The following is a 144,179-nucleotide window of genomic DNA, read 5'->3' as shown; positions in this document are numbered from 1 at the left end:
GGGCCAAGGGACTTGCGGTCCAAGGATAGAGGCCAGATTTGAATTCTGGCCTCTTGACTCTCGGGAACCATCAACATCATAGCCAGGGGGCATCTGTTTTACCTTCCACAATAGTGCTGGGCTGCAGGGACCCAGAACCCCTAACAATGGACAGGGTGGAGGCTGAGCCCTCATCCCTCCTCTTCCTCACCTCCAGGGTACCCGGGGCAGAGCTGGGAAGAGACCTTCTGAGCTGCACAGAGAGCAGAGGCACAGGATCTCAGAGGGGCCCCATCATCCCTGGTGGCTGTGATGCCAAATGACAGGGTACTGATCCCTTTCCCTCCTTGGGGGCTTGGATGCCCTATGTGGGCAATGCAAGGTATAGAGCAGGGCATCTCTAAGGAAACTTCTGATGCTCTTGTCATCAGACGTGGGGCCTCGTGCCTGGTGTGGCAGGAGACACTGGCTCTAGACTGAGCAGGCTGCAGCAGGAGGCGGGGGGTCCAATTTCCAGTGGTTCAAGCTGGGAGAATCCAAGACCAGCTTCCTAAGTAGCATCAAGCCAGTGTGCCAGCTCATGTTCCAGGTGGCGTGTGAAGTCCCATCAGCAGAGGTGCCTTTGAGAGGTGTGGTGGTCCTCACGGGTCTCATGTGCAGACTTCCCCACCTTCAGAGCTATCAGAAGGCTGCCTGGGATTGGGAGGGAGTTCCCATCACTGCAGCTATGCAAGCACAGCCTGGGTAGCAGTTTGTGATGAATCAGGCATAACGTGAAAAGTTGGCCCAAATAATCCAAAATATTCCTTCAGATCCTTGGATTCTAGGACCTGAGTCAGAAACCTGGTGGTCAGAGAAAGCAAACAGCTTCTGCAAAGGACGGAGGAGCGGCAAAGTGCTCTCCGAGGGAAGGATCTGGGGATGAGAATGTGGGGACAGCTCCTGCCCACCCCAGTCAAGAAACACACCCCGCCCCCAACCAGACTGCTTTTCTCCTCCTCCCCCTGTTGGGGCCAGTCTCATCTCCCCTCCCTGAGGAGCTAACAGCTGAAGTCTGGCGCTCTTGGGAGACTAGGGGGGTGGTCTTCAGACTAATAAAGAACGGAAGTTGGAACTCCAGCCCCAGTTTTCTCCCAGCCTCTCTAAACTTCCTGCACCGGCCCCTGAGCCTCATCCCCAGCTGCACACTGACTGCTGGGGCAACACAGAGGAATAGGAATCCACCTTCAAAGTGCACTTTGCAGCAGGTAGGATACAACTTCCGGGTCTCCAGGCTGGGAACACTAGCTCCCTCCTGCCTGGCCCACCTACCAAAGGCTCCCCGTGTCCCCCAGGAGGAAGCCCCAGGCGAGCCTGGGCCAGCCTGACACTGTGGCCCCAAAAGGCCACCTGCTCACCAGAAGGCCTCAGCTTCACAGAGTCAGGCATAGAGGGCTGGGAACTCCTGGTCTCAAGTTCCTCTGTGCTCAGGGAGGGTGCTGCCTGCACTCCAGCCTGATGCTCAGTCATGGGTCCCAGGGAAGCTCTGGACAGGGCATCCAGAGTCCTGGTCAAGTCAAGCCCTCACTGTGGGCCTGACTCGCTAGGCCATCATGTCACATCATGTAAACTTAGCCATTGGACCACGTGCTCCTACTAGCCCGTCCTACTCTGAGCTCCGTGGCTTTTCCAGTCACGGCAGGCCTTGGTGCTGGTGATGACAGAGTGTGTGCAGTGGCGGGTGTTGTGAGCTCCCAGCTGACGCCAGAGGCAGGAAGGAGCCCCTAAGAGGATGCTTTCCTAATCCTCACCTGGACCTGAGAGTTCTTTTTCTGCCGAGAATTTTCCAAAGAGCTTGCAAGGAAAGCCAGGACCCTCTGCCTGTCCACTGGAGTTGGGGAGGGTGTTGCAGGTCCAGCCCCCCACAATCTCCCCTCCCCTCTGGGCAGCCAGGGGTAACCCTTTGCCCGGCCAAGCGTTGCTGACTGCAGGCTCTGCCACTCACTAGGTGACCTGGGAAAGGGGTTAAATTTCTTTGCGACTCAACTTTCTTTGTCAGTAAAATGGGAATAATAATACCTACCTCACAGGACACGGCAGTGGTGAGAATGAAGTGACATGAGTTACGTTAAGCAGTTGGCAGGACCCCTGGCACTTGGAGAAGAAGCATCATTATTTGGTTAACAGTGACCATTATTAACAGTTATCGTCGTTATTTGAGAGGAAGGGAGCCAGACATGGCCCAGGCCCCCTCCCTCCCTCCTCTCCAGCGTGGCTGGTCAAAAAGGCCCCCCATCCCCCCCTTCCCATCACTTTACTTTGAACCACCTAACAGTGCACTGTACATTCACGTGCATTTATGGATTTACGTGTTCCCTGTCTCTTCTGCCCTTACAAAAGCTCCATGCGTTTGTCCTGTGCATTGCTGAATCCACAACACATGGAAGGCTGCTCACGGTATTTACTGGAAAGAAGGAACGAATAGAGGGATGGATAAACAATGAATGAATGCATCACCGCCTCACTTTACAGACCAAGAAACACAGGTGACAGCAGCTAAGGCCTGGCTCAAGCACACGCAGCTGGTGGGTGGTGGCTCGAGCAGCAGCATCCCACACCCCTCCCCCCAGCAGTCTCCTCCAGAGCCTTCCAGTGCCTAGAAGCTACTTCTCTCGTGGCCATCATCTCCCTGGGGCCCCAGAACCGACTAACAGAGGCAGGGCGATTGAGCCTCCTCTGTGCCAGCCTGTTATCCTGGACACACACCACCTTCCTGAAGTGAGAATCTCCCCATTTTATAGATGAGGAAATTCAGTCTCAAAGAAGCTTAATGGCCTGCTCCCACAGGGACAGCAAGAGCACATGGACCCCAACACGTCCCTAATTCCTAAGCCCCAAGGTGACCTCAAGGTGGAGGTATCATGTAATTAACAAACGTTTATTTGGCACCTGCTGTACCAAGCCTGGGCCAGGACCCTTCCATCCTCTCCCTCACACAGCTGGAGAAGTTGAAGCCCAGATGATGCAAGGGACTGGTTGTTAAGAGCAAAGCCATGACCAGAACCAGGACTACTTGACCCCAGCTCAGGGTTCCTAGGGTGTTTGTGCAAATCACAGACGAGATGATATGCAAAACTTCTGTGCCTGGCTGAAGCAGGAAAGGGGGCCAAGAAAGACAGCAGGGACGCAGCACCGGCATCAGCGGCGAGACCGGTGGCTGGGCGGCCACTATTCTGACTGACCTGTGTCTCTAGGGGGTGGCTCTGTCAGAGAGCCTGCGTGGGTTCGTGCAGGGCCGCTCTGTACCGGGACCACGCAGAGAGGGAGACCCGTGACCACGACCTTGTCGGGGCTCTCGGCCCTCGGTCCCAAAGGCAAGGGGGGTTAAGGCAGCCCCGGTCATCCCAGCCTCCCACCGCCCTTCCTGCGCAGACATTCCTTCGCGAACCTCGGGCCTTTTTCCTCCGCCCCCCTGATCCGCCTGGGGTCCGCGAGTTACGACCTTTTGCCAGGCCTCTCCTGCTCCCATACGACCCCGTGAGGTGTGTGGCCCAGAGTCCCCAGCTGAGCGGGCGCTGCGTCTCCGCGGTGGTCGGCAGGGCGACGACTGAGGAGCTCGCTTGGGACGAAGCAGCGGGTGTTGGGGAACTCAGAAGCCTGGGGCCGCACTCGGCCCAGGAGCTCCCCGGGCCGGGCGTCTTCCGTGGGTCACAGTGCGGGGCAGCCGGGCGAGAGAGGGACTCACGCGGCTTTGGGTCCGGTGGCGTCGGGTTGACGCTGATGGCCCACTCAGAGTAACCGTGACACACTACCCCCGCCTAGATTTCCAGTTCGGTAGCAAATATAATTTTAAAATAAAAAGACGCGCCTGCCCTGCTACGGGAATACGTCCGGCTCCAGCCCTCTGTCCGAGCAACAGCGGATCGTCCATCCGCTGGGCTTTCCCGCATTCGAGGGATGTCCGGGCTGCTGGTGGAGCTAAGCCGACACCCGCCGACGACCACCCTCCCTGGAGCGTCTCCCTGAGATGTGGCCTCCCGGGGACCTACCCCTGCGGGCTGCGGACCCAAGTGCCAAGCTGCCCGCGAGACTGCGGTCCCGGGCACCCCCTCCATCCATCCCCCGCCCTGCGGGAGAACCGAGGCCCGGGAAGGAAGTACGGAGGCGCCACCCCGAGGCTCTTCACCGCCCGCCCTCCCGGCTCTGCCCGCGCCCCAACATACCCGGTAGCCCGTTTCTGTTAGCCGGGTCCCCTGGGAGGCGGGCGGAAGGTCCTCACTTTCGACGCACAGACGAACTCGGGGAGCCGCTCTCGCGCGGGAGTCCCCTCATCACCCTGGGGCTGCCTTCGTAGTTCCTGAACTCCTTTAAGATCCCGGCTCCCGTCTAAGCGCGTGTTCCGCGCCCAAACCTTTGATTTTCGACCGTCGGTCCTTGTCCCGCTGTCCTTCCGGCCGCTAGCCCTCTCTTCCCTACGGGCCCCCTCCCCTGCTCCGGCCTCCCGCTCCGATCTTTGGAAGATGTGCCAGGGTGGGGAACCGCGGAACCGGTGATCAAAAACGCGCTTTTGTGTCAACCCTGCGCGCCCTGGTGGCCTCTCTGTGCGCGATGGCCACGGGATCGTGGCACTGACAGGCGAGGCCGAGCCCCTCCACGGCTGCACTTCTGGCGTCTCGGGCCCCTGCAGAACAGGAGCGGGCGGGGGGCGGGTGCTTCTCCGCAGGGGAGTGGGGAAGACGCTGGGCGGGTACGCGCGGTATCTCGGAGCCTCTGACTCCCGAGGGCGCATTTGGCCCGGGCGCAGCGAGGGCGGAGGGGGTCACTTTGCCCTGGGAGAGCGAGGCGGGGCCCCGGCTTGTGGCGGGAGCCTCCGGCCGGTGACACTCGCCTGGCGAGTGTGCGGGCGAAGCGCTTCGGCGGGGGGAGGAGGCTCCGGCCCTGGGCTCAGCGTTAGGCCGGAGTAGGGGGCGCGGCGCTGCCGCTCGAGTGTTCAGCAGGGGGCGCTGCTCCGGGCGTTGGGCGGGGGTGGGGTGGTAGAGGAGGGGGGGCCGCAGCTTGCTGCGCACACTTCCCCCATTATTAAACACTATGTTCAAAAGGCGCCGGGGGACTTCCCGAAGCCACGGAGCCCGCGTCGCCCGCCCGCCTGGCCCTCGGAGCCCATGGACCTGAGCGCGGCCGCCGCGCTGTGCCTCTGGCTGCTGAGCGCTTGCCGCCCCCGCGACGGGCTCGAAGCGGCCGCCGTGCTGCGAGCGGCGGGGGCAGGGCCGACCGGGAGTCCGGGGGGCGGCGGCGGCGGCGGGAGGACCCTCGCCGCGACTGCGGGCGCCTCCGCTGCCCCGGCCGCCGCGGCTCCCGGGCCCCGCGCCGCGCGCCGCGCCGCGGGCTCCGGCTTCAGGAACGGCTCGGTGGTGCCGCACCAGTTCATGATGTCGCTTTACCGGAGCCTGGCCGGGAGGGCTCCGGCCGGGGCAGTCGCCGCCTCCACCTCGGGTTCTGGCCGCCACGGCCGCGCGGACACAATCACCGGCTTCGCAGACCAGGCGACCCAAGGTACTCACACCTCCACTGCGCTCGTCCATCCTGTCGGGTCCTAGGCTGAGGTCACCGCCGGAGCCTTGTCCCGGCACCATTCCATTCGGGGGGCCTTGGTCCCCGCACATCCCAGCCTCAGGTGTTAGAAAGTTCGCCGAGGCCCACGCACCCGAACCCGCAGCGCCTGGACTGTGGCTAGAGCCGCGGCAGCTTGCGGGGCCCGGCCCCGGAGGGCTGAGCCCGTCCCTCCGCCGGGCTGCCCGGGCCCTGCCGGCCGGCGGGTCCCCTCGAGGAGGCAGGCTGTTTTGGAGATCCGGAGAAGCAAGGAGGGGGTCCGGCCCAGAGGGACTGCGCAGTGGTGGCGGCGGCGGCTGCTTCGTTGCTCTGCAGTTCCCAGTCTTGCGAAAGCCGTACAAACTGGGGGAAACGAGGGGAATGCGGGACACAGCAGGCATCAGACTAAAGTAAATGGTTCTGGAGGGGCTGGTGGCATCACCAGGTATGGGGAGGGCCCTTCTCAGCAGGCTGCGTCTGGGTAGAGGTGTGTAGCTATGGGTGCCTGCCTTGCGCTGGGCCCCTGGGGGAGCCAGAGGTGAAGGACTCCGGTTGTGTAGAGAGGAGAGGAAGGCCAGCGACCCTGCAGGAATGCAGGCCTCTCTGGGACCAAGTACCCCACCTTACTCCGCCCTGAGCCCTCCAAAGGTAGGACTTAGGTGAGACTGTGGTGGTTGGTGAGTGTCATCTGGATTTTATTAATCTCTATTGAAGCCATTAAAACAGACAGATAGGGAAAATTTAACTAATTTCAGGAGGAAATGCAAGTGATTTCGGCCTTAATTCTATCCAGCCAGAGACCCAGAATGGAAGGCAGAAAGGAAGGAAAGGCAAATAGGGCCGGAAAGTAAGTGCTGCTGCAATCCAGGTCCTGCCCGGGAGCCACTGGAGGTTGTATATGCCCGACCCTAGCCTGGGAAAGCAGGTAGAGGCGGGGCAGTGATCAAATCTCTCGTCCCCTCCAACATACACATAACGTCTACCCAGACTGCTTTATTTGGGATACAGGGGCATCCTGGGCCCAAATGGCCTTACAGTCTGGTGGGAACTTTCAAGCATTCTCCGAGGGCCTGGCCTGCATCCTGGATGGGATGCTAGGGTACTCACAGGGAGCCCAAGTCCTGGTGTACAGAGCCGGGGAAGGCCCCAGCCCTAACTCTGCAGAGTGGGCTCCCAGCTGTGGGAGAGGTGAGATGTGCAGGGCCCTAAGCTTGTAGAGGCACCAGATGTTCTTTCTTAGGTCGAGTTAGGCGTTCAGTAGTCTCAGCCTGAGCTAAATCCTTTCCTGGGGAGCTCTGCTTGGTTGGCAAGGCTAGTAAGGCCGCCTCTCCTTCCTCTCTCTGGAGGGAGAGGATGCAGTGGCAGCATCTCAAAGCTGAGAGTGGCTGCAGGAGAAGCTCAGAGAAAGTGTGGCAGCGAGCAAGCCCTTGGGAGAAAGCATGGGGGAGGGGTGGGGAGCGCTTGCCCAGTACCTCTCCTGCTTCCCTCTCCACCCTGAGCCTCAGCTTGGAGCAGGGCTGCCTGAGGTCACCAGCAGCACCCAGACTTCAGACCCCAGGAGTCGATGGCATGGCATCTGTGGTTGGTGAGCAAATCTCCAATAGTGGGGGGAGTCTGCACAGTCTCTTCGCGTTTGGGGCAAAATGAAACCATATGACCTTCTTCAAAGGGAGCTCCTTATCTGCTGCTTGGTGGAATTTCAACTCTTTTTTCCTTTCTGAGCCCCAAAAGAAAAAAGTGCCCACAACCAGAAGTAAAATCCCAAAGCCCGAGTTGAGTCATAACGGAGGGAAAGAATAAGTCTGCGAGGGGACCAGAGGGTACTGGCGGGGAGACCTCACTCGGTTCGCTGCCCTCACTGCAGCAAGGCAGTCCTGGCTGCCTCAAACCCTTCCCAGAAGGTTGCTTGCGCTCCTTTGCCGCCTTTCCCCTCCGTCGGAGGTGGCGGAAACACTGGGAGAAGCTGAGCCTGGAGTTCCGCATCGCGACCAGGGGCTGAGCCGTGCCCCTAATCTGGGCCTCAGTTCCCCTTCAGCAAAGCGAGGAGGCTGGAGGCACTAAAGGGTCTCTGCAGCCCTGAGGGCGCGTTCGCCTTCTAGACCAGCCCCCGCCTGCATGGGAGATCGTGGCCGGCTGGAATGTCCAGGCTGGGCTGGGGAAGAGAGGTAGCCGTAGCAGTTTACAGGGGACAAGAATTTTCCGTTTTCGCACAACCGCGACTCCGAGGCTCTCTTGGCGGCTAAGCAGGGCCATAACGAGCAGTCCCCTTACCGCGGCCGGCCGGGCCTCCAGGTCCTGAAGAGGCGCACGACCTCTGATGCGCCCACCGGGCCTTCTTTCTGCCCCCGGCTGAAAATCTGGCCTCCGACCTAGTCTTCGAAAACCCATGGCCCTGGGGCAGGCAGCGGGACTGTAGTGGCCTTAAGTCTTGGTCTCGGGTGCGGGGGTGCGTTCAGTTGATGTCCGTGGGTTGGAAATCGTTTGGCTCGATGAACGAAAACCCAGATCCAGATAATCTGAACCTAAGGCTCCCTTTCTTCTGGACCAGGCTGGCGGCTTTCCGGCTGGAGCCGAGACGCCCGGGCAGGCGCCGGCTCCAGCGAGCCTTGTTCTCAAGTCCAGGGCAGGTGGGCTATTTGCAGTCAGGAGGCCCCACGGCCAGGAGTGCCGGCTTCGCTCTCACACCGCTCTTTCTCTGTCTCTGCCCGTCCCCGGCAGACGAATCGGCAGCCGAGACCGGCGTGAACTTCCTGTTCGACGTGTCCAGCCTTCCCGACGCCGACGAGGTGGTGGGAGCGGAGCTGCGCGTGCTGCGCCGCGAGTCTCCGGAGCGGGGCCCCGGCAGCGCGACTCCCCCGTTGCTGCTGCTGTCCACGTGCCCCAGCGCCGCGCGCGCGCCGCGCTTGCTGCATTCCCGGGCCGCCGAGCCCCTGGACGCCGCGCGCTGGGAGGTGTTCGACGTGGCGGACGCCTTGCGGCGCCACCGTCGGGAGCCGCGCGCCACCCGCGCGTTCTGCCTCTTGCTGCGCGGAGTGGCGGGTCCCGCGCCGGTCCCGCTGGCACTGCGGCTGCTGGGCTTCGACTCGCGGGGCGGAGGCGGAGCGGCGGCGGAGGAGCGCGCGCTGCTGGTCGTCTCCTCCCGCACGCAGAGGAAGGAGAGCCTGTTCCGAGAGATCCGCGCCCAGGCCCGCGCGCTCGGGGCCGCACTGGCAGCGGAGCCGCCGCCGGATCAGGGACCTGGCATGGGGTTGCCGACGGCGGTCATCGGCGGCCGCAGGCGGCGGCGGACGGCGTTGGCCGGGACTCGGGCAGCGCAGGGCAGCGGCGGGGGCGAGGGCCGGAGCCACGGGCGCAGGGGCCGGAGCCGCTGTAGCCGCAAGCCCCTGCACGTGGACTTCAAGGAGCTGGGCTGGGACGACTGGATCATCGCGCCGCTGGACTACGAAGCGTACCACTGCGAGGGCGTTTGCGACTTCCCGCTGCGCTCGCACCTTGAGCCCACCAACCACGCCATCATTCAGACACTGCTCAACTCCATGGCGCCGGACGCAGCGCCGGCCTCCTGCTGCGTGCCCGCGCGCCTCAGCCCCATCAGTATCCTCTACATCGACGCCGCCAACAACGTGGTCTACAAGCAATACGAGGACATGGTAGTGGAGGCGTGCGGCTGCAGGTAGCATGCGGGCCAGGCCGGGCCAGGGAGGGGGCAGCCGCGCCACCAAGGACTCCCCGCTGAGAGCAGCTTCGGGCCGAGCCTGTCACCTAACGTGGCTGCGTGTCGGAGTCTGGCCCGGCGGCCGCACGGAGGAGGGAGAGCGCACGTTCACACACCAACACTCACACCCACACACTTCGTCACTCATGCGCACATTTACGGTGGAAACATCCGAAAGCCCTGGGAAGAGATGACCTTGACGCTACCGAATGTCGCAGTCATGTGTATTTTGCAAACAGATCACCATTGCGCCCACCGCCCCCTTTTGGGGAGAGGATGGCTTTGCATTGCTGTTACAGTAACCGGCACCAAATCGGGTAGAAACGGGTTAGGGAATTGGGGGCTTCAGCATGGGGGAGCCAAAGGGATACTTGAGTCTCATTTCACCCCTTTTTGTTTCTGGCTGAGTGTGGGGCGCGGCCCGCTGGGGGGCAGAGTTCCCGGTGTTGCACCCGAGACCGACGGAAGGGCTGTAATGCCCTTTCCGAAGGCTTGCGTTGCATCGGGGCCATTTATTCTGGGGAGGAACCGCTGCAAAAGGCCTTATCTTTTTCCTCGAACTTTCAAAATCTAACATCCTCCCAGTTTTGAAAAGGAACATTTGTCAAAGACTGCATTGTGGAGCTTCCCAGATCTCTGCAACGGTCAGCGCCACCTTTTTAAAAAAATACAAATTCCAATCGGGAATGAGCTAGAAAGTGGAAAGAAAATTTTCGGAGGGGGGAGGTGAGATGGGGGAGAGGTTTTAAAGCGCCAGTCTGACCTGACATGTCATCGGGTCGGGGGTGCGTGGCATCTGCCAGTTTCTGCAGCTCCTAAGCTGGGCAGACCGAGGTGTTCGCAGTGCCTTGGGGGCGCGCAGGAGGAAGCTAGTGCAATGTCTGGGGATGGGGAAAGGGGGCGCTATGACTTTCCCTAGAGACCCCCCAGGAGGTTTTCCTAAGGAGCTGGGGGGAGGCTCCTAGGGTTTGAAAGAGGCCCGGAGGTGTCCTGGGGCGGACTCCTGCAGAGGACTGGGGCTTGTCTGCCAGGTAGGCACAGCCCCTTCCAAATGGTGCCCTCGAGTGGCCAACACGTGCTTGTGCTTAGCTATCAAGTCTGTGTCGGCTTTTACGTGCTTTCACTGTATTGTTGCTGCGGTTTTTGGCAGTGCGATAGTAACACACAAAAGTGCTTTTGTGAGATTTCAACTCCCCACAACCCAGTGGTTCAGAGCAGGAGGCAGGTCGGCCCCTCCCCTACTTGCTCCGTGGAAGGGCATCTGCAGCTCGGCTGCTGTGGCCCCTTTAGAAGGGTGGCGGTATGGGGGCTGGAGGTGGAAGCCTATTCCCTAGCCTCTGTATTTTGCTCCCAGGATTCTTGCTGATGGTGGGAGAGTCTGTCCATGTAAAAGGGAGGTTGAACATGCCAGACTTCGTTGTCTTGTTTGGTTCATTTCTGCCTGGGAGTCCTCTGTAGCCTGTGTAAATGGTTGGGAGAGGGAAGAGAAACAAATTCGATTCCACCTGTCTGGGGCTCTGAGGGCTTCCTTGAGAAACCCTGCAGCCCTCTTGGGTCCTCCCGTTTACAGCTGTGCTGGGCTTTCTCCTTTAGGGTCCCCAAGAGGCATTCATCTTGCCCTTCTTGTCTTGGATGCTAAGGTCCAAGACAATTTATACAAATTTTAATTCTCAGTGATTACACTCTTAAGAGAGAAAGTTGAAAGATTTAGATACAGCTAATTTATTTAAGGGTCCCACCTGAGTCCTTTTTATCCTTTAAAGTTCCCCCAAAGGAGGAGAAAGCACACATATAATGTGAATTTATATGCTGTGGCTATGTGAGTAGCTATACATAACCTGAAAATTCAACAGTCTCTTCAGGTTAAAACGAACAAATAACACAATCCCAAAGTGGCTGCCATGGTACACTTCCGTCCGATTTCAATGACTGGGCAAACATTTACGAATTTTGCCAGGGAAGCCACACTCTCCTTTTCTAAACTATGATTTCAATAATAATTGCATGGTGATTGCTCTGACATCTGTCATAATGAAGAATTTTTTAAATGGCACTCAAGTATTAAAAGTTGTGGTATTAGAAGATTTAGAAAGGGAGCTGAAAAACTATAGCTAAATATTATTTTGAAGAAATTCTAGGATATGTAATATCTTTGGACAAAAGCAAACATTTGATACTTTTTTAGTGACTAGGAAAAACAATTTGGGAGGAAGAAATGTCGATTTAGCCTAAGCTTTTTATGGCGGGAAAAAAATGTTCATTTTCTGTTTCCTCTGTTGACTTGCTTCTCCCAAAGGGCATTGTAAGGGACGGCGGAAGGGGGGCGTCTCCCTGCATCTTGAGTCCAGGCAGCACCCCTGGATGGGGAACGCTGTCCTTGGTCAGTGACGGTTCCTTCGGTGGCCCCTGATGCCCTGTGTGTTCTTTATCACATAAAAGGAGTGCCTCCTAGATTTCCTCCCGAGGTGCATGTAACCACCAGGGACCACCGTGGCCCATCTCAGGCTTCTGGCGTCTCAGAGTTAAAAGCAGGTGAATGGAGGGGATGACGTGCTGCACTTTGTAAAAAAGACAGCGAAAGGGCCATCACGTGTGGAGGCAGACAGGTGTTTGCGCAGAGCTGTGGTTTGAGTAGCTCTGTCAAGATGTGGAGAAGCGTGTTCCGCCCGCACAGTTGGTAGTGCCCTGTACCGTCTGTCTTCTAGGCAGCGGGGAGCGGGGCCGAATCACCCAGCTGGAATCTCCCATCCCCACGGGTGGGAGAGCTGGCTGTTGACAATCAGGGACGGAGTGTGTCAGGACTGCGAGCGAAGGTGGCTCCCTCCATCTCACCCGTGGTCACCAACGTATTCCTCTCACAGTGAATCACAGTTTCCATTTTGCTGGGGGAGAATCTTGTCCTGCTGGTTGAGATCATTCAAACTACTCTTCCTGCTAGAGAGGGGGTTTTGGCATCCCTGCCTGGGGAGCACAGGGCAGGCCAGCTGGGGCCCTCAGGGGGTTGGCGCCAGGTCTGTCAAACACCCAGGCAGTCTGGTCACTGCCGCCTGAAGCCAGACTTCCGTACCAAGGGCGACCCTTGCACTGGCAGGTGGCAGTGCCCACCGATGCCGCTACGCTTGCCTGGCTGGATTCTGGCTTTCCAGTCAGGGGGGCTGGGTCCTCCGGAGAGGGTGGCAGGCTTTGTCAGCTTAGCTTGGGGAAGCGGGCTTGAGCTGTGCCATTCAGCGAGTACACGCTCCCCCTCACCCTCCTGTCCTGGCATTTTACTGCTAACGTGGCACGGGAGGGAGAAGAGGGGTGGACTGTGTGATGGGCGAGTCACCCGCCAGACCCCAGCGCGATGACTTCCCCCTTGACAGCTCTCGGAGGTGTCGGCAGGAGGAGAAGCCTCGCTTCTCCCAGTGCTCGAGGGAGTACCGAGCACGCTGTGGATGTAATCCCAGTGTAATGCAAACCCTACCAGTCACTTATCCTGTTCGCAACTTCATTCAAACTCGAAGCAGAAAATAACTAGGGACTGTAGACTGATCTTCTTAAAGCAGGGAGAAAAACTGAATGCTTTTCAAGAGCAGCTCGTGCACAGAGAAAGTCAGATTCTTCCCTTGCTTGAATGTGCTCTCCAGAAAATCCAGCGAGAGGAAGAGAAAGCACTGCAGCCATCTCTGGGCCACAAAGGATTCTCAGGACACAGAACCTCCTGCAGGTCCAGAAAGCAGGGCTGGCTCAGTGGGCTGCGGGCCAGAGGGCCTCTGGGGGATGCCGGGTGGGCTGGGAGGCTCTGGAAGGCAGCAGTTAGAAGGGGCCAGGGGCCGGCATCGTCCTCTCAGAGAGGGCCTGGCCTGGGCAGGGAGGAGTCAGTGGCTGAGTGAACCCAACAGCTAGAGGACAGTGGGAATGGGAGGCAGCTAGACCCCTCTGAGGGGCTGTGGGTGGCACTGGCGGCCGAGCCCACCTTGGCCTCCTCACGCCCAGGACTGAACTGCCCCACCCGGCATGGCCGCCGCAGGAAGCCCGCTCCACAAGGCATCTCTGCAGAAGCCACTGCCCTGCTCAGAGCTTCAACTTCTGCTCCTACAAAGTGAGGAGCGCTCAGGTCCCATGGTTCTGGGATTCTCCTTTGTCCCCAGAGCCCACTCACGTCATTCAAAGGCAGAGCAGATGTGACTTTCTGGAGAAGGTTCCCTCAGACCCAGTCCCAGAGCCGCTCTCACAAGTGCTGCAGCTTTTGCCTGAGTGTGTGTGTGTGTTCATTACACTCTTAGCCTTTGTTGGTGCTTCCTGGATGGTGCTTTGATTTCCCCCTGGGGCAAGGCAGGCGTGGGGGAGGCCACGATCTTGGGGGGGCGGTTAGGGCTCAGCTCACCAAAGTCACGACCTTTCTCACGTTGTGTCCCAGCTGAGGGGCGCTGCCAGCCGTGCTCGAGCTCTGCCTGGGCTCACACGGGGTGGGTAGAGCCGCACTCGGTCTTGGGCAGGCGCCCACGCTGCTGGTGCCTCTGTGCAGGCAGAGGAGAGAAGAGGCTGTGCCTTGTTGGCAAGTCGGACTGTCCCAGAGTCCCTGGATGAGGCAAGCCAGCCCCTCTGAGGATGAACTGCTCCGCCAGGACCCCCACCGCCGCCCCTCAGCTACCTCCCTGCCACGCCCGTGTCCGACCCAGCTGCCGGGGCTGCCACCCAGGGCCAGGTACCAGACAGCTACTCTTTCTCTTCTTTTCTAGGCCCTGGAAAATGGTGGCAGAGTTAAACACTAAGGAACACTAGAAAGGAGGGGGCAAAAAGATGTTACTTCTAATTCTTCAGATAGCTCGGCCTTTGGTACCTGGAGCCTTCCGGGCCTTTACTGGAGCAGCCTCCTTCCTCCCGTTGTGCTGTCCTGCACTTTAATCTGTGCCCAGAGCTGAAAACTGCACGAACAGTTAACTTGCAAAGAGGCGTTAGGCGAGAGAAGCCTGTTCTTTCCAGGAGGGCTCCCATCGCAGCCTTGCAGAGAGCCACCTGCCTGGACGCAACTGCAGGGAGAGGGGTGGAAGTCAGCCTAGTCAGTCAGCGGGGGTGATCGAGGATTTGACCTTTGCGGCACGGGCTGGTCACTCATTCAGGGCTGCTATCTGCTCGAGCTGTTTGTGCACCCGGAGCTCAGCCTCTTCCCACCAGCCCCGCAATTGCCGGCACTCTGGGTGCCCCGGGCCTGGGGCTTAGCCGTAGGCAGTGTTCGCGTTGGGGCTTCATGGCAGCAGCAGCAACCGAAGGGTGTGAGGTCATTGAAAAATTAGTTTGCATTTCAAGTCATGCTTATAGTTGTTGAAAAGTACAAGCGCATCCCCAGAGCAGCACAAGCAGTGAGTGGTGGTCCGCTTCTTTGCCTGTGCGGACCTTCCGGGAGCAGTCCTGCAGGCCCCTTCTAGTACATTCTAGTATATACTGTGTGTGCTGTGCTGGCAGAAGAAAGGACTGGCTTCTCTCACTCGCACCCCCCTCCAACGTAAGAGGGCTGCAGTGTTTGCAGACGCTTCCTGAGAGGTGTTTCTGCAGGCAGGTAAGTCTGTAAGCAGGGCAGCTTAGCCTGCTGGTGTGTGAAACACAGTTTTCACTCTTTTTTCCTGATGAACTTCCTCCTGCTAGTTTAGGGCAGTGCAGAAATTTTTATCTTCTTTCTAAATCAGTAATGAGATGTGAAATAAATTGTCTAAAAACCACGGAGAACCTTCTGATGGTCAAGTCCCAGGCACCTTTAGCCTGGTGGCACAGACCTTCTGGGACGAGGCCAGCCGTTTAGCTTTTGCATTTCTTTTTCACTGTCTTTTAAGATGCAGGCGAGCAGGAATGTGGTGGCGCTGTGATTGGAGATCTGGCCGGGCTGGGGTGGGCCAGCAGCCATCTCCTTTGCAGCCACTTCTTTTCGTCTCTGTGCTGTTCCATCTGACCAGTGGTTACTGCATCTAGAGGCGGGGCGAGGTGTCTGCTCCCAGCCTGGACTCTGCTCAGACACTTGGCTGCCAGAATCTAGAACTTCAGCTGAGCCTTCTGGGGCTGAGGTGTGCTTGTGGCTGACAGAGACCAGACTCCCACCCTGCCAGGCTTATTCACAGGAGTCCTGCTGAATTAGAGGTAAACACAAACCCGTTGGAAGCACACAGGCTGAACCTCCCTTGAGCACGTTCCCTGGGCCGCAGGATGGGGAAAGGCAGCCTCTAGCTGGTGGTTCAGTGCAGCTGCACACAACTTGGGCCTGTTGTACATTCTTTCTGATGAGCCTGCTTTCTCTCAGACCTCTCACCCCTGAGAGGCCCTCACCTGGAGTTTTCAGTAGGGTGAGTGGGTCTGAAAAGCACCGACAAGGTGTGTCGAAGACCTTTCCTTGTCTGCATGTTTATCTCTGAGTGACTGAAGGCTGCCAAGGGCAGAAAAAGATGCACGTATCCCCGTGGCTCAGGGCAACAGCAGCTTGGCTTGAGGTGAGCAGGCTGGCTTGAGGAAGGGGTGCACGCGTGAGTCGGGCTTATTTCTTTGCAACTTCTATTTCCGGGTCAGGGCCTGTCAGAGTCAGAGCAAAGTCAGCCATTCAGCATTCTGTTTAGAAAGTGATGATACAGTTCAGGGAGAAAGCAAGCTCGTGATAAAATGTGTTTTCTGGCTGGGAAATACTCAAGTTCCAAGCCAGGAACAGAGGCTCTGGAAAGGGGAACTTCTTGGTCACGCTCCACCTGGATCAATCATGGATTGAATACGAGCATCCTTAGAGTAATTGTTTTGTTTTTGGTATTTCACTTTATGCTGTAGTGTGAACAGCTTTTAGGTTCTTTATGACAAAGAATCATAATCGAGTCACTTTAGGTCTTTTAGCTGCAAATATTTCACCCCAAATGAAAAGTTAATGATTTTTTACAAGGTTTTTTTTTTAAGATTTTTACTTGTCCTTTGGCAGATGACAATAGGGGATTCTGAAAAGTTTGGATAGATTTTTTTTTTTTAATATATAAAGAAGCAGTTCTTCTCACCGTGAAGCCTTCTGCAGAAGTCCTGCACCAGCTTACCTGCGGTGCTGTTTAAGTGGGCCCTGGGTGGACAGCGGCATCTGACATGATGGGCACCCTGCCCCTTAACAAACACACACACTCCAAACTCCAATACTGTGCTTTTAAGGAAATGGGCAAAACTCGAAGTGACGGTGTTGCCATCACAGCTCAATGACACGCCATTCCCTCAGCAGCTGAAGACAAAATTAACTATTTGGGGGGAGGGATAGAAGTCCCTTTCATTTTGCAATGACACTTAGTGTTTCTCAGCTTGGCTTGGGAGTAAGGTGGGGAAGGGGGAGAGGTTCTCAAACTCATTTAACACAAGCTGGAATCTCCCTTGTCACCTGTTTTCCAGCCCTGGTTCGGCCAGGGCAGAACTCTGAGGCTTGGGGGCTGGAGATCGGGCCAGCTCCCTGCTGCCCTGCTTGGCCACTTGGGCAGTGCAAGCTGACGTCGTGAACGCTGCCCCTGTGCCCAGGCCGGCCAGCAGGGAACTCTTCGAGGGCAGGTACAAATCCACTGTGTATATGTATTCTCAAATTTAAATAGATGTACATAATGAAATGTAAATGAACTGTAAAACAGCAATCTCTATTTTTCTTGACAATGATATAGCAGTATATATTTGTTAAACATGCTTGTGTACTCTTCATTAACCGTTTTAATATTTTGTACAGATTAAGCTGATTAAATATTTTATTGATAAAACTGCTCCTGACTGGTCTTTAAAGAACTACTTTTTGAGATCCGGCCTTCCCATGTTAAGAACAACAGCCAACCACTGAGGCGTTAGGAGTAACTGCATTGAAACAGGGGTTCCAGGCCCATGAGTCTTTAAGCTGACCAGTCTCCCTTGAGACACCTCAGGCTCTAAGTCCAGGAGGATGGGGGCCCCAGGCATGGGGCTGCTGCTTCCTGGGTCTTTGTGACTGGTGTGACACTGCATAGGACGCTGTGCAACCCCACACCGTATGAAGACACTGCACGGGAAGGTAGAAGAATCCAGCTTGGGTTCGGGGGAGAAGAGGCCAAAATGCAGTGGAAAACATTCTCTTTGGAAAACGAGCGCTGGCGTTTGTAATGAGTGACCGTTGTCCTTCCAAGCACAGTGTGAGTGGAAAGGTTTTCTGTTTTCAGACGTATCAAGCTGCTGCAGGATCTAGAAAGCCTGAGCACTCCCACTCTGGAGGCTGCACAGTTGTGCCTTTGAATTCCAGTGGCAGAAGCCCAACTGCAGCAGCTTCCACTGCAAGGCCAATTACATATTCTAGGGAAACCAACAAAGTCCTACAGCGAATTTGGCAGGATACTTTTGCTCAGTATTCTTCTGGACAAGTACAAAGTGCTTGTGCTCTGTAACACTGTCTTGCCTCCTTCAGCATCTCTCCTAGACCAGGCAAGAGAGGACCGACCACACAGCCTTCCACCGCTGCCCTGGCTCTCACACCTGTTTCCTATAGTTGAAGGAGAAAGCTATTTCATCTGTTCCCAAGTATTTCTGGGAGAGGATAAGTGATGGAACAGCAGTTGTGGGAAGATGACAAGGACGTGCCCTCACTAATGGCTTGTTACCAGGATCACCTCCTCTGGGATATGGATCGGGCCAGTGTGACACACCTTTTCGCAGAGCAATGGCAGCACACGGCCGCTGTAATCCAATGTCCCTGCAGGGTGTTAACGCCTGTCCCCTTGGTCATGTGTCCTGCTCTGGTGAAAGGTACATCAAGAAAGTCTGCTCCCTTTTTGCTTCTTACTTTCATTACTACCAAGTAAAGGAGTCTCTTTCTTTGGAATAAAAATGCACCTTGTAACTAGCTCATTGGGCAGGTTGCTGTAAACGTATAAGCTTTATGACTCTGCCACTGAAAAGTGTAAAGTCTTACATTGCTTTGCTTTAACAATCCTTGGTCAGTTCTTCATTTCCTTATTTTTCACTCTCCACTTGACCTACCCTGGAATTCTGTGGTTACAGGAGTACACTTTCAGTTGAGAAGGGCTAGTTACACGGAGAAAGGAAAGTCAGGGGTGGCACTTAAAATTTCATCCTATTTCCCAAACACTGATGCGAGACGGTCTATAGGCCCTGCAACGACTGATGCTAAAAGGAGGCGAAGATTGACTTCTCCGCTCCCCCGGCCCTGGTATGCCCTGGAATGCCCGCTCTCTGCTCACTCCAAGGCAGGTCAAAGCAAAGATGCCACCAACTGCTGCCCTGCTGAGGGCAGAGCTGCCTGACCTGGTTATGGATGCCTTGTGCTCCTGTGCCCCTGGGAAGCTCTTCTGCTCAGAAGGAACAGTGATCTGGGGAGAAACTCATCCGTTGTGATGTGTCACCAGTGTGCAGCCACCGACCGTGAGGCTGGGGGCATCTGCTGAGCCCTAATCTCATGCAGGTGCGTGGCCCTGCAGCCGCAGCCAGCGGGAGGAAGCCCAGATGTTCTGCGAAGCCCGAGCAGAGTGGGTTTGCAGAGGTGCGATCCTGGTCCCTCTGTGAGGGAGGGAGCCCTGCAGGTGCACCGCACTCCTGGCTGTCATGGACGCCCAGTCACAGGGTCACATTCCCATCCCCGGGAAGAGGAATTTTCCCATAGACTCACCCAGCAAGGAAGTCTGTCCCAGTGTGGGGAGGTCAGCACTGCCCCTCTGCCAGAGTGTCTGAGGAATGCGATACAAAATGAAAACGCTCTGCTGTCCCGGAGCGGGCTCTCGTGTATTGTTGCTGTAATTCCCACTTGGGGTGTTACACAGGGTTAGCCCTCAACAAATAATAGCCGCATACTTGGTAGTTGCTAATACCCAAACTCCAGAGGTTTTCTAATCATAGAAGAATGGAAGTAACAGTTGCAGCCGGACGGGCTGAAGAATGGGCCCCGACATGCCGTGGCCTTGCTAGTGCCAGACAGTGAACAGTCTCTGTCCTGGAATCTGTCTGACCCAACTGTGCAGAGCAAGGCTGAGGAAATGCTTAAGGGATAAAATAGCAAGTCCGTGTCATACGTCCAGTTACATATTCAGTTTTGAGGGACAAGGAGTCCCAGCGATGTGATTCCCTGATAGTCTGACTGACTGAGGGAACTGTATTTCTGGAGAGGTTGCCTATTAGGCAACCCATGCTATGTTGCTGCCTATGGCAGCAACTTTTATTAATTTAGGAAACAATATTTATTGACTATTCTGTGTGACAGCCCTATTCTATAAGCCCTGAGAACAGAGAGGTGACTAAGATACAAGTCCCATCTCCTAGGACTCTCTTTTTAAGGGCAGGAAGGAGTGTTGATAGTGGGGCAGGGAGGATAAAAATCTAATTCCTGAAATAATGGCAAGTCCTTCAATAGGGACATGACCAGGGGACTGTGAGGGTTCAGACGGAGGGAGGGAGGGGGAGAGATAGAGACAGAGAGACAGAGAGACAGAGAGACAGAAACAGAGACAGAGAAACAGAGAGAGACAGAGAGACAGAGAAACAGAGAGAGACAGAGAGAGAGAGACAGAGACAGAGAGAGAGGACAGAGAGACAGAGACAGAGAAACAGAGAGACAGAAAGACAGAGACAGAGAGACAGAGAGAGAGAAACAGAGACAGAGAGACAGAGAGAGAGACAGAGAGGGACAGAGAGACAGAGAGAGAGAGACAGAGAGACAGAGACAGAGAGAGAGGACAGAGAGAGACAGACAGAGACAGAGAAACAGAGAGACAGAAAGACAGAGACAGAGAGACAGAGAGAGACAGAGAGGGACAGAGAGACAGAGAAACAGAGAGAGAGAGACAGAGAGGCCACTCTGTGGGGCAGAAGCGGCTGTATTCTGGAGAGGGGTCGAGGCACGGGCACTCTCAAAGCTGGAGCAGTTGATCCCAAAGGTTCAGGGCACAGCACAAGTTTGGAGGAGCAGAGGGAAGTAAGTGCGTCTGGAGCACCCGGTGGCCGTAGCAAAGCTGCCGAGACTGGAATGCGGGACTCAGCCCCCGCTCTGACCCGCACAGGCCGCTGCCTGATACGCACCCCGCACCCCAAAGCCGCGTCTGTTGTATCCTCTGTTCTTCTGACGCTACTCAGTTGTTCCCAACCCTCTCCTCTTCCCTTCCCCTGACAACCTGGCCTTCGCTGGCCCTCGCGTGACCCCTTCCCCAAGCCCCCACTCCTCTGGCCGCCTGCCCGCTGTCCCCTTCAGGAGGCAGCACGGTGCGTGGGAAGGGGTGAAGCCGAGTCACTGGGGCAGAGCCCAGCTGTCACTCAGTAGCTGTGAGGTCTTGAGCACGTCACCTGCTTGGCACCCCCGTGGTAACACACGACCGTGAGGCCTGAACGAGACGCTGTGAAAGTGCAGGGCGAGCAGCACGTTCTTTCTCTGGACTTGTTCTCTGCTCTTCCAAAGCCACCCAAGTCCCACCTGTCCTTCTGGCACCAGGAGCAGCCCTGCCACACCCTCCCTCCAGCAGGTTTCTCTTTACAGAACTGCGGCAACCCAGAGCCTTCTCCGGCCCTCACTGTTTGGCTCTGGAGATGCCTTCGGCCTGCTGGAGAGGACAGACCCATGTCCCACATTGGCTCCCCACGTGGGCCCCTGTGATCGCTCACTTACACCTCCAGGGCGCAGAGGCAGGAATCTCAGCCCCTTGGGAACAGAAATCTTTCCTGTCCTTGGCACTCCTACAGGAGAGCTTCAGCCTTAAGTCCTCAGAGATGTACTAGTTCACAGAGCACACTCAGTCCCAGGCACTGCCCGCTCCTTAAGCCCCACCCAGCAAGGAAAGGAGAAGCCCAAGGACATCTCTTCTCTCTGGCAAGAGGGGGCCAGGAACAAAGACGATGCCTCGTGTTATTTTCAAAGGACTATGAGCTCCTCGAGGGGATGTTTGGGTGTCCTGGGCTGTGTGTGGGAGGCCTGCAATGGCCTGGGGTCAGAAAGCTGTGTCAGGTGAGCGAGTGGCCTCCTCCTTCACCAGTATGAACCAGAAACGCTGAGACGATTAGGATCAAATTTCAGGCTGGGTGAAACAATGCAGAAGCTGGGATATTGAGGAGTCCTCCATTGCACCAAAGAGAAGGAAGTGTAAAAGACAAACACGTTGGCTATCCTTCTCCTTTAGGTACCATTTAATAGAGCATCTACCAGGCAGGGTGCTAAATACTATATGCAAGACCTCGTTTGACCCCATTAAAGACAAACAAAAACCCTTCCGAAGTCCAAAAGCTAACGTACTTTCACAGATGAGGGCCAGTGGGGGAGTGAAGGAGAGGGCGCTGGGAGGTTACGCCTCCGAACATCACAAACCTGATAAATGACAGAGCCAGGATTTGAACCCCAGTCTTCATTTACTTCCTAGAAGAAGTAATTCACTTTCTGGAAAAGAAGCAATAAGAGACAGATGCAGAAGGAGAGTGTGTTTTTTTTAAAAGTAATTATTTGTATACATTTCAAAATCATCTCAAGCTTACAAAAATTCTGCAAGAACAAAGAACTTTTTTTTTCTCTGAACCATTTGAGAGTAAATTGACATAATGCCCCATGGCTCCCCGACACTTGTGTGTCTTCAGTACAAATAAGGACATTTTCCTACTTGTCCACAATACAACCAGTGAGATCAGAAAAGTAACATTGGTCTCTTATTCCCCGCTAATCTTCAGATCCCATTCAATGAAGTTTTGCAAACTGTCCCAACAGTTTTTTTTTAATAACAAAAACATCTAATCCAGAATCAGGTATTATATTAAGTTGTTGTGTCTCCTCACATATGGAATTAAATTTAATTTTAATATAATGTAGGATAACGAAAAGTCAAGGCTTTGGAGGTCACTGGCTCTCCAAGGGTTGAGTGGAGAGGCCAATGGTGAGAGGGCTGCTGCCTTGGACACCTGGCCACGAAAAGCCACAGGGGCTGCCTCTGGAGATTCTCCCCCATGGTCCAGAGCAGACTGGGAACAACTGGTCATGATTTCCAGTTTAGGCCTTTCACTCAGCCCTAGATAACCCCAGATGAAGTTATTAAATCTTTGACAAGGGCCATTCAAGTGGCTGACCAGGATACACTGGCAGAAATGCTTCTGGAAAATGGACTTCATCCACTGCTTACCAACTTTAGTCTTTTATTTTTTATTATGATGATGTTTAATAATAATTATTATTAATATAGCCAGTCTTGATTGAGAAGATACTCTTGGTCAGGCATTGTGCTAGATGCTTTCATTTAATCATCCCATTGAATTCTTCCACAATATGAGGTACATATTATTATTAATCCTATCTTATAAATGAGGACACTGAGGCATGGAGAAATTAGATGAAGTTGTCTAAAATCACACAGACAGTAAGGCCTCCAGAGTTCACATACCCTATCACCTCATACATATGCACGGAAACATTTTTGCTTAATTTCTAATGAAATAAAATGAACTTTAATCTCCTGAAGTCTGATTCTTCCTTCTCTAAAAGAAGCACTGAGAAAGTGGCTTTTCAATTTAACAGAGAGACTCTGACCTGAGTCTAACTCAGGAGGATGCTGAGATTGTACCCCTCCTCCCCCAACACACAGAGATCAGGCCAGGCAAGGTCAGAAAGTGTGGGTAAAACACTTATTTTGAAAATTCATTTGGTGCTTAGATGATAAACAGGAAATTTACTTTATCATTTTACTTATCATTTTTTAAGCTCTGGTAACCTTTGGTTTATCAGACATAATTTCATACACGTGGACTCCTGAAATAGGAAGTAATGTGGTAAAGTCACGCTAAAAGAAAAGCTGGGCGTGTTACTCTTCATTCCAGTAGCATGACTTACCCAGTACTTGCTTAGTACTACTGAGCATCTCCTGTATGCAAGGCACTTCAGAGCCATGAGACCAAGCTCCTAACATCAGATTTCTAGAAGGCCTCCCTATACAGTTGCCAATAAGGACTCTGTATGCAGCCTTGCGCCAGTGGCTTAGGCATCTACCGGCTCCTTTCCGGGGCCAAGAGCACTGCTTGCCTGGAGTTTGGCTCCTCCCCTCTGAGAAGTCATTTGCTCTGACATGGCAGCCATGCCAAAGGGTCATAACTCATACAACGCTCACCACTGGGCTGGCACATATCAGAGGTGAATCTTTCATCAGGGGGCTTTAGGTTTTGAGGAGAAGGACAACATCCCATTGTCCTTAAGGAATAGGACACCGTGAGGGATTTCCTCTAGGAGAAAATGGAATGTTTCTATCTATCATCAACCATCTCTGCAGTCAGTGGGACTTACTGGCTCCTAAGGTCCCAAGATTGTGTCAATTTAGGGAAGGAAGCAATATTGTTGGCCTGCTCTAGGGCAGAGAACAAGTTTCTTCTTTACTGGACCTCAAGGTGCCCGGAGAGGGTGAATTCACATAATTTAATGGGTTGTTTTGGTTCATTAGTAAAACAATTTCTTTCCAACTAACAAAACTAATGGAGAAATCATTTATGGTAATTCTCTATTCAGCAATTTAAAGATGCCCTTTCAAAAATTACTAACTAGAAGATTTTCAGAAGAAAAGAATCATAATGTAGCTAACAATCTATCCACAATGCCTTTATAGTACTTGGTTCATTGCTGGTCCTCAGTGGAGTTTCACTGAAAAAAATCACAGAAGGGGCAGTTGCACGTGGCAGGTATAAGGCTGATCTGGGACAGCCTAGGGCCTCCCCACCCTGGCTCTGGGGAAGAGGAGCCTGCAGGGAGCTCACAGCCAGAGCTTGCTGGCTGTCTGTGGAGGAAGGCAGAATTGGGATCCTTCAATAACTCTTATTAGTTGTTAGTTGACCAGAGGAATGTCTGACGAGCTACAGCAGGCAGATGGGGAAGTCACACTCCTCGGGAAAGGAGACAAGCAGTGTTTCCCCTGCCATTGGCTCTGCTGGGGCTTGTGCCACTGGTGGCCAGAGAGAAGGCTGACTTGGTGGTTTGAGACATGCTGCAAGGTAGTAACAGGTGGGCTGTGCAGGCTGTCCTGATATCCAGTCTGATTCTGATGATCTCAGCCAAGACCTGTGCAAAGTTAGTCTGGGCTGATCTTCAGCTTCTGTCCTTAAGAGAGACCCAGGTCCACTGCCAAGATCCACTGCTCATCACTTCCTGCTACTGGACTTGAGTGTATCCTTCTCATGATCTCATATGCTTCACATATCCGACTACACACTTAACATTTAGCGGTCTCTTACATTTTCTAGTAGGTCTTTCATAATTTTCTCTAGGGGAGCCTATTCTACATTGTAACTCAATTAATATCAACTAACTTTAGATTTCCTTTTATCTGCAAGGATCTTGCCTACCAAAATAAACTGTATGGTGCCACTGGGCATCTCATGCAAACATAAGAGACTTTGTTTAGATCAGTGTGTTCCCTGAGTCTTGGAAAATGTGTTGTTAATCCTATGGAATATTGATCAACTGTGTTTATTTCAGTCTGTAGCATGGGGAGCTGGGAGCTGATAGTTTTTAAGCCAAGAAGGTCTCACTTTTTTTCTCTTCTAATATCCAACATTAAAATTAAACATTTACCTACTAAGTATACCACTTACTACTAAGTACACCTACTGCCTTTATGTACTAGCTGTCAGTGCTTGCTCATTGTGTCAGTAGTTATATTTTGGACAGATCATCCTTTAGCCAGTCAGCTACCATGTCTGCCATTTCCTGGTAAAAATTGAGGATAAAATCATGAGGTATTTTTCTCTCACAGAGTCGAATATCTCCTTCTGGAAAATCTTTCTTCATGTCTTCATAGTACTCTTTTGGACACCAAGCATCTATAGTACCATAGTAAAATGTAAGCTAGGAGACAAGACAGAAACATTTTATTAGAAAACACTTCCCCTCCCAACACGGCTATGACACCAGCAACCTGTAATGCTTTGAAAACAGCTCCTGCACCTGGCCCTATAAGCGAGTCCCAAGGCTCCCTCCAGAGAGTGGCTCTCTCAAGGCAGTGAGCTTTCATGGTTTATGGGAGCGAACCTTGGCATCTGATGGAAAGAAACACACGTAGGGAGAGCTTGGTGTGATACATCACCCATGATTCACTAAAAGGACTCGCCAGCAAAGTTGTGCATGTTGAGGTTGAGATGGACACTGGAGAGGTGGCCGATGAGGGCAAGGAAGAGTTACTGAGACATAATCAATGAGTAGCTAGTAACCATTCATTATACACTTAATAGTTTTCACACAGCCACATGCTAGGCACATGGGACATGTTTGTTGGATGGATGCAAAGATAAATAAGATGGACTCTGCTTCTTAATGTAGCAGATGAAATGTTATCAGAACTCTGAGAGTGACTATGACATTTCTAGGAATAGGTTCCAGGTAGCAGGAGAGTGTGCTGGTTCAGTGGGGAGGTGTTACCGTCATACTGCAGGTGACAGCAAGCAGGCTGGATGGAGACAGGGCTTCCTTTGAGGCATTACTAAGACACTTATTGACTATTGATCTGTACCAATCCCTGATACACATACACACACATGTTCATGCATACACATATATGTATATACACATACAAATGTGTACATATGCACACATATGTGTACATACATATGGGCACATAAGCATATATACACCACCTATGTATATATAAATATGTATATATGTGTATATATGTGTATTTATGTGTATATACACATATACATTTATAAGCGTATACACACATGCATCTTTATCTCTACGTCTAGCTCTAAGTTGCTGTTCTTCACTGAAAATCTATGTTCTACTTCTGTATTTCTGAAAAAAAAAAAGGCAACAAAAGTGAAATCCTATTCAGAAGGGTACATACTGGTAATTTCTACCAAAAAACCCCCAAAACTAAATTTTAAGACCCCTATGACATCTGTTATCACTGAAAAAAAAGTTATGCTGTAAGTGGCTAGTTATAGTCACTTGTAGTTTCCATAACACACCAAATTTGTTCACTCATTCAAACACTTAATCATTAATCTATTCAGCAAATACTTATTGAGCATCTACTCTGTATTAGGAACCTGGAAAACAGATAATAAGACAATCTCTGGGGGAGGGAAGGACTGGAGGCACCACGTACACAAGACAATTAGCCCAGATAAGGGGATCTGGTGGGAACCAGTGGGCAGGAAAGGTTCCCTAGAGCACTGATGTCCAAGTTGAGTCTTCAAGTTGGGGGAGCACACTGTGGGGAGTATACCAAGCAAATAAAAAGTATGAAGGAGCATGGCACGCTTGGGAATTGGAAGTAATTTAAAATGGCTGGGCTTCCCTGGTGGTGCAGTGCTTAAGAATCCGCCTGCCAATGCAGGGGACACAGGTTCGAGCCCTGGTCTGGGAAGATCCCACATGCCGTGGAGCAACTAATTCTGTGCGCCACAACTACTGAGCCCACATGCCATAACTACTGAAGCCCGCGCGCCTAGAGCCCGTGCTCCACAACAAGAGAAGCCATCGCAATGAGAAGCCCGCGCACCACAGCCAAGAGTAGCCCTCACTTGCCGCAACTAGAGAAGGCCCGCGCACAGCATCGAAGACCCAACACAGCCAAAAATAAATAAATTAATTAATTTAAAAAAAAAAGGCTGGAATATGGGAGATAAGTCTGGAGAGCTGGTGGAGAGAGATGAAGTCATGAACAGCCTCTGTGCCCCACTAAGGAGGTTGTACCTTGTTCTGAAGTCCACAGGAGCTAACAAAAGACTTCACACAATGAAGTGATGTGATTAAGTCTGTATGGTAGGAAACTTACTCCAGCTGCAGTGACGAAGAGATTGGAGGGGATCAAGCAGAGGCGGGAGGAGGATATGGGAAATACGTGTTATTGCCCACTGGATAATTTTCTACTTGGATCATTAAATCCATTATCTGAATACGGACAGGTGAGGTCACTCTTATAAAAATACCAGCTTTTATTACAGTAATGTTATGATGTAACCAACATTTAAAGAGATGGTTAATTAAAAAACACTTTAAAGAGGAGAATATTTAATGTAGTACTCCAGAGAGTCAATTACTAACGAATAAACTTTGAGTTGTAGACTTATTCCAAAACACTTCATAGGGATTTTTCTGGCTTTCACCTGGGCTTTGGTTTTGAAAGCTGCAAAGGATCTGTGGCTCACAGATTTCTCACTGAATTTCCTCTTCCTACTCTCCTGTTTTTGTCACTACAACCATTTCTGGGCATGCCTGAGGTCCCAAGCCACACTTCATTTTGCCAGGGCTCTCAGCAGTGTATGAAGTTCCTTTTGATTCCTGGAGAACAGGAGAGCCTGGCAGTTGCCTGGTTCTTTCTTCCTGGTGCCGGTCTCTCTATAGCTCTAAAATGCTGCAACCTCACAACCAGTGGGTGACTCTTCTGGCCAGTTGTGGAAAAAATCAATTTCTCAGAATTTCTCAGCAACCACCCTGCCACAGCTTCCCCTTGCAATACTGCTGGGAGTACCAGCTGTCCGCAGGCATTCATGATCTACCAATAGGGCTAATAACTTTAGATTCTCTCTAAACCACTCCCTACTCTTAGCACCAAGAATCCTTTAAATTATATCTAGGACACAGCGTCTGGAGCAGTCATCATGCACAGTTGTTCAGCACTTCCTCAGAGTATGAAACAGTGTGGAGAAATCTAGAGATGCGAAATGCAGGCTTGGGCTCGTGTCCTTCAGGTCCGTTCTTCTGCTCCACGGCACGCTCTTGCCCGAAGACACTGGGACACTGAGAAGGGTACTGTGGGAGTCCTCACACCAGTACAAGCTATGGTGGTGAGTTCTTGTGAAAAACCCTAATACAAAAGCGTCAACTAGAAGGAAAGCAGGGCAGGAAAGACCTCCCCCAGTGAAGTCGCTTTGACAAGGAGGAAAGCATCACTGTGGCACCTGCTGTTACTTTCCGCCTAACTCTTCAAAGACTATTTCTATGGAGTGTTTCCTTTTCAGTGAGGCAATGACAACTGGAACTGTCTCCATTGAGAAATCCAGCTTGATGAGCCTTAGCACTGGGGAAACGCCATTCCTTCCCTCATGCGTGAAGGTATCAGATAGTTGAGCAGGAGTAATAAATATGGATTACAGGAACCCACCCCTACCTTCAGGTATCAAGAGACAAGTCCTGTCCAAGTAGTTATGGGGCACGCGCTGCCCAAGGCATATGCTAGGAACCTCAACACAAAGTGACGTCAGTGTTCAAGACAGCATAACAATGAGGATCATAGATTTCCCATATGTTCATCTGATTTTACCTCTCAACCCTCCATACTGTAATCATTTTGAGGGGGCTGTATTTGGTTACATTTCTAAGTGATAGTGGGGTACGGTCTTTTTGTTTTGTTTTGTATTGTTTATTTAAGTTCTTCTTCTTCAGAAGGGCTCTGTAAGAAAATCTTGGCTTACAAGTCAAACACGTGGTTATTTCTATTGCCTTTGCATACACTGGCTCAAGATACTTCCTGATCCCTACAGATTATAAGTCACAGGCAATAGATCCGAACAGAGGACTCTGCACCTGTAACCTGAAACAGGAAACTGGAAAAGTATGGGGTGTGTGGTGGTAGTGGTGGGGGACGGGGAAGGACAGGTGAGGTATAAAGAAAGAAATAATCGGACACCAAAGCGTAGTGGTGAAGAGTGTACACTACTACTACGTCGATATGTAAAAATGATTCGCAGCAAATAACTATGACCTGATGAAAACTGAGAATGATTTGCCAGGCTCTATGCTAAGTTTTGTGTTCACTGAGTCCTTATAATAATATTCTGAGGAAGGTATTTTATTCCTGTTTTACAGAAAAGGAAACTTAGGCTTAGAGAGACTAACTTGCTTAAGTTGAAACAATTAGTGAATATAACCCAGTGAAAAACTGAGTTATAAATCCAGAGATGGCATTCCTAATCAGTACCTTTTACTACTATTTACAATTAAGAATAAACTGAACCATGGTATGAAAACACAAATCTGAAGACTGAGAGGTCTTAAACTGGTTATGAAAACTACCTGAATGTGACAATCACCGACACGCACAAAGTTGATGTATACAGTTCTTCTGGGGTGCTGAATGCCATAGGGGTGATGAAAATACTGGAATTGTTAACCAAGAATCTCAGGCTATCAGAAGGATGTTTAAATCAAATGTTTACAAGAAAATAAATTATTTCCTATAGTTTATTTCTCCTTGGCACTTGCTTTGATATGGATGAGAGTTGATAAAGAGTATACATTATTGAGATGGAAATTATTCTATTTCCAAGTTGTTACGTTAAGTAATCGTTTCTCTATTAAACACAACATTTAACTTTCTCAATTCTAGGTTTTGATTGCCCAGGATTTTGCTTTTCTCTGCGTACCTTCTACAGTAAGGTGGAATTATGGTTACTGTGATAACCATAGTTATCACAGATAGTCTCTGTGCTCACAGATATATTTTCCTTTAACTCTTCAGTTGCCCCTAAGGAGACATGTCCCTGTTAAAATGTCCCTGCAAATTGTTGCAGCTTGCCCCCATAGAGCAGCCACAGTTGTCTTTTCCAAAGGCTTTTTTTTTTTTTTTTAACTTTTTGCTCCTGAAACTGCAGATTCCCAGCATTTCCACCCAAAATGACCCTAAAACTATCTCCCATCTGGCACTGGCTAAATGGCTGAAATTCAGAAGTAAGACAGCTCTGCCCTGGAGAAGCTCCAGAGTAGCGAAGAACTCAGGCATGTACAAGCTGGCCCTTAAACACAACAGGCAGAGAGAGGTACGAACAAAGTACTGTAGGAGCCAGAAGCAGGAAAACCTGACTTCTGCCCTGATTGATGCAACAAAGCTTTGTTTTAGTACTCATTGAGTTGCTGGCTTTTATGCATTACTCATAGAGGATTTATTTTAAGAACAAAAGACATATTAGAAACCACCTTATGATACAAGTTTATATATTTGATTTAGCTAATAACTAACAAAAATCAGTTCCAATGATATATCAACATCTTAAAATATTAAACATGAAAAAAGCCACACACAGAAGTCTCTATCTGGTGATAATAAATATTATTCAGCTATAAAAAAAGAAGGAAATCCTGCCATTTGCGAAAACATGGATGGACCCTGAAGATATTTTATGCTAAGTGAAGTCAAACAAAGACAAATATTGTATGATCTCACTTACATGTGGAATCTAAAACAAAAAACCGAATTTACAGAAACAGAGAACAGACTGGTGGTTACTAGTGGCAGGGGGTAGGGGGTGGAGGAAACAGGTGAAGGCGGTCAAAAGGTATAAACTTCCAGTTATAAGATAAAAAAGTTCTGGGGATGTAATATACAGCATGGTGACTATAGTTAACACTATACTGTATATTTGAAAGTCATTAAGAGAGTAGACATTAAAAGTTCTCATCACAAGAAAAAAAACTGTAATTAAGTGAGGTGATAGATGTTTATTAAACTTGTGATAATCACTGGGCAATATATACATGTATTAAATCATTATGTTGTACACTTTAAACTAATACAATGTTATGTGTCAATTCTATCTCAATAAAACTGGAAAAACAATCTCTATCTGAATTACTTCTTTCTATTCAGTAGTTGACTAGGACTACAGGCATCACAGGAATTGCTGGACAAGAGCAACAGGCTGCCGCTTCTACCCTCCCCGCGAAGTCAGACACTTAAGCCTCGACCCTGCAACCTTAAAGGAAACGTAAGCATCTCCTTTCAGTTATTTGAAAATCCCATCTCTCTCAGGAACAGAGAGGTAGCAGTCACAAAGCTTTAACAGTTCACTGCAGCCTTTCTGAGCAACCATTTTTAAGAACTTGAACAACTGCTGAAGAAAGGGAGATAGTTTAGACAATTCATTTTCCGATTTACCTTGTTTCCTTTCTTTCTTTTATCTAGAACTGGCTCAATTCCCATTCTTAAAAAAATGAGAATTAGGGCTTCCCTGGTGGTGCAGTGGTTAAGAATCCACCTGCCAATGCAGGGGACACGGGTTCGATCCCTGGTCCAGGAAGATACCACATGCCACGGAGCAACTAAGCCTGTGTGCCACAACTACTGAGCCTGCGCTCTAGAGCCCGTGAGCCACAACTAATGAAGCCTGAGCACCTAGAGCCTGTGCTCCGCAAAAAGAGAAGCCACTGCAATGAGAAGCCTGTGCACCGCAAGGAAGAGTAGTCCCCACTCACCGCAACTAGAGAAAGCCTGCCTGCAGCAACGAAGACCCAAGGCAGCCAAAAATAAAATAAATAAATTTATTTTTTAAAAAAGGGAATTAAAATCCCTAAAAATTAAAAGAAGTGGCTGAGGACAAAGGTGAGCACACAATCCTTCACAAGCACTGAGCCTTGCTCCCCCTGAAGGCATCTAGGGGAGCAGTGGGAATTGGGTGCGAAAGGAGTAGGAAGTCCAAGCGGGTTAGGGACTGGGCTGCCCTCCAGTAGCTGGAACAATCATGCATCAAAAGCCCTGCAAAGTGGGGCTCTCTTCTTTCTGCATGATTCAAGTGTAAAGGGCCAGAACCTGTTCATTCCCAAACGTTAAGTCACTGCTCCTTCCAGAGTAACTAGCTTCATCTCTTTCTTACCTGGGTCTGGAGTGAGAAGCTGACCCAAGGCCTCTATCTTCCTCTGGTGAGGCACTGGGAGCAAGTTTATCCTCCTGTGCTTCTGGTTCTCCCTGGTTATATGGCTCAGGAAACTGGCAGACGTGCCGGGAAGGGTCTTGCTTAACTAACTTAGAGAAATGGCCAATTGCAGCTCATCTGAATTCTCCGTACTGGGCCCAAGTCCTGGTAAAGTTTAAGTACTACTGTGTCTTCCTTCACTGCTGTTCCTATACAACATCTCCCTTAGGCATTTTATGGGAAGCAGTGGCCAGAATGGGATTGGGGCATTCCAGGGTCACTTGGCTACATATTTAATATTACCAAAATCTTTCATTATAGAATGAAAATATCTGAAGGGGTGCGCAGGGGGAGGAAAAGTTAGGCAAAGTCTTTTTAAAGTACTCAGAGGCATATCTAGGATATAACTAACTTTGTAATAATAATAATAAACTTTTACTGAATGCTTAGTACATGGCCAGATACTCTTGCAAGGTCTTTATATAGCATTATAGTTTTGGAACAACTGTATGAGAATAGATAGTATTATTAAACCATTTTATTGATGAAGAAAGGAGACACAGTGAGGTCAAGTAACTTAACCAAGGCCACATAAGTAAGCAAATGGTGGAGCTGGAGGTTGAAGCTCAGGCTGTACCTCTGAAGACTCTGCTCCCTGATCACGCTCCACTAGAAAACTCAAGGGTATGCTGACACAAATGAGTGCCTAAAATGAAGCTCTCAAGGTCAAAATGGTTGAGATACAAACAAACCTATCTATTTCCAGGATGATTATGATATTCTGAACAGGCTTCAAATTAAACAGGCAGAACTAACACAATCAGTTTCAGACCGAGGTTGGCGGAAAGGCAGTCCTGGTTAGATGATCCAGAGAGCACATCCTATGCTCCACTAAGCGGGACGCGTGCACGTCTGAAGGATTTGCATGCCCAGATCTGCAAACAACTGTGCAAGGTTTGTTTGTTCCCAAAGGCAACATGCGCCTCTGGGCTCAGGCGGGCTAAGCAGGATGGGGAGAGCCGTAGCAGAGGGGTCCCTGTTCCTGAGGACACCCTGCCCCTTTCCCAACCACACTGTTGGCCCCAGGCTGGCCCTCTGGAGGCAGGGGCAGCACCACTTTGCAGGAAGTCCTTCCACCGCTGCCTACCTTCATCAGAAAGCAGCGTCTCATGTGCTCTCGCTGGGAACAATTTCAGACCCCTATTGACTGATAGTGATGTTCAGATGTGGTCTGGCAGTAGCACACACCAGCTGTTTCCATAAGCCTAGGCCAAGGATGGTCACGGCAGTTTAGAATTTCCCTCCTAAGTGAGTTTTAAATGAAAACTTTAAGTTTCTAAACCAAACACTAATTCACTTTTCTTTGAATGAGAATACATCCCCTTATAGCTGAGAACAATGACAGAATGGGAATGCTGACCTCCTATTTGCCTCAGACACACCAGGTGCCTCCTAATGCAGAGCATACCCCAGCGGCTCCCAGAAGGATTGGGACTGGGGTGGTGAAAATGTACAGTTGATTCTCTTACTTTGGTTCATTCCATCCTGGTTCTCATTCCCGTCCCTCCCCCCTCCATTTCCGTCTTATTCATTAGTTCCTCTCCTTCCTCCCAACCTTTAAACGTGTTCCCCAAGGGTCAGCCTTTAGATGTATTCTCTCCTTATACTACATACTTCCTTGGGTTACTATTTCCATGCTCATGACTCCAAATATATCCTCCTCATTCCCAAATCAAAATTCAGCCCAGATCCCTCTTCTAGGCTTCACACCCATATATCCAGCTACCTGCCAGACATGTGTCCCCCTGGATGTCCCACAGGTATCTCAAACAAAAGTACCAAAATGAACTACTTTCTCAACCAGCTCCCACAACTTGCTGGCACTTCTTCTCCCATATTCCCTATCTTGTTACAAAATCCAAATACAGAGAAATAATCTTAGACTCCATCTCCATTCTCTCATATCCTATGAGTACTAAGTGTCTTTGATTCTACTTTCCAAATCTTTCCAAATTCTACCCCTTCTTTATCCCCAATTCCACTGCCTTAGTTCTTGTAAAAGTCTTCTAAACAGTTTTCCCACTTCAAATTTCATTCTTTTCCAACATTCTGATACACATTTCCCCCCAAATAATTCCTCTCATTGGTTAATCTAGCCACATTCCTAGGACTAACTGATATGAACTGGCACCTCTTTGTTCACAGATGGCATATGTTCTGATGGGTCAGTGGTTATGTCATATGGTTGTCAAACATTCTGAGTATCACCCTGATTATTACCCCCTTCCTTAAATCCTTCAATGGTTCCCTAACAACTCAAAATAGTCTCTTTAGTATAGCATATCATGGCTTCTTGTTCTCAGGCCAGTGCCCTAACCTTCTCTAGTGCCTCAAAGCAACTTCTTCACCTGGGATCTACAGGTCCACGCAGTTTCATGGGTAGATGCAGTGGCAGTTGAGGGGAGCGGAGTAATGTAAACTTGGATGGGAAAAAGAATATATCATTTTCTTTGCTAACCTCTAACAATAATTTAGTATTTCCTTCAATTATGAATACAGGCAACAAACCACAGAAATATTAGAAATACCTATCTTTTGTCATCTATAAAATTACTGACATTTTCAAATTACAGTAAAATTGTTTTAAGTAACTAAAAGTTTATGCACATCACTACATATTTACAATAGTAATTCTGACTGCTATTATATCTCATTATTTAGTTTGTTAATAAAGATGCACAAATTATATATCACAAATTTGCTTTTAATATATTTTGATAACTATACTTCAATATAATTTTTTTTTGGTAATCTCATGTATTTATTTCATGCACTTAAAAATATTATTCTGAGAAGGAGTCCACACACGACACAGCTGGAGAGGACCACGGCACAAAAAAGGCTTAGAATCTGTAACAATTTTCCTGTCCATCCATCTAGTATACATCTATTGATTGTTCACCAGGTATCATGCATTGTGCTAGGCCACAGGGATACCAGGATGAGAAAAACCTTCAAGGTGGGTGAGAGGGGAAAGCCGACTGTTTCAATACTGTGTGATAAATGCAGTATCATAACTTTACATATGGAGCCATGGGAGCCGAGGGGAGGGACTTCTAACCCAAACCAGGGGCTGGGGAAGGCCTCTTAAAGATGACAATGGAGGGCTTCCCTGGTGGCGCAGTGGTTGAGAGTCCGCCTGCCGATGCAGGGGACAAGGGTTCGTGCCCCGGTCCGGGAAGATCCCACATGCCGCGGAGCAGCTGGGCCCGTGAGCCATGGCCGCTGAGCCTGTGCATCCAGAGCCTGTGCTCTGCAACGGGAGAGGCCACAACAGTGAGAGGCCCACGTACCGCAAAAAAAAAAAAAAAAAAAAGATGACAATGGAGCCAAGTCTTAAAGGACAGGTAGAATTTAGTCAGGTGAAGAAAGAACACAACCTATGACGCCATAGGCCCTACTATATTCTTTTGGAAACAACTGAGTCTGACATATTTGCTTCAGGAAAGGGAAATAACCTTACGTAGTGCTGCAGCACTGTCTGACACCATCTGTAAAGTCTCTAGACCTTGGAAAGAAGGAAGGGAGACAATCAGTTCCAGAGATTTTTCAGAGTTAAAAAGGTGCATTTCCCTCAAGAAGATAAAAAGTTCTCTTCATGTGGAAATTCAGTGGTAAAAAATTTGAATTTAGAACCAAAGTCTGCTGATTATGATATAATAGTTTTCTAGAGGAGGAGAAAGAATCCAAAAGCCATCCACGTGTGGTAGTAGAGTGACTGTTTTTAGACTAAATCTCCTGTGGCTTCCTGACTGGATGGCACAAAGATACATTTTCCAGAACTGTTTTAAAAGTTGAATAATAGATATATTTAATGATTTTTGCAACGAAAAGTGTGGCTCAAAACATCTTTACAATGGACAGTCCTGGAGAGGCACAAAGTTTCTGAATGCTTATATTTGGGCAGGAATAAGACAGAGTATCCTTGACTAGAATATTTAAAATAGTGATATGTCTAGTTTTGGGAACTGATTTTCAAGTCTGACTAATTATCAGGGTTGTTTGGAAGGCAGGGGAAAATGCCCACTATTTTGCTAGAACTATGTGCCCTTTTAAGTTTCCTTACTTTCTCAAGCAGACTGAGACATATGTTGATTCAACTTTTACCAATATTAAATTACAGCATGTTTCCATTTTTTTTCATTACAGAAACAAAAAAATTGCAATAAACTTCCTGTCTTTCTATACCTCATTTCACTTAGGAATTGGAATTGTATTATTCTCATGGAGAGTTCAAACTTAGCTGGTAGAAAGGACATTCAATTAATCGCAGGTAGTTGTGCATCATTAAACTAAACAATGCCTTGCTTTCCCAAACTCCACAAGTACATGTCATGTTATCTTAAAAACAAAATAAAACCATTCCCTGTAGTTGGAAAAGTTTAGTCCTGTGACCGTGTGTTAATATTAACCTTGAAATGCCTGCCATCTACCATTATACCCCCATATTTCTCCCACGAAAGTGTCAGTAAAGTATGGTCCTGACACGGTTACCATGAGCAGCCCTCTATCTGGGAATGATTACACTTGCATATGGATTTAACTTAGGACAGGAATAAGTTAGCACCTTCCTTTGGCCTCCTTCTGAGCACAACATACAAACAGAATCCAGGAATGATGAGTACTTTACAGCAGCTGGCTTCCACAGGTGGTAAGACGGGCTTTGACACATGATGGGTCTAGTCATTCAGCAAGTGTGAGTTTTGGAAATGAGCATCCGCCAGTCTTATTATTAACTGGGAACTGAGTTGTTTTTATGAACTTCCAGCCTTGAGAACTTACAGCTTTGAAACAAATTCACTTATAATTTAACTAAAAAATAAAATACTGTTTTTCTTGCATTTTCACGTACATCAATGAGTGGAAACAGTTGAAAGCCCTGGAAAGAGGGTCGTTATGAGGCCCCAACCTCCTCCATTCAGCTAATGAGGGTTTCCTCTGTCTTCAAAATTTCAATCTCTGGCCAATTGCTATTTTAGAAATATGATGACCACTATGGCCATAAGACAAACACAGACTGGCACTTTCAAAAGTCCTCTCTGGGTGAAGCTACGATAGATCGATATTCTAAAAATACTGTTTTAAGAACATATACATTTCTTGCTTTAAGATAATTGTATTGGGAGGTTATAGAAATATGAATTAACACTATAGGCAAGTTTAAGTCAAATGTCTCAAAGTTTATGAAGAGATTCTAAACCCAGCAGGATATCTAAGATTTTACTTGCAGATTGTAGGTTCCTGGGCCCTGTAAGAGTTGGTCACTCAGTGGGCCTCGTTTCATTGCATCCAGCAGATGTCACGGTTCAGCACTGGACTGCAAAGCTCTATATTAGCACAGTCCAACAGAAATACAAAGGCACACAGTAATTTAAAAATTTCTAGTAACTACATTTAAAAAAGTACAAAGGAATGAAATTGCTTTTAATAATATATATTATTTACCCCCACGCATCTAAAATATTATCATTTCAACAGGTAATCAATATAAAAATATTAATGAACTATTTAACTTATTTTTTTGGTACTAAGTTTCTGAAATCCAATGTGTATTTTACACTCATGGCACATCTCAATTCAGAGTAGCCACAAATAACCACGTGTGGCTACTGGTTACCGTGTTAGATGGTACAGCTCTATCCTATTCAGCTGTACAGACAGACAGCTGTATGGACAGACAGACAAATGATGCCAGGGGAGTACCAGGGCCACCTTAATTCTAGGGTGCTTAGACATATTCTAAACCATGGCCCCTCACAGTTTCAGAAACTGTGCTTCCAAATACACCTGTGTTAAGATTCTAGCACTTACAGCAGCAACTCAAAAATGCTAAATATTTCAATTGTTGCCTTTCTGCACCTGCTTGTATAGAAAACTCGCCTTGGTGTCAGCTGGGCATTCCTACTCTAATGCATTGGAGAATAAGAGAGACGGGCTCACTGGATCATCAGATCATAGGCATGTTAGTTCTTTTCCAATGTTTCACTTATATTTTAATGTAACTCATTTCTTCCATAAATATTATTGAGAGTCTTTTCAGGACAAAGCTTTAGAGAGAAGTATCGATTCTAAAAATAAACCCAACAAAAACAAGTGGCAAAACATATTTAAGTAACTATGTAGTCAGCTTTACTTACTTTCTATGCAACTTTCAAGGACTGCGTTAATGTTAACTAGAAGTAGAACTTGATCTGAAATTTACAAACCCTTGAGGTCTTAACAGATTCTAACCAACTCTAGCCTTTCATCCTCAGTAAGTATTTCTGCCCATCTACTTACTTCCTTGTAGCAATAAAGTGATTACCTTAGATAAATGTTCCTTTATGGTTTCATTGTCTCTCTTCACCACCTCCATCATTTCTTGGCTCCCAAGGTAGGCAGCATTAACTACATTAAAAAAAAAAAAGGCAAACACTTAGAATATATAGAACAAACACAAATGTCAAATTAATTGTAGTATATTCCTGTTTTACTCTTTTCTTTTGCCAAGTGCTATGTGATGTGAGATATTAGTGAGGCCAAGAGAGGCATGTGAGTCAGCAACCTGCACTGTCTCTGGAAACAAGAGCATGCCCTGTGGAATAATCTCTCTCACCCTCACCTGGCTTTCTCAATAGCAGTGTTAGCAGTATGATGGCCTAATGTCAGATACCACAGCAGATGTGTGTAATCATACCCGATCAAGGCATTTTTATGATTTAAGGATTAGAATCACAAATTTTGATAGATAAATCATGTATACCAGGGAAACCACCCATAGTTATGAACATGAAACCATCTTGATAATTTTTAAAAAAGGACACAACTAAAAAGAATGTTTATTTTAAAACAGGTTTAAGTGATCTTTAAGAGTTGCTTACGAGGGTTAGTTCTATTATACTGACTGCGGAATGAGCAGAGTGACCCTCATTTTCAAGATGTCAAATAACTGAGAAAAAGGAAGAATGCCAGAGATAACAGGAATTTATGTGATTTTCTGGTACTGCTACACAAATTTTCATTTGATTCTTTGTGCCTTGAATTCTACTTTGATTGGTGTTATTATTGTTACTTTGCTTTCTTTTTGGCATCATCTGCCTATTTGTCTTTTATTTTTAGTCTTTTGTCATTTTGTTTTAAGTATGTCGCTTGAAATCATAAGTAGATTTCTTTAAAAACAAAATTTAAAGTCTCTCTCTCTTAAATAAAGGGACTTAACATACTCATGTATATTGATATAAAAAATATTTGGTCTGACTCCAGTCAGTAGGCAGAATAAAGTAAATAATAAAGTTCACAGCAGGAATTAATGAAATAGAGACCAGAAAAACAATTGAGAAACTAAATGAAACTAAAATTAAGTTCAATAACTGATAAATCTTTAGCCAGACTGATCAGGAAAAAAATGTGAGAAGACATAAAACATTACCAGTATCATGAAAGAGAAATGACAACCCTTCAGATAACAGACATCAAAAGGATAATCAAGTAATTTTGTGGACAACTTTATGTCATGAAATTCAATAACTTAGATGAAACAGCCAGTCTGCCCAAAGACACAAATTTGAAGCTTACTTAACAATAAATAGATAACCTCAATCGTCTTATATCTATGAAAGAAATTAAATTTGTAATTTAAAGCCTCTCCACAAAGAAAACTCGAGGGCAAGATGAATTCATTGGTCCACTCTACCAAACATTTAAGGAAGAAATAATATTGATTTTAAATAAATTCTTCCACAAATGACTACACATATATAGATATTTAATTTTTGACAAAGGTAGCATTTCAGAGCAGCAGAAAACAGGTGGTCTGTGGTAGGCAGAATTCCCAGATGACACAAATACTCCTTGCCCTTTTACAATCCTTCCCTTCTGAGTGTGGGTGAAACCTGTGAGTATGATGACATATTACTCCCATGACTAGGTTATGTTATAAAGTTGAGATGACTTTAAGGGAGATTATCCCAGTGGACCCACCCTGATCACATGAGTCCTTCAAAATTTGAGTTCTCTCTGGCTAGTGGCAGAAGAAGAAGTCACAGATTCAAAGCACTAGAAGGATTAAATGCACCACTGTTGGTTTGAAAATGGAGCTCATGTGAAAAGGACCTGAAAGTGACCTCCAGGAGCTGAGGGACCCCTGGCTGACAGCCAGCAGGAAAATGGGGACTGCAGTCAAAAAGCCACATGAACTGGATTCTGCCAACAACCTGAATGAGCTCAGAAGTGGATTGTGGGATATGCAGGGGTATAAAAGAGGCTTCTGAGATCGAGGCAATGGTGATCCTTAAGCTGAGTGGGAGTTATATGGGAGCTTGCTTTCTGATAATTCATGGAGGTAAACATTTATGTCTTAAGCACTTTTCTGTAGTGTTGAATTGGAAAAAATATAAACATTCAAAAAACTTGTAAGGAATCTTACATTTCTAAAAGTAAATTTTTCATCAGGGAATGTACCTCGCCTCACCTTTATTCTTATTCTTGTTTTTCCTGGTAATTTCCCATCTAAGTCCACTTTTTTGTTGTTTGTTTTTAGAAAGTAGAATACCAGTTTCCTTTCCGGTAATTGCTCCAAGGAAGCAATTATCTTTTTCTTTCCTCAAAAATGCTCATAGGGCTTCCCTGGTGGCGCAGTGGTTGAGAGTCCGCCTGCCGATGCAGGGGACGCGGGTTCGTGCCCCGGTCTGGGAAGATCTCACATGCCGCGGAGCGGCTGGGCCCGTGAGCCATGGCCGCTGAGCCTGCGCGTCCGGAGCCTGTGCTCCGCAGCGGGAGAGGCCAAAACAGTGAGAGGCCCGCGTACCGCAAAAAAAAAAAAAAAAAAAAAATGCTCATAACACAGCACAGTGGTCAGAAACAATAATACTAAATAGAAGTGTAATTTCCTAAGGGGAAAACACATTTCTCCTGGCAATGACCATCGACAGCATTCCTGGAAACCCAGCTGATTTCAGTTTCAAGCACCATAGTGAAGTAAATATCTAGGAGCAGGAGTAATGGAAACAGACACGAAGGGAAGAGAATGGTTTAGAAGAATGGTGCTTTTTTACTTTTATTTCCTTAAAAATCTAAATACAGGTGTAATAAAAACCTCACTGAGTCTAATGTTCTATTTTATTTGCTACCATCATCTTCTGAAATCTGCTTAGTGTTTAAATATCACTACAGGACACCAACTCACAGTGGAGTGGCTAAGGAACAAAATGAGTGAGGGTTAAAGTTGGAGGACCAATAGGACATTCATCTCACAGGCTAAACGGTACCACTAAATTCTCCAAGTACACATAATCTACAACAGAAGGCTGCCTTCTGTCTAACTCAATCACCTATCTTGATGCCATTTTGTCTGTCTGGAAAATTCCCAACTCATCTTCAAGTCCAAATTCATTTGTCTTCTCCCTTACTTATCTAGATAGAACTAATTTCTCCTTTTCTTGGTACCATTCCTGACCTGTATCTGTATTCATAACAGTCGTAACTGTGATATGTTAAAATTCTTCACATTTATCTCCCCTACCATGCCATATATATATATATATATTATATATATATATATATATATAATATATATATATATCAGCACCTATATTTCATTTATTATTCTCTCCAGTGATTATGCAAGTGCTTGGTTCATGGCAGCTGTGAGTTAAGGGCTGTTAAATAAAATAAATGGGAAGGGACTTGGCCAGTGTTTTTCTTTTTTGCGGGGGTAGGAGGGAAACGGGTCAGAAGGAAAAACCTGCTGCCTTCCTTGAAGTGGTGCAAGAGCTGACATCACAAGACAGGCCAGAACACTGACATGGTAAGCCAAGCTGGCAGGTACTGGTATAAAACTGGGACAAATCATTGCAGGCAAGAGTGGCAATCTAAGAGCTTCTGTTGAGACTGGCCCCAAACTAGGCCACATAAAGCACTGGCCATAGCAGTGAGAGAAAATGCAGAGGGAAGAAAAACCACAATTAATGATACAATAGGAGGTTTGGGGGAGATGTATGTATAGTTTTCTGAAGTAGAACTTGGGGGTTGGAAGCCAAGTTGTCCTGCTGTTTTGGTGGTATGTGATCCAGTGCCATTAGCACAGTTTCACAGTTGAATGCCCCAGTTTGTTCAGTTTTGCCTTTATATTGGGGAGGGAGGATTGATGGTGCTGAAGCAAAGGGAATTACTTGAACTGGGCACAGTTTAATTAGGGCAGGTGAAATTTGGAGGTAGGAAATCTCCCATACATGGGTGTGTGCACTGCAGTGTAAAATGTGATTGTTACTCCTGGTCTGTTCTGACCAAGATATTATTTCTAGTCAGTTTAATTTTCTTTAAAATGGCTGTTAGGTTCTGTATGTCCAAAGTATGCCATAAGGTTTAGAAGAAAAAAACCAGTCTCTTAAAAAAATGCTCCTTACAAGATTTGCTGGATTAGAAAAAGGGTTTGGTATATTTACCTCCACGATGGGAGGGTGGCTGAGGACAGAAGCCACTAGTAAGCACACAAATAGAGGTAAACAGCAAAAAGTTTTCATTTAAATTCTCTTTAAAATAATAAGGGTAGTACTAATAATCATGGGAACCAAGACAGGCTCTCCTGTGGATAGGTGCGTCTAGAGGTGCTCCCAAGAGGGTCTCCCATAAATAAACTGCAGACCCCAGTCTGAGGTGGTCTTGTCAGGGCTTGTGAAGCCCAAAGACACTCTGGAGGGGACATGGATGTGGTGGACTTTACTTATGGTGAAGAGGATGGAGTTAACTGTCTAGGTTACTAGTTAACTAGTATGGATGGAGTTAACTAGCTAGGTGTTTGGTAGGTCCATGGAAGATGAGTAGGTAGGTAGGTCCAAGACCATCTTGAACTAGGGATGTAGTAAATACTAGTACCTACCCAAAAGCCAATAAAAAACCCCTCATTTCCTTGACAAGAGACATGGGAAAGTCAAAACATATGGCTTTTCCACAACCCTTATAGCTAGGGATATGGCCTAGTGTTGGCTACTAATGTAGAGGCAAGGTTCCTGGGGGAGGACTTCTCTTCCTAAATAAGCCAAAGCCTCATCAGGAATAAGCCTCTGCTTTTGCCCCATTTTCCTTAATTCCATCTGAATGTCAGACATGAGGCCTAGAGCAGCGGAAGTCATATGTGATCATGAGATGACGAGCATGAGGATAAATGTGCTGAGGACAAAGAGTGGAAATCTAGAAAGAACCCACATCCTTGATGGCACTGTTGAGATACTATTTATCTCTGGACTCTCCCCTTTATATTTTTTGGTGCATGAGAAAAATATCAATAGATCCCTATCTGTTTAGGCCACTGTAATTTAGTTTTCTGTTATCTATAGCCAAATTCAGTCTTAGCTAATAAAAGCAAATAAAAATGGGGTCTCTGGATTTTCTGGGTGTTTTTGGTTAACAGGGGTTGATATTGTTGTCAACTTCCTATCAGATTCTGGTACTTGAGTAGCGGAGCAGGGTGGCATCAAGCCTTATCTATACATACTAGATCTTCCCTATAGGAGGGAAGAGGTAGGAGCTGAGTGCAAAAAAGCCGTTCCGGGCTTCCCTGGTGGCGCAGTGGTTGAGAGTCTGCCTGCCGATGCAGGGGACACGGGTTCGTGCCCTGGTCCGGGAAGATCCCACATGCCGCAAAGCGGCTGGGCCCGTGAGCCATGGCCGCTGAGCCTGCGTGTCCGGAGCCTGTGCTCCGCAACGGGAGAGGCCACAACAGTGAGAGGCCCGCGTACCGAAAAAAAAGAAAAAAAAAAAAAAAAAAGCCGTTCCAAGGATAGCCCCTCCTAGCACATCTTCTAACTGGTCCTGAGGCTGGCAAGATGTTGCCGAATGTAGAGCAGTTAGGTGAGAGCCAAGCAGGGCTGCAAGGTAGCAAAATTCTTGGGGCTGAGGACAGACTGTGAAACTGGATAGTACCGGAGATGTGAGTATCCCACGCTCCAGCAGAGCTCCGTCCAGAGCTGCTCAGGCAAAGTTAAGGCTAGGCAATCAAGAAGCATAAACCAGGAGAGTTTGTCAGAAGTTAAGCAGGACTACACATGCTCAGAAACCCAGATGAAGTCTTACAAGGGCCAGTTCTTTGGTAGGTCTTTTTTTCCCGATCGTTTTCTACAGTTGCTATTTGTGCCAGTTGTGGCTTTTAACAATGTGAAAACCAGATCTAAAAAAGCAATTCTCCCATTCTAAAATTTCTGCATAATTTGGGGTAATGTTTACTATTCACATGTTTCTCCATAAGCCAAGACTTTCATTATTATAACCATTGATTTAGTCTGCAAACAGATAGTCTTATCTATGTGACACTGAGTTCACCAAAGTGAAACATACAACTTAAGGTGTATGATTTTTAAAAAAATAATACAACTTTTTAGAGTGGCAGATAATTTAAAGATATATATATAAATTTCTATAGAAAAAAATAATAAAACCTTCACTGAGTCATTTACTTCTAAACCAGAGATGATATTCTAGTACTGTATCTAATCACCTTTTGCCCTAAATCCTAATACTGACCACACACACACAAAATCTTTTCCTTCACTGCTGAATTTTAGGCTAAACTTCCATGAATAACTAAAGCTGAAGTTGCCTTTTATAAATGGATTTTCCTAAGCTACATACATAAATGAGAGAATAGGTAACATGGCAGTCTGGTTTTGTCTTATTCAAAATATTATTCTGGGATTAAGTCAAAAATATTCTGAGAAGAAATTTGTGATTTTTTAGTGAGGCTTATGTGTCAGTTCATTGAATAGTTCTGTTCATTTCATATCACTGTACATGTTTTTAAAAGTTATTTCCGTATTGATTAAGGAAAGGAAAGATTATGAAAATGTCTTTTACAAGAATGTATGCAACAGAAGTAATGTAATCTACCAGGAATGCCCTTTGTCTGCACTGTGTTTTTCTAGTTAGGTAACTGAAAGGAATTAAAACATCAATTTGGCCTAACAAAAAGACCCTAGAATATTTTTTAACATTAATTATCTTGACCTGTGATACTGCTAAGCTAAAATATATTTGCTTCTAGCTTTGATCAGAAAATCCAATTCAGCTGTCTCCCTGAAAAATTTATTTCTCATGAAACAGAAGAACATCTATTCTAAAGAAAATATGTAGTAGCAAATATTCCAGAATTAAAATTAAATAAAAAACCATATATTTTCTTTAAAAATAACATTCAAAACAATCTAGTTATATCATTTGAACTAATGAACACTGTGGTAAAGTTTATAAAGTATCCTAATTGAATTAGGGCTACTCTATCCTGAATGCTGGATAGGAAGGGATGTTTTACTCACTCAGTCTGCTGAAGAAGGCTAATACACAGCATCTCAGCCAATAAGAAGCGCCATTTTTGCCAAAAGGACAACAGCATTTGAAATACTTGAATAATTTGGTTCCTTGAATTTTTCAGACCTTACTACAATAAAAAAATATGTGTATAAACTAAAGGATACGGAAAATCAGTTTCTATCCAGATAGGTCAGGATTTATTATCCACTACTTGGACTGGCAAACTTCCTCCATTTGTTTCCGTAAGATTTCTACTGAAGCACAGACATTACATAATGTGAAAACACCCCAAGTCCTCCTAAAAGTCAAACTGGTACGCTAAAGGTCATTGTCTGGATGACAGTCAAGCCACAGAGAAGCAGGTCTGGAGGAAGGTCCGGACGGCACAGATTTGACCACTGAAAATGATCTCAGACCTGGTATTCCTTTCCCCTGATGACCCCTCTCTTTGTGTAACATGAAAATCATGTCACCAACTCAAGTGACTGGTTTGAATATCGATTACCCTTCACCATTTATGGGATATAAGCTCGGGAGGAGTGCACTAATCATCCACAAGGGCCAGCGTCTTATCTGATGAGTATCAGTCCCTCTCCGCGGGGGCCTTCTCGCATTTGTCATAAGCAAGGGAACAGGAATCACTAGAGGGATGGCCAGGGCAAGCCTGGGTAAAGGCAGGTTTTGTGGTAGCTGTTGCAAGAGGAGCAGGGGCGACACGGGACCCAAAGGGGAGAGGTATAAAGAGGCCGGCTAGGATGATTGCAATGCTTGCTTAAGGGTTAGCCTACGGTCACTACTAGGAGATTGAACTAAGTTCCCATGCAGAGAATAAACCAAGAACACAAAGCAGCAAGAAGACAAGTAAATTCTTGCCTCCTTTCTCTTTACCCAAGGTTATATAGACAGGGTGGGTAATGGGGAAACAAAAGAGACTACTGAAGTACTAGTTACCTGGATATCAGAAAGGCAGATCCAGAAGGAAGAGAACAGAAAATCAGAGAAGAAAAGGATGTCAGAAACCTAAGAGCTGTGCTCCAAAAGTTTGTTTGCAAGTTGGTTGTTTGGAACAGAGATAAAGCAATGTGGCTGAGTGTTTAGTCTGGTCTAAAAGTCTATTTTGCACACAATATAACTCTACTATGGGAAAGAAATCCCAGGGTTCCCCAAGGAACAATGCAGCTGGAAGGCTCTGGTTGCCTTCCAGAGCCAGGGAGGGGAATGTGTCCTATGTCCAAACTGTCTTGTTCCTTGATGCCTGCACTTGCGGCTCCAGGAAGACTCAGTAAGAGGTCAATCACTGCAGCTGAAAGGAAGATTCCTTTCTCTCAAGTGCAGCTTATGGAGCCTACTTCTTCAAGAGGGTGTTTACAATTCTGCTGTAGAAAAATTGAAAAAAAATATTTATATAAGTACCCATTTTAATGAAAAAACATTAAACACGTCATATGTCATATGTGATGTGTTACATAGTCACTAAATATATATAGAAAAACAAAACTTTCTTATATCCCATGTGCTGATTTGGATTTAGAAAATATTTCTAACGAGATAGAAGGAAAGCACAGGTAGCTCCCTACCTAATGCCTATCAGAAACCCAGATGTTTTGGGTGGAGTGTTCTATAAATGTCTATTAAATCCTGTTGGTTGATACTGTTGCTAATTTATCTATATCCTTGCTAATTTTTTCTGTTCTATTATTTGACTGATTGTTGAGAGAGGGGTGTTTAAGCGTCCAACTATAATTGTGCATTTGTCCTTTACTCCTTTCAGTTCTATCAGTTTTTGCTTCATATATTTTGCCACTCACTTGTTTCGTGCATACACATTTAGAATTGCTATGACTCCTTGGTAAATTGAACCTTTTATTGTTATTATTATGTCTTGTCACTCTGTTCCTGGTAATTTTCTTTGCTATGAAGTCCACTTTATCTGATATTAATATAGTCATTACTGGTTCCTTTTGATTAATGTTTGCATGATGTATCTTTTCCCATTCTTTTACTTTCAGTCTACCTACATGATTATATTTTAACCAAGTTTTCTGAAGACAGTATATACTTAGGTTATGTTTTTTAATCCACTTTGTCAATCTTTATCTTTTAATTGGTATATTTTGACCATTTACATTTAATGTAATTATTGGTATGTTAGAGCTTGTATGCCATTTTATTATTTGTTTTCTGATGGTTGTCTGTTTTCTATTTCTCTGTGTTCTTTCTCTGGCCTTCCTATATTTTTAAATAAATGTTTTAGAATTCTATTTTGATTTATCTATAGTGTTTTGGAGTATGTCTCTTTTTATAGATTTTAAAGTGGTCATTCTAGGTATTACATTATATATGTAACTTAATACAGTTTACTGGTGTTGACATTTTACCAGTTCAAGTGAAGTACAGAAGTATATTACTTCCCTTTATGTTATTTTACCCTTCCCTATTTATAATATAATTGCCTTAAATACTTCTTCTGTATACACTTAGATCATATCAATGTTATAATTTTTGCTTCAACTGTTAAACATAATTTAGAAATCTCAAGAAGAGAAGGAAAATATAATTACCCACATTTTTTCTTTCTGTTCTTTCCTTTCTAAATGTTTCAAGATTCCTTCTTTGATCACTTATTTTCAGTTGAGAGAACTTCCTATAGCTATTCTTTTAAGATAGGTCTAATAGTTACAAATTCCTTTAGTTTTCCTTCATTGGAGAGTGTCTTAATTTTCTCTCCTTCCTGAAGCACATTTTTGCTGGATATAGAATTCTGTATTGATGGTTCTTTTCTATTTACACTTGAAATATATGCCATTTCTTTTGGCCTCTATAGATTCTGAAGAGAAAGTAGTTGTCACCAAATAGATTTTCCTCTATAAATATGTATCATTTCTCTCTGGCTGCTTTCAAGATATTTTCCTTATTTTAGTGTTCAAATGTTTACGTGTCTTGGTGTGGATTTCTTTGGGTTTACTTATTTGGAGTTCATCTAGTTTCTTGAATTTTGTAGGTTTATGTCTTTTACCAAATTTGGGAAGTTCCTATTTTTATTGTTTTATCTTTATGTTCCCTGGTTCTTTCCTCTGTCCCCTCCATTTTATTGTTGAGCTCAAACACTGAGCTTTTAATTTGGTTATTATATTTTTCAGTTCTAAAATTTCCATTCAGTTTTTCTTTAAATCTTCTCTTTCCTGAGACTTTCTATTTTTTCATTTTTTCCAATATGTTTATTAATTGCTCATTGAAGTATTTTTATAATGACTGCTTTAAAATCTTTGTCAGAAAATTCTAATATCTCTGTCATTCGGTATTGGCATTTATTGTCTTCTTCCATTCAAATTGAGATTTTCTGGGTTTTTGGTATGACAAGTGATTTTTAACTAAAACAAGGACAATGGGATATTATACTCCTGATCTTATTTAAACTTTCTATTTTAGATGGGGTTTTTTTGTTTTTTGTTTTCCCTGACACTTCTTCAGCAAGGGAAGTGGGGAAGGAGAAGTGCCACCTCACTACTGCCAGGTGGGGCGGAAATCCAGGTTCTCCATTTGGTTTCTATTGACAACCAAGGGGTGGAGGGGCTCCTCATTATTGCTGGGCATGGGTAGGAATTCTGACTCCCCACTAGGCTTCCATTATTACCATCCCAGCTAGGAGAGGTAGGATTGCCTTATTGCTTTTCCCATATGATCCCCACTGATCTCATAGGAGTGGTGGTGGTAGTGGCCTCATTACTGCTGGGCAGTGGTGAAAGTCCTGCCTCTCCAATCAGCCTCTTCTGGACACCACCCTAGTGAGGAAGGAGAGGGGTGCCTCATTACTGTTGGGTGTGGGGTAAAGTCCAGGCCTCCCACTTGGCCTTTGTTGGTTTGGGTAGGGATAAGGCCACGGTTTTTACTATGGTGCATGGCTAGATTAGGGCAGTCATTATCCAAAAGTTTCTTTTAGAAAGGTTGTCATTTTCCTGGTCCTCTGGCTACAGAGTGCAGGCTTTTTTTCAGGGCTTTTTAAAAATCCATACCCATTGGTATTTCTGGCTCACTGGCTCCAAGTCTAGGATATACGTGGTAAAAAGAAAACCCAGGGAACTTACCACTGTGTTGCTCTGTGGGTCCCAAGGTCCCTACATAGTCTGCTTTCTTCTCAGCCTTTCAGAGTCTTATATTTGTTTTACATATAATATGCAGTATTTTTAGCACTTAGTAGGAGAAACAGGGAGAAGAATATATCTATTTCATCTTCCTGGAAGCAGAAGTCCTTGGAGGAAAATGGATTCCTTAACTAGAGAATGCTTTTTTAAAATCCTTTCTAAGGGTAAAAAGAAAAAGATTAAAGAACGGAAAAAAAACCCCTGTAAACTGTAATGACTTATTGAAGTATACATGGAGTAGTTTTATATATGTTTGCCAGAATTTCAAGTGATTTCCATTTGATCTTAATTTCCAAATGTGTCCAGTCTAACTCTTGATTTGATCAATGACTGAGAACCAGAGAGGGGAAGGGACTAAATTAAGGCCACAGAGGGAGTCTGAGGCAAAACCAAAATGAGAGTTGAGGGTTTCTGACTTGTAGTCAGTGCCATTTTCACTTACTAGGCCACTTCTTTCTCTTCTATGAGGGAAAAATAAGGGGCTGGACCAGAAGTCTTCAAGGGACATCTCCAACTTCAGTGTTTTGTGATTTTTATGACTGTCCTGAGCCTTGCTTCCCTACTCCCTATCTCATCTTCTGCTGCTACTATGCTAAGCCTATAACAAAGAATGAAAGTTGGGGAGAGCATAAAAATCCACAAATACAGAAAATATATTGAACTTTGTATTTGTGATGACTGCTTCTTGCTACATATTTAGAAAAACACTTCCCATACAATCTGTAGCTGTACAATTCTAAAGGCAGAGCTGTGACTTGTTTCTGGATTCACTATGCACATGATCTCGTGGCACTCGATGTAGGTGAGCATGGTAAACTTTACTCAGGAGTCCTGCTTTTATGACTAAAAGGAGCAAAGAGACAATAATAGCAGCAGCTATGGTAAAAGGAAGCTTAACACAGTGGCATACTGCTGGAGTTTGAACACTACCCACTGGTTGTGTGACTTCGGGCAAATCATGTAACTTCTCTGAACCTCAGTATCTTCATCTGTAAAATGGGGACAATAATAATACCTAAACCTTATTAGTTCTTCTGAGGACTACAGGTTAAAGCTTAGAACAGCAGCTATTAGCTGCTGCTGCTGCAACTGTTGTTATATCATTCATTGGAGGCTTATTATAAACAAAATACTAGATAGACACTTTGCATATATTATCACATTTAATCCTATAATAATCTTTTGAGGTATGGGATATTATTATCCCATTTTATGGATTAAGAAAGTAGCATATTTTATTATTAAAATCATTTGTAAATATATAAATTAGTATTAACTAAACAGATAAATTACATTTAAAAACAACATTTGAAGCCAAGAAGTAAAGTAGCAAAAACATTCCCTGGCACATTCAGAAACCATCATCAGTAACGCATCCAGTGTTACATTACCATGACTATTATTTATTATTAGTTTTATAATTTAAACTTCTCCAAAAACTTTTAAAGAGCAAAGTAAAATCATAGCCTGTTCACTCTATGGGAATTAGGCCTGATTTCCTTGGGCTGATTTTTGCAAAGTTCACACACTGAGCTTAACAGGGCACACCCTGGATTCCTGTAAGGACTCCATATATACTCGATACAGAAGAATTCTTTCTCATCATCCTGTAGCTAGAGTGGAGAATCAGAAGGATAAGGTTTAAAATTAAAGCTTGATGAGGCTTTTCTGTCATTTAGAATACCCTTCACTATTTTCTTTTTATTTCTAGTTTTAAACTTTTGGGAGAAAAATACAACAAATAATTCCTTGCTTGATACTCATCCACTGTCTGAGATTATTCTCTTAACACTTTCTGATACAAGAATAAACATATACATTTTAAAATGTGCTTACTGAGGCAGAACGGTTCCAACATATTCAGAAACGAAAATTCACTCTGTAGGTTCATCCTTCGAAGGAGCATTCTGATCATCAAGGACTTGATTTTCTCAGGCCACGGTTTAAGTAGTAAGTAGCCAGGAACATAGAAAGCATATCGAAACCAGCACAAAAGTGGAGTGGCGAGCTTGCCTTTGGGTGACTCAGATATTCGCTCAATTGTTGGAAAGAGCAGAAAAGAGCGAATTACCTACAATTAAAAAAAAAACACTTTGATGAGTTTTCTTAAGGGATAAGTCATTGCTTTATTGTTTCTTCTATATCATATCCACAAAGGACTGGGTTTTATAATATGGCTAACAATCTATTCAGACTGAGAAGAAGTACCACCCACTGCCTTCTCAGCCCTCAACCGACCTGGATAGGATATAAGGATGTCCCTTAAGTTGCTGGGGTTAATTTTCAGGGTGAGGAGGAAATCAGATTCCTAGATAAGGTCTTGATTGTGACAGCAACTCACAATCCCTTTGAAGGATTGCTGAAAGTAGAAATGAATGTACCATTTTAGCAGTTATACCAACTTGACTGACTAATGATGCCAAAAGAGAATAAAGCTACATAAAAGACTCCATTTCTAGTCAGAATTTCTTTTATTGATTATATTTGGAGATAGTTCACTTTTGAAAAGCTCCTCTATTCCTTAATCTTACCAGCCAAAGATAATCTCTAATAGGACCAAATATATTTTTAGCAACTGATTCAACCTCAATAAAGTGTAGGTCAGGGACAAAAGAAGCTGGGAATTTCTATCTATGTGGGAAAATGTTTAAGGACAAAAATATCATTTCAACTCAATTCATTAGAATATCATGAAATATATTTTAATAATACACCAGATGAAAAGAGCATCACTAAAACATTTAAAATTTACCATTATTTACCATATTAATATTAAAAAAATTAATATATAAAAATAATTTATATGGGGATCATATAAACAGTTAAGTATAATCCATATAAATAATAGGATAACATAAATGGAACAGCTCATCAATGTTAGCAGATTGTAGAACAGGAAATGAGAATGGACACATGATTTTACTTTTAAAAAAACCTTTTAAATTGTTAAGTATAACATACAGAAAAGCATATAAAACATAAATGTTCAATTTAACAAATAATTTATAAAATGAACAGCTGTGTGGGTCAAGAAACAAGACACTGCCAGCATGGCATCTTCCCATCACAACCCCTTCCTCTGCTCACATCTTAGGTAATCTCTATCCTGACTTCCTTACTTTTCTTTATATCAATACTTATCATTCCTTAATACTACAATCACTTCCTTATTTTGCTTTATATTAATGCTTATCATGCTGCTATAGACTGAACTGTGTCACCCCCAAATTGATATGACGAAACCCTAACTCCTAAGGTGACTGCATGTAGAGAGAGGTAATTCCGGTTATATAAGGTCATAAGAGTGGGGCCCTAATGGACAGGATTAGTATCCTTATAAGGACAGACACCTGAGAGCTTACTCTCATCCCAAGAACACACAGAGAAGAGGTCTGGAGAACACACAGACAGAAGGTGGCCATCTACAAGCCAGGAAGAAGTTTCATTGGAAACTGACCATGCTGGCATGCTGATCTTGGACTTCCAATCTCCAGAACTGTGAGAAAATAAATGTCAGTTGTTTAAGCCACCCAGTCCATGGCATTTTGTTATGGCGGCTCGAGCAGACTAATACCTATCCCTTAATACCATAGTTAATTTTTGTCTGTTAATGAACTTTATATAAATGTAATCATGCAGAGTATGTTTTTGTATTTTACTTGCTTCACTCAACATTGTTTATAACATCCAACCATGCTGATACATGTAGCGATAGCTCATTATCTTTGCTATACAGTTTTCCACTGTAAGAACATAACACAATTTATTTTACTGACAGATATTTGTGTTATTACAGATATGCTGTTATAATATTTTTACACACATCTCTTGTGCATGTGTGCATGTATTTCTGTTGACTATATCACCTCGAAGTAGAAATATGGGGTCATATGGTTGCACACGTGCAGCTTTAATAGGTAGTTCCAATTTTTTTTTGAATTTTTGAATTTTATTTTATCTATTTTTTATACAGCAGGTTCTTATTAGTTATCCATTTTATACATATTAGTGTATATATGTCAATCCCAATTTCCCAAATAGTTTTTCGAAGTACTTATACCAATTTACTCCCCTACCATCAGACATGAGGGTTCATATTGTTACATTTCCTCACATTTGGTACTGGCAAACTTTGTAATTATAATTGTAATTGACTAACCTGGTGTTTTAGAGGTATTTCATTGTGGCTCTAATTTGTGTTTCTCTGATGACCAATAAGGCTTTTATATGCTTTTTGGACATTTTCTATATATCCTTTGCAAATGTCTTATTTAAGTCTCACATTTTTCTATTAGACTGTTGTATTTTTTATTGATTTGTAGAAGTTGCTTTTTATTTTAGATACCAGCCCTTTGTCATGTTGCAGTTCTTGGCTTGCCTGTTCAACCCTTATTCTTTTTTTTTTTTTTCTTAATGGAGGTAAGATCTTAAGTTTGATGCAGTTGAATTTAACAGCCTTTTCTCTTACAGTTATTGTTCTTTGTCTGTGGTTTAAGAAATTCTAGAAGATATTATTTTTTCATGCTACCTCTTATCTGTTCTACAATGTGGATTTAAGCCTTGGGCTGTGTTTAACTTCAGCTGTGAGTCTGTTCCTTTGATTTCAGGCATCAGTGATTTGCCACTTCCCTTATGTATTTACATTCTTCCTTCTGGATGAACTTGATGCACTTTTCCTGGTAGGACCTGACAGTAAAGGTGGGGTTTTGTGGACTCAGTCTCTTTTTTACCTTCCACTGTTGACAGTCCTTTTTCATAGTAACCTATTTGATGGCACTGACCAAATGTTAAAGTTGATCAGGTAACACCTGTCATTCTCCCTTCATGTCTGTCTCACTAATAGAGAACAGGGATTTGAGGGTGAAAATTGTGGAGGACTCTTCTTTCTAATCATGCTATCTTCTTGTCCTTCCTTGGTCATATCTATCAGCTAAGTGCTTAGCCATTTCCTACAGACTTTTCCTTTTCTCTCAACAATATCTGAGATATTTTAGTTGTTTATTTTTGGTCACAGTAATTTGATCTCTACTAGATCTCCTCCTCTGTCACATAAGTAAGAATGTACTGTTCCCTGTGGCCTTGATGTTCTTTGGGAGCAAGGAGGCACAGCCTTTTCAGATGATTTTTAAAATGCCGAGTTGGTAACAACACATGGCAAAGTGCTCATAATGTGCTTTTTGAATGAACGCTGAGTTTCACCCAGAATATGGGAGTTTCTGCCACCTTGGCATCTTCTCAAGCACAAAGCAGAGGAGATGCTGCATGGACTGTGCTTAATAAAGGCCTTTGGGGCCTTTATGGGGCATTCATGGGCACTTGTGATGCAGATCACTGTGGGCTCCAGAATGTCAGGGATGATCCAGAATCTTCCAGTCAGAGCCAGCTGCCTGTATTACAATGGGTTTATACAAAGGTTATATATAAAGATTTACACAAATGTTACAGGATCTCTGGGAAGTCTGACTGGACAAGAAAAGTCAGTTAAAGGAATCATTCTCCCTGGATGCCAATTTCAGTGTGAACTCTAACTCAATGCATTTGTCTTGGTTTTATTTTTATTTTTATTTTTATTTTATTTTTGGCTGCATTGGGTCTTCACTGCTGCACACGGGCTTTCTCTAGTTGCGGCGAGAGGGGGTTACTCTTTGTTGCGGTGCGTAGGCTTCTCATCGTGGTGGCTTCTCTTGTTGCGAAGCACAGGCTCTAGGCACGTGGGCTTCACTAGTTGCAGCATGGGGGCTCAGTAGTTGTGGCAGGCAGGCCCTAGAGCACGCAGGCTTCAGTACTTGTGGCTCATGGGCTCTAGAGCGCAGGCTCAGTAGTTTTGATGCACAGGCTTAGTTGCTCCGTGGCACGTGGGATCTTCCCGGACCAGGGATCGAACCCACGTCCCCTGCATTGGCAGGTGGATTCTTAACCATTGTACCACCAGGGAAGTCCCTAACTCAATGCATTTGAACACAAACACAGGAGGAATGAAGTCAGCTTCGGGATCCTGGGCCTTTTGATACTTGGTCACCTTCTTCTTCCCCTTCTAGCGTAACACAGGGACACAGCATTCCTGATTCATCAGTGATGACTATGGTGCTGAGGACACAGGGTAAGCAGCGTGTGTAGCATGAGCATCCTAACTATAGTCGCCTTCAGTCTTGGGAAGCATAAGTAAAGAAACTGATAGCTTCCCGTTGTCTCCAGGGCTCTTGAACAGGTCTCCGTATTCTCGTATTCCATATGCAGTGGGTATGCTACTGCTTCACCTTTGCCTTTTCTGTCCAAAGATATTCTTCAGGACTGCTCCCAATGGCTCAAAGTCAAACAGGGCTGCTGTCTCTCTTAGAGATATGGAATATACCCTTCAGACTGGCAAAAAATAAGAAATCTAACAATACCAAGTACTAATGATGTGGATCAGCAAGAACTCTTAAACAGTATGGCATTAATTATCAGCCTTTTTCTTCTGTTTTCGAAAGTATGATCCCTTTGGTAGGTGTCTGGAGCTCACATAGAAAGTAAATTTTATCATATTGTCTAATGTTAGCAGTTTAATTCAGGGATCTGGCATTTCACTTGGATACCAAACAGCACGCTTTAAGACTGAGGGGTAGAAACGATAAAAAATCTTTTAGCAACTGGAGTGGTACTACAATTAACCCCCGACTTTTATACCTTCAAATTCAGATTTCTTCCCCTATCTCTTGACGTAATTCTAACATCATGAGTCCTTCAACTCCTGTAAGTGCTACCAATGTTCTGTTGGACTTAAGTCTTGATAGATTTCAAACAGGGGTGGATTTGTATAAAGCAATCCTTGGTGTTGAGAGAGGCAGGGTTTCTCACTGCCCTGCTGAGGCCTCTCAGCTGAAGGGCTAAGAAGGAGCTCCCTTCCCCACCCCACAGGAAGAGTTCTCCCTCGAGGCTGAAGAGCAGGTTTCTTGTTAGCAGCTGCAGTGGCAGCAAAGACAATGATGAAGAAACTGGCTTCTCAGCCTCAGCTGGGCTCTCGTTTGTCACTCCCACCTGGAGCTATAGGAACACGATACGGTAAGAAAGCCAGGTCGGCCACAGTTCACAGTCACTGCAGGCTCCTTGGCAGCCAATGTTCTTCAATAATATCTCTAAAAGCTCGACGGCTTAGTCTTTCACTTTTTGGTTCATAATCTACCTGAAACTGATTTTTATGTGTGGTGTGAAATACGGGTCTAATTTAATTTTTTTCCATATGGAAACTCAATTGTTCCAGCACTATTAACTGCAAAGACTGCCCTTTTCCTGCTTTTCTGCAGTGACATTTCTGTTGTAAATCCTGGGTATATGTGAATAGGTCCTTTCCAGGGTTCTATAATCTGTCCTACTGGCCTACTTTTCTAACTCTGTGCCAAGAGCACACGTCTTATTTACTAAAGCTTTATATTTTGATATTTGGTAGACTAACTTAAACCCCATTTTCTTGTTCTTCAAAAATGCCTTGAGTATTTTTGGCTCTCTGCATTGGATACGGATATGAGTTTTATATGGATAAAACCCATGTATCGATACTGAGTTTTATAAAATAACTTTTCTGTCCCTATTGGAATGATCGTATGATTCTTCTCCTTTCATTTATTAATGTGGTAAACTATCAATTGATTTTCTAATGTGAAACTAACTTTCCATTTTTGGGATAGACCCACCTTGGTCATGATACATCCTTCTCATGTTACTATATTACTATATTTGGTTTCCTAATACTTTGTGTAGGACTTTTGCATGTTGATGAGTAAGCCTGGCCTATAATTTGCTTTTCTTATATTATTTATTCCAGGTTTGCATATAAGGTTTTGTTAGTTTGAGAAAACAGAGTTGGAGACTATGGTTTCCTTTCCCATTATTCAGAGGATTTTGTAATATAATAGAATGATTTATTCTCTGAATATTTGATAGAACTCACCAGTGAAGCCTAAAGTTTGTTTTGTTTTGTTTTGTTTTGATTTTGCCACACCACACAGCTTATGGGGTCTTAGTTCCTTGACCAGGGATTGAACCCAGGCCACAGCAGTGATAGCGCCGAGTCCTAACCACTGGACCACCAAAGGAAATCTCTAGAGTTTTATTTTTAGAAAGATTTGACTGTTGATTGATTCAATTTCTTTAAAGGCTTAGGACCATTCAGGCTTTCTATTTCTCCTTGAGAATCTGTTTTGATGTTACCTTTTTCTAGGGATTTATCCATTTCATTTAAACTTCCAAATTTATTGACATGAAGTTATTTATAATATCCTGTTATTATACATCAATCTCTGGACCACCAGTAGTGATATTACCTCTTTTATTCTGTTATTGACTATTAGTACCTGATAGAGTAAACCTTTTATAATTATGAAGGAACTCTCTTCATCTCTAGTAATGTTTTTCCCTTAGGGCTTATTTTGTTTAATGTTAACATAGCTATACCAGCTTTCTTTTGGTTAGAATTTGCAAGATATACCCTTCCCACCCTTCTACTTTCTACCTTTCTATAGCCTTATATTTAGAAGATAGTTGGATTATTATCTCTATCTAATCTGAAAGTCTATGTCTTTTAACTAACATGACTAATACGTTTACTACATTTTCACTTAAAAAATGCCAATATTCTGGAGTTAAATCTAAAATCTTATTTTGTGCTTTCTAGTTTTTGTATCTCCTTACCCCATTTTTTCTTCTTTCTTACCATTTTTTGCATGAGAAAGATATAAGTAATAAAAACATAAGTGACAGTAAATACTAAATAAAGAACCGAGTAAATGATATAACAATGAATAAAACGTGTATGTTAGTAAGTCACAATAAATGATTAATAATTTAAAAATAATTATATGACAATCTAAGGAATGAATAATTATAAAAATAAAATAATAATAAGTAATTAAGAGATGTATAATACTAGTAAATCTCAAGTCCTATGGTGAGGTAGGAAAGAAATAAGATAATGAAAAAAAGACTAGGAATTGCTGGAAGTGGTGCTGTAGCTCTAAATAGGGTGTTTACAGAAGGCTTCAGTGAAAGGTGACCTTTGTGCAAAGGCAGTTACGGAGTAAGCTGATGATATTTGGGGAAAGAGTTTTTCTGGGAGAGGGAGGAGCAAGTGCAAAGGCCATAAAACATAACCTAATTTGGTGTTTGAGGAAAAAGCAAGAAGTACAGTTGGAGCCGAGTATGTGAGAGGACAGCAGCTCAGGCTGTGGCAGCTGTGATCACAGGGGCAGCAGATGATGGACTGTCCAATAGGCCTCTGGTTTTCACTCTGAGTAACTGAAAAGCCTTTGAAGGGTTTTGAAAACAGGGGAGATATGTTTGACTTCCATCTTAATAGGATTACTCTGGTTATTGTATTGTTAATACTGTCCTAGAAGTACTATATCAATGAAATTTGACAAGATTTAAACAAAAGTAAGAGTTAGAAATATTGGGAAGGTAAAATTACCATTATTTTCAGCTTATGGTTTAAACATTAACAAAATCTCATGTATAAAAATAATAGCTAAATACCACTGTAAAAAGAAATGTACTACAGTTATATAAAGAAAACTTTAAAATCCAAAGGGACATTTGTTCTTCCATTGCAAAAGAGATATAAATTCTCCCACAAAGTTAATCAATTCAGTTCATTCAATACCAATTAAAATAATAAAAATGATATTTATTTCGAAATTTGACAAATTATATTAATGTTCATCTGGAAAATGAAAGGCACTAAACCTAGAAATTCTGAAAAAGAAGAGAAAGAGGGGAGATTAGCTCTACTAAACATTACACATATTATGAAGCTACAGTAGTTAAAACTGTATGATCAGAAAAGGATCACACAGCTCAATAGAACAAAAAAGAGTCTAGAAACAGACCTGAACATATATGGGAATTAAGTTTATGATAAAGGTATCAGTGGAGAAAAAAAAAAAAAGAGTTGTTCAATAAATGCAGTTGGGAAAACTGGAAAACAGAATTATTTAGAACAGCAAAAGACTGGAGATGAATGTCCATAATTAGGACTGGTTACATAAATTATGATATATCCATTTAATGGAATACTATGCTATAATGAACATTAGGCAGACTTGCATGTGCTGACAATGAGGGTGTCCAAATTCTGTTTCTTCTTGGAAACCAGATAGTTGGAATTATGAATAAAAGGTAATTAGCAAGCTTCAAAGAAGACATTCTAAGCCTTGGGGCTCATATGTTCTCTGAACTTTTTATTTTGAAAGGACAAAGGTAATTTTGCTTATTTACAGGTTCTTCAACTATATCCTATAAGTGATACTTGGAAAATTAGATGTCACTGAATAATGCAGTCTCCACTGATTAGAATTTAACTATTCAACTCTCAAACCTTCTGCATTTATAATGGCACCAGAGATGATAAGAGAAAATATTCATAACTAGGACTCTTAGGTGTTACAAATTCTTCAGGAAAGTAAAACTAAATTATGTTCTATTGTACTCTGCTTATAAAAGCAGGAGAATATGCTAAAACACATTACAAACACTTAAAAGGGGAAAGTTCAAAAGAAATGGTTTTTGTTTTTTGTCTTTTTTTCCCTGGCCAATCCACAGTTAACCAGAACAATCAACTAATGAAAATAATCTGTTTTCCAAGAAGTCTGGTAATTGAGTCCGGTATGGTAACTCATTGCTCATTTTAGTTTCAAGTTTATTCACTTCAAAATAACGGGCTTCCCTGTGTTTATTAAAATGTCCAAAGGAGTAAATGGTTAATACAGTTACTGTCATACTAAAAAATGTACCATATAGATTCCATACTAGTTATGTAACCCACAGTATCTAAGGAACTTCAGGCTGATCAAATCAGTTGGCAGAAAGAGGAAACAATCCGTTACTCTGTATAAATGATCCATTACTGTGACCTGTGTTAAACAAAACTGCATGCAAGGAAAAACTCTAAAAATACACGAGGAACTACAGGGTTACATTTGGTTGATCTATATCAATAATAAATTGAGAATTAAAGTGCACTCTGAAATCATGGGAATGTACTGAAACAATAAGGAAGTTCTAATGTGTACTCTGAAGGCATCATTGCCTCTCAGAAATATAAGAAAACCAAAGATTCTTTATCACAACTAATAGTTGATGAAACTGGTTTTCCTCTCTTGCCTTTGGAGAGCAACAGTTATTACCTGTTGGGTGAAACTTATACTTTTCCTAGATACCATAACAATAATTTCAATGAAATTTATAGTCCAAATATGATAGGTTAAGGAACAGTAATAAAAATTTCTTTTATTCGTATAGACACCTACTGGCAAAAAAATCACTGAGGTCAAGGAAGTATACCCAATTTTATAACACAGCTGTGCAGAGAAAGTTTCCAAGTCTGTGTACATGACAAAACGTTTTCTTATGTTACTGTCTCATTAAAGAAAGAACTTCTAGGCTGGCCAATTCATTCTACTCTAAGGAAACATTTTTATATATTTCACATTCTCATTTGAAATTTGAGTCAACTTTTGATAATGAAGCACAACCATGTTTTCTTGACTAGTATGGGAAAGCAAATATACACAGTGGGAGTTTTTATACAGGGTACGTTTGGGGAATTGGAGACAGTATTTTGATGTTTATTTTTCCTGAATTTATTATTATTATTAATCATTTTCCAGAAAGGAAGTTAGGAAACAATTTGAAGTATAGCCATAAAGTAAGGAGTACGATATTCAGGTGTGGTTTTTGTACAACCTGTTTCATTAAATAGGCATTTTATTTTTAAACAGAGTAAAATCTAAAAAATATCCTCAATACACTTATACTGTTCAGATAGCTTATTTTTCTGGGGTGCAGCAATGATGCCTACATGTTATGACTAAATGAAGCCATGATAAACAGTACTTCAACATCTTTGAAAGAATGGCATCACTGCTACTTTCCCTATTTGCTTATCAGCTGAGCCCACCTGCTGCAGTAATGGCAGGATACTTCCCTACTATAACAAGCTGAAAACAAGAAAACATAGCACATAGTTTTTCCTTTCGTATGACTGCCAACATTGTTAAGACATGTCAGAGAACATGCAATATAAACCAGGCAGCCTTCAAAGATAAAGCTGTTAGTAGTCAAAACGCAGACCTAGGAATAATCCTAGTTTAGTTTATCTCTTCTCCCCAAAAGGCCATGTTTTCCTCTCTTTAGGATGAGACTACTCAGCTTATTTAATCGTATGTATTCAGCTTATAAACTGCAAATTCCATTCTATTTTAATGATCAAGAGCTTGCTTTTTGAGATCTTATATCCTGTCTTAACAATTTTATACATTAGTAAGACAGGAATATGCCCCACAGTAGGGAACTGCTTAGAATAACAGTAGTCATGACAGTTTACTATCTTCTAGGAATTAGGCTGATGTACTTTATATACATAATCTCATTTAATATGCATAACAACCTCATCAAGTAAATTTCTTCATTCTATAGATGAGAAAAGTGAGGTTTAGCTACTAAGTGATAAAGACGAAGTATGGACCCAAGGAGGGTAACTTCAGAGCCCATGCCATTAACCATTAATTACACCGTATACTTGCAGACAAAAGAATTTCTTAATAATTATTAATGTTTGGTGACATACTTGCAGACAAAAGAATTTCGTAATAATTATTGTTTGGTGACATAATTCCCTGTGGTTTAAACAACTGCTACCATTATTGTTACAGATAGGCCAATATTTCAACATTTACAAGTGTTTCAAATCATTCAGCTTCAGAAATAACGTTAAATCCTAAGAAGGAAGATCCTTCAAAATTGATACTGAAAAAAAATTATGCCACTTCAATATGTTTTGCTTAAGATAGATGGCATTCATGAAACTGACCACTTTTACCATTTCCCATTCATGTGAATTATACTCAGATCTTCTGGGGCAGAGATTTTTCTACACTTTAATTACCTGAATGTAAAAAAAAAAAAAAAAAAAAAGCCATTTCATGCATTTCATCTACATGTCAGGGTTGTTAATTACAAGGAACGCTGCATAATTGCAGAGATATTTGCATATGATTACACTTAAATATTTGAAACATAGCTTCAAAATCTTCCTATAACCCACTCTTCTCAAGCTTCTGTCATTTTATACACTTCAGATTTATTTTATTTTGAAAGCAAATTACTCTTCTCCTCAGCTTAAAATCTCTTGTAATCTACTTCCTTTTGAGTCTTTCAGATTCAGAATCACTAAGAACTCAAACAGAAAATTAATGAAGCTTAAGCTGCTCTGGAGTACAGCAATCTATTACAGAGCAACTGTTATTCCAAACTGAACAGTGTTTTCCAGGTAGCCTCAGAATTCAGTGAATGGTGACAATAACAAACCCATCCTCATGTCTACAGCTCTGATATTCTTATGTAGCTACTACGGCCTTCGGCAACATCAGCTTTCTCTTGGTTAATAATGGCAAAGCTACACAGAATCTGAAAGAATAGCTTTGCTGATCAAAAAACTGTTATTTGGCAATTCCTTAAACTTGGAGCTGGAATACTCTGTGTGAGTCAGGAAGCAAGAAACATGAATTATTTGACAATGGGGTTGGGACTTTTCTAAGTTAGAAACTCCAGTCTTTAAAAGCTTAAGCCACTTGAGAGGGAAGAGTCATTCATTGGGTTTATTGATTGTTTGTTAGTTTGTTCATTTGTTCACTCAAGATATATTGGCACCTACGATATACACCAGATGCTGTGGTGAGTGCTGGAGACAAAATGGTGAAAGAGCCTCTGCTTTTAGAGAACTTAAAGTCAAATGGGAGAGGTATCTACAGTAACACACGATAGGTACCATGCTAAGGGAAATAAAGAGTACCATAGAAACATATAAAATGGGCACGAGAAACCTCTTATTCATCGTGGTGTATGTCAACTACAAATTGGCACTTGCCACTGGCACTTGCCATCTACCTCTACAAGGATTAGGTCATGTGCTGCTGTAGCTGCTGACTTCCAACACCCGCTGAAAGGAGCTCAGGGTGGAGATCAGGAATGAGGCACTCTGTGCTCTGGGAAAAACTGGCAGAACAGGTCTGCAGATAGTTAGGTATTTTCAGGAGCTGATTTTATGAGCCCAATTCTTGTATCTCCTCAAATCTAGAAAAGCACTGAAACCCTTCATGGTGACGTCTGCTCCTCGTGACTAGCAGAAACCTTCACGAGACTAGCAGAAACCTTCTGCAAAAAACATGTGCCTGATTGCATGTACTCCCCCGTCACCAAAATCACATATATACTGACCTTCCCCCCTACCTCTTTGGAGCAGTTTCTCAGAGCTATCTGAGATGCTGTTTCCCGGACTATAGTCCTCATTTTGCCCCCAATAAAACTTAACTCACAACTCTCATGTTCTGCAATTTTTTTAAGTTGGCACCTAGGAACTTTTGAAAAGGGCCATGGAAAGAGAAACTGTTTGACAAACATTCATTGAATATCTACATAGGCAAAGTGCTGATGACAGACCTCAGGGTTATCCAGGGAAATCAGTAAAAAAGATTCTTCCCTGTTTAACTTTGCTGAAAGACCCTGTGAAATGTATACGCTTCAGTTCCCTACACTAAAATACCACTTTCATACCTGTATGAAGACTAGGCAAAGTTATCCATCACAGGGCTTCAGATTAGGGAGAGTGAGACAATGAAAGGGCCCATGGCAGAGACACACACTGGGTGCAGGCCAAAGCACCAGACAACAAGGGATTTCTGCCACAGAAGCTGTCCCAGTAAACACTCCTAGCTTCTCAGAAGTCAAAAGGAAGGCACAAAGTACGGCAAAGTATGTCCCATTTTATCTGACAGCAGGCAAATCCAACAGTTAGGGAAGCTAAGACCCCGTGAGATACAGATTAAAACTTGGGGAAAAAAGCAGTTAACTCACAACAAAAAGTTAGGCCCAAATAATTGAAGAAAGTCCATAAACCCTAATACCAGCTATGATAGTGAAACAGGTAAGAATCTGTCCTCCTTTCAATTCAGGAAAAAATAAAGATGTATCAGAGATGTACATATCTTAACATATCTTTTCCCTCACAGGTCTCTGAAGGGGGTGCTTCCTCTCCCACTGTCACCCAGACACACCAGCTTCCTGAGGGTAGCAACCCTCCTGGCGCTGCCATGATAACTCCTAGGCTTAGCCAAACACCGCACTAGCTCCTGAGTCTTACCTCCGCCTCACTGGGATTCTGAGGCCTCAGCTTCTACAGAGCTCAGAGAGTGGCCAAATGCCGCTGGGGAGGCCCTACCTTCCCTAACAGGACTGGCCTGCATTCCCGAGAGCCTTTAAACATCTCTGCCAACTGTTACGCTGCACTTGACATACAAATATGATAGTCACTAATTTATCAACTAAAAATGTCCCATGGTATCTGAAAATACTGTATGATGAAAATGGGGATCATATACTCTGTTACCAGTTCAAATTTTAGCCACCAACTAAAAACATTCATTCACCTCAAAGGACCATGATGTATTTAACTTACTCTCAAGTAGTTCAGAAAGAAATATTATATATATATATATTTATATATACACATATATACACACACACATATATATATATTACTTATATGTATGTGTACACACACACACACACACACACACACACACACACACACTTACTCTCCCTACCTCCCTCATATATATGTATGAGAGAGAGAGAGAGAGCAGCAGGGGGCGGAAGAGGGAGAGCAAATAACAGGTAAAATGAGGTAAGATATTAACAACAGGAAATCGGGCTAAAGTGTATATGATGTTCTATGTACTATTCTTATTCTTGCAACTCTTCTGTAAGTTTTAAATTATTTCCGCATAAAGTATTAAAAAATAAAGTACAGTCCACCACTGCCCTCTATCCCCCAGCCATGGCACTTCTAATCCCCGTATCTTGCTCCACTTTTTATCAAGGCAATCTCACCTTTGAACATACTAATTTTTATGTTTATTACCATCTCCCCTTAGCAGACTATGACCTCTGAAAGGTCAGGGCTTTTTTCCTGTTTTGATCATGGGTGCCTTTAAGTCCATACCAGGTGCTCAGTGACAGTGCAAGGACACAGCAAACTGAATAAATGAAAGTCAGGCTAAGGGGCAGGGTCTCCATGTTGACTGCCTCATCCAGTACCCCCAAGCAGCTCCTCCTCCAGAGCTGCACCTCGGGAATGGAGGTTTACTGTGTACAGAAGTTGAAGCAGAGAGCTTTCCAGGCATAGGGAATGGCTGGGGAAAAGGGCCATCAATGGAAAGGAGGATCAAGTGAAAGCCCAACATGAATGCTGACACTCGCACAAGCAAACACCAGCCTCTCATGTTTCACTTAGATGATGCTGCTCTCAGGCAGGAGATCGGAAGATTTTAGGGGGAGAAACTGAATGGCTCTAGAGAAGGAACATACTAATAGTGACACTGGGAAACAGCACCAAAAAAGAAAGTCAGGACCCCTGTCCCATGACCCTGTGGTGAAGCTGCCTAGCTGACAAGGCCCACTCCCCAACACAAACCTCCTAGGATTTCCAATGCTTCATTCCTAAATGTGAATAGATAAAAAGGAATGTTGAACATCTGAGAAACCTTCTACTATAGATCAACATAAGCAAAACGTGAAAAAGAAAATTCAGAATGAATAGAGACAGCACAAGATACAGCAAAACGCCCAAAATTTGCTTTCCTCAGAGAGAGAGAGGGAGAGAGAAATACCCATGAATAAAAAGGACTGTACAAAAAGGGAACAAGGAACTAGAAATTATCTTAGAAACTGTATGAAGGCTTGAAATCAAAAGTTTAATTAGATGAATTCCAAGATAAGGCTGGGAAAAATATCCATTTCTCATCATATAGAACTTTAAAAGAGAAGAGAAAGATGAACAATGGAAAATGAAATAAATCAAGAGAATCTTTTCTGGAGGTTTAACACATGAATAGTCAGAAAACAAGTAGAAAAAAATGCGAGAAAAGTTTTCAGTACGTAAGGATGCCAGTTTCCCGATTAAAAAGGATAAACGGTCCAAGGAGTATCATCACAAAATATAATGGAGATAAACTGAAGATTCCAAAACTGTCCAGAGAAAAAACAGGGCACATAAAGAACAAAAAACTCGAAATGGAACACTTCTCAGGGCAAAGCCTGAAGAACTGGAAGCTAGGCAGCAGTGGTAATGGTGGCCATGGGGAGTGGGCGTGGCAGGCTAGCCTACTGCAGAGCCATCTGCCTGCCAAGAACAATTAGAAAAGCTGGAAAAAGCACTTTTTTAAAGTCTCTTTGGAAGCATCAAAGGCAGAGGAGATTTGAAGGGCCAAAATTCTAGAGAAAAAGGAAACTTTGAGAGGTGTGCTGAAACAGTTCTTCTCAGTTATTTACCAATTTGCAAGCAATGGCTATAAGGCCAAGAAGCTGAACAGTTTCTGAAAATCTTCTGTGGCTCAAGGGTCAAAACTTGGGCGTTTGGTGCCCATTAAAGAGAAGGCACCTGGGCTCTCAGTGGGAACTACAAAAGGGTTACCCCTTAGAAGCAGTGATGAACCAGGCCTCACAAAGATAGTTTGGATTCAGTCTAATTCCATATCACATTAAAGTGATGGATCCTCACTATAACTGCTAGTCAAAAGCAAAGGTAAATCCTCTCTGGAGGAAGACAGAAGCCTCGTATTGTCTTAATAATTTTTCATATATAATGTCAGGTATTCAATTTAAAAAGAACCTTACCAAGCAGTGATGGTTTATTTTCTGTGTCAACTTGACTGGGCCAAGGGATTAGCAGATATTTGGTCAAATGTTATTCTGGGTGTGTCTGAGAGGATGTTTTGGATGAGATTAACATTGGAATCAGTAGACCTAGTAAAGAAGATTGTCCTCCCCAGTGTTAGTGCGCCTCATCCAATCAGTTGAAGGTCTGAATAAAACAGAAAGGTTGAGTAAGAGAGAATTCCTCTGCTGACTGCCTTTGAGCTGGGACACTGTTTTTTCTTCCCCGCCTTTGGACTCCAACTGAAATACTGACTCTTCCTGGGTCTCGAGTTGGCCTGCTTTTGCACTAGAACTTACACCATCGACTCTCCTGGGTCTCCAGTTTACTGACTACAGATCTTGCCTTTGTCAGCCTCCATAACTGTGTTAGCCAATTCCTTATAGTTAGTCACTTTCTATGTATACACACATCCTATTGGTTCTGTTTCTCTGGAGAACCCTGAGTAATATACAAACATACTGAGGGACAAGGCAACATGACCAAAAACAAAGAAGGAAAAAGCAGAAAAGAAATGTAACTACAAGAGGCTTAGACACTAAAATTATCAGTTATGCTTTTCATTTATTTTTATTTCAAATATGTCACCTCTGAATTTTATTTTTTAAGAGTAAAATTGTACTTCAAAAAATTGTTGGCAGTACAAAGGAGAATAAAGTCAGACATGAACTTCAAAATAACTGTGATTAATATGATCAAGAAATTAAATGACAAGGGCTTCCCTGGTGGCACAGTGGTTAAGAGTCTGCCTGCCAATGCAGAGGACACGGGTTCGAGCCCTGCTCCAGGAGGATCCCACGTGCCGCGGAGCAGCTTAGCCCGTGTGCCACAGCTACTGAGCCTGAGCTCTAGAGCCCACAAGCCAAAACTACTGAGCCCACGTGCCAGAACTACTGAAGCCTGTGTGCCTAGAGCCCGTGCTTCGCAATGAGAAGCCACTGCAGTGAGAAGCCTACACACCACAGCAGAGTAGCCCCCGCTCGCCACAACTAGAGAAAGCCCATGCACAGCACTGAAGATGCAACGCAGCCATAAATAAATAAATAAATAAATTTAAAAAAAGAAATTAAATGATGAGATGTAGAATTTTAGGAAATGGCTAACTATAATAATAATAAAATGGAAATTCTATAAGCAAAAAATAGAATGAATGAAATTGAGAATTCAACAGATGGGTTTAAAAGTTTATACATAGCTGAAGTGAGAGTTAGTGAACTGGAAAATAGGACAGAATAACCAGATGGAAGCAGGGAGAGAAAAAAGAGTTATTGTGTGAAAGTTACACCTTAATTTTAAAAAAGAAAAGCTCAGGGCTTCCCTGGTGGCACAGTGGTTGAGAGTCCGCCTGCCGATGCAGGCGACACGGGTTCGTGCCCTGGTCCGGGAAGATCCCACATGCCACGGAGCGGTTGGGCCCGTGAGCCATGGCCTCTGAGCCTGTGCGTCCGGAGCCTGTGCTCCGCAACGGGAGAGGCCACAAGAGTGAGAGGCCCGCGTACCGCAAAAAAAAAAAAAAAAAAAAGCTCAGAGATCTAATAGGGAGAATCAAATAAATATGCAATGCCTGTAATACAAGGTAGAATTTTGAGAAAAAGGGTTATAAAGGAAGGACAGTAAAAATAACTGGGAAGAATCAGGAAAGAGTTCACACAGAAGTTTGCACTGAGATGACCTGAACAGGTGGATAGACACCATCTGTTAGGTGGTGGTAGGAAAAACAGAAAGGAAGTGGACAACAAGAAATAATAATAGTTAGGAAGAGTACTAGGTATGTACAGGGCAGGCGTAGGGACTACAACCGAAGGGGACAAGTTGAGGCCATCTCCCTCAGAGGACCTTGAGGAGAATTCCCCTTGCACCCAGATAATCAGAATTGTCCCTAAGATTTTATGAAATCACTTCTGAATCACTGTCAATCAACATTTGTGTAATATTACTGAAGTCCTAGAACTTTTCTCCTCTGCAATAGGCACAAGAAACTCCTCAGCATTTTTCTGAAGGTAGTAGGTTAAGAAAGAGGAAAAGCCTGAATCTCTAACACTCAGTTTGGCTTATACAGAAGTTCCCACAACTGTACTGGTGCGGAGATAAAATTATTTGTTGAAATGGAGTTTCTGGACTGTCTGCAGACTTCATTCATGCATGTTTCCTCTGGTCTCTGTATGACTGATAATGGGAAATGATTTACTGTCTGCTTTCCTAGGAACAGGTTGTCAGAAATGATGCTGGCTTCAGTCTTTATCCGTTTGTCAATATACCTCCCTGATACCTGATAATCTGGCTTCTTCCCAACCAAACACAATTGGTCTGAACTGGCTCGGAATGTAAGGTCTCAAAGCAACCACATTTCATTCTTGTGAAGCATCTTTCATTTAGTGCCTGCTAGGCTTTTTCCACTTCAGGGAATTTTTTGTGGCCTACATTGCATATTGTTCACAGATTTTCCATACTAGCAAGAAGGGAGGGTAAAACAGCCTCATGCACACAGGGTAACCGTGTTAAAGAGTCTTTTCCTTCCTTAAAGATCATATTCATAGTTCTCATCTCCACAAACTGATAGGCCTGAGAAGAATCTTCTGGCTGGAATCAACAATAGCCACAAAAAAACAAATTCACAGAATTCTGCTCATCTGTTTCTACTTTTCTTCTATGTTATCTCTTTTCTGACTGCTATGCTCCGTCCACTGAGGCTCTGAGAATCTGCTCTTCTGTGAACATCCAGTTCATTGGCTTAACAAGGTCTAAATGTAGCAAGGCACAAGCTATATTTTTCAGACCTGTATCCATCCAACTGCCAGGGTATTCACAAAGACAACATCTCTGCCTTAGCATGGGTCACTCACTCACTCACACCCCAGACCCTCTTGAAGTCCTAGCCACTGTGAAACTTGTAGTCCAATGAGATCTGAATAAAGTCTGCTTCACAGTAGCAGTAGGATGAATGATGATGCTAATCCCAACCTGTGGTTTTGTTAAAACATTCAAATAACGATCGTGAGGCAGGCCATCAAAATATATACCTAACAACAACCCAAATTATTTTGCAAAGGGGGGGAAGGCAGGGTTTATAAAAAAATTGCAAGGAAGGGGAAAAGCCTCGCTAATTGAGTAGAGTAGGATGAGTTAAAAGGCTAGGATGGCTGCTAACAACCAAGGGCCACTGCTGGTCTCGGGGGTGGGTTTTCCTGCAGAGAAACCGTAAAGCTGACATTACATCACCCTCTTACTTTCCCCTTGTGATTGTTGTCTCTTGCTGTGTAACAAGTTACTGAAAACTTTATCTCTCCTGAACCAACTTTCTGTTATGAAGTCATAAAATCAAACTGCTTTTTAAAAAAGGAAAGAAAATACATAACCATTAAATCATTATAAAAATACATGCCATTGAAAGAAATTTTAAGGACAAAAAATAAATAGAAAAAAAATCACTCCAAAACTCACCACTCAAACATAACCACTGTATTCATTTTGGTCATTTTATTTTCAAGCTTTTAAATGTATGTTTTCTTTGACATATAGTTGTACTCTATATTCTCTTTATATTTTAACATCCTTAATATTCTACAATTAACTTTCATGTATTACAATGTCTTTTGAAAATATAATTTTAATAGTTGCAAATTCCATATTCAAACTTTCCTTTAGAGTTGGACATTAGGATGTTTACAATTTTTTGATACAATAAATAATGTTTGTACACAAATGTGTTCTTTATTTTTGAGATTAGTTTCTTAATATAGATTCCAAAGAAAAGAATTAGTAGGTTCAAAGGCTATGAACACTTTTTATAGGAACTATTTTTTTTCTGGTAACACATGGTCATTGTAAAAGAGTAGAAACAATGTAGAGTCTCCAGCTCCTATATATACCCTTACCTCTAACCCCCACAGATAACCACTGTAAGCCACCTGGTATTTACCTGCTCAGACTTTCTAAAAATGCATAAAGAAGTATACACATACAACACTGAACTTTTTCAGTTAATAGGCAGACATTATTAACTACTACCAGACACTAGTTTATTAAGCACTGTGTCATACATTGTGTAAGTACACATTTTTTGATAGACTTTATTATCTAGCTCTTCTTCAGTGAATTATCTGTTCATGTCCTTTGCACCTTTATCTGAGAAGCTGCTGTTCTTTTTACTTATGTCCACAAATTCTTTATAGTAAGAAATTAACTTTTAGCCTAGTGGCTAAGAACATGGACTTTGGAGCCAAACAAATGTGGATTCAAATCCCAGAACAGCCCCTTATTAGTTGTCTACTTGATCAAGTTACTTCTGTCCTCCTAAGTCTCAGTTTCCTCATGCATAAAATGGGAAAAGAATAACCCCCTTCAAGAGCTGTTGAAAGAATAAGGTCCTTACATTATAATTATAGTAATATAACAGTTAATTACTTAACCTTTAATTATGCTAAATATCTATAAGGGAATTAAGTATCTTAAATACACCCTAATAAATAGTAGTGCAAAAACATCCCACGTGGGGCTTCCCTGGTGGCGCAGTGGTTGAGAGTCCACCTGCCGATGCAGGGGATACGGGTTCGTGCCCCAGTCCGGGAAGATCCCACATGCAGCGGAGCGGCTGGGCCCGTGAGCCATGGCCGCTGAGCCTGCGCGTCCGGAGCCTGTGCTCCGCAACGGGAGAGGCCACAACAGCGAGAGGCCCTCGTACTGAAAAAATAAATAAATAAATAAATAAAAATCCCACGTTTTCCTTTTTTTCTTATTAAATAAAAACAAAATTGAAAGGGGTATTGCATTATCCTCTCAGGTCTAAGCATGAAAACTCAAGGAACAAATTAATTACTTTTAAAATCATGAACTCTTACATCAAATCTCTTTGTAACAAATTATTCTCAGACCCATTGGTACCCTTCTTTAAACAATTTCACATTCTGTTTTAAGAGGCTACTTGTTGTTTTATAAAAGCAATTTGTGGTAAGTATGTTACGTCTCTCTGGATAACAGCAATCCTCAAAGGCACATTTACTTTTTTTTTTTACTGCTTTTCCTACCTTCCTGAAATTTACAAATATAGTAACTTTTATACTTGGGGAAAAAAGCCTCTAATTTAAAGAAAGATCTCACAAACCAATTGTAAAAAGACATTCTGAGGACTAAGAAAATCTGAATATGAACTGTATTAGATAATATCAAAGAATTACCATTAATTTTGCTAGGTGTGATAATGACATGGTAGTTATATAAGAAAAAGTCCTTTTTAAAAGATGCACAGTGAAGTTTTTAAGGGTGAAATATTATGAGGGCTGTAATTTACCTCAAAGTATTTGAGGAAAAAAAAAAAGAGGTAAAGATAAAATATTAGTAGCTATGTTAATCTAGATAATGGGTGCCTGGAGATTCATTAAACAATTTTTTTTTCTGTTTGAAACTTTTCATAATAAAAATTTTAAATGATCAATTTAAAAAAATGTCTCTTTTTCCTTTCCATTGATATTAGCTTAGATAGCTATATTCATGCTTCTGTCAAGATGGGTTGCAACTGAAGACATATACCTTAAACTGCTTAAACACCTCTCCCAGGCTATACCTAAGCTTCACCCTTACAAGCTGGAGCACCAGTGATCAGCTAAAAGTCCACTTCTGTCATCAGGAGAATATTCTCAAAATTTGTTACAATGCCACATACACAACTACTTCAGTGCCTAAACACAAAAATACTGACACTGGAGTTTGCTGGAATGCAGAGGGCCCCTACGAAACTTAAGATCAAGAACTTGCCCATAAAAGAGCAGGGCTTAAATCAGCTTCCCCTGACAGACCTCTGCTACCTTGCTGCTTAAATCTTGGATCTTAAGACTTCAAAGAAATGAGAATGAAATATATGGTCCCATCCCAGGCTTGAATTATGGAAATGAGAAAATACATCTTGGTAGTGCTGTTTCCCTATATCAACATCTTTACTCAAGGGGGCTCACTGTGCTTGTGCATAAGGTCATAGGTGCAAAGAGCTAGAATACATGAAATACAGAAAAGAAGATCTTTCTTTTAGAGAACTTGATAAGTATTCCTCCTGCTTCCAAGGAATGATATGAGAAGACAGAGATGACACGTATGGAAAGACCGAGGACAAATTTAATTGTCCATAACATCTCAGAATATTCTACGTTCCAAGCTTTTGGAAGAAGTTCTAGTTCTCAAACTAGAGCATGCATCAGAATCACCTAGAGTACTTGTTAAAACACTGACTGGTGAGTCTCAGCCCTAGAGTTTAAGATTCTTAAGTCTGGGTGGGGCCCAATAATTTGTGTTTCTAACAAGATCCCAGGTGATGCTGATACTGGTTTGAGAACTACTGGCTCAGATATATGAATCAAATACCTCATGTCATCAAGTATACTCTACTCACAACTACTCCTGGGCCAGGAAGAGGTGGTGATAAAATATGTTTAGGCAGTAAATGTAAGGCTTTCTCTGGCTAGTAGCCACTTCACATCATTTGTCCTACCTGTCCCTTTAAACACATCTCACTAACTCCCAATATATACTGGACCTTTGAGAGCATGGGGGGAATTTTCCATATCACGGATACACATATATTAAAATGGCTCAATATTTAAATCTGAAAAGTGTTCAGAAATTCTCAGATGAAATGCATTAGATAAAGTACTAAGTATTAACATGCATGAAGAACGTTCTATTATAAACCACTGTTTTCATTTTCTTGCAGCTTTCCAAAAAATTAGCCCTTTGTGGTGAAATTTTCCATGCTTGGTTTCAGCCCAAAGGTGATTTTTTTTTTTGCAAAGTTTGAGAAAAATATATTAAATAGTTTTTGAGTTATGAAAAATGAAAAAAGCCCACACAATTTTTCCACTTTCAAAGCAATTTCAGGATCTTTTTTTAATATGCAGATAACTAAAAAATGGCTGCATTTGAAAAGTTGAAACTTTCCATGTGTCTAGTTTTCAATAAGGTAGCCTGTGGGTAATTCAGAAAAGATAATGTGTGTGTGTGTACACATAAACAGATAACATATATATATTTAAATAAATGCATAAGTGATTAGAAAAATAGCATTTCATCATATTCAGTATGAACTTTCCTCAGAATAGGGGATTTGTTGTTTTCTGAAATGAAGAGTCTTTCACAAACCAGAGTAGTTGTCAACTGCCTGACCCCTGTGGTTTTCACACACTGGGGTTCACTAATGGGTTATGCAGACACAACTGTAGACTATAGTGCACTGTGTTTGCAGAATCTTCCAGTTCCCTTCACATTCGAATCTTCCTTCTGCCCTAGCTCAATTCTAGGATTCTGATTCACTGTCTTCGGAGTTTAATTTCTGCCCTTGGTCCATACCTCACCACCAGCTCCCTTGATCTTCTATGCTCCAGACGCTCAAGACATGTTCTCGTTTCTCCCAATTCTCCCTGACCTCCCCCGAAAGCATTCACTCACTAACTGCTAAAACCCTCCTTGTGTATTTGAAGACCTCAATTCTTAAAGAAATAACAGCAGAAACCTTAAGTTTAGGTTAAATAGGTTTTGATGGTTTGTCGAAGTAACTTGCTCTAATTATTTATAATCGTAACCTTCCTAACTAATTCACCTGAAGGCTGATGATGGAAAAGTTAGAGAACAGAATAGAGAGTCCTAGTTCTGCCATTTACTTAGCTAACTGACATGGATAAGACACATAACTCCTTGGAACTTCGGTCTCATCTGTAAAATGGGAAAAAATTAGGTTGTTAAATAACCTTGTTACATATGAACATGTTTTGTAAATTTCAAATGCATGTATAACTGTTAGTAATGACAATAACCTCAATTTTTAACTGTTTCAGGTCTCTGGGCTCAAATGAAGAACCAAGTATAAGGCACCAAAACACTTTTGCAACGATGTGAAGATTAAGAAAAATCCAATTTTCCTGGTTTTCAAGTGTGCAGGCTTAAAGGACAAAGAGAAGGAAATCTGCTCTGATAAACATTTCTATTTCTTTTTCATTTTCAGCATCTCTCTCTCTGCATGGGTTATTCCCCCCAGCATATGCTAAATTCTCTCCCACTTACAGGGAAAAGATGTTCCCTTGACCAGCTTCTTCCTTATCTTCTTGTCTTCTCCCCTTCACTGGCCAATTCCTGGATCACCTAACTTCCTGCAAGCTCCTTCTCCCATTATTTCACTAAAAATGTTCTCTCCAGGCCATTAATGGCCTTCCGATTACCAATACCTGTTGGGAGACCTAGTTATGTGACTTGCTGTGTCCAATGCAGTATGAGGAGTGACAAATGTCACTTCTTCCAGGCAGAGGTTTTAAAATGCTGCATGTAGTTCACTATTTCCTTTTAATTCTCTGCCATGAGACTGGAATATTCCAGATAGAAGCTATTCCATCAATCTGGATTCTGGAATAAGAGTGCATGGAGAGAACTACACAAGGGCAGCCTACCCTCAAAGGACTTATATCATGAGCGATAAACAAATCTTTGTCGTTAAAAGCCCCAGACACTGTGTTACCACGGCATAGTCTACCGCATCTTGACTAATCCACTAGTTGCAACCCACTGAAGGGAATTCAGGACCCACTAATAGACTGCAGCCAACAGCGTGGAAAATTATTATACCTTTTGCCTTCTTCTCTGCTTCCTCCTCTTCATCCTCCTTTCCACCAAATACAGTCACTCCCCTAATATACATCTATGACCTGTTTCTTTTCTCTCTTAACAATTTCCCTGGGCAAATCCCACATATTGTCTTCATTATTTCTCATTTGGACTAGCAAACTTGCCTATCACTTGGTTGCTCACTTTTTACTCTATACTCTCTCTCCATTTTATTTTCCTTTTCTTTTCTTTTTTTTGCGGTACGCGGGCCTCTCACTGCTGTGGCCTCTCCCGTTGCGGAGCACAGGCTCCGGACGCGCAGGCTCAGCGGCCATGGCTCACGGGCCCAGCCGCTCTGCGGCATGTGGGATCTTCCCAGACCGGGGCACGAACCCGTGTCCCCTGCATCGGCAGGCGGACTCTCAACCACTGCGCCACCAGGGAAGCCCTTATTTTCCTTTTCAATGAGACATTAATTTACCCAATGAATGACTATTATTATCACAGATCCTTCAGTGGCTCCTTGCTGTCCAGAAAACAGAGTGCAAACTCTCTTGCCTTTCCACTCTATCAGCCTAGGTTCTGCTATCCCACTGCTCCCTTCACACACACTGTGCTGCATCCAAATCCGACCACCCACTGCTCTCTTCATGTGCCCAGTGGTAAAGCCCATTTCTCTTCTCTTCATACATTTCCTACTGCTTAGAAGGCATAGCAACCCCCACCCCCCCAAAAAACCCCATCAAATTCTGTTTATAAATACTTCTAAATACTGACTCATCCTTCCTCTGTTCAAATACCAGCTCTTTAATGATGCTTTTTCTGATCTTCCCAGTTAGAAGCCACCTCTCTTTTTAAAACACTCAGAGCCTCACGGTACTTCCTCATTTTGCCTTTGGCTTCTTATCAATTAATCTAGGGACAGGACTCTGACAACAGTTACTCTGACAAATGAATTATCTCCTATTCTCCCCCGACCTCCAGATTATCTTGACTGTTGAACACAACTTAGTGACGTCATAGAAATGTTTCTCACAAGCATGTCTAACTTTGCAGATACGCAAGTTCATCAGAATAGTGTAAGTACACCACAGGCTCAATGACCTCATTACTTCCAGAATATTTGAATTTATTTTTTTCCTAATTTAGATGAGATGTACTCCTGATTCAACACATACACGATCTAACATACTATTTTGACTCTTTCAGTAAAGTTTTTCAAGCTTCTCAGCTGTACTTGTGGTGTGTTTTGAGTCTCTAAAATTCTGAGTATGTACACCACCACTGGGGATCCCAAAAGAAACAAAAGAAAGGTTTTTTTTTTATTGCTCTGAACAATAACAAAATCCATTTACTTAATTTTGTCAATTTTACTCTCATATCTTCATTTAAGATGTGTTCATTCTTACTTGAGACAAAATTCTAACATGGTTATCTGTTTTCTCTATCTGCAGCAAATTAGTAGCAACAAAGTGTAAGTAGGGAAGAGAAATGGCACCTAACACTAGGAGAGGAGATGGAAAAACTATAAAATAAACAGACATGGGAATTCTTTTTTAACGAAGCACTATCACCTAAGAAATTTCAGGACATAGGCAAAATCCCCTTAATTGTATTTTACCGTAGTATAGTAACAGTATCAAAATGATGTCCTTGAATCATTAGGGAAAAATTCTTCCATAATCAACCTACATTGTTGAAGAAGGCAGATAAGTAAAAAATATATTTTAGACAAATTTTTACCCAACTGGATAAAATAGTCTGGGGCTTAAAGGAGTCAGTTTAAGTAATGTGGAAATTTCATTTAGCGAGAAGATATTTTTGCCAACCAGACAGACAAAGGAAGGTCTATGTTATTGTGCATCTTCCCGAAGGAAGGCCAAATAACATAAAAAATTAAGTTTTGAAGGATCTGATACCCCTGGGAGGGGAGGAAGTATTATCATTAAATGACATATAAATTCTTAGAGGAAAATAATCGTTAAGTTACTTGAATTTCACTTCATGACTTAGTGCAGTGCTCAGTTAGGAACCAAGGGCTTTCACAACTACTGAAGCCCATGCTCCGCAATGGAAGAAGCCACCGTGGTGAGAAGCCTGTGCACCGCAATGAAGAGTGGCCCCCACTCGCCACAACTAGAGACGGCCCGCGTGCAGCAACGAAGACCCAATGCAGCCTAAAGTAAATAAATTTATTTTTTAAAAAATTGAGGGCTTTCAACTCCCAACCTTGAACTTTATGCAATTTATTGGCAAAATCAGATGGCACATTTTAAACATACAGAGGATTGATGTTGAGGGAAAGAAGATTCTAGATAGCGAGGGTAAGATGATTATTTTTTTATTCCCATGTCACCCCATCTGCCCCCAATTGCTAGAACAGTATTCATGGGGTCTCCTACTCCTTGAGCTGCAACGTAATGAGTCACGTGGAGCTAGCCGTGAACACTCCAGGGACATGCCATACTATCTGGAGTCTCTGCCATCATCCAAAGGTTGAGAGAACCATCAGATATCTTCATAGACTGTCTTTATATCCACAGCTAACATAACTGTACCCCACCCCTAGATTAAGACAAAGCCTTGGCTGGATCCTGGCAAGGCACTTTTCTCTCAGTTTCTACCTATAAAATTAAAGACGGGACTAGACTGTCTCTAAAAATCCTATGAATCGGAAATTGTGTTTATTATTTTCAGTCATGTCAGTACTATTTAATAATCTTCCGATTATCTATTTTCTTAAGTTTCTTTTTTAAGTTCTTTATTCTGGACATTACTGTCAAAATATATGAAGACTTTCTATAATTCTATGTACCAAATTTGCTTAAAGAAACAAACAAAATTTTTAATGCCAGATTTTTGAGTCAATTATTTTCTTTAGAATATGAAAAAATAAGTCAGACATTATGTCTAAAATATTCAGTAAGTCTCTTAAAATAATTTTAAGACCAAAGTTTCCTATAATTAGTTACAAAAATATTATAAAGAATTAAACCAAAATAAAACCAAATAAACCAGCTACTAAACTACACATATGTCCTTAAAATCTTATAGGAGTCAAATATTCCAGTAAAAATAACAGAGAGATGGAAACACAAGTTTCTTATTATCACACTTCATATGTTGTAAAACATAACAGCTAACTTATTTTTGGCAAAATGATTAGGGATTGCAACACTCTGGCTAATACAAACTTATTTGATTGTCAAATGCATCTTAAATGGAGTGTGTCATGCTAACTTCAGGCATGCAGGCACTGTGCCATCTTAGAGTAGCCCAGAGACACTGAAATTTCAACACTTCAGCAGGGGTCACACCACCAATATTAACTGGGCCAGGTGTTTAAGCCAGGCGGGGGCGGGGGGTGCGTGGACTTCAATAATGTAGTTAACTGAAACCAGATAAAGCTTTTGAATAATAAAAAAATCATACAGATGTTCGCCCTCCTCCCTGGGTAACCTTTGTGGACAATTTATTATATGCGTTATTTTCTAGAGTACACCCTTTTTAAGAAAACACACTTTCTCATGTCTCTCTGAAAACTCTATAATCACAGTATGACTTATGTCTTCACAATTAGACTAGGTTAAGCTCATGTTTCATCTGCCTTTTTCCTTTTCACCACTATTCCTGCAAGGGTAAGAACACCTGAAAGCAGAGCCTTAATTAGAAAGTTATAGAGCTGAGGAAGCTATAAGAAGCTACATTAACCTTAAGATGCATTGTACTGCTTTCCCAACAGACACTGCGAATGCAAGCCAAAAAAGAGAGATGGGTTCAAAACAAATGTGTTGAACAACTGTTTTCAAATATGCATAAGAGAAATTATACATTACATGCAGAATGGATGTGGAGCAAACAAACAAAAACCAAAAGGAAAGATCTCTGATTAAGTTAACAAACTGAAGGACTCAGAAATGGTTACTTTCTTCCCTATGTTTACAGTAGTGTATTTGTCAGGGTTCTCAAGAGAAACAGACTATATATATGGATACAGATAAAAGAACATTTACTATAGTAATTGGCTCACACAATTATAGAGGCCAAGAAGTCCCACACAACATGCCATCTGCAAGATGGGAAACAGGAAAGCCAGTTGTATAATTCAGTCCGAGTTCGAAGACCTGAGAACCAGGGGAACAGATGATGCCGAAGGCTTGAGAACCTGGAACTCCACTGTCAAAGGGCATGAAAAGATGGCTGACTCAGCTCAAGAAGAGAGAAAGAATTTGCCCTTCCTGGGAGTTTTTGTTCTATTTGGGTGTCAACAGATTGGATGATGCCCGCCCACAAGGGTGGGGGCAGATCTTTTTTACTCAGTCCAACTCAAATGCTAATTTCCTCCAGAAAAGTCCTCACAGACACACTCAGAAATGTTTTACCAGCTATCTGAGTATCCCTTAGCCCAATCAACTTGACATGTAAAATTAACCATCACAAATAATAATGTTATTATTATTTCAAACATGCAAGTACTCTTTTTAAAACACCTGGAACAACTAATAGCCAAAAATTATATGTCATATCAGTTTGCAACATTTTATTTGACAGGACCAAGTTACTTCCTACACCAGGAAATAAATTCAGTATTTTAACTTATATATTGATATATACCTATATATCTACATGCTTGATGGTACATCACACAAGTGAAACCCTAACTGTAGTAGTGGTGGGGTAGGCAGCCTCTGACATGGCCCCCAGTGATCCTCACCTTCCAATATTCATGCTCTAGTGTAATCCCCTCCCCTTTAGTTTGGGCTGGAGCTAGTGATTTGTTTCTAACAAAGAGAATACTGTAAAAGTAATGAGATATCATTTCTGTAATTGGGTTACAGTCTGTGACTTCCATCTTGCCAGCAGACTCTTTCTCTGGCTCTTCTCCCAGACTTGCTCTCATGGGGCGAGTTAGAAAGGCCCACATTCTAAGGAACTGAGGGTGGCCTCCACCCAACTGCCCCTGATGAACCAAGGCCCTCCGTCCAATGACCCTTGAGGGAGTGAATTGAGGCAGATCCTCCTCAATTCAGATCTTCACATGAGACCACAGCCCTGAAAGACACTTTGATTACTGTCTTGTGAGATACCCTGAACCACAGAACCTAGCTAAGTTGTGACCAGTCCCAGGTCCACAGAAACTGTGAGAGAATAAATGTGTATTGTTTTATGCTGTTAAGTTCTGAGGTAACTTGTTACACAGCTGTAGATTCCTAACACAGTAGTTAACTTAATTACTGAGCCAGTGCTTTCAGTCATTTCCATTATAATAATAAGAGCTAATACTTATATGGAACTTTTAAGTTCTAGGCACCATTCTTAATTCTTTATATAATTCCTCACAAAAATCCTTTGAAGAACATATTACTATCCCCCTTTTACAGATGAGGAAACAAAGGTACAGAGACTCAATAACTTGCCCAAGGTCACCAAGACAAAATATGACAGCAAGTATCTGAACGCAGGTGTCTTATTTCTAGAGTGAGGACTTGTGGCAACTGTGCAAAGAGAACCGCTAAGGGCTAAGACTGGACACTATGGAAACAGTAACTTATAACGTGGTACCAGAGGAGCTTTAGAGGCACAAAAGAGATTAGAAGCCATGCAAAATGCTAAAAACAAAAGGAAAGCCCGTTTTCTGATTAAGATGCCTTATCTAGGGGGAAAAAAAAAGAGTAGAAGCAATAATATAGTGAATGGAATGCAATCTAGAATTTATTGAATTCACACTTAGAAATGAAAAATATACTTTCTGATACCCAATGTAAGAAATTAACAAACTCCATTTGGTATTAAAAACCACACCCAAGGAGGCTATAGTTGTACTTTTCCCAAAGGCAATTAATTATAAGTAAGAAGTAAGTGTGTCAAGCTGGCGGGGAAAGAAGCAAATTCCTAGCGAGCTCCAAGACTCCACTGCAGATATTTTACCACATGGAGTGAGAAAAGTCAATATCCTAGGATAGGGAGATTCCAGGAAGGAATCACTGCCTATCTTGTATTCAGATTACCAGGTTAAACAGCACTCCTTCATGATCTCACACACCCTCTATTTACATAAGAAGTAGGTATCACACCTATGGGTTAGTCTGTGTCCTCCCTTAGACTTCAGGCTCTCTTACCTCAAAGACTATTTTATTCACTGGGATGTCTTCAAAACACAGCACAAGGCCTGATACATGGCAAATGCTTAATATAAGTTTGTTGAATGAAGAAATAATTTATGTTGTGAATCACATTCATTTAATGGGTCATTTCAATGGTATATGTCAGTGAAAGTATGAGGTTTTGTTTTGTTTTGAAGTGCTGTATAGTTCACTAGCTTTCCTGGCACTTTAAATAGGTCTTTATATCTCCAGTGTCTCACTTAATATCTGGCACATAGTGGCACCCAGTAAGTATTTGTGAATGAATGAATGAATGAATGAATAAATGAGTGTCTCAAAAAGGCTGCCAAGCTATAGAACAGATAAGGATTCAGACTTATGACTAAATAAAGATTTAATGTTCCTTAAGAATAACTGTTTGCCTATCAACAATGGTGATAATAATAATTTTTCTTCCTTTTGAGGGGAGGCATGAATATTTGCAATAATACTCTCCATAGACAAGATTATTGCCTCAGCCCTAGTTGGTGACTGCTTTTAAATATTCCTTTACAGGGACTTCCCTGCTGGCCCAGTGTTTGAGAATCCATCTTGCAATGCAGGGGACGCTGGTTTCATCCCTAATCAGGGAGCTAAGAGCCCACATGCTGTGGAGCGACTAAGCCCACGTGCCACAACTAGAGAGAAGCCCGCACACCGCAACGAAGAGCCTGCATGCTGCAACTAAGACCCAATAGAGCCAAAAAAAAAAAAAAAAGAAATATTAAAAAAAGAAATATTCCTTTACCAAAGACAGCAAGTTGTATGTAACTTAAGAACTCCAGGGGCTTCCCTGGTGGCGCAGTGGTTGAGAATCTGCCTGCTAATGCAGGGGACACGGGTTCGAGCCCTGGTCTGGGAGGATCCCACATGCCGCGGAGCAACTAGGCCCGTGAGCCACGACTACTGAGCCTGCGCGTCTGGAGCCTGTGCTCCGCAACAAGAGGCCGCGATAGTGAGAGGCCCGCGCACCGCGATGAAGAGTGGCCCCCGCTTGCCACAACTAGAGAAAGCCCTCGCACAGAAACGAAGACGCAACACAGCAAAAATAAATAAATTAATTAAAAAAAAAAAAAAAAAAAAAAAAAAAAAAAAAGAACTCCAGATAACCCTAGATTAAAAAGCATTTGTTCAAATAAAATATTGTAAATTAACTATACTTCAATTTTAAAAGAAGAGGCATTTATTCAGAAAATTCCTACCTCCTTCAGCGTTATTTTTTGAAACATTATGGGAAATGTATGAACATACACTCACACAGGCCCACAGTAATATAGAGGTAAGGATAAAGGCAGCTACCAAGTATCCCTCTCTGTGTTTTATTTATCAATTCAATACGAGACAAAAAAGCAAAGGAAATCTGAGAGGATTTGTGCGAGTGCCCCCTGAGTCATACAGTCACCCCCTGAGGCATACTTACTGGGAGCTCAGGGGCATGCTTCAGAAGCTGAAGGGAGAAATAGCAGCCTATGGAATGGCCAATGACCACAAGTTTCATTTCCTTTGGCACATGAGTTCTCAGGAAAGCTAGTTTGTGTTCTACTTGACCACGGAGTCCATAGATGTCCTTAATTTCTTGAGCATTTGGATCTAAAAGAAAAAATATAAGTTATGTTTTCATTCAATCACTTCACTGGGGAAAATATCTAAAAAAAAAAAAACAACCAATAACAATAGCAGTAGTTATCATTTATTGAAAGCCTACCATGTGCAAGCCACAGTGTTGGCATTTTATTTAAATTATATCTTCACAACAACCCTGGAAAGGAAGTATTCCTATCTTCATTTTATAGATGAAAATCCCAAAGCTCACAGGCGTTAGGTGATAGATTGGCAGTTACATACCTGTTAAGTGGGACAGGTGAGATTCAAACCCAGGTGTCTGTCCTCAAAGCCCATGAACTCTCAACTATTCCATGAACTACTACAGTTTAGGCCACTGGTTCTCAAACTTGAGTACGCATCAGAATTCTCTGTAAGGCTTGTTAAAACACTCATTGCTAGGCCTCACGGTCAGAGTCTCTGATCCAGTGGGTCTGGGCTGGAGCCCGAAAATTTGCATTTCTAAGTTTCCAGAAGATGCTGATATTGCTGGTCCCAGGACCACACATTGAGAACCACTGGTTAGGCTAAGTTACATGATTAATATATAACCAAGAAAATTCATGACACTGCTTCATTATTTTAGATAATCTTTGTTTAAAGAAGTCAAGACTGAAAGGCATAAGTAGAAATGTTTTCAACTGTTCCTTTTAACCAGCACAGTCCTGACCTGAAATATCCTTTCTTCCTTTCACAAATGAATGTCTTTAAGATTCTTCAAGATCTACTCAACACTTTATCTAGCTAATCTGCAAGAAAAATGAATGAGCCTTCCTTTGTGTTTAACTAGTATTCACTTCTTATTATAGCACTTTATCATACTTGTATAACTGTTTCCTCCCTGAGACTGCGAGCAACTTGAAGGCAAGGTCCATCTTTCATTTCTGTGTCCTCTGTGACTAGCACTCAGTAAATATTACTGTTGAATGAAAATATGAAATGACTAGACAATCTGAGGATGCTGCCAGCTCTGATATTCTATGAGCAGAGAAAACTTCAATAGGCTTTCCCTATGAACATATATACAACCCCAAGGACAGGGTGTAATATTTCAAGATATCACAAGGTAGTCAATTGCCTTCAAGGTACTGATGCAAACTATAACAAAGGTACCCCAAACTCATTAGGAAGAACTGCTCTTCAGTTTTCTCTGTACATGCTGGTTTGTCTTCCTTCAGTGCTCAGCTTCCCCTTGTTAATCTGGCTAACTCCTCTTTATCCTTCAAACTCTCAACAAGTGTGACCTCCTCTGAGAAGCCTTTTTATGATTCAGTAGATGAGGAGTAAAGTAGACTTCCTTTCCGTTTCCACCACATCCCATGTTTGTCTCACCACACTACTCCTAATTTACTTCTGTACTTCCTGTCTTGCTTATCTCTTTCTCCAATGCCTGGCATACAGTTATTGAAGTGCTTTTTGTTGAATTAATGAGGCTTAGTTCCCCATTTCAGGGGTACTACTGAAACAGGAGATTTCCCAGGTGAGACATGTTCTGCTTTAACCCTTCTTCCCAGGTCAGCCTAGAAGTCATTCTCTATTTAACAAGGAAGTTCCCCAAAAAACAGAATTGCAAAGACACAGAATCTGGAAATTTGATTTTCGTAGGGCCTCTGATGGCTCCAAATCCAAGTTTTTATTTATTTAATATTCTATTTAGGTTTGAGTTGTTCACATTCCACTACTCTCTTGTATCTTCTCTGATCACCCTACCCAGGAGTGATCGTATTGTTCTGATACCCCAAAACAAATACCCATAATATTTGCAACCCAAGTTCTTTATTTTTCAAAATATACAGCTTTTGAAAATGTTGAAGTCTTCCTTTCATTGGGACAGTATGGTGTAGTACAAAGATCAAGGGCGTTGGAGACAAGATAAATCCGGTTCTGAGCTTCCCTGGTGGCGCAGTGGTTGAGAGTACGTCTGCCAATGCAGGGGACACGGGTTCGTGCCCCGGTCCGGGAAGATCCCACATGCTGCGGAGTGGCTGGGCCCGTGAGCCATGGCCGCTGAGCCTGCGCGTCCGGAGCCTATGCGCCGCAACGGGGGAGGCCACAACAGTGAGAGGCCCGCATACCGCAAAAAAAAAAAAAAAAATCTGGTTCTAACTCCCAGCTAGGCACCTTACCATGTGACTCCATGCAAATACTTTAACCTCTGGCTTCAGTCTCCTCATATATAAAACAGAGATAGTAATTCTAGCCTCCAAGGAATGTTCCTTGCGTAACACTTTAAAGCACATAGGAAGTGTCTGGCATAAAGTATTTGACAAATGAAACTTATGATTGCTATCATTTCAATTCCTGTCATTTAAGGCCTCCCTCAAATACACACTTATATGGTTAGAGCAAAGAGAAAGAAAATGAGCTAAATACAATAAACATTTAGAAACTTCATTGATACTAGAAATAAGGCCCTAAAACATATTTCAGATGAACTTTAATGACCATTATAATCCAAATCATTATTGAAGTGAATATTTCAGAGGTAAGTCTGGCTTTACCTCTGGGAATTGCTCAGTAGATTTCCAAGATAAACACACTACTTAGTGTTTTCTGAAGTAATGAGATTAATGGGGAAAGTACTTTCTATAAATAAATAATCAATGATAGAAAATTTCAATGTGCTCTCTGGATATTATTTTACTAGCAAAAACTAAAAGCTAAAAGAATATCTATATACTGGACTGTATATTCTATACTTTCTCTCCTATTATGATTTTAATATACTCTGAAAAAAATTCTAGGAATCAGTTACTTACTCTCCATAAAAATATTGTAAAAGAATCACATTCAATTGTATCAAAATCAGAGTGATAATATGGAAATGATTTATACCGTTCTTTTTATAGGGAAAATGTACTCCAAGTTACAATCAACTAAGTATATTTGGAAAGTAAACTGTTTCTACACTGAAAACTGCCTGAATTGATAGATGGCAATCCAAGTCACCAATTCTTTATCAATATATGGTCCTGAATATGCTACTGACAATTGCCTTTTAGAACCCGAGCCTGTTTCTTAGACCCATCTCAATGGAATTCACTTCATAGATCATTTACTGATTCTGGAGTTTATTTCAAAAGGTATGTATAATCTGTTCCTAAGTAGTCCTTTGGAGAATTAAGTAATATCAGTACTTCACATTTACTTTTCACCTAGTTGTTCAAACTGATTGATCCAGTTATTAAAATTCTGTCAACTCTGGATCAAAATATCATGCATCCTTTATAGCTTCAGGAGACAGGTAAATCTGATAACTATTATTTTCTTCCATTTCTCATGAACTAAATTGACTACTCTGACAGAAAACAGTGACTAATTGGCCCATGATAATATTGAAAACACAGATATAAATACAATATACTCCCTTGTCTTTAAGGAGCTCACAGTCTAATAAGAGGAAACAGAAGTAGATAAAAACATTATTACAAAACACTGAAGTAAGTATAGCTCAAGCATTTCCTTGAGAAAATAAGAGGGTTTTATTGGATCAGAGTAGAAAGGTAATGCCCCTTTGTTTTTTGGGTTTTTTTTTTTTTTTTTTTGCGTTACACAGGCCTCTCACTGCTGTGGCCTCTCCCGTTGCGGAGCACAGGCTCCGGACGCGCAGGCTCAGCGGCCATGGCTCACGGGCCCAGCCGCTCCGCGGCATGTGGGATCCTCCCGGACCAGGGCACGAACCCGCGTCCCCTGCATCGGCAGGCAGACTCTCAACCACTGCGCCACCAGGGAAGCCCTGCCCCTTTGAATTCATAAAAAGTACTATGCCTTTCTCCAAATAAACCAAGAGAGATATCTGGAAAATACTATTTACTACATGCAAATTACTATAACTGTGTAATTTTAACTACACATTTGAATACTATCACAATGGTCTAAAATTAACAACACAGATTTTAACAACACATCCACATATATGTTTATCTAGATACACATTGAATATACATGCATAAGTTTTACTATATATTGTCACACAAACAGTATTTACAAGTCGCCAATGACCACAGAGCTAACAAGACCAAATATTAGGGCTACATGAGCCTTCTGCTAGGACTGAGTCTGCAGACAGAAACTCTCTAAATCTTACACCAGAAGTTTCTCAACTAGTGAAGTCTTCCATCCTGCTCCCATCATTACTCCAAAGCTATACCTTAATAATAACTTTAATAAAACAATTTACACGTGGAGATTAAAAGGCTAAAAATAGCACTTCATATTTTAAAGAATGCTTTGAGCAAGATGAATATACAGTTTACTCTTTAGGTCAAGCTTTAAAAAACACACAAAACAGTATCATGTATTGTTTAGCATTACATATACATAACTAAAAAAGAGAAACGAAATTTACTCTAAATTCATGATACTAGAATGGCATAAAAGGCATAAAAGTGTAAGGTGTAATTTTGGACACTGCGATGAGTACTGTACCGGTTTGTGGTTATAAGAGAGATGGAACAAATAAGGTTAGAAAGGAAGGTTGAGACTAGATCAAGTAGAACCCTGAACATCACTGAGGAGTCTGGACTCCACTGTGTGAGCATTGAGAAGATGCCCAAGGATCTCAAAGGGAGGGACAACGATCCGGTCTGTGTTACAGGACATCAGCTACAATGCTTTTCTCCCTCCTCTTGTCTGCTTCTTACTTCTGTCTTCCCTGAGAATCTAACAGTTTGCTCGATTCTTAACTCTTCTTCTTGCTCTACCCTTTGGTTTTCTGCTTCTTCCTACCTACTGAGAGACTTACTTGCTTATTTCTAGTGACTGAGAGCCCTGAGACTTGACTAACTGTCCCTGCCTCGGGACAATCTAGTCGTTCCCTGTAGCCTCCATGTTCTGCCAATCAGAGTCCTGGCAAGAGAAAGCCCTACTGGTTTTTCTCTTTCTTTCAGTTTTGGGAGTGGTTTAATGATTCTCGGGATAAACATGACGCAAATTCATCATTAGTTGAAAGACTATGTAATTTTTTTAGGTAATGTTTTACCAGTTGAAACTAAACCACTATGATTTCTAGCTTTTCTGTTACACGTTTGGAACAAATGACAAAATAGTTGATAATGAATCTGCCATCAAGTAAGCTGACTCCATAGTAAATCAAAGCCAGAAAGAGTTTATACTTCTAATTCCTCAAATTTTCTTTTCACACTTTTTTTCCTGAGTCACCTCCTTCTGACACTGGTGAACATCTGTTCTCCCAATTATACCCAATTTATGATTGTGATAATGTGGTGCAACTAGAATATTACTTCCAACTGTTCATAATTTTAACATGTGCTAATATGAAGCAAAACGTACTTTCAACATTTGATGTGTGGTTATAGCTTATGTCTTTTCTCTCAATGATTACATATTTTTCACACCATATTTTGCATGTCAGAAAACCTGTACTTTAGAACAATAATCTTGGATGATGAATAATATATCTGTCCTGCCTATCCATTTCAGTCTACTGTAGCATGCATTTATAAACATAACCTTCAATTTGTAAAACGGATGAAGGCAGAACTGTTCTGGTTGAATAGGGGGGACTAGTGAAGCTCAGAGCCCCATGTGCCCTTTATAGAACTTTTGGGCTACTCACAACGCAGATGGAAAGTCACTAAAAGGCAGCATTTTCATTTCTTTGTATACCTCTGTAGCACCACACATAATAATCTAGTAGGTTGTCGATAAATCCTGGATGATGGATGAGTTGCCCTTTCACCCCTCTCTAGAAACCACAGCTTCCTTTGGCCCTGTGGTGGCCCTTTGGGCTAATGCCTCTAGATGGCACTGTTCTCATTAGTAGCAAAGGACCCAGGCTCTAATTACTAAGTCATTAACTCAACAGCACACAAGCAGCCTAAGCAATAAGCATACTCAAAATAAAGTTATAAATAATATGTCAATTTAAAACAAGAATTAGACATTTCTCAGAAATTCAGACACAATAGATACTTTCTGCTGGTTTTCCCCACCATTGTTTACTGGTGAAGATCTATGGCAGGGCTTCTGAAAATGTGGTACCAGGACCAGCAGCATCAGTATTACTTAGGAACTTGTTAGAAATGCAAATTCTCAGGTCCTACCCCACTTGTAGTGAATCAACAACTCAGGAGGTAGCATCGAGTAATCTGTGTTTCAATAAATCCTCCAGGTGATTCTGATGCCGGCCAAAGTTTGAGAACCCCTGATGCAGGGTTACTCTTTGAGTCTATTTTCAACTTTCAAAGTTGCTACTCATGTTCTGCTCAACGTTTGTTTTGTCTTCAAGTATGACTTAAGAGCTTATTGTGATAACTGAGTTGGATGTTGCTTTCATTAGGTAATTCAATATATAGCTTTTATTATGATGACCTTTCTCACTGAGGTAAGAATATAGGAATAAGACATGTTAGCTAATCATCACTGAGTTTGAACACCATGAAAGGAGAGGTATTATCCTTCATGAGTACTATGAGGTATTTCCACTACTTCCTAGCTCCTCCTGTCCTTGGTTATCTCTTCTCTTGCCAGAGTTAAGATAACAGGCCAGCAAAACTGGTAGCTTTTCAAGATTTAGCATGTTAAAACAAGCCTGTTTTCTAAGAATTCTTTTAACATCTCTGTTTTCCAATACCACATAAGATAGCCAAAGCACATTCTAAGCAGACGTACAAATTTCCTGACAGAGGAAAAACTGTGGTATTAAAACCCCCGAATTTCTTTGGGTATATATGAAGAAATAACTCAATAAATATGTATCTTTTAAACTATTTCAAGGTAAAGCAAGTATATACTATACATTTGATTCACATTCAGCCACATTTCTGTGATAGCTGTTGAAATAGACGTTTTTAATCAAGGCAATAAAATCTGTATATTCGGTTTCACTTCACAAAATCTCTCACTGCTAGGTAATCAATAGTTGCTTGCCTTTCAAAGCATACCCTAGTCTTTAAGTGTAAAAGGCTTGAAAGTAAATTGCATTCAGAGAGGAACACACACACACGTGCACGTAAACAGATAGAAAAAGACACTATGAAAAGAGGCACTTTGAGGTATTTAGGCAAGATTTTGCCATGAGTTGCATAGTTTCATCTACACTCCATTTATCCTGTCCCCCTTACAAGTCATAGCAGGAAAAGGGTGACAGACCAGGGTACAATCTGTGACCGTGGAAGGGCTAATCACTAGCACTTTGCACCAGCCACCTGAGATGACCCACCACAGGACTAGAGCACTGACCTCAGGATCACAAGCGCTGGCTTCCTGTCCGCGTTCTACCACTCACCAGCACAAGGTCATGTAGCTCTGTTGGGCCTTACTTTACTTCCTTGAAAAATAAGGGTTCAAGATGGAATTTAATGTAAATACTTTTTTTTAGGTTGATTTTTTAAATTAAAATATAGTTGATTTACAAAATTATATTAGTTTCAGGTGTACAACATAGTGATTCAACATTTCTATAATAGATTATACTCCACTTAAAAGTATTATAAAATATTGGCTACATTCCTCATGCTGTACAGTATATTCCTGTATCTTATTTATTGTATATACAGTGGTTTGTACCTCTTAATCCCCTGCCTCTGTGTTGCCCCCCCATTCCTCTTCCCACTGGTAAGCACTAGTTTGTTCTCTATATCTATGAGTCTGTTTCTGTTTTGTTATATTCATTCATTTTACTTTCTGGATTCCACGTATAAGTGATAACATACAGTACTTGTCTTTCTCTGTTTTGTTATATTCATTCATTTTACTTTCTGGATTCCACATATAAGTGATAACATACAGTACTTGTCTTTCTCTGTCTGACTTATTTCACTAAGCATAATACACTCCAGGTCCATTCATGTTGCTGCAAATGGCAACATTTCATTCTTTTTATGGACGAGTAAAACACTGTGTGTGTGTGTATATACATCTTCTTTATCCATTCATCTGCTGAAGGACACTTAGGTTGCTTCCATTACCTTGGCTATTGTAAACAGTGCTGCTATGAACACTGGGATGCATATCTCTTTTCTAATTAGTGTTTTCACTTTCTTTGGTTATATACCCAGGAGTGTAATTGCTGGATCATATGGTAGATACTTTTAGCTCTAAGATCCTATAATTCTTTTTCTTTCTTTAAAACCTTTTTTTAATAGTGGAAATTTTGAAACATACACTACAGTCCAGAGAATAGTATAATAGACCCCCATGTACCCATGGTCCAGCTTCAAAAATTATTTTCCTTTTTCTTTCCAGCCTTACTGAAGTATGACTTCCAAATAAAATCTGTATATATTTAGGTTGTACAACATGACTGTTTTTAAAGGTGTACAAGGTGATGACTTAATATACATATACACTGTGAAATGACTACCACAGTCAGGTTGAGTAACACATGCATCACCTCACATACTGAGTGTAAGTGCCTGACATTAAGCTTTTGATTGATGAGACATCCACTTTGAATAAACATATTGCCAGCTGTAATGACCCAGCTACTAGCAAAACAAGCAGATAAGGAACTAGGCCACCCCCACCCATGAAGGCTTTTCCTTTCAGAAAGCTTTGGGTAACCTAGATAACTGCTCAAGTGACATTTTCTCCAAGACTTGTTAACTTCTGTCTTTTTGAGAATAGCCACCCTAACAGGTGTGAGGTGATAATATCATTGTGGTCTTGATTTGCATTTCTTTGATGACTGATGATGTTGAGCATTTTTCATATACCAGTTGGCTATTTGTATGTCTTCTCTGGAAAAATTTGCCCATTTAAAAAATCAGGCTATTAAATGTTTTTTGCTATTGAGTTGTATTAGTTCCTTATATATTTTGGAAATTCTCCTTATCACATATATGGTTTGCAAATATTTTCTCCCATTTTATAGGCTGCCTTTTCATTTGGTTGCCTGTTTCCTTTGCTGTACAGACGCTTTTTAGTTTGATACAGTCCCAACTGTTTATTTTTGCCTTTGTTAGTTGTGCTTTTGGTGTCATATCCAAAAAAATCATTGCCAAGACCGATGTCAAGGAGTTTTTCTCCTATGTTTTCTTCTAGGAGTTTAATGGTTTCAGGTCTTAAATTTAAGTATTTAATCCATTTTGAGTTAATTTTTGTGTATGGTATAAGATAAGAGTTCAATTTCATTCTTTTGCATGTGGATATCCAGTTTTCCCAATACCATTTATTGAAGATACGATCCTTTCCCCATTGTGTATTCTTGGTGCCCTTGTCAAAGATTAGCTGACCCTATATTTGTGGGTTTATTTCTGGGCTCTCTATTCTGATCCATTGGTCTGTTTTTATGCCACTACCATACAGTTTTGATTACTAGCTTTGTAATACAGTTTAAAGTCAGGAAGTGTGATAACTTCACCTTTGAACCTTAACTTCAATCTTCTTCCTCAGGATTATTTTGGCTATTTGATATCTTTTGTGGCTCCATACAAATTTTAGGACATTTTTTTCTATTTCTGTGAAAAAATGCAGCTGTAATTTTTGTAGGAATTTATATAGGGATTGCACTTAATCTGTAAATTTATAATTCTAAATAGAAGATAATTACAGAAATAAAAAAGATACAGTAGGTGAAAGTGGTAGTAGAAGAAATCTGAGCAACTAAAGAGCTGAAACAAAGTCTGGATGACCCTGCTTATCAAGGGCCTGATCACTGAGAGTGGAAACTGTTTTAACAGAGAGGAGGAGATTAGCCAAGATAAAGGTAATCTTACATGTGATGCCTTAAAAAGAAAGACACAGGAAGTCTGGGTGGTGAGATAACCTAATAATAAACAATGTAAGTGCAACAGATTTGCTTTAAGCACAGAGGTATTTTTCCATAAGTGCTAGCAAAGAGGCAGGTTCACAGCAGGTACTCAAAAAAGATTAAATTGAGTAAATGGAATTAGGAAAAAAGAAAGCTTAAATTCCATTCTCAAGAGTTGGCATCTGATGTTAAAGTCAATCTAAAATTAACACAGGATTTTGGAACCAGAACTAACATTTCGGGAAGCTGATCTACACCACGATATGTGAGAGTTAAGAGAAGAGATCAAGAGCCAGGGAGTTGTGGTGTTCACAGTGAGATGACACATGAATAGTCCGAGCTATGGCTTCAGGAGGGAAAAGAAAAGAGAACCAAATCCCATGCTAACTACAGAACCAAAGAGTTTCTACCTACTCTGTATGCACAGGGTGATTTCGTTTCTTAAATTCTGCAATAACTACATTGTGTCCTGACCATATGTATCAGTTAACAGCCAAAAATAGGACATGGATAAAAATAGGAATCACCTCTTAATTGTCACCCACTTCTTCAAATAAAAAAATTATTATAATTTAGCTTGCCTTCAGATGTTCATGAATGTGGAAGGAGCTGCCACTTAGAACAGAAACTTTTCCTTTGCTACTCAACAGGATCAAGGCTTCAAAGGGCCTGCTTCTAACAACTGTAAGATAATACTTCTGAGGATGGACCAAAGGGAAGCTAATAAAACTTGAACAAATATTTAGCAAAAATGTTTTAAGAGATAATTTGTATGTTCTACTATTGCTCAGGTACAATGTCATATGTATATGCTGACCTATACCTGTGATTAGATTTAAAATGTTAATACATAACATTCCCATTCATGATTATATGGACTGAATATTTGTGTTCCCTAAAATTCTTACGTTGAACAACCCCCCTGCCCCCACTGTGATGGTATTTGGAGATGGGGAGTTTGGGAGGTAATTAGGGTTAGAGGAGGTCATGAGGGTGGGGCCCTCATGAAGGGATTAGTGCCCTTATAAGAAGAGACACCAGAGAGCTTGCTGGCTTGCACTCCTTCTAGCTCTATCATGCTCCCTCCCTCTCCCTTTCTCTCTCCCTCTCTCTCTCTGTCATGTGAGGACTAAAAGAGAAGGCAGCCACCTGAAAGCCAGGGAGCGGGCTCTCATCAGAACACAATTGTGCTGAAACTCTAATCTTGGACTTATAGTCTGTAGACTATAAGAAAATAAATTCCTGCTATTTAAGTTACCTAGTTTATGGGTTTTGTTATGGGAGTCTGGACTAATACAATGATAAAAAGTATAATGTAAATATTAAAATTATTAAAAACCTCCAGTATTTTTTTTTTTTTTTTTTTTTGCGGTACGCGGGCCTCTCACTGTTGTAGCCTCTCCCATTGTGGAGCACAGGCTCCGGGCGTGCAGGCTCAGCGGCCATGGCTCACGGGCCTAGCCGCTCCGCGGCAAGTGGGATCTTCCCGGACTGGGGCACGAACCCGTGTCCCCTGCATCGGCAGGCAGACTTTCAACCACTGCGTCACCAGGGAAGCCCTCCAGTATTTTTTTATTAACAGATTTTATTTTTTAGAATGGTTTTAGAGTTGCAGAAAATTTGAACAGATTAGTCCAGAAAGTTCCCATATCACCTACCTCTTTCTCCCTCCCTGCCCACACATGGTTTTCCCTATCATTAGATGCTCAATAAGTATAAGAAGATGCTCATACCATAGGAGAGGCATACCAGAACCAGGGTCAAACTAGGCAATGAAGCCATAGCCACCTCTCTCCCACTTCAGATTAACAAAGTGGAACCCTTAGGGAATGCCCACACAGAAATTATGTTTTTCTTTTTTCCTCTCATCTCACTTTTTTTTTTTAGAAGAGTGAACATGCTAGAATACTCATGAATTAGAAGCAGGTAATTTGCAACTCTGTGGTACTACTTCCTCCATTTAAAGGCTTCCAGAAATTTACCATGTAAAGTCCTAGTTCTCCCTTCAGCTTTCAAGGTTCCTCCCAATCTGGCCCTGCCTAGCACTCAAGTACCTACTGAATCTCTCTTCCTGCTATGCTAATCCTTCTGCCTATTATACAGAAGGCACCCACCTCCACCCCTCAATTCCAAATTCTACTCAGCTGTTAAAACTCTTTTACTCTCTCCTTTGTTTACTCCTTAAGTATCCACATGATCAGCAGGCCAGAGTTTATCACTTAATCACTCTCTAACATGAGAATGAGAGCTTCCTTAGAGTAGGAACCATGGTTAAGGACCACATCGTCTTATACTACTTCACCATTCCTCTTAATACAACCCTGGACTATAGTACATGATCGATAAACATACAGTTGGTTACTAGTTGGTAAATACAGATGGCAAGTCCTAGACAAACTGTTTGATCTGCCCAAACTTTTTTTTTTTTTTTTTTTTTGTGGTATGCGGGCCTCTCACTGTTGTGGCCTCTCCCGTTGCGGAGCACAGGCTCCGGACGCCCAGGCTCAGTGGCCATGGCTCACGGGCCTAGCCGCTCCGCGGCATGTGGGATCTTCCCAGACTGGGGCACAAACACATGTCCCCTGCATCGGCAGGCGGACTCTCAACCACTGTGCCACCAGGGAAGCCCTGCCCAAACTTTTAAAGAAAATTACCTGCAGAATTATTTGACCCCCCAAATCCTAAAATTACCAGAATGTGGCATCATGGGCCCAATGCCACAAGTGGAGGTTTCCACTGGTATAACTCCTAACCTTAGCAGGCTTTCTAGAAATATGAACACCCACTCACTGTAAAGGAAAGCAGATGTTAACAAACACATACCATCTGAGGTTGTAAGAATCTTCTTGTCTTTGGGGGCCAAGGCATGCCCAGCATGACTGATAACCCAAACTGGAAAGCGTCTTTTTGTTGAAGAATACAAAGCCTTTGCAAATGGCACATAAAAGGCAGGAAAACCTGGGTTACCTAAGAAAAGAAACAGACTTTTAGATTAACCAAAGCAATAAACTCACATAAGACAATGTGCTGACTGAAAAAGAAAGATCTATTTCTCCTTATACTTCCCTATATGTTACTATACAAACGTAGTAACATTTACCCATACAACTCAATTTTAATATCCTTTATACCTTAAGTCTGGGAATTATCATTTAGAAAATTTCTGCTCCTGCTTTGTTCTCCAACTGCTTCAAATAAATTCTTCCTCCATGTTCCTCATCTTAAAAAGTGGAAGCACCAATCATAAATTAAATACTCAAGTCCTAACAGCAGGAGTCATTCTTGGTTCTTTCCTGTTCTTCACATCCAATTCATCAATAAGTCCTGTCAACTCTGCTTCCAAAATACATCTCAACTTTGTCCAATTCTCTCCATTAGTGTTATCACTTCCCACTGGGTTTCCCACAACAGCCTCCTAACAGGTCTTCTATCTACTCTTGTCCCCTGGGAATCCATTCTTCAGGGTACCCAGAGAGATATCTCCAAACCTCAACTTGAATCACAGCAGTACCCTACTTAAACACCTTCCAGTGGTTTCGCATTGTCTAAAATCATTAATACTGCCTGTCAGCCCCTTCAAGATTTGACTATGATCAGTTACCAAGCTGCACAAAAACCAATCAGTGTCACAATCATTCACAAAGAAAACTTTAAGGAGTCTACTAACTGTTTTCTGATCATTTATCACAAGTACTTATATTGTGGAGATGTATAGTTTGATCTTTGGGGGAAAACACCACCAACTAATACATGTAGATTTTTCTTGTGTATGTACAGAAGGTATTTTTGAGGTGGGCTTGCTATAAAGAGACAGAATGAATAAACGATCTTTTTTAAAAATAGTAAATCTGATACATCTTTGGGGGAAAAGAGTGAAATGGGGTTTTCATCTTACAATCATCATCTGTATAACACCTTCATAAATACTAGTCCATTTCCATCAATATCTATTTTTCCAATCAATTTATCTATTTCTTCATGCTGCTAGGTTTTCTCCTCTTTGCAATTACATGACAGGGTTTTGCTGTACTGATGTAACCTCTGCCATCCTTGTCAAATTTTACTGATTTCTTCTTCATTGTTTATATCTTTTAGTTTCCTAGATAAGCAATGTAGCAAAGTGGTTAAGGGCATAGACTCTGGAGCCAGATTGCCTGGAATGGTTTTCTTACTTTGCCACTTACCAACTGTTTGACCTTTAGCAAGTTATTTAACCTCTCAGGCCTTGGTTTTCTTGTCCATAAAATGAGGATAATAATCATACTACCTCATGTGAGAACTAAGTGAACTAATATATGTAAAATACTTAAACACTGCTCAATACACTGCTTGCTGTATAAATGTTAGCTATTCAAACTTGTCATCAGTGTCTAGCCATGATGGTAATATATGAAGGCCTTATCACCCCTATTGTTACTTTGCTTCTGTTGCATTCTGACCTAGTGACTCAAGTTCCAAATTCCTTTTTGTGATGGTGCTAGTGTCATCTTTGTTAAATAGGTGAAGACTTCCTCAAATACAGTAATGTGTTCTTTGGTCAGCTGATTAATTGTCTGCTGTGCAGCTAGAGAAGAAGGGAAACAGGGTGTGTATCAGCACAGAGTTACTGTAACATCAATGGTGGATGTGATGACACTGTTTCATGTTTTATATTTAAATCTTCAGTACGGTTGGAATATTCTTGAGTGTAAAGTATAAAGCAGTAATCCAGCTTCTTTTCAAGTGAATAGCCAAGTGTCCCAAGAGCATTTATTATATTACCCATTCTTTCTGCATGGATTTGAAATGTCTTCTGATCCAATACTGAATTCTTACATTTGTTTGCTAATTCTGATTCCAAATAATTCCACTTATTTTTTCCTTTTCTTCTCTGCCAGCACCATACTGTCTTGATTACTACATTGTGGTTTTTTTGTTTGCTTGTTTGTTTTTTAATGTTTCAGTAACTGGTAGGCCCTTAGAATTATTTTCAACAGTTTCAATTTTTAAAAATTTCTTTGGAATTCTGATTGAAATTTTATCTCATTTATACATAAGTTTAGAAATATTTGATATTTTCCACATTACTGAGTATAACCTTCTAGGAATGTGTCATGTCTCATACTCAAATATTTTATGTCTCTCAGTAAAGTTTTATAGTTTTCTTCATAGGACTAGAAAATAATAACACTTCTAAGTACTATAACCTATTACATGCCAGGCAGTATTTAAGTGTTTTACATATATTAACTCATTTAGTCTTCACATGAGGTAGTACTATTATTATTTTCATTTTATGGGTGAGGAAACTAAGGTAGAGAGGTTAAATAACTTGCCAAAGGTGTTGCCAGTGTTATCATACAAATGATAAGTGCTCAATAAATATCTGAAGACTGAAAGAACATAAAAAGTAAATAATACTGAATTTTAAAAAGAACATAAAAGTACCTAGTCTAGGATCTTCTGCATACCTTGTTTTAGTTAATCTTACAACAGCGCTATAAAGTAGCTGATATTATCACCAAGGATAATGAGTGGACAGCCATTGTTATTATTACTATCATTACTACTACCATTGCTATTATTACTACAATTATTATTACATTTTTAATTTTTAATTTTTTAAGTTGAATAGATTTAACATGTAGCATTCTGTAAGTTTAGGATGTAGAGAGTGTTAAACTGGTTTAACTTTAAGGAGAATCCAAAGATAACAACTACATGATTTAGACACAATAGTTGCAATGATAGGATACATAAAACCAGATGAATGACTACTAGATAATGCAACTGCTAAAAAACAACTTTTCCTCTCTATCTCCGGGTTTAAGTCTGAGTTCTTTCCCTTAATGACTGTAAGATCTTAAGCAAATCCCCTTAAACTTTCTGATTTACTGTTTTATCACCATGAAGTAAATGATAATGCCAACTACTCCATGTCCATTTATTCCATTCAGTACTATAGCTTCTTTTGTATACAGTCAGTCCCCTACATATGAACCTTCAAGCTGTGAACTTTCAAAGACGCGAATGTGTCCCTGTATGCCAGCTGTTGTACTGTATTACTGTACTTTTCAAGGTACTGTACTGTAAGATTAAAACTGTTTTCTTTTTTGTGTGTTTGTTTTTTATGTATTATTTGTGTGAAAAGTATTATAAACCTATTACAGTATAGTACTATATAGCCAACTGTGTTAGTTGGGTACCTAGGCTAACTTTGTTGGACTTAAAAACAAATTGGACTTAATAAACATGCTCTCAGAACAGAACTTGTTCGTATGTAGGGGACTTACTGTATTCTTTTAGCTATTTTTTTGTAATTTATATTCTAGTAGGAGAATATATACACATAACTAAGTAGATAAATAAGATAGTTCAAGAGTGTGATAATTTCTATGAAGGAGATAAACAGGATCATATGATAGAGAAGGGACAAGATTAGGATGGCCTGAGAAAAATGTCTGAGGACGTGGCATTTAGCTTAACTCAAAAGATGAGAAGAAATCCACCATGTAAAGATTTGAGGGAGAAGAATACTAGGATGGAAGAATAGGTGCAAAGGCCCTCAAGTAATAAAGAGTTTGGCTCCTGAAGAGAGTCCACATTGGCCAGTAACATGGAGTTCCAACTTATAACAGAGACAGAGGTAGAAAATATAATGCAAAACATTTAAATGTCATTGCATACTTCACCACTTAAATGTTATGGCTTATGTTACACTTTATGAACCATGAACTAAACTTCCTGGTTAGGAGATCACAGAGAAAATTAAAAGGGTCTTGTTTATACAACTAAAATCAGATATATATGTATGTATATATATCTATCTCCAGGTGTAAAGATGTTCAAAAGCATTCCAATACAGAAATGCAAGTTATACATTTTATCAAAGGATATCAAAAGGTGTTATAAACACATGCTTGAACATACACATAGTGAAATGCCTAAGCAACGTATAACAGAAGCTGTGGTGATCATCTCTAGACCCTGACTGCTAATAAACCCTTAACCACTTAACATTGCAATTGGTAGACTTATGCCTTCTAGTTAATCTTGTAGGGGACAAGACTTCCATATATCAAGTTAATGTGGCATGGCATCTAGAGAAGGTTGTCATGTGGACAGAACTTTGGGCTTCTCCATGGAGCCTTGTCTGCTCCATCTCCAATCACTGTACTCACAACACAAGACATGCCACATGATTCCATTATCCCCATATGACCACTTGAGAATTATAATGATTCACTGTGTTCTACAGTGAGTTCTCATACTGCCTCCCTTTGCTTATTTCACTACTTAAAGGAAGTCCAAGGATGCTATTAGCAGAAATTCTACAACAAAAGTTCATTGGAAAAGATGAAACTAAATTAAAAGCTCCTCAACCTGTGGCTTCCAATAAATAATTCCTCATTATCATTACTAACTTAAAAGTGATGAACTAATTTTGCTATGTGTATGAGCAAAGTGATTTAAAATACTACAAGCAGCTCATGCAGCTCAATATCAAAAAACAGACAACCCAATCCAAAAATGGGCAGAAGACCTAAATAGACATTTCTCTAAAGAAGATACACAGATAGCCAACAAACACATGAAAGGATGCTCAACATCACTAATCATTAGAGAAATGCAAATCAAAACTACAGTGAGGAATCACGTCACACTGGTCAGAATGGCCATCGTCAAAAAATCTACAAACAATAAATGCTGGAGAGGGTGTGGAGAAAAGGGAACCCTCTTGCACTGTTGGTGGGAATGTAAATTGATACAGCCACTATGGAGAACAGCATGGAGTTTCCTTAGAAAACTAAAAATAGAACTATCATGTGACCCAGCAATCCCACTCCTAGGCATATACCCTGAGAAAACCATAATTCAAAAAGAGTCATGTACCACAATGGTCATTGCAGCTCTATTTACAGTAGCCAGGACATGGAAGCAACCTAAGTGTCCATCAACAGATGAATGGATAAAGAAGATGTGGCATATATATACAAGGGAATATTACTCAGCCATAAAAAGAAATGAAACTGAGTTATTTGTAGTGAAGTGGATGGACCTAGAGTCTGTCATACAGAGTGAAGTAAGTCAGAAAGAGAAAAACAAATACCGTATACTAACATATATATGGAATCTTAAAAAAAAATGGTTATGAAGAACCTAGGGGCAGGACAGGAATAAAGACGCAGATGTAGAGAATGGACTTGAGGACACAGGGAGGGAGAAGAGTAAGCCGGGACGAAGTGAGAGAGTGTCATGGACTTATATATACTACCGAATGTAAAATAGATAGCTAGTGAGAAGCAGTCGCATAACACAGGGAGATCAGCTTGGTGCTTTGTGACCACCTAGAGGGGTGGGATAGGGAGGGTGGGAGGGAGATGCAAGAGGGAGGAGATATGGGGATATATGTAAATGTATAGCTGATTCACTATGTTATAAAGCAGAAACTAACACACCATTGTAAAGCAATTATACTTCAATAAAGATGTTTAAAAAAATCTACAAACAATAAATGCTGGAGAGGGTGTGGGGAAAAAGGAAACTTCTTGCACTGTTGGTGGGAACATAAATTGATACAGTCACTATGGAGAACAGTATGGAGGTTCCTTAAAAAACTAAAAATAGAACTATCATGTGACCCAGCAATCCCACTACTGGGCATTTACCCTGAGAAAACCATAATTCAAAAAGAGTCATGTGCCACAATGTTCACTGCAGCTCTATTTACAATAGCCAGGACATGGAAGCAACCTAAGCGTCCATCAACAGATGAATGGATAAAGAAGATGTGGCACATATAAACAACGGAATATTACTCAGCCATAAAAAGAAATGAAATTGAGTTATCTGTAGTGAAGTGGATGGACCTAGAGTCTGTCATACAGAGTGAAGTCAGAAAAAGAAAAACAAATACCGCATGCTAACACATATATATGGAATCTTAAAAAAAGAAATAATGGTTATGAAGAACCTAGGGACAGGACAGGAATAAAGACGCAGATGTAGAGAATGGACTTGAGGACACGGGGAGGGGGAAGGGTAAGCTGGGACAAAGTGAGAGAGTGGCATGGACATATATACACTACCAAATGTAAAATAGATAGCTAGTGGGAAGCAGCTATATAACATAGGGAGATCAGCTTGGTGCTCTGTGACCACCTAGAGGGGTGGGAGAGGGAGGGTGGGACAGGGAGGGTGGGAGGGAGACGAAAGAGGGAGGAGATATGGGGATTAGCTGATTCACTTTGTTATAAAGCAGAAACTAACACACCATTGTAAAGCAATTATACTCCCATAAAGATGTTAAAAAAAAGTGATTTAAAATAAAATGTTACGTCAGTCTAACAGAGGTGGACCAAACATGAGGTCTATAGTGGCTGAACGATCTTTGAAATACTGTCATCCTAATTTTCCCCACAATATAAAAGGACTAGCTCCCCAAATAAAATACAATTAAACTGAAGAGCAGCAAGAGCCTACAGCTTGCACAAAGCCCAGGGAAACGGGCCAAGGGCAGCAAGGAGAATAGAAGGGCAAACATAAAAGAACACCAGGAAACAAAATGATCTGAAAATGTCAAAGCCACTATAAAACAATGACACTATTAAAAAACAAGTATTTTAAACCTCCCTTTCTCCTCAGTGTCTTCAATGAATGCTCCTTCTATCTCTTCACCGTATCTTAAACCTGGCTCTCCCCTATGCTGAACTCTCTTCCTTTCAAGGCCCTGCAGAAGAGACCTCACTCTTCTCTAACACTTCATATACCTCAATGAGAGCAAAGGCTTTTGCAACACACCACTCCTAGCACCTAATACCAATGAGTGAGTGAAAACACCTCTGACTGGGGAAGCAGAGAGTGGGCTGTTTGCTCCACTTATAGTTCATCCTACTGTAAGAAGCTCTCCTCCTCTAAGATCGAAGCCATCTGCTTCCATCTTCAACTTTCTCGTCATTCTCACACATTCCCTGAAAACCTTGACCCTTAAATGTCAGTTTCACTTGCCATTCCGTAAGTTAGGTGATTGCAAAATCTGGGAGGCCTGACTGAGCCAACACCTTTGTCCCATAATTCATTATCTCGATCAAATTCAAAGAACTTCACCTATATCCAATTTAAGCAACTAATTCCAGTAGCCACAGCCTGGATCAGTGGTGTGCATATCAAAATCCACTAGAGGGCTTCTTAAAACCCAGATGCTCCACCCCTAGAGTCTCCAGTTCAGAAGACCTAGGATAGGGTCCCAAAACTTGCATTTGTAATAGGTTCTTAGGTGATGCTGCTGAACCTGACAACAACGGTAACAATGACAGGCCTATGTCTTTTCATTACCCAGAAATGGTTTACATCCAAAGCATCCTAACTCTGATAGCCCTTCTCCAGCTCAATCTTTGACCCTTTTAGACCTCACTCCCAATATACCTGCTATTTGATCACAGCCCTGCTCAAAATCTATCTACTTGTTTTTGGTCAATAATTCCTTTCATCCTGCATATCTGCTATTTTCAATGCTGACCAATTTCCTTAAGGCCCCAATCCACCCTCTGCCATCCTTACTCTCCACAGATCACCTCAACTCTTAATTAACAGAGAAAACAGAGGTCAGGAGCAGGAACTACTTTATTTCCTCTGACACACCTTCACACTTCTCCATTTCAGTAACCAACGTCACCTTGTTCATTCTACCCTCAGAAAGATACTCCTTCTCCAGTCCAAGATAATGTTTCTAATTATTTTCTCAATCCCACACTCCACCATTGCCTCCAAATCTCTACTTCATCTAATAGCACTTGTCATGCCTATAATTTCAAACTCTCCCTCACTATTGGCAGAGCATATGTATTTTTATTATTTATTTATTTTTGGCTGCGTTGGGTCTTCGTTGCTGCACGCGGGCTTTCTCTAGTTGTGGCAAGCAGGGGCTACTCTTCGTTGCGGTGCACGGGTTTCTCATTGTGATGGCTTCTCTTGTTGCAGAACACAGGCTCTCTAGGCACATGGGTTTCAGTAGTTGTGGCACGCGGGCTCAGTAGTTGTGGCTCACGGGCTCTAGAGAGCAGGCTCAGTAGTTGTGGCACACAGGCTTAGTTGCTCTGCGGCATGTGGGATCTTCGCGGACCAAGGATCGAACTTGTGTCCCCTGCACTGGCAGGTGGATTCTTAACCACTGTGACACCAGGGAAGTCCCTGTATTTTTAATTTTAATAGATGCTGACAGACTGCTTTCCAAAAAGACTGTTACATCATGGCAGAACACTGGAAGTTTATTTTCAGAACAGGTTAAACCAAAGAGAGATTCTGGATCAGAAGTCTTAGCCCAGTTGAGAACAAAAGCACTATACTGAGAAGAAACACTGAAACTCCAACTTCCTCTCCCTTGTTCAGCTCTGAACATTAGCAGACAGGCTTCCATTCCTCAAATAGGATACTTGGAAGATTCCTTCCTGGAAAACTGAACAATCCAAGAAACAGCTACAGATACTGAAAGCTGGAAATCCTCCAATGAAATGCTGGGTCCCTACCCAATCACCTTAAGGTGAGGATTACCTAAGGTAACCAACCACTCCGTTTTGCCCATCCTGTTGTCATGGTTTTAGTACCGAAAGTCATGTGTCCTGGAACACCCCTTAGACTAGGATGGCTGGTCACCCTAGGCATACCTGTGGACAAGCCCCACCCCTGAATACAAGCTTCCAATAAATTTTTTACATCTTCTCTTCAAAATGAAAGGGTAGTCAAGGATTATCAAACATTTGAGGAAAAACAAACACTAATAGAAACAGAAAAAGGAATGCAGCAAAAACTCTAACAATGCAGGAAGCCAAAAAACACATGAAACAGAAGACTATAAAAAAGAAAGAACACAGAGCTCTGAGAACTGAAGTTAAGTTTCTGGCTTAAAAAGGTCCACCAAAATCCAGTGTATGAAAAACAGCCATACCAAGGTGGCTGACTATAAAATTTCAGAATCTTACAACAAAGAAAAGATCTAAAATATTTTTTTGCTGGGGGATGGGGGGGAGCTTCACATACAAAAGATAAAAAATCAGAATAATATCAAGACTTCTCAAAAACAGTCTGAACCCTGGAAAACAATGAACATGCCCTCCAAATTCTAAGGAAACCACGATCTCCAACCTAGAACTCTAAGACGTTTTCTGACATGCTAGAACTGTAAAAGATTACTTCCCATACACCTCTTCTCAGGAAGCTCCTAGAAGGTATGCTCCACCAAAAACAAGGGAATAAACCCAGAAAAAAAAATACGGGATCCAGGAAACAAGGAATCCAACCAGGAGAAAAGTGAAAGGAGTCCCCAGGATGGCCTGTGTAAGAAGCCTAGAGAGCAACCAGTTTAGACTGGAGCCGAAGAACACAGAGTTCTGGGAGGGACAGCCCCCCCAAAACAAACCAGAACAAAACAGAAACCCTATTACTCAAAAAATGAGAAGTTTTTTTCACTTCTTGAGAATAATTTTAGGATAAATTACCAATTGAAACATAGAAAACTAAGCAAATAAAAGGGACAACCATTAATCCAGGGAAAACAAACAAAAATGTACAAGGAAAGAAATCATAATACCCCATAGGCCTAGCTATGTACATGAGATGATATAATATGATATATATTAACAGTTTCATTTTCAACCTTTAGGCTGATATATATATATACACGCACATATATTTTTCAAGCTCATATTTTTAAAAAGTGCTTCGAATACCTACAATCAAGCATCTTCCCCTAACATTCTATTGATACTGATCCAGCATAAATCACAAATGACCCAGTTGACAAATCCCAGAATAAATATATGTTCTACCATAATCTTATAATCATCTTGAAATGAGACAGTAAAAATTATTTTAAAAACTGTCAAAAAATATTATTTGATAAAGTTCTAATTATTCTAAATATTGTTAAGAAATTTTAAAAAGCAGATTATAAAACTACTTATGGTATACATTGTGATTTTTAAAATGTATATAATATATATACTATTAGTGCATAGATGACAAACAAAACATCCAGCCACTGAAGTATCAAGGGTGGTTGTTATCAATGGTTTGAGTGATTCTATTTCCTTCTATAAGGATTTTTATATTTATCAAATTCTCTTAAAATCATAAATAGTTACAAGTATCTGTACACAGTCTTCTCATCCAGATTTTTAAACTTACCAGGAATAATGAAAATAAGCAGCTTAGGCCTGTTGGCAATTTGATCACTAATGAGGTCAGTCCAGGGCCCACATTTTAGAATCTGGGTTTCAATTCCACAACATAGAATGAATTCCTCGTGCACAGGAATTTCTTCCTTGATTTCTGAGTCCATTTCTAAATAAGGGGAGAAGAACAATATGAAGAGTCATTAAAATATAAAACTTTGAGCCAAAGACAATATTCGAGAATAAAAAAGACAAAATTCACTATACCTAGAAGGAAATGTCACAAAGAGATATGAGAGATATATGACTATTCAGCTATTCTAGATTACAGGACTGAAAAAAAAATTAAACCACAAGAGAAGAGAGAAAGAGGGGCATGTCTTTGGTGAAATTAAAGACTACAGAGGAGTGTGAATCAAAACAAAAATCCCACCACTCTCCTCTCCAGTCTAAATTGACAATATCCATGGCTAACTTCCACTTTCCCTCTGCTGGAATTCTTGTATAGCTATATGCTCTACCAGTGAGAGAAGTCCCCCTACCTTCACCTGGTGAAGTCTGGTGAAAAAATACAGAGGCTATGGCTGCCCTTGTACTCTCTCAGATAGAACTGTAAAGAGGGGCAGTGAACTCCTTGATGAGCTCTGAGTTTTTTCCTCTATTAATCCTCTCATCCCAAATTCTGTAAGTATATTTTAATACATTATTAAAGCATTACATTATTAAATTATGAAATGGATAGGTGGAAGAAAACAGAATATGAGATAACATCATTTACAATTTTCTGAATAATCAAGATATGTGCAAAAATGCAGTCCCAAATTATTTATATTACCCCTCCACCTCCGCATCTGCCTTCCCTGTGTCTATCAATATGACCATGTCCCAAACTTTCATTGTTCTTCCTAGCCTCCTCTTCAACTATCCTCCTTTCATTCAGAGCCCTCTAGAGTCTAGATTGTAAGTACCCTTAAAGCTTTTTCTCCTCTTACCACTTTATGCCAAGCTTGTACTCTGGTCTATCTTGTCCCTGCATTTCCTCAGTGTCTTCATGCTTTTCTGCTCCTATACCTTTGCTAATGGTTTTACTCTGCCACCACTTCTGGAATGCTTTCCCCCTTGTGCAACTTATCAATTTATTGCCTCCAAATTCATCCTTCATTGCCTTCTCTGGAAAAATGGATCTGGGTCTTTTAAATATTCTTCCTCTGCCAACTGATATGATGTTAACCTTGAAGAGTGTGCTGGAAGAGAGACACTGCAGGAAGAAGGATTTCTCCCTTGGTTTCAATGTACCCTCTCAGAAGATTTCTGGAGCACTTGTCCCCTCACCCCCGTGCTCAGGCTGTGAGGTCTCTCTAGAGCAGTGACTTCCAACCAGAGAAAATTTTGCTCCCAGAAGACATATGGCAATAAATAAAAATAGTTTTCAATGTCACAACTTGGTATCAGGGGAGGTGTTACTACGAGCATCTAGTGAGTAGAGGCCAGGGATGCTGCTAAGCATCCTACCCTGCACAGGACAGTGCCCACAACAAAGAATCACTAGCCCAAAAGGTCAATAGTGCCAAGGCTGGAAAAATATCTGGAATGAAAAGTTTTCACTTAAAAAGTGGGGGCTCCTTTCAAAATTATACTAAAAATATACTGACGGACTAAATAAATAAAAGTATCATCTCACCTTTTCTTGTGGATTGATTTTTAGTTCACTTATAAACGTCACTGTAGCCCAATCTTTGAAACTATCACAAAATACAGTACATTTATAAAGGTCTTATGACATTTGTAAAGTGTTAGAAACAATATTAGATTTAACTGTTATACACGGTATTAAATTAGAGCGCTGACAGAGGGAACACTGGCTAAATTTAAGATTTGCACCACAAGAGAATCCAAAGTTATTAACTGTATTCAACTCATAAATACTTAACTTCAAAGTAAATGACATCTTAGGAGTTTGATTAGCCACAAACTTAATGAGAATGCAAGTAGATATGAAACTTAAACAGTCTATGAAAATTAGAAAACAAAAAAGTAACAACTCTAAAACACTTCAAGTAAAATACAACTGAGAAACACTGAGTTAATGTATGTATTTGTAAAGCATCTTTTAATTTTACTTCACTCTTATGTTTCTGAATCTCACACAGCCAAAGAAAAAAAGTAAAGAAAAACTTTACTTTCTTCCTTATCTAAGAACCCAAGATAATTCAATGCTGCCAACAATGGGCAGGTTAAGACAGGACAATGTGTTCTAATATATATTATTAAAGGCTGATGGCCCCGCCTTCAGCCGCCACCTACAAGCAATTTTAATGATCAGTTTTGATAAGCAGCAAGACTTAGCCTGGATAAAAACCATGTGTACAGTGTAGATATAATCTGTACAACTTAGGCAATCCTTACTCAGCTAAGCATAGGTGTTCATCTGCTTATATTAATGGGTTTCTAACTTTATTTAGCAAAAGAATTTTTTCCAATTAAATCTTATACAAACCTAGACAATACACAAAACTGAAAAGCAGCATTTGATCACTACAAATGAGTCCCTCACTCAGCTTTAGCATCCAAGTAATGTCTGCATTTTATTTTGGCTACTCAAAATTCTACTTTATCCATCATGTAAGAACTGCACATGATAAAAAAAATTTTTTTTAAACTCACTGCAATGTCCAGGTAGTCTTCAATGAAACTACATTACATTTGAAAAAGAGATAGTAAGATACTTTCCTTTCAAAGTTAAAGCACAAACAAAATCTAAAAATAACTTGTATTATTTATCATGTATATAAGGCAGATAAGCTGCTGAAACTTCTTCAAATGAGAAAAATTTCATATATATTATTATCAAATATAAGTTGTGACCTGTGTTATTGTCCCATAGTTACACAAAGCAGAGCATACACTCTGCATGTATCTGCACTTTGACTGGCAATTAATTAGTGGTACTCCTGGGCATAGTACTAAACCTACTTGTAAAGTATTTAGTGACTAGACAAGTGCAGATCAAATTTTTAAAGGCCCAGGGAAGAGATACAAAATTTGTAATTGTTATCAAAATACAATATAAGAAGTACAAATACATACAAAATTGGCAGCGGAAGCTTTATTCCAAGTTCTTTTTTTTTTTTTAATTAGGCTGGTAGCAAACTTTGACATGCTGGTGATCTCTGTAGTATATTAAATGTTTGGTATATAATAGAAGTGAGTCTAGGAGTTGTTTTAAGTTAGAGAGGTTTTTTTAGTTTAAAATGTAAATTAGGGCTTCCCTGGTGGCGCAGTGGTTGAGAGTCCGCCTGCCGATGCAGGAGACACGGGTTCGTGCCCCGGTCCGGGAATATCCCACATGCTGTGGAGCGGCTAGGTCCGTGAGCCATGGCCGCTGAGCCTGTGTGTCCGGAGCCTGTGCTCCGCAACGGGAGAGGCCACAGCAGTGAGAGGCCCGTGTACCGCAAAAAGAAAAAAAAAAAAGTACATTAAAATTAAGTTTGATCCTGAAGTGGGTAGGAAGGTGGGTGAAATAGGTGAAGGGGATTAAGCGGTACAAACTTCCAGTTATATAATAAATAAGTCACAGGGATGTAATATGCAGCATAAGAATTATGGTCAATAATATTGTAACAACATTGTATGGGGAGAGAAGTAAAAAGAGAAATAGACAAATCCACAATCATAGTGAAAGATTCTAACACACCTCTTAGAATGATAGAATGAGCACAGAAAAAAAATCAATAAAAATATATAAATTTTGATTGACATAATTAATATTTATGTTAACATAGTCAACATAACTGACATATATAGAACTCTATACCAAATAAGTGCAAAATGCATATCCTTTTCAAGTGTACATGGAACATTTACCAAAACTGACCATATACTTGGCCATACAGCAAGACTCAACAAATTTCAAAGAACTGAAATAATATAGAGAATGTTCTCTAACCACAGTGGAATTAAGCCAAAAATAAATAACAAAAATAATAAGAAAATCTGCCAATTTTTGGAAATTAAGCAATATACTTCTAAATAACTGATGAGGGAAAGAAGAAGTCACAATGCAATTTAGAACTAAACAATAATGAAACAAATAATGAAAATATGATATATCAAAATGTATAGGATACAGACAAAGGCATGAATGCAAGAAAACTTAAAGTCTTAAAATACTTTCTAAAATATTTTCTAAAATAGTAGGAAAAAAAGGCTGGAAATCAAGGATCTAACTATCTATCTTAAGGAGTTAGAAAAACTAAATGAATCCAAATAAATAAAATAGAAAAAGTAAAATAACAAAAAATAGAAATTAATGGGATAGGAAAAGAAAGTTTACATTTGAAAAGATTAACAAAGCCAAAAGTTTGCTCTTTGAAAAGACCTATAAATAAATAAACCCCTGAGAAGACACATCAAGAAAAAGGGCACAAATAACCAATATCAGAAGTGAAGAGAAGATATCACTCCAGATTGTATGGACATTAAAAAGATAATAAAAGAATATTATGAGGAGCTTTATGCCAATAAATTTGAGGTGGGAAAATTCTGAAACAAACACAAAAAGGCTAGAAACATCTTTATAGTCCTATATCCAGCAGACATTGAATTCATAACTCTTAGTCCAGATGAGAGTCAACACTTTAGGAAGAAATAATACCAATCTTACAGAGTTGGCCAGAGAACAGAAAAAGAGGGTCCATTTATCAACTCATTTTATGAGGCCAGTAAACCTTGGTATAATACCTAACAAGGGCTATAAGAAAGGAAACATATGGGACAACCTCTCTCAGAAAGATAGATGCAAAAACTCTATTCAAAATATTAGGAGACCAAATTCAGTGATACATAAAGGGTTATACACGACAATCAAATTGTGAATAAATCAGAAATGCAAGGTTGTTTAAACATTCAAAATGTAATCAATGTAACACATTAGTAGAATAAAGGAGAAAGATATATAATCATCTCAACAAATATAGAAAATACACTTGATAAAATACAACACAGTCATGAAAAACTCTTAAAAAAGAATAGAGGGATTATCTTTTACAGAACCTAAGAATCTATAAAAAACCTACAGCAAAAACAACAACAACAACAAAACCTACAGCAGATATTTTACTAAGGGTGAAATACTAAAAGCACCTCTGAGTTTGACATCAAGACAAGAAAGTCTGCTGTCAACACTTCTATTCTACAGTGTACTTGAGGTCTCTGCCAATGTAATAAGACACAGAAGAGAAATAAATATATATAGATTGGATAGGAAGAAAGATAGCTGTCATTAGTCACAAACACCAAGATTATATACATTATATGGGTGTTCTAGTTATGCCTGTTGCATTATCCCAAAACTTGGTAGCTTAAAACAACCATTTTATTATACTCATGGATTCTGTGGGTCAGGAATTAAGAAAGGGCATAGCAAGAATAGCCTATCTCTAATCTGTAATATCTGGGGCCTTAGCTGAGGAGACTTTTTACTGTGGGCGGGGGGTGGGAAATGCACCATTATGTTTATTAGAAGTTGGATTTCAATGTGTGCTCTAGACAGATTACAGAATAAATACCCACACCTTGAGAAAAGGAAGTCCACAATTCATACAAAGTGCTCACTACAGAAAGTTGCTGTGTCAAAATCCAGGCAAGGACCACACTCCGGGCAGTCCCTCCTCTCCCACTGCCCTCAATGAGGGCTGTACTATGGTTTTTAATGTTATTATTTCTTTTATTTATCTTTATTATTATTAATATTATTATTTGCTTCTCCTGTGGTCACTGGTGGGTGTGATATGTTCACTGGGGGCAAGAGTCTTCTGGAAGTGAGAGTCCTCTGGAAGTATCTTTATTCACATGTCTGATGACTGATGCTGCTTTCAGATAGGTTGCTGGCCAGGAATATCTATACATGTCCACTCTGTATGGTCTCTCCACATGGACTATTTTGGGCTTGTTCAGAACATGAGAACTGGGTTCCAAGAGCAACTGTCTCAAGAGGAACAGACTGAAACTGCATCACCTTTTAAGACCTAGTCTCAGAAGTCACACAGCATTACTTCTATATTAGCCACAAGCTCACCAATATGCAAGGGGAGCAAAATGGACCTCTCTAAATAAGGGAAGTATCATATCATATGAATAGTATGTGGTATGGGAGTTATTGTTGTGGCCAACTTTGGAAAACACAATCTGTCAAAATAGGTTAAACAAAGATTTTAGTTCTGCAGACCCTTTCAAATTATATTATTAAGAAGATTGTGAAAGACAGAAAAAACACAAGATTTCACTAGAGTTTGGAAGCTATCAAAATAACCTAAGCAAGAAATAAGGGCAAGAGTGGGAAAGGAGTGAATGAGAGACTAAAGTCTTGGTAATAATTCTGTAAGGGAATCCAGGGAAGGGAAAGTGACAAAGATGACTTGGATTCTGATGCTAAAGATGAGGGGAATGGAAACACTACGATCCTATCATCAATAAGCAGTACCATTACTTTTAATTCTTGTAGTCTTTGGGTATAAAATATCTCACTCTTTAATTTGTATTTCTCTGACTACTAGTATATTTGAACATCTTTTCATGTTTGCTGGCCTTCTGGACTTTCTTTTCTGTGAACTGTCTATTCATATCCTTTGCCTGACTTCCAAGTGGGTTATTTATCATTTTCTTATTGGTTTGTGAGACAACTTTGTATATTGCTGATATTAACCCTTCTCTGGACTCCTAAATTTAACATATAGCTTCCTAGATGTTTATTTTAATTTTTATTATTCTAGTTTTTACATTTTAACTTTTAAGCCATCTATATAAGAATTCAATTTTGTTTTTCTTACAATAGAGAGCTACTTGTGCTAATCCTATTTAATTAAAAAATCATCTTTTCCCCACTTTTTCATATATTAAATTTTCATACCTACTGGGAAATAATTCTTAATCACAGTGCTATAATGTCAATGAATCTGGCAACTGGGTCCATGATTAATTTTTAATTATTTGGTAAGGGTAGAAATCGAACCAATAAAACCAAGAATCAACATTACCTAAATCTCAAGTATGGCCAGTGAAAGTTACCTGTTGTACTTAAAATCGTTAGTGTTATTCAAGGGAAAAAGGGGTAAAGGAGGGAGCTTTCTGAATCTGGAACTGTATCACAAGACTCCTTTAAAAGTTTTAGTAAGCAAATGTAAATTTTTCATTTCATTTTTGCTTCTTGGTTTCTTTTTTCTAGAATTCCAAAATTCCCACTCCACCTGCTAGTGGGATACTACAATTTGCCATTTACCAAGGCCTAAATTTCCTTCTTCATTTCCTTCCCCATTTCCCTTTTATTAGGTTTCTAATAAGAAATTGCCTGAAACAAGGAGAGAAAAATTACATGTGTTCACTTTTCTTCTGCTAATTAAAGCAATAATTCTGCTGAGAAGATTAAAATCTTGAGTAAGATGATTAGTTTATATGCACAAATAATCCACAGCTATCATTAATTTTGCTCAGAAATTACATGGATATTCAAAGTAATTCTCCTTAAATGATAAAATACTTTATAAAAGTAAGAACCAAATGTAATTATAAAATTGAAAAGTATAATACATTTTTAAAAACTTGGTGGATGGGTTCACTAGTAGAGTTAAATTGACAGAACAGGATCAGTGAACTTGAAGACACATCAATAGAATTTACTAAATCTAAACAAGACGAAAACAGACTTTTAAAAAAATGAGCAGGATCTCAGGGACTGGTAGGAAAATAACAAATGGCCCAACGTTTGTATAACCAGAGTCCCAGGGAAACAGAAGAAAGAGTATGGGGCTGAAAAATGTTATTAAAAAATAATTGATAAAAACCTCTTTAATTTGGCAAAACACATAAAACCCACAGATCAAGAAGCTGAGTTAATCCCAAATAGGATAAAACCAAAGAAATACAATACAAAGCACATCATAGTCAAACTTCAGAAAACTAAAAACAAAGAAAAAAATCTAAAAAGCAGCCAGAGAGAAATGACATATTACCTACAGGCGAACAATAATTTGAATGTCAGCAGATTTCTCTTCAGAAACCAAGGAGGCTAGGAAGAAGTGGCAAACGTTTTTCAAGTGCTGAAGGAAAGTAACTCTTAACCCCAAATTCCTTATCAGAAAAAACTATCCTTACTATCCATCAAGAATGAAGGAGAAATAAAGATATTCTCAAATGAAGAAAAACTAAAGGAATTTGTCACTAACATATCTACCTCTCAAGTAAGGTCTCTTAAAGGAAGTTCTCCAAACAGAAAGGAATAAGTGAATAAGGTTTAACTTCAGATAAAAAAAGAACAATGGAATAGGTAAAAGCAGTGGTAAATATAATGGATTATGTTTCTCGTCATTAGCTTCTTCAATAATATTTCATGGTTGAAGCAAAAGTTTAATGTGGTATTGAGTGTATGTAGAGGAAACCTGATAATTATATTTAAAAAATGGAAAGGGTAAAAGGATGTAAATGTAAGTGAGGTTTCTACACTTCACTTAAGGTAGTAAAATGTCAATACAAAAGTAGGCTGTGTGATGTTATGTATATATACTGTCATACCTAGGGCAACCATGAAAAAAAGAAGTATACTAAGAGATATACTCAAGAATGTAAATAAGTCAAATAAAATTCTAAAAAGCATTTAAGTAACCTACAAGGAGGCAAGAAAAGAGAAACAGAAAAATGTTAACAGAGGAAACCAACAACAACAATAAATAATAAAATGGCTGAATTAAGCCCTAACATATCATTGATTATTTTAAATACAAATGGTCTAATTATACTGGTTAAAAGGCAGAGATTGGTAGAATGGATTTAAAAAGAAACATGACCTAACTACATGTTGCCTAAAAGAAACTCACTTCAAACATAATGACATTGGTAGGTTGCAAATAAAAGAATGGGAAAAGATATATCACGCTAATATTATTTTTTTAAAAAAGCAACAATGGCTATGCAACTATCAGATAAAGTAGACTTTAAAGCAAAGAAAATTACTTAACAAGGAGGGACATTTCATAATGATAAGATTAATCCACCAAGAAGACATCCTAAATATATATGCACTGAACAACAGACATTCAAAATACATAAAGCAAATACCAATACAGCTAAACGGAGAAACAGAAAATTCCACAATTATAGTTGGAAAATTTTAGCAATGGCAACAACTACTAGACAGATAACCAATAACATATGGAAGAGCCTAACAATACCATCAACCAACAGGATATAATTGACATGCAATTGACATCCAACAACAGCAGAATACACATTCTTTTCAAGTGCCCATGGAACATTCACCAAGATACACCTCATCATGAGCCATAAAACAAACGTAAATTTAAAAGAACTAAAATCATACAGCTTATGTTTCTGACCATTATGGAATAAACCTAGAAATCAGTAACAGAAAAGACAACAGGTAAATCTCCAAATACATGGAAACCAAAGAGCACACTTATAAATAATCCACGGGTCAAACAGGAAGTTGCAAAGGAAATTTTAAGAATACATAGAACTCAATGAAAAGACAATACACCAAAATTTGTGAGATGCAACAAAAGCAATGCTGAGAGGGAAATTTATAGCACTATATGCTAGCATTAGAAACAAGAAAAGGTCTCAAATTAATAATCAAGAAACTAGAATAGCAGAATAAACCTAAAGCAAGCAGAAGAAAATGGAGCAAAAATCAATAAAATTGAAAACAGAAAAATTAAAGTGCTAGTTCTTTGAAAAAGATCAATAAAATCAATAAACCACCACTGAAAAAGAGAGAGGATGCAAATTACTAACATCAGGAATGAAACAGGGGTTATCACTAAAGACCCTACAGAATACTATTGCCCTGATACCAAAACTGGACAAAGACAGTACAAAAAAAGAAAACTACACGGGAATTTCCTGGCGGTCCAGTGGTTAGGACTTGGCTCTTTCACTGCCTGTGCCTGGTTCAATCCCTGGTCCCTGGTCGGGGAACTAAGATCCCACAAGCCATGTGGTGTGGCCAAAAAAAAAAAAAAAAAAAAAAAAAAAACAAAGAAACAAACCAAGAAAAAACCCCAAAACAAAACTACACACCAATACCTCTCATATCTATACCTTAACAAAATATTAACAAATATAATCTAGCAATGTATTAGAAGAATTACGTGGGATCTATTCCATGTATATTCAACATTCAAAAATCAATCAGTGTAGTCCACCATATCAAGATGCTAAAGAAAAAACATATGATCACATGAATTAACTAAATGCACACCTTATGACACAACAATTGTACTATTGGGCATTTTTCCTAGAGAAATGAAACATATTCACAGAAAAACCTTCAAGCAAAGATTCACAGCAGTTCTATTTGTAACAGCCCATAACTGGATACTACGCAAATGTCCTATCAACAAGTGAATGGTAAAACCAACAGTGGTACAACCATACCATAGATTACTCAGCGATAAAAAGGAACAAACTATTGACACACTCAACAACTTGGATGGATCTTAAAGGAATTATGCAACCTGTCTCGTGTAGAAAAATAAAAAAACCCCAAGGGTGACAGTTTATAGTAAGGCCTATGTGTGGATGAAAAGCAGCATTAGCACTAGGTGTCTGCTGCAAAGAACTTCAAGAGAGCTGTGGAAGTCAGTGTACGGGTCATTCTTTAAGAGTTGATGTTTACTAAGTGCTTATTACACGTAAAGCACGGTTCCAAGTGTTGTATGAATTATCTCAGTTAATAAAATAATCTTATCAAGTGGCTACTAATGTACCCCATTTTGTACATGAGAAAAAATGAGACAGACTATTTCTGAAAAATACCATGATGCATGGCACTCGGTTGAGGCAACAAAAGCCGCAATTGTTTCCCCAAAATGCTGCACTCCAAATTCAAGGGAGCAAGCGCCGTTTTGACCTTGGCGCCACGGAGAAATATTACAGCAGGTAGAGTGAACCTCAAACAACTGGTTAGGGGAGTGTCAAGTTCAGAAATTGGTGCAAGAGTCAGTTCTCAAGGAAACCTGGTGTAACAAATTTGGGAGAGGCGTGGGGGAGGCAGCTGATCCTGATGAGAAACTCGATTCCAAACCAAAAGAGCCCATTAATGGACAAGGTTGGAAACTGAGAACCAGGGAGGGAAGAGAGTGACTTGCCCAGGGCTAGAGGCTTGGTTGGTACAAGAACTCAGACCTTTGGAGTCCCGGCCCAGACTCTAGTCACTTCCAGTCACTTCTTCCCTGCCAGTCGCCCAACGTCCTGGACCTCGCCCCCCAGAGGGGCCGCCATAAGACTCTCCAGAGGGGGGCTACAGTTAGCAGTACAAATGGTACGTTCCCGCTGGGCAAGCAGCCAAAGGGGCTCCCGGCCAAAGTGGCCCCGAACCCCCGAGCGGTCGCAGCCGTCTGGCTAAAGACAGCACGGGCTCTGCGAGGAGCCATAGAGAGGAAGGGTTCCAGCTCCCGCGTGCCTGCCCGGCCGTCCTTTCTCCTACAAAGTCACCCCGAGCGTGGGAGGCAGGTCCTCACCTGTCAGACTAGAAGGCAGCTGGCTCTACCGTGGCCGTCTTGGTTAGGCGTCACTGGACCGGAAGTCCCGCCTCCCTCTGACGTCACCGCGCCGCGCCGCGCGCCGCTCCCGAGAATTGGTGCCCTTAGGACGTGGGGTGTGGCGGGGTTTGGGAAATTCCTGACCCTGGGTTGGGCCCTGTGGCCCAGATCCAGCGAGACCGCTGGGAAGCTGTCGCTATGCTGCTACTTTCTCTTCCCTTTCATATGAATTTCATCCGCCTCTTATTTTAGTCATCCTTGATACACTTCAGCTTCCCGTTCTCCAGTTCTCCTCCATGCCCATGTTTCCCTTCCTGCGTTACTGGTTGCATCTCTTCCCTTCCTTTCCCCACATTCACAGGGAAGTTGGTTCTCAGTTGCCCTGTTTATTAGCATTAATATGCCCAGCCTCTGCTACTCGGCCCTTTAGCAAAATGCTGAAAATGCCTATTCCAGAGGTATTTCGAGCTTACCACATCCAAACTCCATGAAGACAAAGGTCATATCCATCTTGCGAACTGTTGGCATCCTCAGCACGTAATAGGTGAGTGGCATATATCTGTTCAAAAATGCAATAGAGAAAACAAAGTAGTTTTATACCCAGGGGTAGAAGCAGACAAGTAGACTGGCAAATCAGTAATCTCCCCCACACATAGAGAAGACTTGATCCTTTTTCATTCAACATCTCAGTGATAGGCACCACCTTCCAACCAGTTGTTGGAAGTTGACTGGTACCTCTTCATTACCTTCCCTGCTTTCACTTTACTTCCTAAATATAATAGTTAACCCAATGAGTTTAGAAGATGCCACTCACTGTGCTAAGAGCTTCTCGTGAATCAACTCATTTTTAATCCTCACAGCAACCCCAATGAAGTCAGTATTAACGTGTGACCATAGAGTCTGGAAACATAGACAAATGCACAAAATAAGTGAATGCTTACACTGCAGTGACATTACATGGTATGTTCAAGGTGTTGTCCCTCGTTACTAATGCACAGCTCAATGTGTGCAAAATTCCGATGAGTGTGGTTCAAATGCAGCAGTTCTTTCAGTTCTTGCATATGCATTTATGGTGCATTGCTCAAGTGATATGTGTCTCTGATTTCATTAAATAAGGCTGTGCCAGAAAAGTTAACCAAAGGGGTTCCATTTTTTTAAATCTATCTTTCCAGACCTTTGGCCAGTCTGTGTTATTATCCCCATATTATTTGCTGTTCGAATAGTTTCTACTTTCTACCTTCTAGGCACTTATTAGGATTGCACTTCCCTTATAGTTCAAGGGTGGGGAGTGGAGGAAGGTAGGGACCAAGGGGATGTGAGTAATTCTGGCCAATGAGTTGTGAGGAGAATGCTGTGTCACTTCCAGCTGAGCAGTTGATTTCTTGTGTGAGATGCTCCAAAACTTTGCTTTTTCCTTTGGTGAGGTGATGGCAACATTTGAATGATGTCTGTCCCAAGAGCCTGTGTCCTTCAGTAGCTGCTGCTACATAAAGCCTCTTGACCATCCTGTGATGAATACTTTGGAGAAAGAAAGAAACCTCTGTTGTTACTTTTGGTGTTCTTACAATGTAGCCTGTCCTAATTGATACACAGGGACAGCCACACAGAGAGGATCTTTTTTCGCACGCTCTTGATTTTAATTCTAAATACTCAGGGGAGACTTTCTGATTGCCTCATCTTGGGTCTGGTTGTCAGTAATTGTCCAATCTTCAGTAACAAGCACTAGGGGTCATACGGTACCTTGTAGACAGGGACCTTCTGCTACAGTTAAGGGGATTTTAGTGAGCAGGCAAACATTCCACAAAGGTGTCTACCACAAGCAGACATGGCTATAAAATTAGACCATTGTATACTGATTTAAAAACAATAAATGAAATTGAAACAGTTTCACCTTTTATAAGAAGTTTAGATTCCCATTACTCGTTCAGTGTTTATTGACTACCTATTACATTCCAAACACCCTTCCAGGCACAGAGGATGCAAAGGCAACCCAGAGAGAAAAACACTTGCTCTCACCAAAGCCCAAAATAAACAAATTAAATACATTGACATATAGTGACAGTGGAAGAGGAACTAAAAGGCAGGGTAAAAGAGAGTGAGGAGCGCATTCATTACCTACTGCTGCTTAACAAATTACCCCAAAACATAGCAGCTTAAAACATTTATTATCTCGCACAGTTTCTGAGAGTCAGGAATCCCGGAGAGCCTACCTGGAGCTCAAAGTCTTTGAGGTTTCAGCCAAGCTGGTTGGTCAGGGCTGCAGATATCTCGAAGCTCCACTGAGGCTGGAAAATCCAGCACTAAGCTCAGTCACGTGATTGTTAGTCAGCCACTGTTCCTCACTGGCTGTTGGCCAGAGGCTGACCTACTCCAGGGGCATCTGGGGACTCATTATAAAAGCATTCAGGGGCTGACTCCACATTTCATTAATCTAGCAGTGTCCACAAAGAGATGCAGTGCAGGGTCTTCTGACTGTTTAACTTCATGGCTGCATGGCAAGGAATAATTTATGGAAAGAAAGCTTCAAAAGGTAAATTTAGGCTTATGTAGAATAATTATTCTAATTATGGAACTCTAAGGAATGTAAATTACTAGGAGAGACTTTTGTCAAATGAGAGTAATGGCTAATATTTCCTGAACATTTACTGTGCCAAGTTTTGTGCTAAGTGCTTTACATAGGTCTAGAAGGGAAAGAGAAGTTTGAGGACAGAGTTCAGAATGATGGTCTCAGATAAATGGTCCACTCTTTGCCCAAACCATATGGATTCACGTCTGAGTCCTAGCAAGAGAAGGATTATGGCAGGAAGCAGAAAGAAGAAATTTCCCACAAAATCTCTGAGAGATTTTGGGATCCCAAGGCAATGCAGCTCAGGAACCACTGTGACAGAGTACCAAGGAAACCTGCCTTCTGTTGAGCAGAGAAGCTCTGCAGTGTCCCGTGGACAGGGGATGATTTAAGGAGACTGTCAACCACATGTAGCACTTACAGGGAAGAAGTTGCAGGGCAGGTAGTGTCTCAGCCTCCTGCCATTTCATGGGCAACATCATTGAAGAGGAAGAGGAAAAAAATAAAAAGTTTGCATTTCTGATATGGCCCAGATCAACTATGCAGGGATCTTTAAAAACAGCTCCTAGAAACTGCCACAGCTGTTGGGGACTTTAGCAGAGGTAAGAGAGTAGTTGGGGGCACTTTGCAGAAGTGATTGAGGGCCCACAATAGCAATGAGAGTGAGACAGAGTGGTAGGTAACACTTAGATCTTTATGATAGGAAAGAATATTTCTTGTGTGTGTGTGTGTGTGTGTGATGAGAACTTTTTAAGATTTATTCTCAACAACCTTCAAATATGCAATACAATATTATCGACTATAGTCACCCTGCTGTACATTACATCCCCACAACTTACTTATTTGATAATTGGAAGTTTGTACCTCTTGACCTCCTTCACCCATTTCACCTACCCCCAAACTCCCTCCCCTCTGGCAACCACCCATCTGTTCTCTGTATCTACGAGTGTGGTTTTGTTTTGTTTCGAAAAACAGGGAAGAATATTTCTGGTGGATGTTATGAGAATATTAAAAGGACCTGCACTTATTAATAAAGTATGTTCCCATCTTCCTTATTATTTCATTACACAGAAAGTTGAAACTCTTAGTTTAGACACCCTTTGAATTAAGATATTTAGATTGAATATTATATAAAAAGGAACAAGAGAAAGAAAAAGAAGAAAAGAGCAAGGAAATAAGAGAAAAAAAGATTTATTTCTAAGTGTAGAAGACAACTAAGATTTATCTTCAATATATATTCTAGAGAGAGTATCAGTGAATTTTGAATTGTGGTTTTCTGCTGGTTCTAATAGTGAATTTTCTCATTTGTAAATCTTTAAGTGTAAATAATTCTAAATGCTTGTAAAAATACCATTGCTCCATGCAGCCTCCTTACGATGGCTCTGGTGTACCCTGAGATCTACATAAATGTCTTTTTTCAAACATTTTAGGTCAAGAAGTCCACATAATGATTCTCTTAAAGATAAATTTAAAATCAGTAGCTAAAAATTGACCAAACCACATTTAACCCCCATATTATAGTTATACTGTTCCTCCTGACCAAGAGATAGCTGGTCCTAAAAGCCAGCACACTTGAACTGTGAGACTTGGAGTGTCTCACTATAGGACTGTTCACTGATAGCATTGCCTTCGTAGAGGCACTTGGCTAATAAAAAGAATGAACTAAAAAAAATCTGGCAAACATCAACATTTAGATGTTCAGGCCATCAAAAATAATAATATATATGTATATATACATATATATGTGTATATATGAAAGAGACTAGAATAATATTTTTATTTTAAGACTTTCAAGGTCATTCACCACATGTTATATAACTGCAACTCCAAATGTTTTACTGTTATCCATTGATATGATCAATTAGTCCCCCTCAGTGAAACCATACCATAAAGAAGCTTTTAGTGGCAGAGCACAGTATGTTAAGGATAAGAAAAATATGGGAAATGTAGTTCAACTATCTCTATAAATTAAAAACAAAGTAGAGATTGGGACTAGCTACAGATGAATACCCCCTTAGAGTATAGTATGTTCCCATTTTATTGGATTCCTCAGGAACTAATTGCTCTTTTCAGCAAGGTTTTTGTGGGCTAATTATACTGCTACAGAACTTTTACACATTGTTCCTTCTTATTTTTTAATGGAAACTTTATATTCCCCAGTAAAATAAGTATGGAGTTTTTCATAAATCAAAATGTCTATCTGTATTATCAATCTATTCAACCGTCATAGACTGAGTAATGGCTCTCCAAAGATGTCCTTGTCCCAATCCATGGAATCTATAAGTATTCTGCATTACATGACAAAAGGGCTTTGCAGATATGATTAAAATGTGTTATGGATCTTGAGATGGGGAGAGCAGCCTGGATTATCCAGGTGGGACCAATGTAATCACAAGGGTTCATATAAGAGGGAAACAGGAAGACCAGAGTCACAGAAGCTATGTGACACTGGAAGCTGAAGGAGAGAAGAAAATGTGATGGTGAAAGCACTAGTCATAGTCAGAGAGAGATCAGAAGATGCTATGCTGCTGGCTTGAAGATGGAGGAAGGGGCCACAAACCAAGGAATGCAGGCAGTCAATAGCTGGAGAAAGCAAGGAAATGGATTCTCCCCTAGGCCTTCCAGAAGGAACACAGGCCCGCCACCACCTTGATGTTAGCCCAGTGAAGTTGATTTTGAAGTTCTTACCTCCAGAACTGTAATATAATACATTTTAAGCCAATAAATTTGTGGTAATTTGTTTCAGCAGCAATAGGAAACTAATATACCAACTAAATAAAGGCTTAGACATTTCTGTTTTGTAAACAAGTGAATAACATTAGCCAGGTAGAATTCAGTCTTCAGAGTACAGGGTGTTACCCAAATCCTAAGACTCCTCTTACTTCTTCCAAACGTGACAGAAGCCCATTTCTCTTTCATTGTTCCTCTGTTCTGCTATTTGCTGAATAAGTGCTATATCATTTTATATAAGAGACTTGAGCATCTGCGTATTTTGGAATTGGTGGTGCCGGAATCCTGGAACCAATCCCTTGTGGATACCAAGGGACGACTGTATTCCTGTTTCATGTGACTTTTGATAAGTGTTTAATCTTGACAGAGAGAAAGCTAATTGACTAATTTATGTTTTCCTCTAATGTTTGGGTTTCTTTTGGCTTAGCCATGTGTATTAGTTTTTAAGTTTATAGCTTAAAAATTCATTATGTTGTGTCCTTAAAAACTGCAGAGGAATTCTATTCTCAGTCCAAACCAACCAGACTAACATATTTGTTTCACACTCTCAGTAGCAACCTTAATGAGACCCAGGCCTATGATTTAGCTCTCTGTGAATTATCCAATAGAGATATTGTTCTCCACAGTGCTGGGTACCACACAACAGAGGAACTAAAATGTTTACTATTCTCTTGTTCTCTTATTATGGTTTCTCTGTTCAACTTCTGCTTTCTTCGATTTAGATCCTTTTAAAAGAGTCTCGTTCTTTCCTATCTTTTCAGAGTCTAGTTCCTGAAAACTAAAATGTAGTCATGTCATTAGCACAGAGTACATTTTCATTTATGGTCTTCTTTAGAATTCCTCACTGAAATTGATAGTGTTAAACAAAAACATTTTTTTAAATGTTGAATTTCTGACATTATTAAAGCATCTTAACTTTTAGTTTAAGCATCATTCATTTTTGCAACATTTCAGAGAGGTCAGAGAACCACATTCATTTTCCTTTTCTCTTGCTTTTTTTTTGATCTTTTTTTCCCAGGTGGTAAAATTGAGATATGTCCATGCCACTCTGTCACTTCATCCCAGCTTACCCTTCCCCCTCCCCGTGTCCTCAAGTCCACTCTCTACGTCTGCACCTTTATTCCTGTCCTGCCCATAGGTTCTTCAGAACCATTTTTTTCTTTTTTTTTTTTAGATTCCATATATATGTGTTAGCTTACGGTATTTGTTTTTCTCTTTCTGACTTACTTCACTCTGTATGACAGACTCTAGGTCCATCCACCTCACTGCAAATAACTCAATTTTGTTTCTTTTTATGGCTGAGTAATATTCCATTGTATACATATGTGCCACATCTTCTTTATCCATTCATCTGTCGATGGACACTTAGGTTGCTTCCACGTCCCGGCTATTGTAAATAGAGCTGCAATGAACGTTGTGGTACATTACTCTTTTTTGAATTATGGTTTTCTTAGGGTATATGCCCAGTAGTGGGATTGCTGGGTTGTATGGTAGTTCTATTTTTAGTTTTTTAAGGAACCTCCATACTGTTCTCCATAGTGGCTGTATCAATTTACATTCCCACCAACAGTGCAAGAGAGTTCCCTTTTCTCCACACCCTCTCCAGCATTTATTGTTTGTAGATTTTTTGATGATGGCTATTCTGACCGGTGTGAGGTGATACCTCATTGTAGTTTTGATTTACATTTCTCTAATGATTAGTGACGTTGAGCATCCTTTCATGTGCTTTTTGGCTATCTGTATATCTTCTTTGGAGAAATGTCTACTTAGGTCTTCTGCCCACTTTTGGACTGGGTTGTTTGTTTTTGTGATATTGAGCTGCATGAGCTGCTTGTAAATTTGGAGATTAATCCTTTGTCATTTGCTTCATTTGCAAATATTTTCTCCCATTCTGAGGGTTGTCTTTTCGTCTTATTTATGGTTTCCTTTGCTGTGCAAAAGCTTTTAATTTTCATTAGGTCCCATTTGTTTATTTTTGTTTTTGTTTCCATTTCTCTAAGAGGTGGCTCAAAAAGGATCTTGCTGTGATTTATGCCATAGGGTGTTCTGCCTATGTTTTCCTCTAAGAGTTTGATAGTGTCTGGCCTTACATTTAGGTCTTTAACCCATTTTGAGTTTATTTTTGTGTATGGTGTTAGGGAGTGTTCTAATTTCATTCTTTTACATGTAGCTGTCCAGTTTTCCCAGCACCACTTATTGAAGAGGCTGTCTTTTCTCCATTATATATTCTTGCCTCCTTTATCAAAAATAAGGTGACTGTATGTGTGTGGGTTTATCTCAGGGCTTTCTATCCTTTTCCATTGATGTATATTTCTGTTTTTTGTGCCAGTACCATACTGTCTTGATTACTGTAGCTTTGTAGTATAGTCTGAAGTCAGGGAGCCTGATTCCTCCAGCTCTGTTTTTCTTTCTCAAGATTGCTTTGGCTATTTGGAGTCTTTTGTGTTTCCATATAAACTGTGAAATTTTTAGTTCTAGTTCTGTGAAAAATGCCATTGGTAGTTTGATAGGGATTACATTGAATCTGTAGATTGCTTTGGGTAGTAGAGTCATTTTCACAGTGTTGTTTCTTCCAATCCAAGAACATGGTATATCTCTCCATCTGTTTGTATCATCTTTAATTTCTTTCATCAGCATCTTATAGTTTTCTGCATACAGGTCTTTTGTCTCCTTAGGTAGGTTTATTCCTAGGTATTTTATTCTTTTTGTTGCAGTGGTAAATGGGAGTATTTCCTTAATTTCTCTTTCAGATTTTTTGTTCTTAGTGTATAGGAATGCAAGAGATTTCTGTGCATTAATTGTGCATCCTGCTACTTTACCAAATTCATTGATTAGCTCTAGTAGTTTTCTGGTAGCATCTTTAGGATTCTCATGGTATAGTGTCATGTCATCTGCAAACAGTCACAGCTTTACTTCTTCTTTTCTGATTTGGATTCCTTTTATTTCTTTTTATTCTCTGATTGTTGTGGCTAAAGCTTCCAAAACTATGTTGAATAATAGTGGTGAGAGTGGACAACCTTGTCTTGCTCCTGATCTTAGAGGAAATGGTTCCAGTTTTTCACCATTGAGAACGATGTTGGCTGTGGGTTTGTCATATATGGCCTTTATTATGTCGAGGTAAGTTCCCTCTACACCTACTTTCTGGAGGGTTTTTATCATAAATGGGTGTTGAATTTTGTCAAAAGCTTTTTATGCATCTATTGAGATGATCATATGGTTTTTCTCCTTCAATTTGTTAATATGCTTTATCACACTGATTGATTTGCATATACAGAAGAATCCTTGCATTCCTGGGATAAACCCCACTTGATCATGGTGTATGATCCTTTTAATGTGCTGTGGGATTCTGTTTGCTAGTATTTCATTGAGGATTTTTGCATCTATGTTCATCAGTGATATTGGCCTGTAGTTTTCTTTCTTTGTGACATCTTTGTCTGGTTTTGGTATCAGGGTGATGGTGGCCTCGTAGAATGAGTTTGAGAAGGATAGGTGTTAGCTCTTCTCTAAATGTTTGATAGAATTTGCCTGTGAAGCCATCTGGTCCTGGGCTTTTGTTTGTTGGAAGATTTTTAATCACAGTCTCAATTTCAGTGCTTGTGATTGGTCTGTTTATATTTTCTGTTTCTTCCTGGTTCAGTCTCAGAAGGTTGTGCTTTTCTAAGAATTTGTCTATTTCTTCCAGGTTGTCCATTTTATTGGCATATAGTTGCTTGTATTAATCTCTCATGATCCTTTGTATTTCTGCAGTGTCAGTTGTTACTTCTCCTTTTTCATTTCTAATTCTGTTGATTTGAGTCCTCTTCTTTTTTTCCTTGATGTGTCTGGCTAATGGTTTATCAATTTTGTTTATCTTCTCAGAGAACCAGCTTTTAGTTTTATTTATCTTTGCTACTGTTTCCTTCATTTCTTTTTCAGTTATTTCTGATCTGATCTTTATGATTTCTTTCCTTCTGCTAACTTTGGGTTTTTTTAATCTTCTTTCTCTAATTGCTTTAGGTGTAAGTTTAGGTCATTTATTTGAGTTGTTTCTTGTTTCTTGAGGTAGGATTGTATTGCTATAAACCTCCCTCTTAGAACTGCTTTTGCTGCATCCCATAGGTTTGGGTCGTCGTGTTTTTATTGTCATTTGTTTCTAGGTATTTTTTGATTTCCTCTTTGATTTCTTCAGTGATCTCTTGGTTATTTAGTAGTGTATTGTTTAACCTCGATGTGTTTGTATTTTTTATAGTTTTTTTCCTGTAATTGATATCTAGTCTCATAGCGTTGTGGTCAGAAACGATACTTGATATGATTTCTACTTTCTTAAATTTACCAAGGCTTGATTTGTGACCCAAGATATGCTCTATCCTGGAGAATAAGACGAATAATGCTTTTACCTCAAATATTTTCACTAAGGTTGTTCACAGCTTCTACTGAAGAATTGCCCTGTGCTCCTTCATGTCCATTTCAACATAGTTTCCAAACCTTCGTGACCTTACATATCTCACGTCCTCTGCCTGGAATGCTATTCTCTTCCCCAGTAACCCTACCCCATTAGCCGAGAAAATTCCTACACAGCTTTCAACACTCAAATATCACTGTCCTTACTTTCCTAGGCAGAATTAGACTACTTGGCTTTCAAGATACCTTAAACATACCTGTAGTCTTACATTTATTACATCTACAGTATGTTCACACGACTGTTTTTGTTGTTGTTGTTGTTTATTTGCTTTGATGGAATATTTAAAAGCAAATTCCAGACACTATATTTTAACCTTAAATACTTCCGTATGAATCGCTAACAGATAAGGAGTTTCAAAGAAAGAGCAACAATACCACTATTACACTCACAAAATTAACAATAGCTCTTTAATGTTTTTAAATATCCATCTCATATTCAATTTCTCTAAAATGGATCTAGCTGACTGTGTCCTCATGGTTCCAATCCGGGGCTTCTAGGACAACAGTAAGTGTTTGCATTTTACCACTGGAGTATATTAATGTTGTCATTTACTCTCATTGCAGAGCATCTGATGGTCTATTTTAGACAGTGTAGCAAGGACAAAATTTAAAATGGAAAATAAAATGTAGATAAAATAAAGTTTTAGGTTTGAGCATGAATCATAGCATGGCCTTGGATTTATTAAATAATATACTCTTAAGCAAGTTGATAGCCTTCTGGAGGCAAAATCTATCTTGTCCATCAGTGGTCCTAGAAGGACATCCAAAGAGCAGTTATTGGTAGAATAGCCTCCTGAGGGTGGGAGCAATACTCTCCTAATGGGTCTCTCTCTTGATGGATATAGACCATAGGCTAATGGTCAAACCAAATGAATTTTTAAAAAACCAACAAGCTGGAATATAATTTTCATTCTCAATGTTTCTTTTCAAAATGAAGGACCTCAGTTAGTTTAACAGTCCTGGCCTCTCTGAAGCCCTTCTGCACTCTGCCAAGGGAAAGTGGAGTGACTTGCCTGATAATGTAACTTTTGGAAGAATAATCTATTCATGCTTAACTCATTTCTGTTTTCTTCTTCTGGGAGCTAGCATCCCATAGGGAGTAGGAGGTCTTTGCTCTTCCATGATATAACCTAAGCAACTCTCCACCCCTGTAGAAGATTGCCTCTGACTGAGTGGGTAAGTCTGTTTAAATCTGGGGTTCACTTTGCAAGCCCTTTTGATATGCATGCTAGCTATGGGCCCTAATATAGCCTTTATCAGAAGTCGAGATGATATTTAGGCCTCCAGGTGTTCTGTAAGCATAAATAAGACTAGGGTCTTATTTCTCAGTTTTTTCAGAATCCCAATGAACGGTACTATTTTGGGGGTCTTGTCAAAAATATAAATAATAATAAAATGGTATGTTAATATGCTGCTATATTCTATTGACTAATATTTTACATAGAATTATACATTGATATTCTTAAGTGGGATTAATTTGTGGCTTTTAAGGGTTTTGTTACCAGTATTACACTAGTTTTATAAAAAGAATTTAGAAGTTTTCATTCTTTTTATTTTCTATGCTCTGGAACAATTTAAATAGTATTGGAACTATCAATAATTTATATTTTCTCTAAAAATCACCCTTTTAATTCAGGCTCTCATATTTATTTGCTTAGAGTTGAGCAAAGTAGTCACTTATGAATCTTTCAGTTTTCTCTGTTTGTGGTTATTCCATCATCATTTTCAACTTTTGTACTTTTGTGCTATCTCTCATTTCCCCACTTGATCAGATGACATAATGGTTTGTGTTTATATATCTCTACGGGTTTTTTTTTGGAAGAAGCAGCTCTTGGATTTATGTAATAGTTTTATGTTTTTTCTTTTCAAATTCATTATTGAATACTTTTTATGATTCTTCCCTTCTGCTTTCCTTGACATTCTTTTTTTCCTACCTTGAGACTTGTTTGTAAATATAAACTTTCCAGCTATGAATTTTCTTCTGAGCTTTGCTTTGCTTTTATCCCATATTTCTGACGTACTGATGGGTAAAGTCATTTGATAAGCAAGCAGATTTACCCAGTTGAGAGATCTACTGTCCTATGAAGAAGAGAGCTGAACAGTCCATTGTTTGGATAAACATGTTTCCAGGAAGTCTCTTAAGCAATAAAGTTATTCCCAATAATTTTCTGCCCTTCCCACTGAGAGATTGTATTTTGTGTCCCATTGGTATCAAACTTGTGGCTTGTTTTGGACAATGAAATGTTAACAGATGGTCCACTGAGGGTTTCTACCCTTGTGGGATTCTGTCATTCCTCTTATCTCCCTGCCCCAAGATCAGTATGTCCCAGATTGGGGTTGTTCATTTATCCAGGGTCCCAGAATGAGGAAGACATGGAATAGAGGTGGAAGCAACAAGTGAAGGATGTGTAATGGGAGAAAGAACTAAATCTTTGTTGTTGTAAACTGCTGAGATTTCCGAGTTTTTTTATTATTGCATCATCAGCTGGCAAAACTGTCTGACACAGCATATGTTGAATATATTTATGTATATATATTCTTTTATATGTACCTTTATATACTATATTATATATACATATAATAGATCATGCATACTCAAATATGGCATAGTAACATCTTTTGAACAAATAAGTATATTTTATGGAACTTAAGATGTAATTTTTGCTAATTAAATTTTATCAAAATTTATAGTTGTGTCTTTGCTTTTATGACACATTTGTGGTCATAGTCATGATTTGTTTGATGCCAAGCCTTTGGTCAAAAATGTTCCTCCATTACAGGTTTGTTTCTTTGAGAAAATCCCATTGCTCTATACCCATCAGCTTTGGGACATGGTTATAGAAATTCACTAATATGAAAAAGGACACTGCCTCTACTTTTTGCAATTTTTAAATTCTCATTTTATTACTCCGTAAAACCAGTGGATATGACCTGTAATCATAGCGATATAATATATCTTTATAAATGATCTCTCTTATAGAAGGAAAAAAGTGGTCTTCTATAACCATCAGATATATAAACAGTATGGGATATGAAGATAGTTTAAAAAATTCTAAACAGGGAAAAGAAAATACTGTATTTTTTTCTTGAAAACATAGTTAAGAAGTCAGGCAATATTTAAAGATTCCAAAATATGCATCTTATTTTTAACACAATAAATTAAGAGTTGTGCCTTTGATTTAGCAAGTGCTTATATAATTTTTTCAAATATTGTAATGTCTTATAGACTATTAAATATTTATTGATAGATCTAAGCAAAAATGTAAGATGTCAAAAATATTTGAATATAATGTTTTTGGTTCAGTGCCCCCTGCCTTACATTGTCATTATTTTACATGGCAAAGCTGGCATAAGTGAGAATTTGGTTAATTGTCTAATTTTGTTCTTATAAACCCCAATTCTCTATATGTTAGTACAAATCTGAGTTTTAGTATGCTAATCCCTGAGTAATCAAATATGCCTAGGAAAAAATAATCTGCAGGGGAACTGCAACTACAGACCATATGATTTGCATTATTAGTACTTTCCATGTAATAATTCTACACATTGTTATCATTAGCAACACTATTTCAATCATGAATATCACCAAGTTCAGAAGAAATCATTTCTGAATTGTCTCTATTAGACCATGATCAAGAGGAAAAAATACAAGACCTAGTTTTCCTTTAGTGTTGTATCTGACATTTTTAAATAGACTCATTTTCTGTGGTTTCATGTAACCTATTACATTTGTCACTGAATGGCAAGGAGGCCTGTCTCTCATTAGCACTTCCGCTGGTACTTGAGAAAAATATCCTGGAAGAAAAAAGATTCAATTTCCCCCCCTGGATTTGGAGGCATTTGATTTTTTTGAGAATTTCAGTGAATATCATCTCTAATTTTAGTTGAATACCCCTTACCATATGATGTTACAAGATATAACTAACATACTATCCGCCTAGAAATATGTTTCTCTTTGATCCTAAAAATGGCTTTTGATTAAAAAATTGGCTCTCCATTATGTTAAGAGTGAGATAGGATTTAAGTGGTGGTGGGGGAGACTGATCTATAAAAGACAGAACAAAAGAATAGATCAGAATTAAGTGTTACTTTTTTATCCATCTCTTAATTTTTTCCCTCCTTTATGTTCATCTGAACCCCAGGATTCCCTGTAAAGTTCTGCAGATTTGGAATGTGTTTATATTGGGTTTGTCTGTAGTGTGTTGCATGTGTGTGTGTGTGTGTGTGTGTGTGTGTGTGTGTGTGTCTTTGGAAAGTGGTGTGGTTTTTTTTGCAGTATGCGAGCCTCTCACTGTTGTGGCCTCTCCCGTTGCGGAGCACAGGCTCCGGACGCACAGGCTCAGCGGCCATGGCTCACGGGCCTAGCTGCTCCGCGGCATGTGGGATCTTCCTGGACTGGGTCACGAACCCGTGTCCCCTACATCGGCAGGTGGACTCTCAACCACTGTGCCACCAGGGAAGCCCTTGGAAAGTGTTTTTAGCCCAGTTGTTTGCCTTGCTCCTCCTTTCTTTTTCTCCCAGCACTAGAGATGTTCTTAACGTCTCTTAGTGACTCTATTGGGGTGAACCTTTTAGGATATGACAGAATTCCCCTTGCACCACTCATTAATGGACATATCCTAACGTGAGTGCTGAATGATCTTTGAATTGTGAACATTAGACTGTGTCACTCCCATGCTTAATATTGCTTCTTGGCTCCCTCTTACCTAAAAGCTGAAACCCACACTCTATAGAGCATAATAAGGTCTTCACGATCTGGTCCTAATCTTCCATTCTGGCCTCATCTCCACCCTCCAGGAGTCTAAACTTTCTAGAGTTTCCCTACAAGCTATATTCTGATCCCTTTGTCTTTGCACATCCTATTTGTGTGGCCTGGGATTTTCTTCACCAACTGGGGAAGCTAATAAATTCCTTTTGTTTTAACTCAAATTCTAAACCTTTTCAGTGAAGCCTTTCCCACCCTGCCTCAGGCATCCTACAGAGTTCCCACTGTATTTTGTACACACCTGCTGAAGACGGCTAATTTACAGCCAGTCCAATATCCCTTCTCCCCTCTTCCATTCATAAGAGATTCCTGATTTTATTTGGAGTGGCAGTGTGCCCAATTCCTAAACTCCTTTTGGCTAAGTGATCAATCTCTGGCCAATGAAATACAAGTAGATGTTGAGTGGGACTTCTAAGAAATCCTCTCAAAAGGCGAAAACTGGAACTGGCCTTTTATATCTTTACATACTGCCTGAAATGTGGATGTATTGGCTGGAGCTCCAGCATTCATCTTGGACCACGAGGCTCCCTTGAAGAAATACCGTGTGTTAGAGATGGTGGGGCAGAAAGAAGGAGAAATCTAAGATTGACACTGTGAGGTTGCCTTAACAGCCTTGGACTATGTACCTCTGAACTCTTCACATGAGAGACAGAGGTTTATTTATTGTGTTTTAACCTGGCCCTATTTAGGTTTTCTGTTACATGCACCAACTCTAATCTTGACTGATACATCTGCCTTACAGCAATTACCAAAGTGTATAATATTGGTCTATTTTCATATATATCTTTCCTGTGTTATTTCCCAGTAGGAGAGCTGGGGTTACTGTGTTGTGTCCTAATAGAAGGATCAAATGGAATCCCGCCAAAGCATGACTCTTGAATTGGTGGTGGTGGTGAGGGTGAGGTCTTCCAAAAGGTCATTCATTTTTTTTCTGCCTTTTTTTTTTTTACCATCTGTCACTGTACAAAGATATTACATAATTATTGACTATATTCCCCCACACTGTACGTTTCATACTGTGACTCATTTGTGACTGGAAGTTTATACCTCTTTCTCTTCTCCCACACCCCCTCCCTTCTGGCAACCACCAGTCTGTACTTTGTATCTATGACTATGTTTCTATTTAGTTATGTTTGTTCCTTTGTTTTGTTTTCTAGATTCCACATATAAGTGAAATCACAAAGTATTTCTCTTCCTCTGTCTGACTTATTTCACTTAGTGCAATACCCTCTAGGTCCATCCATGTTGTTTCAAATGGCAAGATGTAATTCTTTTTTTTATAGCTGAGTAGTATTCCATTGTAAGTATGTACTCCATCTTCTTTATCCATTCATTTATTTATGGGCATTTAGATCGCTTCCATATCTTGGTTATTGTAAATAATGCTGCAATGGACATAGAGGTACATATAGCTTTTCAAATTAGTGTTTTTGTTTTCTTTGGATTAATAACCAGGAGTAGAATTGCTGGATCAAAAGGTAGTTCTTTTTTTTTTTTTTAAAGACTTTTTTCCCTTTTTAAAAAAATCAATTAATTAATTAATTTTTTTTGGCTATGTTGCTGCGCATGGGCTTTCTCTAGTTGTGGCGAGCGGGGGCTACTCTTCGTTGTAGTGCACAGGCTTCTCATTGCGATGGCTTCTCGTTGCAGACCACAGGTGCTAGGCATGTGGGCTACAGTCGTTGTGGCACACAGACTCAGTAGTTGTGGCACACGGGCTTAGTTGCTCCATGGCATGTGGGATCTTCCTGGATCAGGGATCGAACCCATGTCCCCTGCATTGGCAGATGGATTCTTAACCATTGTGCCACCAGGGATGTCCCCATATGGTAGTTCTATTTTTAACTTTTTGAGGAATCTCCATACTGTTTTCCATAGTGGCTGAACAATTTACATTCCCACAAACAGTGCCTGAGGGTTCCCTTTTCTCCACATACTCGCCAACACTTGTTATTTGTTGTCTTTTTGATAATAGCCATTCTGACAGGTGTGAACTGATATCTCGTTGTGGTTTTGATTTGCATTTCCTTGATGATTAGTAATGTTGAGCATCTTTTCATGTGCCTATTGGCCATCTGTATGTCTTCTTTGAAAAAATGTCTATTCAAGTCCTCTGCCCATTTTTAAATCAAGTTGGTTGGTTTTGTTTTTTTTTAGTGTTGAGTGTATGAGTTCTTTGTATATTTTTGCTATTAACCCCTTATCAGACATATCATTTGAGAATATCTTCTTCCATTCAGTAGGCAGCCTTTTTCATTTTGTTGATAGTTTCCTTCACTGTGCAAAAGCTTTTTAGTTTGATATAGTCCCATTTGTTTATTTTTCCTTTTGTTTCCCTTGCCTGAGGAGACATATCCAAAAAAATTTTGCTAAGACCGATGTCAAACAGTATACTGCCTATGCTTTCTTCTAGACGTTTTATGGTTTCAGGTCTCAAAAGATCATTCTTGGTTTCTGTCATATAGATGAGAGGTCAGAACCACTGTAAGGGGGAACTCAGTGGATAAAAGAAATAACTGAGCCTTTCTCACCCTCTCTGAGCCTGAACTATGAGGAGTCTAGGTTTCTATAAGGACACCTTCAGGTGAGGAGTGTTCAAGTTTGCCTTTTTATCCCTGGAGGCCCATGAGGATGTAGACTGAGTGGGACCCCTGCAGCAGATCACAAAGTGAGCATGAGTAACTCATAGCTTATGAGTCAATTTATTCTAGATGTGTGCTACTCTCTGTGTGTATTTCCATTTTAAATGTTTCAGGTGCATCTAAGCATTATTCAGGAGACCAAGGCAAGGGCCTGTGTCCATCTTGGGCATGAGGATACGCAGAGTCCTTCTGAAGTCAGCATGATGGTAACTGCAAAAGTCAACCAGGGACCTTAAGAGTAAGGGAGAACTCAGGAGGAAAGAATGAGCGGGGGAAGACACCCTTTTCCCCAAGAGTGCCTGCTTTCAATGCAAGATCCTTCATTAAGGAATATGGAATTTCTCTTCAATTACAAACATGTATGATGTTAGTTCTAGAAGGGCACATAGAGGTCATTTAGTCCAACCCTCTCATTTTACAGATGACCCACAGAGGTTACATGAGCTCACCTATGTCAGTGGCAGAGCCCATTCAATATTCTTTCCACTATGCAATATCGATACCAGGTTATCGAACAAATCAATTTTCAATGAAATAAAACATTTAAAAGTTGTGTGTTTATGCATTTTTATGGAGAAGAAATTCAGTTTTTTAAAATCAAATTTGCCAGATCATCCATGAGCCATAGCATAAATAATAAGTTTTGGGAGGATGACAGTTTTCATCACAACTTCTTCACCAGCTTTCCAAGCTCTTGTGAATGAGATTCCAACACGTTAAGTCCCTCCCACGCCCCAACTCCATTTACCAACTGATTTTCTCCTGAAAAAAGTAGCTTTTATTCTCACAGAAATCTTCTTCCTTTGATGTCTCACCTTACTTTTACTTATGGCTTTAACAGGAAAATACCTTTCCTACAGTAGTTGCTCAATTCAGAGATATATGGATTTTCCGTATCCGATTCTACCTGCATAGAGATGGAAGTTTGTTTCTATCACCATTGATTGTATTGCAAGGTCCAGGGCACTTCAGTCAGTTACATTTTCCTTTGTTCTTCACAAGTGTTTTCTCAGTTCAAATGACGATTTGAACTCAGGAATTCTCTCATCCAGTATGGTTTCTGACCTATGTCGACTCTGAATATTATATTCCCCTCCAAAGTAATTTTTTCCTTTATTTTTATTTGATATTTTATGCATCATGCTTCCTTTACTTGGACAAAGTAGTTAACAAAATATAATTTCAAAACATTAACATCTTTGAATGAATGATTGAATAAACAGCATTGTGAAAGAGAAGCATTGACTCCGAGTGCAGCTGTGGATGGTGTAAGCTATGTCGCCAGTCACCTTGGCTGGGTCACTGGTGTCTCAAATCCACTCCGTGCTTTTGAGACAATGTTTGTGGTGTGATGCTGTTGAAACAGTACCTGATTCACTTTTGTTCCTATTGTGTCCTTCTGGCCCTTCACTCACCCAGTCAGATGGGCACTCCACATGCCCTGCATCAGGGTAGGAAAGACACAGCAGAAGACAGGAAGAAAGCCGTCCTTGGTTTTGTGTTTCAAAACTCTAAGCCTCAGTGAAAGGGGAGAAACTCAAGTGACTGGACTATAGATTGGAAGACTTTTTGGTAAGAGGAAGCTTGGGGACATTCTTTAGGCTGGGAGGGTTGCAAGAGAAAGGGGAAGATACAACCAATTAGGGGAGAGCTTGGTGGAACTTGGATGGACCATGGGGAAAGGAAGACAGATGGCATCTGGAGACCATTCCATGTCCCGCTTGAGCAAGCAACTAAAGTATTCACTACCCATGAGCCATAAAGGAGTTAGACCAGTGTCCACAGGCTGTCTCTCCTTTTGAGCATCCCCTGGGTTGAGGAGCTTTACTACTTGCCCTTGGGTTTAGCTGCCTAATAATAAACTCCCTAGCAGTGGTCAACTTGCCACTCATGACCCCTCAGCAGGAGGAGTTATGACCTTTTCAGAGCTTTTGATTGGAATGTACCCAACCACTCTGTATGGGACTACCTCTTACTTGGTGTCCTAGGACATCCATAATCCTCCTGAAGGAAGGCAGCATCCTGGTGAGTGAGAGCAAAGACTTGTGACTTAGGTTTAGGTTGAACTGATCAGAATCAGCTCAAGATCTCCACCACATCTTGTCCTGTGGTATAGCACTCCTCTATTGTCTGACTGAGTTGGGAAGTTTTTAGGGAGTTGCAAATAGGAGTCTGGGTTGTTTGCAAGGTCTTAGTGACAGTAACAAAGGTCCTAGAAGCAGCGGATTGAAAGTCAAGATGTCACCTCTGCCCACCCATGGTGCTTTATTGGGGCATCAGCTTTAATTTGCCCTTCCTCTTTTTCCATTTTGGGGCCTTGGCTGATCTAACTACAGACCACCCCTGCTTTCTTTTTCCCTATTATACTGCTCTGTGGAGTGTTGCTTACATGGGGATCATCAGGAAACATTGTCCCAAACATGGAAATGGGCAAAAGAGATTGATGTATGTCCTTTCAGTGTAGTGCTGGATATTGTCTAGTGTACACTTGGGGGTTGTCTAATTGAAAACAGGTGTGCTTCTTTTACTGGTTTTCTATGGGCCTTCTATAGGGGTAGAAGGTAATTTATAAAAAACTGATTATAGTACATATGATTATTGTCCTTAGTAATGCAAATGAATTTTGTCTGGTAGAGGTAAAATTGATTTCTCTCAGTAAAAAAGAGAAGCCTAGGGCTTCCCTGGTGGCGCAGTGGTTGAGAGTCCGCCTGCCGATGCAGGGTACACAGGTTTGTGCCCCGGTCCGGAAGGATCCCACATGCCGCGGAGTGGCTGGGCCCGTGAGCCATGGCCGCTGAGCCTGCGCGTCCTGAGCCTGTGCTCCGCAACGGGAGAGGCCACAACAGTGAGAGGCCCCCATACCGCAAAAAAAAAAAAAAAGAGAAGCCTAAACATTAATATCTTGTTGGGCTTAAGAATATTAATCAGTTTTACATCTATTAGGTAATCGATTTCAGGATTCCAAAGATATTTCAGAAATATAAATTCAATATATATGTATGTATATATATATACATATATATGAACATGTATATATTCAAATTCTCCTTTAAGCTAGTCTTAATATCTTACTGTTTCTCTTACTAATAAATAGCTTGAGTAAAATAAAATACCAAATAAAATCTTTGACTTGTGTTCATTTTGTATTTGCAAGTTAAAAGTCATTTTAACTTTTTGAAATTATACTTTAAGTGGATAACTTCTTAAGATGAGGCGGACTTCTTGAGATGATTTTCTGACATTTTTCCTCCTTGTTTACTTTATACTTTTAAAATGTTGCTTTCTGTTCTAGAACACAAAATTTTTTCCATTGCTCTAAGTGGTCATAACTTTAGATGTAAACAGAGAGGAATGTGGTTGATTGCTGCAAGTACTAATTTTTCTTAATCATTGGACATTTTTTGTTCAATAAAATGTCTTTACACTTGTTGGCTTAGTCTTGTAGGACAAGATGTACTTATAAACCTAATCAAGCATCTTACCCGGATTCATATGTACAAAGAGGCTGGACATCAGTGATGTTGATGGAACTAGCGTTATTATGAGAGCAGACACAAACCAACATTTCCTTCTTCTAATGATTCATGGCTGAGCTGAGCACCATAAACCACATTAGACTTCTTATCAGAATGGGATAAAACAAGGATCATCCAGTATAGAAAAATAGTTTATAAGCAAAGTATTAGAGATTATGAGCATTGGAATGACCAAGACATGAGGAAAGATTTTATTGATTGGGCAGATTATAAAGAGGAGCAGTGGAAGAGAAGATAAGTAAAGGTCTTTGAAATTTATCCTACAGGAAAGTGAGGAGATTCTGGTAATTCTTGAGGAGGGGAATGGAATTCTAAACATAAATGGCTTAAGAAGACTAACATGGATGGCAGTCCTGTGTCACAAGGATTGGATTGGGAGGTTGCTGGCTGAGGTGGGTAGGGGAGAATTAAAGACAGCCTTGAGAACATCCTAGATGGAAAGTGAAAGAAGAATGTAGGGGATTTTTCCAAAGGTTTAATGACTTTTGGACTAGAGAATGAAAAAGAGTGATATTGAAAATGACTTCAGAATTTTGAACTTGGGATGAATGATGACATTGAAAGGGAGGACAGACAAAATTTCTGTTTTCTGAATTTTTTCAGTATAAGGCAGATCTGACAATATAATAATTTATATTCTGTGATTTTCTTTGCTTTTTAAATTTTGAAGCATTTCCCCCGATTTGTCTCATCTGATAGTCACAACAGTCTGTGAGGCAGGCATAGTAATTGCCACGTTCCAACTGTTACTCTTACAGAAGAAGAAGCTGAAGCTCAGAGATGTTAAGGGATTAAACGATTTATTCAAACTTCAGGGAGGTGGCCCAACTTTGATTGTGTTTTTGATCAAATAAGTGAGTAAAATTATGTACAAGCATCATAGGAATTCAGGATAATGGGTGACTGTCCAGTTAGAGAAAGAAGAGGTTGGTCTTGTAGATATGGTCAAATTCTCTTCTAGATGTGAGATATGGGTATCATGGATGTGAAATAGTTGGGAAGTAAGGGCCCAGGTATCTGGAACTTGACTCTCTAGCGCTACTCCAAATTGGAGGTAGAGTTTTACCCAGTAAAAACAGATATATTGCAAGATATCACGTATTGATCACTCTCTACCCAGATTTCTGGAAATATTCTGGTCTATAACATAAAGAGTACCCCTCCTTTTCCTTTAAGGAAGAGAAAGTGATTTGATTAAACAAGAGGAGGGATGGGGTCAGCATAGGACTTGAAGGTAGAGAGATAAGAGAGAGCTGTGGAAAGGCCTTCCTGAAGCAAGACACTCCTCCACCCACCATAGGATTTTTGCAAGGTGGGGAGAGAAGCTCTTGTCATGTCCATCCCTTGTTGGGTAAGTTCCAGAAACAGTTTTGGAACAGCACTGAATGTTCTCATCTCCCCATTCTCCTTAAGTCAGGGATAAGTGGAAGTACTGAGGGTAGTAGAAGTACTGAATCACCCTCACCTCTCTTTTCATCTCTGGATACTGATCATTAGTGTCAAAGCCTTAAAGCACATGTGCCTGTTATCAAGACTATACCTTGGGGCTTCCCTGGTGGCGCAGTGGTTGAGAGTCCGCCTGCCGATGCAGGGGACACGGGTTCGTGCCCCGGTCCGGGAAGATCCCACATGCCGCGGAGCGGCTGGGCCCGTGAGCCATGGCCGCTGAGCCTGCGCGTCCGGAGCCTGTGCTCCGCAACGGGAGAGGCCACAACAGTGAGAGGCCCGCGTACTGCAAAAAAAAAAAAAAAAAAAAAAAAAAAAAAAAAAAAAAAAGACTATACCTTGTCTTCCTCCCATACTTCATGAGGTTCTGATAAAGAATCCTGCTGCTTGGGTTAGTTCCTGTATGGCATTGAATGGATTTTTCAAATCTGTTCTGTCATCAAATGAATGTTACACTCCCAGAGTTGCAATTTAGGTACTTAGCATCAGTGCCAATCAATGGTAAATTTTGGCAGCAAAGAGCATGTACTCCTGTCATTTCCAGTGAAGTTGTACATAATAAAGCGTCAAGGCCTCTCCAGGGCCCAGAAGAAAAGTGCTGGAATCCTGAGCTCTGAGCCTTTGATGTATGTGATGGCTAATTTTATGTCAACTTGACTGAACCATGGTGCCCAGATATTTGGTGAAACAATATTGTGGATGTTTCTGTGAAGGTGTTTTTTGGATGAGATTCACATTTAAATTGGTGGATTTTAAGTAAAACAGATTACGTTCCATAACATAACACTCATCCATAACATAATACTCATCCAGTTAGTTGAAAGCTTTAATAAAACAAAGACTGATCTCTCCCAAGCAAGAAGCAATTTTGATAGAAGTTTGCCTTTGGACTCTGAATACAGCTTTCCTCTGGGTCTCGCTGGCCTACCCTGCAGATTCTGGACTTGCGAAGCTTCAAAAGTCATATGAGCCAGTTCCTTAAAATCTCAGTCTCTCTCTCTCTCTCTCTCTCTCTCTCTCTCTCTCTCTCTCTCTCTCTCTCTTTTCCCCCCTAGTTTTCTAGTTATCTTATTGTTACATAACAAACAACCCTGAAACTTAGTGGCACAACTGGGATGGCTCAACTATGGGGTGGAATAAAGATCCACTTTTAAGATAGCTCTCACACAACCACACAGCTAGCAAGTTGGTACCAGCTGTTGTCTGGGAGCTTAGCCAGCGCTGTTGGCCAGCAGCCCCTGTTCCTCTTAATGTGGCCCCTCCACAGGCTGCTTGGGTTTGCTCGTAGCATGGGACTATATTCTAAGTGCAAAGGACCCAAGAGAGAAACCAGGCATCTGTACCTCATTTTATGACCTAGCCTTGGAAGTCACATAGCATCATACCTGCCATAATCATAAGGTCACCCAGATTTAAGGGTGAGGAATTCTAGGGTTGCCAGATAAAATATGAGATGCTCAGTTAACTTTGAATTTCAGATAAATCACATTTTTTTTTAGTATTAAATATGTCACATGCAATATTTGGGTTACACACTAAAAATTATTTGGGCTTCCTGTATTTTTCCTTCTTAAATCTGGCAACCCTGTTATTGACCTCCTCTGTTAATGGGAGAAGACTCAAAGTCACATTGTAAAAAGATCATGTGGAATGACAGTATTATTGTGCCATATTTGGAAAATACCCTCTTCCCCAGTCTGCCTTATGACTACAACAGTTTCCATCCCTCACATGTGCAAAATAAACTCATTCCTTATCCCCAAGACCACCAAGTCTCATCCATTTAAGAATTAGCCTGAAGCCCAGGATCTTATCATCTTGATCAGGTCCAAGTGCAGATGAGGCTTCTCGGTGGGGTACCATTCCTCAGGTACAACTCCTTGAATCTCATTCCTTTTTTTTCCTTTTCCTTTCTTTCTTTTTTTTTTTTTTGCAAAGTGATTCAGATATATATATGTGTGTGTGTGTGTGTGTGTGTGTATATATATATATATATATATATATATAATCTTTTTCAGATTCTTTTCCATTAGAGGTTATTATGAGATATTAAATATAGTTCCCTGTGTTATAAGTAGGTCCTTGTTGTTTATCTATTTTCTGTATAGTAGTGTGTATCTGTTAATCCCAAACTCCTAATTTATCCCTCTCCCCACTTTCACCCTTTGGTAACCATAAGTTTGTTTTCTATGTCTGTGAGTCTATTTCTGTTTTGTAAATAAGTTCATTTGTATCATTTTTTTAGATTCCACATATAAGCGATATATGATATTTGTCTTTTTCTGTCTGACTTATTTCACTTAGTATGATAATCTCTGGGTCCATCCATGTCAGAGTTTCATTCCTTTTAATCTGAAGACTCTGAAGAGAAGAGACAAGTTTTCTGTTCCTTACACATTCAACATACAGGAGTGAAACCCTCCCATTCAAAAACAGGAAACATGAGAGTACACAGCGCTTACCTGTCTGGGGCTATTCTGAAATTCAGCTAGGGGATGTTGCAGGTTCCTTGCTTAGGGCTCAGTCCTGTGCCTGGGATTGTTCTCCGGGGATCTTTGCTCTCTGGGCTCTTGGTTCTGCCCCATGAGTCCCCTTTCCTCTTCCATAAGAAATGACGTGTGGTTGAAGCTGAGGAGTTCTCTAAGGCTCTTTCCTGTCCGTAGCAGTTTGGGAATACAAAGACTTCTTTTCATTATCTCTGTTATTTTCAGTCTAAGTTGATAAAATACTTTTGAAAATACTGTTGTAAGCTTTTTGTGCATCAACTTATAATCCTGTCCATTAGACAAAAGTCGCACTCACAAATCTCCCTGTGAGACTGCAACGGGACAAGATCCATAAGGTTCTTAGAAGGCCTATTGTTCTGTTTTTCGTTTTGTTGTTTGTTTGTCTTTACATCCTTTAAAAAAGTTTTTATTTGAAAATACTTTCAAACTTACAAAAAGTTACAAAAAACAAAACAGAATAGTACAAGGCATACTCTGTACACCCTTTACCCAGATTTGCTTATTGTATTCGTTTCCTGCGATTTCCGTAACAAATTACCACAAACTGGGTGGCTTAAAACAACAGAAATTTATTCTCTTATAGTTCTGGAGGCTCAGTGTCCAAAATCAAGTTGTTGACAGGGTCATAGTCTTTCTGAAAGCTCTAGGGGAGAATCTGTTTCATGCTCTCTTAGCTTCTGGTGTTGCCAGCAATCCCTGGCATTCCTTGGCTTATAGAAGCATCACTCCAATCTCTTCCTACTTCATTATGTAGCCCTCTCCCTGCATATGTCTGTCTCTGTGTTCCTTCTTGTCTTTTAAGAACACTAGCCACTTTGGATTAAGAGCCCACTCTATTCTAGTATGACCTCATCTTAATTCAATTACATCTGTAAGAACCCTGTTTCCAAATAAGGTTCTGAGGTTCTGGGAAGGACATGAACTCTTGGGGGACACGACCAACCCAGTACACCTGTTGTTAATGTTTCACCCCATTGGGTTTACCATTTGCACTCTCACTCTCTTTCCTCTTCTCCTTCTTTCTCTCTCTTTTCATTCTCTCTCTATATATAATAGTTTTTTCCTGAATCATTACATTTCATGCACCATGGCCCTTTTAGTGCTATGTACTTTAGTGTATTTCCTAAGAATAGGGATATTCTCTTACATGTGTTACTTACCCATTTGTGAGTAAACACTTGTTATTCCTTAAAAAAAAATTGTGCTCTTATATAACCACAGTACAATTGTCAAGTCCATATGTTTATGTTGATACAATACTTTTATTCTACCATCCATATTCCAATTTTGTTAGTTGCTCTATAACATTATTTATAGCATTTTACCCCTCCAAAACAAGATCCAGTCTAGGGACAGACACTGTGCTTTGTTGTCATTTCTCTTTAGCTCCCTTAATCTGGAACATTTCTATAGCCTTTCTTATGTTTTATGCTGTTGACTTTTTTTTTTTTTTTTTTGCGGTACGCGGGCCTCTCACTGTTGTGGCCTCTCCCGTTGTGGAGCACAGGCTCCGGACGCGCAGGCTCAGCGGCCATGGCTCACGGGCCCAGCCGCTCCGCGGCATGTGGGAATCTTCCCAGACCGGGACACGAACCCGCATCCCCTGCATCGGCAGGCGGACTCTCAACCACTGCACCACCAGGGAAGCCCGCTGTTGACATTTTTGAAGATTACAGACTGGCCCCCGCTCCGCCAGCTGCCACTCACTTTTTTGTTTTTAAACAGACTTTCCTCATTTTGTATTTTT

At 41.2% G+C, this 144,179-nt stretch overlaps 2 protein-coding genes across 7 annotated transcripts; one reads left to right on the top strand and one right to left on the bottom strand.

The window, feature by feature from the left end:
- Positions 1 to 5,120: 5,120 nt before the first annotated feature.
- On the top strand, positions 5,121 to 9,224 carry GDF7 (growth differentiation factor 7; the record flags this gene model as incomplete). Of its 2 annotated transcripts, none has more annotated exons than XM_079721251.1 (2): positions 5,121 to 5,511; positions 8,278 to 9,224. In XM_079721251.1, 2 exons carry the CDS (start codon positions 5,121 to 5,123, stop codon positions 9,222 to 9,224), a joined length of 1,338 nt encoding a protein of 445 aa, XP_079577377.1. The 2 variants fall into 2 exon arrangements, with proteins under 2 accessions (XP_079577377.1, XP_079577376.1); XM_079721250.1 differs by having other exon boundaries at positions 8,266 to 9,224.
- A 15,642-nt stretch (positions 9,225 to 24,866) lies between these two features.
- On the bottom strand, positions 24,867 to 106,415 carry LDAH (lipid droplet associated hydrolase; the record flags this gene model as incomplete). 5 transcript variants are annotated; one of them, XM_079720975.1, is made up of 6 exons in its annotated part: positions 24,867 to 25,058; positions 38,205 to 38,287; positions 51,157 to 51,391; positions 83,204 to 83,373; positions 95,924 to 96,067; positions 106,262 to 106,415. In XM_079720975.1, 6 exons carry the CDS (start codon positions 106,413 to 106,415, stop codon positions 24,867 to 24,869), a joined length of 978 nt encoding a protein of 325 aa, XP_079577101.1. The 5 variants fall into 5 exon arrangements, with proteins under 5 accessions (XP_079577101.1, XP_079577102.1, XP_079577103.1 ...); XM_079720976.1 differs by lacking the exon at positions 95,924 to 96,067 and having other exon boundaries at positions 106,244 to 106,415; XM_079720977.1 differs by lacking the exon at positions 95,924 to 96,067.
- Between the last annotated feature and the right edge of the window lie 37,764 nt (positions 106,416 to 144,179).

Source organism: Hyperoodon ampullatus (genome assembly GCF_949752795.1).
Source record: "Hyperoodon ampullatus genome assembly, chromosome: 15".
Taxonomy (NCBI): domain Eukaryota; kingdom Metazoa; phylum Chordata; class Mammalia; order Artiodactyla; family Ziphiidae; genus Hyperoodon; species Hyperoodon ampullatus.
This window is presented reverse-complemented; position numbering and strand designations above follow the sequence as displayed.